The sequence below is a fragment of the Nylanderia fulva genome, unplaced genomic scaffold, assembly GCF_048542155.1.
Source record: "Nylanderia fulva isolate GAGA-0341 unplaced genomic scaffold, ASM4854215v1 Scaffold235, whole genome shotgun sequence".
Lineage (NCBI taxonomy): Eukaryota > Metazoa > Arthropoda > Insecta > Hymenoptera > Formicidae > Nylanderia > Nylanderia fulva.
In genome coordinates, this window is record NW_028190299.1 from 45,261 (window position 1) to 172,111 (window position 126,851).

General features: G+C 33.3%; 3 protein-coding genes and 1 pseudogene across 4 annotated transcripts; 2 read left to right on the forward strand and 2 right to left on the reverse strand.

The window, feature by feature from the left end:
* Window positions 1–26,235: 26,235 nt before the first annotated feature.
* Window positions 26,236–27,703, reverse strand: LOC146723087 (uncharacterized; annotated as a pseudogene).
* Window positions 27,704–36,170: 8,467 nt separating this feature from the next.
* LOC114935522 (acyl-CoA Delta-9 desaturase-like) lies at window positions 36,171–79,480 on the forward strand. Of its 2 annotated transcripts, none has more exons than XM_085483193.1 (6): window positions 36,171–36,394; window positions 76,332–76,546; window positions 76,671–76,801; window positions 76,933–77,138; window positions 77,238–77,420; window positions 79,115–79,480. In XM_085483193.1, the coding sequence occupies exons 2-6, from the start codon at window positions 76,372–76,374 to the stop codon at window positions 79,356–79,358; spliced, it is 939 nt and encodes a 312-aa protein (XP_085339319.1). In that variant the 5' UTR covers window positions 36,171–36,394; window positions 76,332–76,371; the 3' UTR covers window positions 79,359–79,480. The 2 variants fall into 2 exon arrangements, with proteins under 2 accessions (XP_085339319.1, XP_085339321.1); XM_085483195.1 differs by lacking the exon at window positions 36,171–36,394 and adding an exon at window positions 57,870–57,934 and having other exon boundaries at window positions 77,238–77,467; window positions 79,115–79,178.
* A 3,365-nt stretch (window positions 79,481–82,845) lies between these two features.
* LOC114935530 (uncharacterized) lies at window positions 82,846–89,017 on the forward strand. The gene is made up of 5 exons (XM_085483203.1): window positions 82,846–83,105; window positions 83,228–83,356; window positions 83,504–83,593; window positions 83,699–83,830; window positions 89,001–89,017. Exons 2-5 carry the CDS (start codon window positions 83,266–83,268, stop codon window positions 89,015–89,017), a joined length of 330 nt encoding a protein of 109 aa, XP_085339329.1. The 5' UTR covers window positions 82,846–83,105; window positions 83,228–83,265.
* A 587-nt stretch (window positions 89,018–89,604) lies between these two features.
* Window positions 89,605–92,810, reverse strand: LOC146723088 (uncharacterized). The gene is made up of 6 exons (XM_085483204.1): window positions 92,781–92,810; window positions 91,275–91,414; window positions 90,969–91,159; window positions 90,468–90,797; window positions 89,982–90,290; window positions 89,605–89,816 (listed from the first exon to the last, which is right to left on the reverse strand). Exons 1-6 carry the CDS (start codon window positions 92,808–92,810, stop codon window positions 89,605–89,607), a joined length of 1,212 nt encoding a protein of 403 aa, XP_085339330.1.
* Between the last annotated feature and the right edge of the window lie 34,041 nt (window positions 92,811–126,851).

A 126,851-nucleotide genomic window follows, 5' to 3' on the forward strand; every position in this document is an offset into this window, starting at 1 on the left:
TTTAATGTATATATCATTTCCGATATCAACCTTTTATAATAATTCCTTTCGTGATCCAAGATTTTTGTGTTGTTCTAATTAAAAGTATGTGTAAACTTTACAATATGATCAGAAATCACCGAGTGTCTTGCAGAATCCAATCTGATATTATTTTTATGTTCATTTACTCTTGTGCCTAATTGTCTTTTAGTTTGCCCTACATATGTAGCATCACAATTATTGCATTTTTATATATGACACCCGAATTATTCTGACAATTATCTCTGTCTTTTTGTGTTTTTATGACTCTATTTAATTTTTTCAAACTTCTGTATTTTACTGTTATATTAGATTTCTTTAACTCTGATGCTACTAATTCCGAGATTCTTTCAATGTATGGTATCGCTATAAATTTTTTATTGTTGTCATTATTTATGTTATTGTTATTCGTATTATGAGTCATTTCGGTGTTTAATCTATTAACTATGAGAAACTTCAGTCTTCTATTAATTTCTAAGAAAATGAGATCGAGAGGATAACTATTACTTAATAAAATCTCTATAATTAATGTTAAATTTTTACTGTGAAAAATAGAATGTGATAATAGTAATGATTGGTTGACTAGATTATATATGACACTTTTTTTATGATACATAGGATGATTTGAATAATATGAAAGTGTTCTACCCAAAAATGTTTTTTTCTGAAACCAATCAATGTGAATTATGTTATTTATAATTTTGAGTGAAATGTTTCAAAAAACTTATGCAACGGTTGTCCTCTCGTTCTATTGTAAATTTTAGTCTATCGTGATAATCATTAAATTTTTCAACTAAATATGAGACCTGATCCTCCGGCATGCAAACTAAAATGTCATAGCGATAGTAAAATCTTACATTTGCATTAATTGTATCAAGTATCGTAGTTTTTAAATCTTGCATAACAATATCTGCTATGATTGGAGATCCCATAGGGGTTCCATGAATTTGTTTATAAATAGTATTATTAAATGTAAAGAAAGTTGAAGTTAAAATAAATATAATAGCATTAACAAATTCATTTTTGCCAATTAATGTGTGGTTTTCAATATAATGCCACCTGTTATTTATACTGTCTATTGCAAGGTCCAGAGGTACATTCGTGAACAACGATATTACATCCAATGATACAATTATTTCATTGTTGTTTAATTTAAGATTAGATAATGTGTTACATAATTCAAAACTATTATTTACATGACTATTCGCTTTAGGTAAACTTATCATTAAAATATTGTGTAAATGTGTAGCTAAATGGTGTAATGCTGTGTTAACTGATGAAACTATTAATCTGAATGGAACATTTTCTTTATGAATTTTAGGCAAGCCGTATGCTTTGGGAAGCAGTGAATCACTAGAACTTACAAAATAATATTCTTTTTTAGTGATCCAATCATTTTTCAACCATTGTTTTAAGTTCTTATTTAGATCTTTTTCTATTTTTACTATTGGATTGTTTTTAACTATTGTGTAATTACATTTATCTTTTAATTATTCCTCAACTTTACATACATAAAATTCTTTGGTCATCGCTACGGTCGTATTTTCCTTGTCTGCTTTTGTAAAAATAATATTCGGATTTTGTTGACAGAATTTTATAGTTTTTTTTATACATAAAAGTAAGTTTGTCATGTATCATGTTTGTTTTGGTATTATTATTTAAAAAAACAGAGAACTGTGGAATGGCAATATTCCTTATTTTCGTGAGATTAATTATGTTATTAGAATTACTTTCTATGTCCTTAATGAATTCATGGATAGCTATTTTTTTATCCGTGTTAATTGAAAGACTAAAATCACTGCCTAATTGTAATAAATTTGTGACGTCAGTTAGAATGTCTAAATCTATCAAGTTAATGAACCATTTATCATTAGTTTGTTCTAGTGGATTGATAGTTTTATTGGTAAATTTCGTTGCGCTAATGTGGTTATTAATATACTTTTTTAAAAAAAGGTAAAAAAAGGCGACAAGTTTACGTGCTCACGTAAAAGTGTTATACAAAAAAACAGTGTTTTTAAATTACTATAAAAAACTGCTCTAAAAAATGTCATTTTAATTTTATACAATATATTTTTATTGTACAAAATGATTAAATATTTCTAAAAAAAAATGATATCAAAAATTGCGACAAATAAAAACATTTATATTATAAAATCTTTTATTATGATTATTTTATTAAATATTATTTTATTAAAAATTTTTTTCATAGAAATATTTTACAAACAACAATTAATTAAACATATGACTCATATATTGTAACGCAGCAAATTATATAAAAAGATCAAATGTGACGAATAATTTATGATTGACATTAATATCTTATTTGGATTAAAGAGTATGATAGAAAATATATATCTCATTTGATTACATTGTCAACCATATAATCACTCGTTACATTTGGTCTTTAGAAATATTTTAACCAAAAAAATAGAAAAATTTTTGTTAAAAAAACTTGGCGCTGCTAAATTGCATAATATGTCAATAATGTTAAGGTACTTTGTATATACGTTTATGTTCCAGTTAATTGTTCTATTAATATTCCAGCGTCAAGTTTTTTTAACAAAAATTTTTCTATTTTTTTTGTTTAAGTTTTTTTATGGATATCATTCTTTTTTGTAGTATATATTTATCTCTCCCCTTCCTCTCTGTCATACATACATTTATATCCTGCAGTAACACAAGTTGTAGATAGATATAATAGATAAAGAGAAAAAGAGAGCGAGAGAGAAACACAGACAGAGAGGGGGGAGAGGGAGGGAGAGAGAGGGAGGGAGGGAAGGAGTGAGGGAGGGAGGGAGGGAGGAAAGGAGGAAAAGATGGAGGAAGGGAGAGAGGGAGAGGAAGAGAGAGAGAGAGGGAGAGAGAGAGAGGTCTGATGTGCATATTGATAATTTTTACTATTTATTTTGTGAATTGTTTTTATTAAACCAAATACAAAAATAGATATTTAAAAAATTGAAATTATGTTTTTTAATGTATTGTTACGTCCTGCGGTCTTCACGATTCTTTTCTTTCGAAGAACGCAAAGCGATATCTTGAACATCAAAGGCGGATAGAGAACGACCCGAAAAGCAAAGTAATCTACGAATCTCTTTCCTTTCGGAGAATGTAAAATGATATTCAAAATATCGCAGACCCGCAGATAGGGCACGATGTGACAGGCGAGGGAAAACAATTTGATGCCTATTCCTTTCAATAGAGCCCTTGAGAATCAATAAAACTTTCCGATAACCTAAACAATCCTCGCCTGACAGATCACCGGACGCGATATCTGCTTGAGTCATAACTAGAGGAGCAATAAAATATCAACCTTCCTCTATAAGAACAAATTCTCCATTGGTCGAAACCCTGGACTCTAAACAAAGTCCGAACCAATCACATTAATTTTCAAAATCAAAGGACGCCTCCAAAGCGTCATTGAAAATTTCCTTATTCGTCGGGGATATTAACAACTAATGGAGAAGGAGGAGCAAGGAGGTTTATATACGAGTAACACCATGCGAGCGGGAAGCTTTTTCTCTCGATTCTTATTCATTCTCATTCAGTCAGTCTCATCTCGTTCGCAAACCTCAGTTGGTTTTGTTTGAGTGTTCAACCGAAAGAATTATTGATTAATTTCGCAAAACGAAATCGCAGCCGTCGTCAACCGCCGAGCCACCTCCAGCTGACCAAGGTTCTTCTTGATAAGTAGTAAGTCTACCTAACACATTCATACCGATACTTCGTACAATTCCCGGGAGTTTTATCAAATCATAGAAACTAGAGTCTTTGGGTTCGCCGTTGGATTCGATAACCCAATCATTTATCTCACACCCTTTGATCCTTCTCCTACCTTTCTCCCAGAAATCACTCCGGATTCTCCGCAACAGCGGACGACTTCGTGATTTCTATCCGTTTCTTCCGAAATCACTCCGGATTCTCCGCAACAGCGGACGACTTCGTGATTTCTATCCTGATCTTCCGAAATCACTCCGGATTCTCCGCAACAGCGGACGACTTCGTGATTTCTATCCGTTTCTTCCGAAATCACTCCGGATTCTCCGCAACAGCGGGCGACTTCGTGATTTCTATCCTGATCTTCCGAAATCACTCCGGATTCTCCGCAACAGCGGACGACTTCGTGATTTCTATCCGTTTCTTCCGAAATTACTCCGGATTCTCCGCAACAGCGGACGACTTCGTGATTTCTACCCTCTACCCAGAAATCACTCCGGATTCTCCGCAACAGCGGACGACTTCGTGATTTCTCCCGCTAGTAAATTAGGAAATAAAAAAAAAACAAACCGAATATAAAATTATATGCATTATATATATATATATATATAGCTCCCGCGATTTGTAACAGAACCCTTTCTTTCTTTAATTCCAATTTAAACCACCCGACCTCGTAGTGGACGGACCTCCAAACCGAATATCGCGGACCGCGTTCAGGTCGTCGAGGAATCGGCGGAATCGGCGGCTGAAACAAAGAGCGAGTCGGGGTGTAGAAGACCCTACTATTATTAACAATAATATTAACTCATTCGACACCCACACACCACACACGTCTCCCATCCCCACATCCTTGGAACTTCCCCAAATTCCTTCCCCTTCCTCCCCTGAGCTCTCTGATTTTCCTAGATCTCCATCCCCTGCTCCTTCAACCATCATCTTCGGGAATTGTACGAAGTATCGGTATGAATGTGTTAGGTAGACTTACTACTTATCAAGAAGAACCTTGGTCAGCTGGAGGTGGCTCGGCGGTTGACGACGGCTGGGATTTCGTTTTGCGAAATTAATCAATAATTCTTTCGGTTGAACACTCAAACAAAACCAACTGAGGTTTGCGAACGAGATGAGACTGACGGAATCCCCTGTCTCTCCCCCGTCATCCTCCGAAGACTCGGAACCCACCGAAGAGATCGAAACAATCGATCTCACCGAGGAAGAGCCCAGGCTAACTTTAGACCAACTCCGAGCTTGGTTAATTGATCAGATCCCCAGGGTACGTGAAGTACCTGAGGACGGATTTACGATCGGTCTCGACCTCGTGGATCTAGAGGCTCTGGCGCAATTCTTAACAACTGCACATTCCGACGAATTCGTATATTGGTATCTTTCCGAGTCGGAATATCCTCTGCTCGTCCCCGTCCAACTCCTATTTAAAAAACTTTATCCCCCCTCTACTGTCCAACTCGAAGAAATCCAATGACCTTTCACACATACCTATACACGCCTACTATTAAAATTAACCTTATTGCTAAATTGTAATGTCCAATCGGGGTACTAATATTTAAATAAATATATACATATATTCTCACACACCTTGTCCGTTATAATCCCGATTGATGACCTCCGCACTTATGTAACACCCGCGAGATATACACACACACACTCACATCGTACACATAAGGCTTTCGTGTAGTTCAAGTATTAGATATGTAAATACCTCTTCTTCTTCTTTAATTTCATTAAAAATAATTATATTAAACTAGATTTTTGGGATGAATCTGGACTTAATTATTTAAATAAAAAAAACAACCACTCTCATTCCTTTCCATCCTGGAAGTCGCACAGGGTCTTATCCCACGCAAAAGAGATTTAATTCTCTTGCTGAAAAGGGACCACCGAGCGAACTGCCCTTTAAATAGAGTAAGAGTCATCCTTGCGGTCGCTGACCTATTGCGGGGCCCTTCGTACGTTCGTTCGGGTCGAACAGACGCACCGTCTAGTGTCGTTCGACATCAGTATAGTTACGTTCCTCCTTCGACTCTTCCTTCTTATTGAGTCGGGACGTAACATACGAAAATTTGGGGGCTCGTCCGGGATCGTAATGTGCGATTTTCAGTGGTAGGAATGAGTAAAGGGACTAGAAGTAAAGCAGATAAAAGTAACATAGAAGATCTTTACAAAACCGCTTTAGAAATACAAGATACACGCAAATACAAACAAAACACCTTATACACGTCAACACCCGCTGGACCCTCTGGATCCACACCCCTACAAGACAATTTCTCTTTCGAAAACCCCGAGACCAACTTAACGGATACCGCTTTAATAACCCAGCCACTCGTGTTGGATTCCGACGATTCCGCCGACACCGATTCTACCGTACATAAAGAAACCTCTATAATTAAAATTGAGTCTAATCACTACTCTGAAGAATTAGAATCGGGAAATATGGCCAATGCTAACTCTTTTGCAACCTTGAAATATGCGGTTGAAGCCGTCCCCTTCTTTGACGGTAGTAATATTCCGCTAAATTATTTTATCGAGGGTTGCGAGGAAGCAAAATCAATGCTTCCTAAAGAAGCAGAGGCCCAATTTACAAAAATTTTAAGAACTAGAATCGTAGGGGAAGCGCGTCGAACTATACGAGACCAAGATTTTGACAAGGTATCTAATTTAACCTCATATTTAAAACAAATTTACGGACCCACTAAAAACATTTACCAATTGCAAGGAGAGTTAGGATGCATTTATCAGAAAAACGAAGTCACATTGTAGTTGTATTGTTATTACATCCCTGTATATATCACTGTAACTCATCGATAGATATTGTAGGATATTGAAAATAATCTTTGGATAAGTTATTGTGTTATCTGGAATATAATTATTATAATATAACTACAATGTAACATATGTTATATTACAAAATATTACTTTTACGAGTGGGAAATTACAGTTAATATGTACTTAATATGTAACATTTACGTTAGTTACATAGCAGTTATGTTATATAGCAGCTATATAAATAAATGTAATCCCAGCAAACACCGATATATAATTGTTACATTGCTATAATAAAACGGAATATAACAGGTAATATAACGTGTACGTTACATGTAACATTCATGTTAATTGTAATTTCCCACTCATAGATGTAACATTTTAATATAACATATATTACATTGTAGTTATATTGTAATTATATACCAAATAGCACATTGATGTATTGATAAGTCAGTGTTATCTTGGGATATAATGACAATATAACTACAATGTAATATATGTAATATTAAAAAATGTTACATCTATGAGTGGGAAATTACAACTAACATATACGTTACATGTAACATGCTTGAGTATATAACATTTATATATTGTGTTTGCTGGGATTAGACCTCTTTCTCTCTTTCTCTCTCTCTCTCTCTCTCGCTCTCTCTCCTCTCCCTCTACAAAAAGTATTCTTTTTTGAATTTTTAGCCAAATTTATATTTTCTCTTGGTCGTTTAATTACAACTAATATGTACTTAATATGTAACATGACATTGTAGGGAATAATGTAACATACATACATGTTACATGTCATCAAACCTGACACACAACCTAACATCATATGAATCATGGAGCAACATTACTACAATCTAGTGTTGACTGCTCGAACAGTACATTTTCGCACACATGCGCATTGAGAAGGTCGACGACGATGACCAAAATTTTCAATTTTATTATAAAGTCAAATTTTACATCGTAATATCTCTGTATATATAATACGTAGAGCAAAAGTAAAGACAGTTTTCTAATACAATTTAAACCCAAGCTATCGATTAAGTCTATCGAGAATACGATCAGTTCAATCCTTCTATGAGATCTGATAATATAAGATGCTGTCAAAAGTCCTACTCGCGTAAAGATACACGGAAGTACCTCGCTACGATTTTGTGACTTGTCGCGAAACACTACCGTGTCTCTTGATTTATTGCTTTGCGGGTTTACTATATTATTCAAAGAGCAAGAGAAATCAATGGGTTTGATATTTTTATAATATTCGGATTCTTTTAAATGTAATAACCAGCAGAATTTTTTCTTGTGTGTGTAATGTAAGCTGTGAATTTGTTTTTTAAACAATCTGCTGTGGTAGTTATAAATTTCTTGCCATACATAGGGTGGGATATTATTATTTAGTCTTTGTGAATATTTTATTATGTTTTTGTTAAAATACTCTATTTGTCTGTACAAGTCAAATATCTCTATGTTTAATATTTCAAATCTAAATTTATGTAACACACTGTCAAACCTTTTTTTTGATTTATAATAATATACATTATATTGTTTTTGTCCGATAGATGTTTAGGTAAAATTCTTAATATCTTACATTGTTTTAAAAATATTAATTTCGAAACAGTTCTTATCTTTCCATAATTAGCATCTAGCCAAGATTTTAAATCTTCGAAACTTTGTTGTCCATAATTATGTTGTACAAAATTAAAATTAAATTGTGTATAATTACTACGCATTGTAAGGCCAGCGTGAATTAAATATATATAATGAAAAATAAAATTCGGCTGTGTAAAATTAAAATAAGTTATAAATTAAAAGGCCGATTTAACAAGCTAATTAATTAGGTGTTAACAATTTATTCTACGTCATGAAAATAATACAAATGATAATTAGTAAACGTTTTGACTGTACGACAGTCTTTATCAATACAAATATCGCTTTGCTAACATATCCATAAATTAAATAATTTGGAAAGACAGAACTTATCATACATGTAAAATATATAGACTTATAATATGAAAAAACGCAGTATAACACATTATAATTGTTGGCTTGAATTACGGCTGATCGTTCGAATTAGTCGTTAAAGAGCCTATTCCCGAACATCAAATTTCTGTAGTTCTTTTTTAATAAACGTCTAATTTTGTAATCCATGATGTAATAATGATATGTAATAAGCTGTGAAATAATTAATGTGTTAGTCTGAATATTGAAAAAAATTTAAAGAAGTAAATATTTGAACAATACCAGAAAAAAATAGTTTTGTACAACTTTTAATATGTTTTCGGTCTTAGACTTGGAAAAATTTGACAAGGAGGATGTGCTTGGTCAGGAACCATACCTGCGAAAAATACCCCTTCAAAGGGGAGTGAGCAAGAAGCCCCTAAACCTTGACGTACGAGGAATAAACGAGCAGTAGTAAATAAGAAAAGAACGCCTGCTACGGCATCTTCCTCACAAAGAAAGAGGGACTCGACGGAAACAACGGTGAGAACTGCCCCTCTCTTGAAAAAATCGGGAGAAATGGTGGAAGTGATCATGGAGAAGGCCTGAAAAGAACAGAAACGAGAACAAAAAGGCGAAAAAAAAATTGTTTAAATGAAAAAAAAACATAAAATATTCACTCACACACAAAAAAAACTTTGGTAAACGAACTCACAAAAAAAATTTTCAGGTATAATACTTTCTCTCTCTTCCTAATATTCTCTTAGCGTTGCCCCACGTTGGGCGCCAAAAATTTGCAACGTCTTTTCCTGCTCCGAAACGCCAAGTTCGGACAGGGGAGCGTTTAATTTAAATATTTTAATAGTTAACGTTAAAAAATCGGTAACAAAAGAGTTGAACTACTCGTACTTTGGTACTTTCGGTAACTCACGATAAAGTTGGGCGCCAGGCGCATGTAAATGCGCCGCGGTATCAATAAAAACGGGACTTAAGGTATCTCTTCGAAATTCGGCAGTGAGTCGCGGGTCTATATGATTTTTAGTCTATGGTTGAGAGAGAGGTATACAGAGAGACTTACACAGGTTGACATAAGTAGACATATATATATATTTCAAACACTTAGAACTAACAATTGTACATGTAATAAATATAAATTGACAATATAATTATATGACGGACATTAACATTTAGGCTAGAGATACAGATGAATATAATATATAAATATGCCAAGGTGTCGGTATGACGGGATCGATCTATCAAATTTTCATTAATTATAACAATATTTAATAACTTTTAACAATCTCGCGACAATATTATCCTAAAAAAATCATAAAAATGAAAAGGTCAGGCCATGTTCAAAAGAAGGTACTCAAAAATTTACACGATCTAATAATAAATTATCACGAAAAGTAACTGATATGTTATTCAAGGTGCCAGTTTAAAGTGAACATACGTAAAGTGTATATTATCTAAATTTAGTAATAATATATTACCATGAAAAGTAACTATGATATTTTATTCAAGGTGCAAGTTCACATTAAATATACATACATATAAGTAAAACTGATTACAATTTGATTCTAGAAAATAAGTGCGATATGTTATTCTTAGTGCACAAAATATAATAGTCGTTTATAGAGATTTGATTTGAAATTCATACTAGCCCGTACAATAAAAAATAATTGCTCGTAATTCCAGAGTACCAATTTGTTAATGACTCAGAAAAATAACATGGCGGCCTGCTCTCAAAAAACTTTCGATGAGTAGAATAAATAATTGAAATAAGAGTTGTGAAAATTGTATAAATTAAAAACCTCCAATCTTTCTTTAGTAAAATTTCGAATTTTCGTATCAACTTCCGATTTGTGTTATACCGTATTTTCAGGGAGTAAGTTATTGATCAGAAAACTTTGCCTTGTTGCTCGAAACGGGTGTATATTAAGTAAAATTTATAAATGTACAGTTCTCAGGTCAACTACAATAAAGCTATACGCTTAAAAAGTTTACTGATTATTTGTCGTAATATACAATAAAAAATTACATATTAATTATTCAAGATACAAGTGAGATATAAATATCATTAAAATATACAAAAAAAATTTATCAATTTGACTCTGAAAAGTAAGTGACATGGTTCTCAAAGTGCAAGGTTTCATTTGACTTACAATTTTTTCAGAAACACAGAAGAAAAAGGTATTTGTATATAGTTTTGTATATTCACTTCGTTGTGTGTAGAGCTTTTAAAAATACGTTGAATCCTTATTCTAATCTAATCTTCTTCTAATGTAATACTTTTCGTACTTCAAATGTTGTAGTAATTATTCTGTAAGAGCTTCGACATTATTTCTAAATGGACATCGAGAAACATCATAGTTTTTTGAGAGCAGGCCGCCATGTTATTTTTCTGAGTCATTAACAAATTGGTACTCTGGAATTACGAGCAATTATTTTTCATTGTACGGGCTAGTATGAATTTCAAATCAAATCTCTATAAACGACTATTATATTTTGTGCACTAAGAATAACATATCGCACTTATTTTCTAGAATCAAATTGTAATCAGTTTTACTTATATGTATGTATATTCAATGTGAACTTGCACCTTGAATAAAATATCACAGTTACTTTTCATGGTAATATATTATTACTAAATTTAGCTAATATACACTTTACGTATGTTCACTTTGAACTGGCACCTTGAATAACATATCAGTTACTTTTCGTGATAATTTATTATTAGATCGTTTAAATTTTTGAGTACCTTCTTTTGAACATGGCCTGACCTTTTCATTTTTATGATCTTTTTAGGATATCACTTACTTTTTAAAGTACAGATATACATTGCAAACCCATGTAGAATCCTATCCTATTGCAAACCCATGTAGAATCCTATGAAAAATTAATCATTGCAAACCCATGTAGAATCCTAGGCAAAATTAACCATTGCAAACCCATGTAGAATCTTACCCATTGCAAACCTATGTAGAATCCTATGAAAAATTAACCATTGCAAACTCATGTAGAATCCTATGAAAAATTAACCATTGCAAATCCATGTAGAATTGTATTAAAAATTATCCATTGCAAACTTATGTAGAATCCTACATTGCAAACTCATGTACAATAGAATTGTATGAAAAATTATCGATTATAAACCCATGTACAATCGTAACAAAAGTAATGAAATAAAAAAAAAATTGCGCCAAGTGAAAGTAGAAACTTGTACCAGTGGAAAATTAAAATTGCAGACATATATAGAGTCGTATAATGAATCAGTAAAAATTTAAATTTGCAAATGTAGAATCGTACCATAAAAAAACTTATCTTTTAAAAAAAAAATAAACAAGATGCCAAGTCCATGCGCCATGTGAAAAAGAAATAAAAAAATATTAGTTAAAAAAACTGGGAGCGCTGCTAAATAATATTCTAACAATATTAAAATTAAATTGTTACTTTTAAACTCATTACAGTTAAAATATGTTTTGTGTTTAAATTAATTAATGTTACTTTAAGGTGCATTGTAATTTTGAAACTTAGCAGCGCGCCCAGTTTTTTTAACTAAAATTTTTTTATTTCTTTTTCACATGGCGCATGGACTTGGCATCTTGTTTATCTTTTTTTTTAAAAGATAAGTTTTTTTATGGTACGATTCTACATTTGCAAATTTAAATTTTTACTGATTCATTATACGACTCTATATATGTCTGCAATTTTAATTTTCCACTGGTACAAGTTTCTACTTTCACTTGGCGCAATTTTTTTTTTATTTCATTACTTGTGTTACAATTGTACATGGGTTTATAATCGATAATTTTTCATACAATTCTATTGTACATGGGTTTGCAATGTAGGATTCTACATAAGTTTGCAATGGATAATTTTTAATACAATTCTACATGGGTTTGCAATGGTTAATTTTTCATAGGATTCTACATGAGTTTGCAATGGTTAATTTTTCATAGGATTCTACATAGGTTTGCAATGGGTACGATTCTACATGGGTTTGCAATGGTTAATTTTGCCTAGGATTCTGCATGGGTTTGCAATGATTAATTTTTCATAGGATTCTACATGGGTTTGCAATAGGATAGGATTCTACATTGGTTTGCAATGGATAATTTTTGTTAATGGCTTGCCCTTAACTGGTCGCCTTTTTTAACCTTTCTTTAAAGGTGAGTTTTTAGAGATTATATCATTCATTTTTGTATATTTTTATGACCGGAATAGAACAATTATTAAACATGTTTATCTAAACTTCTTTGCTTAAAATGATGTGTACAATCATATCCTAGAATCCTGATCATTCCTCCTAAAGCACCCTATTTATATAAATTTACCCATATGTGTGTGTGTGTGTGTGTACTAATGTCGAGCATTTTTTATACATTTTCTATTAAATTTAGACAAAAGTTGCAGGATTTCGGAAAAGAAAAAGTTGACACAGACTTTTTTCTAAACGGCGATTTTCAAGGTTATTTAAAGGTCACTTATATTTTCAAAATAGAATTACCTTAATTTTTCTCATATAAATCGATTCCTCGCAATATTTACTATAAAAAGTTGTAAAGGTATAATTTTTACATAATCTTACATAAACTTCGAAATATTACAAATATTTTATTTTATAAAATATTTCAGTTTATGAAAAATTATGTTAACTATCTTTTAAATTATTCACTTTTAGCCATCTTACCCTTACAACCTTTTATAGTGAATATTGCAACAAATTGGTTTATATATATAATATATATATAACATCAGTTATATTAATTGATGTTTACATTTATTTTTAGACGTACTAGAGCTCAAATGCTCCACATTTTTTGCAAAAACTGTTTATTCTACAGATTTCAAATATGCTTTTAAATGATGATTGAATATTTCCTTTTTTTAATTATTTTTATTATTATTTTTCAATCTCAATCAACTTTTATAACTTTATGCCAGCACGATACAAATACATGTGTCTTTATTTTTTTTATTATTTTCATTATTATTTTTCAATCTCAATCAACTTCTATAACCTTATGCCAGCAGGATACAAATACATGTATGTCTTTATTATTGTATCAACTCTTGTCTTTTCCATGTAACCATGTCTTCATAGTTTGAATTATCCCTTCATCTTCTCAATCTTTCGCAGAGATTTAATTAATTAAATACACTTCACACGAAATAAAGTTTGTTGGAAGATATACAGCAAACGATAACTGTAAAAACATGATTACGTGGAAAGAACAAGAGTTGGTACAGTAAAGGCAAGTAAGTAAGTACATGTAATGTATCGTATTGGCATAACGCTATATCCGCGGAGCAGATAATGTGGCTGTAAAGGTAGTCTGCAGTGCAGCTAATGTGGACGTAGATGTTGATTGAGATAATTGTCTAATATAAAATAGAATTTAAAAATTTAGTTTAAAAAGCTGTTGCATATATAAATAAAGTTTATTTTTTCTAAATTTGGAATATGTTTAATTAATTAATTTTTTAAGTCTATGTTTAATAAATTTTTTAAGTCTGTATTCAATAATTTTATTCATTTGATAAATACATGTATGTCTTTATTTTGATATGTTTAATATAATTAGAAATTCATTATTAATTAGATATGTAAACTATAAATTCATATATAATATTTGAAAATATATGTGAATATTTAAATTTTTATCTTCTCCTTCCTCTTCTTCAATCTCTTTAATATCAATATGTGTATGTGTGTACACGCACGCACATTTGTACGTATTTATTTAATTATTGGATAGTTGAGAGTACTTAATTGATAAAAAATTATGACAATAATAATCCTTGTTTTTTTTCTTATTATTTACTCAGATTTTTTTGTCTATCTTATAAGATAAACACTTTAGAGATTGAATATTTCAAGTAAACTAATTGTAAGTAAATTTCACATTAATGCATATAGATGTTTAATCATGAATGTACTAAATAAGTACACAAGACGAACAGTGAGTGAGTGAGTGAGAATGAGAGTGTGTGTGTGTGTGTGTGTGTGTGTGCGTGCGTGAGAGAGAGAGAGAGAGAGAGAGAGACAGAGTTAGCCAACATAACCCCGCACGCTGCCGATATGGCGGAGCGCCACTATCGCCATCTGTTGTAAAACGTGCGAGATGGACAAGATTACCACTACATGCATCTTGCATGTGTTGTGTACGTGTGATATATGTGTGCGCATGTGTTGTATACGTGTGAATACGTGTAACACGATACTACTATGTATGCGTGGTCGATGATGATAATAATGATGACGGGGACGTTTCTTAATAGAAATTTTTCATATTTCGACTTTGCATTTATATATCTCTGCTTACAAATCACGTAGAGCAGAAATAAAGACACTTGTATTATATAATTCGAACTCAATCTATCGATTAAGTCTAGTATAAACTCGATTGCTTCAGCCATTATCGAGGACTCGAAATATTATAAAGACTCAAATGTCCGACTCGCGTTAAGATACACGGTGTCTCCGCTTCGCCCTTAACTGGTCGCGAGACACTACCGTGTCTCTTGATAAACATATGTCCGGAAACGCACCCTCTCTTTCGGATCTATATTTTTCTCTTATATTTATTTAATTATTTCTGCAGGGGGGTTGGGGTTTTTGAAATTAAATCTCAAGTAAGAGATTATTTCAATTTTTAAAGTCTTGGTTGGTACACCGAGAATAATACGTGCCTTGCGCACGCTTTGTTTCCAACAAAAATTTAGTTTCGTTGTAAATGTACGTAGAAAACATCCGCGTAGGCTCTTTACGCCTTCCTTATGATTTAGATTTATATTTATATTACATAGCTGATTATACTTCTTCAGAAATGGTCGATATTTTATTAGTTTTGGGATAAGTTTTTGGCAATTATCGTGAAGCTGCGAAACTGTACCAAAATCGATACCCAAACAGACGCCATTCAAATAATACTACCATACGGCATCTTAAGAGTCCAACAAGGTAAGTTGGCTTGTTGTCGCGTAAATCGTAAATATAATGTTGATGATGTACACTAACCGGCAGGAATGGTGCCCGGCGTCAAATTTCAGATGTGTGTATAGGTATATGACAGCCAAAAATCATATACACACATACATAGCGCGACATTGTATGTGTCGCTTAAAGCGCGGCGGAGATCAAGGAGCAAAGGAAAAAGTAGTAGGGGGTACTCCGATATTGCATCTCTCTCAAACATCGTATAATCGAGAGAGAAAGCAATACAAGACGTGGTGTTATTTAGTGGTGTCCAATAGCTATCTCACTCACTCAACTATGAATTGAAGAGTGCAAATGAGACAGATATACCGCGGAGCCGGCCGACTTCGAGATCGCGAACTGAGCCCTCTCCGAAAAGTGCCGCCGACAGTCAATCGTTTTCGCGAGCAATTATCGTACATTATAATTTACGAAAATCTCTCCTCCAATTTTAAAGTCGACCAGACTGGCAATAATTTATTTTAAATAATTAGTTTAATTTACAACGTTTCGGCTGTCATTGCAGCCCTTTTCAAGTAATCTATAAACAATTATATACATATAAATATACTCTTAATGCGCTTAATCATACAAATAATTATAAATTTACAAAAATATATATGTTTACATACCAGATTAATACAATAAATCATATTTACAGCAAACCCCCGACAAAATTAACCATTGTTTTGATAAACAATGTATAACTGACAGAAGTAAGCACGAAATAAATAGATGTTGACTGTTAGAAGGAGACTTAGTCACTACGCGTTGAGAAAATAGAAAACCAAAGTACTGTGTCTTTCGCAATTTTTAAACCGTCAATACAAAGTCAAATAAATAAATAAATAAATAAATAAATATGTAACATATGACAATATAATATATTAAATAGCTTCAAGAACGCGATCATAAATCCCACTGAAATTCTCCGTATCTTTTTGTAAATTAATGCTTTTTCTTTGGTTTTTTATATAGAACATTTCTGCTATTTCTCTTTTTCTTGTTTGTTTTTCTTGATGCAGAATCACAAGAGAATTCCAACGGAACTCATGATCGTTGCAAGTTCGATGCAAACTAACAACTGAGTGTGATGTCGTGTCTTTTTTGATGTTATTTTTATGTTCCTTAATACGTGTTTCTAAATGTCGCTTTGTTTGTCCAATATATGTAGAGTCACAATTCGCGCATTCGATCTTATAAACGACATCGATTCTTTTTAAGTTATCAATACTATCTTTTCCTCTTTTTATCAAAGTGTATAATTTTTTTGGAACGGTATATAATACACCGATTCCATTTTTGTTTATGCAACGAGTAATATTTTCGCTCAAATCTCTAATATACGGCAACACTATAACATTTCGTGTATCAAATTTATCTCGATTAGACGCACCAAAATTACCGCCAAATTTAATCGCCCTAAGTCTCCTGTTAACGATTTTGTTTATGACTGTTGACGGGTAACAATTGTTACGAAGAATTCGTTTGACTAAGATGATGTTTTTCTCGTGAAACATAGGGTCAGCGAGTAAAATAGCCCTGTCCACGAGGCTTGTGATCACACTAATTTTATAACGCATCGGATGGTTTGAAAGAAAATTTATATAACGGCCTGAAAACGTAGGCCGTTCTTGTTCATACCGCTAATCCATACATTAATGTTATTTTGTATTTATATTGTCCAATTATACTAATCATATGTACCATTGTTAGTCTTAAATGTCAAATATATATATATATATATATATATATGTCAAATTTTATCACCACGTGTATGTCTCTCTATACCTCTCTCTCAACCATCGACTACCATCCTCTAGACCCGCGACTCTATATCGAATTTTAATAAGTTACCTTAAGTACCGTTTTCAAGAATATCGTGGCGCATTCACATGCGCCTGGCGCCCAACTGTACCGTGAGTACCGAAAGTACCTAAGTACGAGTAAGTAACTCTTTCGTTGCCGAACTTTACCGTATTAGGGTTCAAATTAGTAAAATATTTAAATTGAACGCTCCCCTGTCCGAACTTGGCGTTTCGGAGCAGGAAAAGACGTTGCAAAAGAGCTAAAGCATTTCAAACTGTCGTCAAAATGGGAACTGTTATTAATAAAAAATTGCCTCAAAGGAAAATGATACAAAAAGTTAAAAGCAGAACATTTCATTTACCACTTCCGTTACAGGAGATACTAAAGAAATTATGCTTGGATACTGATCCAATAAATGTTAATAACGAATTATATATTTTAATTAGAAGTATCCCGACCAAATCAAAGATTATTTGGGAAGAAATGATTAATGTTAAAAAAGTTTTTGACGCTTTAACATGGTTAAAGGACAACAATTTTTTATACTCTAACATTATATTGCCAAATGATCATAATAAATTAAACATTTTAAACAATTAAAAAATTCAGAATTTCAAGTAGAAGAGACAAAAGTGATATTAGATGACGAACCTGATAATGAGTTAATAGATGATCCAATAGATGAGACAAAAAATGGTGTTGAAAATATATTAGACAATAAACATAAGGCAATGTTAACTCAAGTTACAGATGAAAAAGATGGTTATTATGAAGAATACACTATTTATCCCTTATATGAAAAAAAAAGCAAATAAAACTTCTACAGAATTGTACCAAATGTTAAAAGTTAAAAATGCACTTTTGGATAATCGTGAAAAAGATTTAGATTTAATGTGTTTTCCAGATTTATATCCTTTTGGTATTAATGGACAACGTGAAAGTAGAAAAGTCAAACTTTATGATCATGAATTTATTAAATGTCGTTTGACATCTAAACATCCAAAATACAAATTAAACCAACAATATTTATTTTATTTATTGAATGATGCCAATATTCGTCAGCTAAGACGCGGAATTTATCATAAATTGAATACAACTAATCCTCAAGATCGTTATACGGCTGCAGAGTATTTAGAAGCATTGTCAAAAGAACAGTTGGAATCTGATCTAACAACAATATTTTCTAAATACAGAACTTCGACATACGGAACAATATTGGCGTAAACCTAGAAGTAATCTAAGGTGCATGACGCAGCATTAAGGACCTGCGGCATGGTTTTTAACACTTAGTTTGAATGAATGGTTATGGGAAGATTTAGGTGAATATATTCGTGAAGTAAATAAATGGCATGATGCTTCTATATCCGTTAGCAAACTTGTTGCTAAAGATCCTGTATCAACGTCGAGATTTCTTGACAATCAATTTCGAGCAATGCTTGACTTTATTAGCTCCGACGATCATCCAATTGGTGAAGTAACGCACTATTTTTGGCGACGAGAATACCAAGGTAGAGGTATACAACATTTCCATTTATTGATTTCGATTAAAAATGCACCGATTTTTGGTGAATCTATTGTTGAAAAAGTTTCCAAATTTATTTTACAACATATAAGCTGCAGAATGCCAAATGAAAATATTTCACCATTATTGTACAAACGTGTTGATACGCATCAACGACATAAACACAACGATTATTGTCTTTACTCCAAAAAAGTAGGTCGTAAAGCTATTCGTCGATGTCGTTTTGGATTTTCTCGTCCCGTTACTGAAACTTTTAACATGAGAAATGTAGCAACTTCAATAGCAGGTAGAAAACAATTAAAACAAAAAAGTAGACTTTACGATCTTTCTAGAACGGAGAATGAAATTAATATAAATGATTATAATCCTGTTCTTTTTACTGCATGGGAAGGTAATATGGATATACAATTTATTAGTGAAAAATCATCGCTGCTTACTTCATACATTACTAAATATATGAATAAAGCAGCAAAATGTGAGTTGTCTGATTCTATTCTTAATACTGAAAATAATAATAATAATAATAATAATAATAATAAGAAATTAGTAAGTCGTCTTTGAAATATAAATATGCGATTTGTGAATAATAGAGAATGTGGAGCTCTTGAAGCTGCTGATACATTGTTAGGTATTTCTTTGTATAGAACTAATCGAAATACAACTATTAGATGGTTAGATGTTAATCAAATACGACGTAAAAGATTAAAAAATTATAAGGGAATTGAAGCTCTTGATCCTGAATCTACAGATATATTTTATCCGTCCTTAATAGATGATCTTTAGCCACATAGATCAAATAAATTAAAAAATATATCTCTTTATGAATTTGCACAGTGGTATGATGTCTCAAAGATCAAACCAAAAAATAAGTATGTTGAATATTAATTAATGAAAGGCTCGTATAAATTAACAAAATTAAACAAATCAAATATAATAGGCCAACTAAACGAGCAAATAAATAAGGTGTAAAAATTTTATTAATAGTTAAATAATTAAAATAACATTCCGTTACAGAATCAATATAAATTGTAAACGTTTCGACTGCACTACAGTCTTTATCTATACATAAAAGTTAAATATTAAAATACAAAGTTAAATGTTAAAAATACAAAGTTAGTTAAATATTAAAATATAAAATTAAAACGATTCTTCGCTGTTGACCAATAGATATGCAAGGCGATTGGTCTGAGATGCCAAGTTATGCGATATTTAAACATGCTGCGGATATAATGCGCAAATTAAATCAATGTTAGAGAAAATTAAAAAATCTTTCAACTTACATTATCGTTTTAACAAGTCCTTTTTCCCGATATTTCAAGTGTGTGTTGCGAAGTCTGAATACCAAATGTCAAAATAGAGAGCGTGATGTATTTATTTATTACCAATGTTTTTTCTAAATTATGATTCAGCAAATTTTTTAAGTATGTCAAAATAACTACTGTCTAACAATTCGGTGTCTTTATTTAAATTAATTCCATTTTTCTGTTCTTTAATGTGGATCATTTCAGATATTAGTCTTTTATGGTAATTCTTTTCATGATCCATAATTTTAATATTGTCCCAGTCAACTGTATGTTGTTCGTTTAGAATGTGTTCAGTGACAACCGAATGTCTAGCAGAGTCTAATTTAATATTATTTTTATGTTCTTTAAGTCTCGTTCCTAACTGTCTTTTTGTCTGTCCGACATATGTGGCATCACAATCGTTGCAACTCAATTTATAAATAACGTTAGAATTCGTGGGGCAATTATTTTTGTCCTTTTGAACTTTTATGAAGTCATTCAATTTTTTAATGCAGCGATATCCTACCACTACGTCAGGTCTTCTTATTGCTGAAGCAACTTTCTCAGATATTAATTCTATATAGGTATGACAAAATATTTAATGTTAGTATTAGTATTATTAGTATCTGTTATATTGTTATTATTAGGCTTGTTAGTTTTCTTAGTTGAGAGATTTTTTAATCTGCGTTTTATTTTTGTGAAAATTAGATCAAGAGGATAACCGTTGGATAGCAAAATGTTAATAGCTTTCTCTATATTTTTTTTGTGAAATTGCGGATGTGATAGTAATAAAGCTCTATCTACCAAGTTATAAATTGTTCCTATTTTATGACAAGTCGGATGATTTGAAAAAAATGCTACATATCAAGGAACAAAAAAATGGACTAAATTTAAACAAAGATACTGAGTTACTTAACGAGTCGTATTTTGATATTTTGGATATATTAGCGAACAATAAATAATAATAGGACAAATAGGACATTAACGAGTAAAACATAGATATTAGATCATATATAAACACGCACGCTCTCCGATCAAGTAGAGTTTAAAATGAGCTGTCTTTCTGTATTGTTGGTTTGTTATGTGTCATCCTTAATAACTGTTAATAAGATGCAAAATTGTCAAGAAGAACGATGATAGGTAAGCATACTACCAATTGTAGGGGATATATATTATAATTTGGACATACGTTGATCGGTAATTTTTTATTAATCGCAGAGCCTACGGAACGGGTTAATTTCTCGCATATTAACGATGAAACTATCCGACATCTGAACAAAATCAGAGATCATATCGAGGCGAACATTGTTGGACAGGACGGATTGAAACACGCGTTAATTGCTCAAAAACTCTCGATTCTGAATAACTATAATTAAATTTTGATAGTATGTGAATTGTAAGAATTTATATTTCAATAATTATACTGAAGAAGACCGCGTGCGGTCGAAACGTTTATAGAATGATTGTAATTGCGTTAGTTTTAATATAATGACTGTAGTTTTATAATTTATACATGTAATAAATGGTAGTTGACTGAACATCTCGAATATTCAGCTCAAAAAGTTGGCCTTATATTTATCACTTTGTTTTCAATATACGAGCGACAATTTGTATTAATTTATTTAGAATATTTTTATTATTAAAAATAAAAGCTTGTTACTCACTCTTTTTCTGTTTTACTTATTCAAACATGAATTAGGTAAGCAGAGCAATGATTCAATTCAATTCTTTATTTGTCCCCTGAGGGATTGAAGGCGCTTTTGAAGGAGCGTTCCCCAACCTTACAAATACTCTTACAATCTTTACTTATATCTACTCTTATCTCTACTCTTACATCTAATTTACAAATAACTTAATTCTACCTTAACCTACTTATCTACTACTTTAGAGAGAGAAAGAGCCGTCCCTACCTATCGCTTCGCTTCGGCTTCCGATTCCCCATATATTCTCCACCACCTCATTCATACCTCACTCATTCTCCTCCTCATACTTCCTTCCTCCTTTTCCCCTCCCTCCCCCTTTTCTTCCGTTCTCCCCTCTTCCCTCTTTTTCTCTATTTCTCTCATGCATCCTTCCCCTTCTCCTCCTTTCTGCAATATTCCCTTCATTCTTTCCCACCAGTTTCCCTTCCCCCCTTCTCCCCCACATTCTCCTATCACATGCTCCCATGTTTCTTCTTCTATCCCGCATAACCTACATCTTCTTTTCTCCTCTTCTTCCCAGTATCTCGCCCCTCTCATCTCATTGTTCATTCTGAACCTAACTATCCTTCTCCATCTACTTTCCCCCCATCCCTTTCTCAGGTATTCCGGCAAACCCTCCTCCTTCCATTCCCCATACCATCTATTATATCTCGACTCTCTTATCCTCTCCCATCTTTCCTCCTTTTGCCTTTCCCTGTCTTTCTGCTCCCACCCCTCATATACTTCCTCTCCCCTTCCCCTTTTTTCCTCCATCTCTTTCCCTTCTATTCCTCTTTCTTCCCAGAATTTCTCCCTCTCTTCCTCCCACATCGTTCTTTCCTTTTCTCCTCTTATCCTCTCTTTCATATCCTCAAAACATTTCCTCGCTAAACTTCCTCCTCTTCCTTCCTCCAACTTCCTCTCATACCCTACCGCCCTCCTTCCTGCCCTTATCCTAAATTTGTCTTTTCCTATCTCCTCTCTTACCATATACCCCGGCGTGCACCAGTCTACTCCTAACGTCCACCTAATCCATCGCTCCTGCATTGCCTCCACCTCTCTCCTCTCCTTCCATCCCCATATTTCCGCCCCATATTCCAACACCGTCCCCACCAACCTTTCCATTAGCCATACTCTTTTCATCCAGTCTCCTGCAAACTTTCTCTTTCCCATTCCCCACACCTGTCTTATCACCGCTCCTGCTTTCCTAACTCTGTTCTTTACCTGCGCCTCCTGCCCCCCTGCCCCTGCTCCTCTGTAGCTTATACCCTAAATATGTAAATTCTTTCACTTCCTCTAACCTTTTTCCTTTCCATCTCCACTCCACTCTCTTCATTCTTCCTCCTCCCTTTTTAAACCTCATTACCTTTGTCTTATCCACATTCACATCTAACCTTTTCTTGTCCATATAACTTTCCATTTTCCCCAACATATGTATCATTCCTTTCTCTTCCTCCGCCAACAGTACCATGTCATTTGCGTACGCCAAACAATGCACCTTTTCCCCTCCCAGTTTCACCCCCCCCCAACCTCCTTTTCTTAGCACTTCTTCTATATCCGCTATCAGTAAACTGAATAAGTGCGAACTCATTAGGCAACCTTGCCTCACCCCCCTTGCCGTCCAAAAATTTTCTCCCTCCTCCTTCCCCACTCTTACCTTACTCCTCGTTTCCCTGTACACCTCTTCTATCCTACTCCTTAAACCCTCCCTCACTCCCCTCCTCTTCATTGCCTCCATTAACACCTCCCTATCTACCGAATCAAACGCCGCCTTCAGGTCCATAAATGCCGCGACTACCTTTCCTCCCTTCTTATTTACCCTCTTATTTACCAGATAATTCAACACATAGATACTATCCATCACCCCCATTCCCTTCCTAAAACCTGTCTGACTCTCCGGTATCATATTCTTCCCCTCCATAAGTAGAGCAATGATTATTTTATTACTAAATTTAGAAATATTGATTGAGTGAAAAAATAATTAACTTCTAATGACATCATTATTTGTTTGTATTTGTCTAGTAAGAATAGCAAAGAAGTTTGAAGTCTGGTTGTCTAACAATAAGTAAGATTTAAAAATGACCGTCATATTTTAATAAAATATGATGGGGGTGGTGGCGGGATCTTTGCATATACTATATATTTAATCATGTTTAATGTATGTAGTATAGTACAAAAAGAAGTGATATCTCTACAAAAATTACCTTTTTAAAAAAAAGGTAAGAAAAGGTGCTAAGTTCGCGTAAAAACCGTTGTGTTTGCAAAAACAATGGTTATTATAACCCTCAAAAACTATAAAAAAAAAATCTATTTCAAAAATAGTACCATTTTAATCTATAAAATTATTTTAATCTACAAAATAGTTATTTTAATACATACACCTTACTTACCTTACAAAAGTAATGATATTTATACCTTACAAAAATAATGATATTAATAAAATTGTGCTAAGTAAAAATAAAAGTTTATAAAAAATAAATCAAAAAACTGTATCAAATAAGTTACAAATATAATGATATTAATAAAATTGTGCTAAGTAAAAATAAAAGTTTATAAAAATAAATCAAAAAACTGTATCAAATAAGTTACAAAATATTATCAAATCCAAACAAAAAATAAAAATAAAAGGTTGTGCTATTTGAAGATAAAAACATAATAATATTTTAATAAAAAGTTAAACATTATGTGTTTAACTTTTTACATAATAAAATGTTAGACATCATGTGTTTCATTTTTTAGATAAATATACTAACAAGGAAAGGGTCGGAAGTGTCCCCCTCCGATTTTAATGAGCTTTGAATATGTTGTAGTCTAGATCAAAATAGGAGACACGTATTTTTTTATAAGTGCTAAGTCGGTCGTTAAGGGGGTGAAACACCTTCTTGAAAAAAATCAATTTTTTCATTTCTCAGCGAATACCGTCGAAGCGATAAGAGATATAAACAAAAGTTTTAAATAAAAGTTTTATGGTCTTTAATGTACTTCAAAATCATGTAATCAGATTTGTCGAAAATGTCATATTTTTCGAAATTCCCCCCTCTCCCTTTCAATGTTTGAAAATTTTTAAATTTGTCTTATAACAAAACTTATAGCTCATTTAACGACAAATTCAATCATATATAATAAATATTAATAAGAATATTTGTAAGTCAGCTCTCCAATTATTTTAAGAACTCCATATTCATCTCGACTAAGAGCCAAATGCGATGTTATTGCGACAAATTAAGATAAGAAATTTTTGAAAACTGAGGAATTTGAATCCTATGGTTGGGATCTCAGAAATTCCCCTTGTTCCTTCTCTAAACATCCCCTGTAAGAAAAAGACGAGAAAAATATTGGTCCGAAAGTCGGCTGAATCGGGAATCGAACCCGAGACCTTCCGCTTGCCGGGCGACTGCTCTTCCAACTGAGCTATTCAGACACTTACAAATCAATATTTCTCTCAATGTTTATATATAATATGTATATATATAATAAAGTTGTATTCCGAAGTCACATTTTTCAGAAATAAATTAAAAATATACACTACTATACGCCCGCTTTATCCGCCTCATGACGCTCGTTATTCACAGCGACAGTTATTTTTTTTCGCGAACTCACAGAGGCAACCATAAATTAGCAATAAATAATTTATGAGAATATATTTTTATAAATTATAGAAATTATATTTATAAATATAATTTATAATTATATAATATGGAACTCCAATGGAGCGAGGGTTCGGTTTAAGAATCAACACGCATGATGCAGTAAACAACTGTAATAGTAATAATATGTACACATTAACAAATGCCAGAAACATTACAGTAAGCGAGTGAACCAAAGACTAACCTGAATCAATACAATTGTCGATGGCAAACCTTTATCTATCTCCGTACGATATCATCGATACTCTCAGCTCGGAGTCTTGTTACCTACTGCCTCTCATGCGCGAGTCTACAAGCCGCGGCAAGGTCGAGCTTGATAACCTACAAGCTTACATATACATATATAATTATAATATATATATTATGTGACAATAAATATACATATAATTTATATGGAAAAGTAATGTTTTTAATGCATGAAAAATAAAACTAGTCGGACAAGGAAAATTATTGATCAGATGCCAAGGTTAATAGATCCAATTTTATGAATAAACTTGAATTTTAAGAAAAATAGTCGTTTTTTATAATAAAGTAAACAAATTTTAAATGATAAAGAACGTTTTTATGCAAATATACATTTTTTTTGTTAAAAGTTTTATAAATGAAACATATTTATACGTTACTATATTTTAATTTATACATTTTTGCAGATAACATTCTTGCTCATATACAACATACATTACATACTTGAAAGAAATAGAGTATTTTACTAATCAAAATATTCTGTTTTATAATATTTAATTTCTTAAAGTATAAAGTAAATGTAATACACATTGTCTTACATTATTAAGTCATTATATATATGTATATGGAAATATTACATAAAATACCGTACATAATTATTGCATACAAGAATAACAAATATTCATGGTTGATATCGGTTACAAAGATGATGATCATGAAAGAAATGATTTATACAAAGGGATTTTTTACACCATGCGCAAGAAATTACAGCAATTTCACCACAAATATCACATATTGGTTTTAAATTAGTTTTGAAACAAAAATCTACTGGTGTATCAAATTCTTCTGGTTTCTTTTCTAAATAACCACTTTTATACCATGCATATTTGAATAAATTTTTAAACCTTGGTGATGAAAATTGATTATGTGTTAATGATTGTAATTTTAAAATATTGTTTCTTGAATGAAGCTTGACGTCAAGATCTAAAAGCATGATGGTATCTGAAAAATGTCTAACAAAATTTTTCCATAAACGAAAACCGAATACATCTAAAGGTTGTATTTTTCCCGTTGCTCCAGCTGGTATAGTTAACAAATTAATATTGTCTATAAAATCTGGTTTGTTTTTTTGAATTATATCAGGACAATGACCAGTCCAAGAATCTAATAATAACACTGATTTTGGTCCAACATTTGGAAAAAACACTTCTTTTATCCAGATCTCAAAATGATGCGATGTTCATTTTCCAGATTTTGATGCCATGACAAAGATATTATCTTTAAACATTGTTTCTTTTACTATTGGACCAAAAGTTCCAGTAGGTTTTTTTAAAACAATAAACAGAGGCGATAATAATCTACCATCAGCTGAAACAATAGGTTGCATAGTATAACTATGTGTAGTTGCTGATATGGATTGTACTATGCGCTCTACTTTTTTAATACCAATAAGTAGGTTATACTAGGGGAGTTCTAGACCAGGGGCAATGAGGGGGGTGAGGGGCGGGGGGGGGGGGGAATCAAGGGCGAGGGGGGTGACGTCACGTGGGGGAGGGGGTCTTATCAGTAGATAAGCTTATCTTTTGTTTATAAACATATCAGATTACCTGATAAGGGGATCATATTACCTGATAAGGGGATCATGTTACCTGATATGTTTATAAACAAGATAAGATAAGATAAGCGGCGTCTTTGAGCGGTATCTAAGTTTTCATAAACAAGATAAGATAAGCTTGAGCGATATCTAAGTTTTCATAAACAAGATAAAATAAGCTTGAGCGATATCTAAGTTTTTATAAACAAGATAAGATAAGCGGCGTCTTTGAGCAATATCTAAGTTTTCATAAACAAGATAAGATAAGCGGCGTCTTTGAGCGATATCTAAGTTTTCATAAACAAGATAAGATAAGATAAAAATTCTACGAATGGCTGTCGCCGTTTCAGAATCCAAGCTTGGATCGAGCGCCGACAATTGGATATCTAAGTTTTCTCTGAAAATCCAAGATAATATATCTATTACAGCGATATCTATTACAGCGATATCTAAATTTTCTCCGAAAATCCAAGATAAGATAAGATAATTCTGCGAATTATTAAGAACAAAAGGTTTGCCGACAATCAAGCGGGTTGATACATACAGGTTGCGACATGTTTGCGCGACGTGTCAATCCGACGGGGTGAAATTTACACCAAGAAGGTAACGGGCGGCCTTATCTATGTATTTCTAAGAATTATCAGCGGGTAGATATCGCACAAATATTTCTCGCAAATTAACAATTGCATCATTATCCCACGAACAAAGGAATGATCGGGATATATAATGAGGACCGATGCAGCTGCCGGGCCATAGTACCACTGGCGAGCGCACGCTCTCTTTATTCAAGATGTTTGTAATGCTATCAAGTGCTTCCGACATTCTCAGTTTAAGTGCCGAACAGTTGCAATATATTCCGAAGATTGTTTTACTGCAAAAGTGCGGCTATTTTGTAGAGCATTTGTGGGAAAAACTGCCGGAGCACATTAAGGTGGATCCTGAGGTTCAAACCTATCGTCGTTGCCTCGAACATTACAATCGGCCGTGGATGCGAACGCATATTGACGGTCCAGCACCGATGATTAGGGATTGCAGCGAATGTCAGCGAAAATAGGCTGAGGTTACAAGTGTAACACGTGTGAAAAAGTGATAGACATCGAAAAAATGGAGAGCGCACCGCAAAATCATGCAGAGTGTCATGAGAAGGGGTGTTATAAGACTGCCGAGAGATGGTATAGACATCTCGAGGTATGCTTTCACAATGAAAAAAAAGATAACCCGTTTTGTAATAAACGTGAAGCGGCGACTTCAATTGTACAATATGTACGAAATTGCGAACTTGGTGTGCGAAAACCGCATACAAGACGTGTAGCCCAGTTCCTGGAAACGCATAAAGACATTGTAAGAGTGGCTGGTGATTTATCTAAATGCACCAGAACGTCTAAGCGACACAAGCGAGTCGCATGTTATCAACGTCGATACAAAAATTGTGTCGATTATTTCACTGTGGACAACTATGATTTTGGCTACATGGACATGCCTTCACCATCGGTGTCATGCAAAACACAATCATCCGAAAATGATTCTGACCAAGAAATGGAGGAGGAGTCAGATAGGAGAGAACCGTCGTCATCATCATCATCATCATCATCATCATCGCCAGATTTCTTGTCGGCAGCCTATTTATCTTTTCTGTGATAAAATAGGTGTACAACATATGTAATATCAACGTGTTCTGAGAGAGTAGATATGTCTTCGCGGAAGGTGTAAACATGTCGATAGACAACTACTGAGCAGCCGCTATTTTTGTTTCGTCGGAGATCATCTTTCGGAGATAATTGCATCATTGCATGAACAAAGGGATGACCGGGATATATAATGAGGACCGATGCCACTGCCGGGTCATAGTACGGTGACAGTTGCGAGCATAGTAGTGACTCGAGAATAAATTGTTTTTTGCAAAAAAAATGGAGAACGCAGCGCGTAAGAGCGATGAAGAGATGAAGGTGATCTCTGATGACGAAATGGAAGTGGTCGTCGTCCCGGATGACGAGATGGAGGTCATAACCATCTCCGACGACGACAGCGAGAGCGACAGTGATGGTGCGATGTACGACCCTGTGTACGACAGGGAGGCGAACAACGTCCTGGATGACATTGAGGAGATGGAGGTCGATATCGTACCCATTGATGAAGACGGCGATGACGATGACGATGACGATGACGATGACGATGACGATGAAGATGAAGATGAAGATGACGATGGGTACGATAGTGACAACGCTGTTCGGGAGTCGTGCAGCTCCCGCATGTATGGCATACGCGCCACTGCATCCCTCGACGAGACAGCGAGGGTATGCACTGTGGCGTCGTATGTCATGGCATTCGTCGCACCATGGGGATCGATCAGGATCTGCTTTCGCTGTTTCATGAGAAACAGGGGCAGATTCCTGAGCATCACAACCATCGAGGGACACACTACATCGCGGTACACAAATGTACCCGAACTGCGTTGCACCGATTGCCAGGAAAGACTATACGTGTTCTACCTGGCCAACGCTTGTCCCACCTGTCAAGGACGTGAGTATATATATATATATATATATGTATATACATACATACATACATATACAATGTGTATATTTTTATATTCGCTTTCCTTTTTATTTCCTAATTTACTAGTGGGAGAAATCACGAAGTCGTCCGCTGTTGCGGAGAATCCGGAGTGATTTCTGGAATAGAAGGTAGAAATCACGAAGTCGTCCGCTGTTGCGGAGAATCCGGAGTGATTTCGGAAGAAGCGGATAGAAATCACGAAGTCGTCCGCTGTTGCGGAGAATCCGGAGTGATTTCTGGGAGAACAAGATAGAAATCACGAAGTCGTCCGCTGTTGCTGAGTATCCGGAGTGATTTCTGGGAGAAAGGTAGGAGAAGGACCAAAGGGTGTGAGGTAAATAATTGGGTTACCGAATCCAACGGCGAACCCAAAGACTCTAGTTTTTATGATTTGATTAAACTCCCGGAAATTGTACGAAGTATCGGTGTGAATGTGTTAGGTAGACTTACTACTTATCAAGAAGAACCTTGGTCAGCTGGAGGTGGGTCGGTGGTTGACGACGGCTGGGATTTCGTTTTGCGAAATTAATACTAACAGAATTAATAATTCTTTCGGTTGAACACTCAAATAAAACTAGTTGAAGTTTGCGAACGGGATGAGACTGACTGAATGAGAATGAATAAGAATTGAGAGAAAAAGCCTGTGTGTTTTTCTCGCACGGTGTTACTCGTATATAAACCTCCTTGCTCCTCCTTCTCCATTAGTTGTTAATATCCCCGACGAATAAGGAAATTTTCAATGACGCTTTGGAGGCGTCCTTTGGTTTTGAAAATTAATATGATTGGTTCGGGCTTTGTTTAGAGTCCTGGGTTTCGACCAATGGAGAATTTGTTCTTATAGAGGGAGGTTGATATTTTATTGCTCTTTTAGTTGTGACTCAAGCAGATATCGCGTCCGGTGATCTGTCAGGCGAGGATTGTTTAGGTTCTCGGAAAGTTTTATTGATTCTCAAGGGTTCTATTAAAAGGAATAGGCACCAAAAATTGTTTTCCCTCGCCTGTCACATCGTGCCTTATCTGCGGGTCTGCGATATTTTGAATATCATTTTACACTCTCCGAAAGGAAAGAGATTCGTAGATTTCACGATTTATTACGTTTACTTTGCTTTTCGGGTCGTTCTCTATCCGCCTTTGATGTTCAAGATATCGCTTTGCATTCTTCGAAAGAAAAGAATCGTGAAGACCACAGGACGTAACATAAATAATTCTGAGCTAATGCAGTAATGGCATCATCGCGGCATGACCATTTTGTAGAAGATAAACTTTTTAATGTAGTGCTCGCGTGTTTTAGCAATATGCTCCAACGATGCGTAGAAATGGAAAAGAAAGCATAAAGTTGTTGTACAAACCGGAAAAAATTTACAGAATCGATACATTCATCTACGCTGCATTCGCCAATTAAATTTAGTGAGTGTCCTACACAAGGAACGTAATACGCAAGAGAATTAACTTCTTTAATTCGTGCTTGTAATCCCGAGTATTTTCCAGACATGTTACTGGCATTATCATAAGTTTGCGCTCGACAGTAAACAATGTCAATTTCATTATTGCGAAGAACTTGTAATATTGTTTCATTCAATGATGCTCCAGTATGGCTATTAATAGATAAAAAGCAAAAGTAGCGTTCATACACACAACCATCCAAACAGTACCGGAATACAATAGATAACTGATTAACGTGAGATACATCTGGTGTCGAATCTACAATAAGGCTGAAATATTTTGCTCTCTTAATTTGGCTAAGAATTTCGTTCTTAACTTTGTTAGCCATCATGTGAATAAATTCTTCACAAATATCTTTTGACAAATAGGAAACGTGCCCGCGACCTTGATTTGCATGCAAGTCAAAGTGTTTTTTTAAGAATGGATCAAATTTAGAAATCAGTTCCAAAACACCCAAGTAACTTCCATTATTTGGAGAACCAATCACTTCATGCTCGCCCCGAAAAGCAAGACCGCGTGCAGAAAGAAAACGAATTACTTCGACAATGCGTTTTAAAACTTCAGTCCAATACTTAATCTCATCTTGTAGCTGCTTAGCCATATAATTATTAATATGTGATTTTTCATGCACGAATGTGAGCCAAGTAAGCATGAATTTTTTGTGTTCTGCACTATTTTCATGTCCACTAATCTTTTCTTCTGCTTTCTTCCAATTGATAAATCCGCCGTTTACAAATGTGTTTGTATTATTTCCACTAAAAAGCTTACAAACGTAACAGAAAACATTCCCAGTAGACTCTGAATATATCAACCATTTTCGCGTGCATTTTTCACCGTTAGCCAAAGTTCGTGAAAAAACCTTCGAAGATAAAAATCTGTTTTGATCTTTATATTGTCTAACAGAAGCTTGAAAATTGTTATCTTTTTTCTGAAAATATTCATAGCCTTTATCCAAATACTTTTGCCTCACATCATCATGCATTTCCATGGGCCACAGAAAGGGATCTTTATTTACAGGTTCTGAAAAGTATAAAATAAATAAGGAGAAAGAATAGGGAGAGAGAACAAGAGATAGGAGAGAGAGAGAGAGAGAGAGAGAGAGAGAGAGAGGACGGGGAGAAAAGAGAGACTGCATTGACAACTGACAAGATTTTGTTTGTCACCACAATCAGAAGATTCTAAATGTACAGAAAACTTGTGTAATTTTTACAAAAGCAGCAAATAAAATTTTATATTTTAATTTAGCAAATTGTAACCTGCAAAAACGTACCTATGACGAGCTTGGCTTTCCTGCTTATTACGTTCTGATTATTCATGTCACAACTGTCATCTGAGTGTTCATTACAAATGACAGCATCTTTAATACTGAGTTCATCACTATTAGTAGAAAGTACCGAATTTGATGTTAACACTGAGATTTGCTGAATCTTATCGTCATCTTCATTAGCAATAGTGCCTCCAGTTTTTATTTCGGCAGGAAAGAAGTTGGTCAGTTTCGGTAGTTTATTTTTAAAATCTTCATGTTTCTGTTTCGCTTTACGTTTCGAAGTACCACTAGCGTATTTTCGTGGAATCATCACAAACGATAAATGGTAGACCGATAAACATGGACTTTCCCAACGGATGCGGACGTCTTTTACTTTTATTCATGTGACAATTGCCGCACGCGGCAGGGCGGCCACAACGTCATGAGAAATAAACAAATATTATGGACTTTATATATGTGTGTGTGTGTGTATATTTTCAGATAAAAACACCAGTGTACTTTTTTTTACTGAACATTGTGTCTGTACACGATGATTCATTGTATGAGGAATGCAAAATTAAAATTTTTAATTATTTATTTGCATTCGATTATTTACTTTCATCGATGAAATACAATTTTATTTGAAAGCTAAGGGGCCCCTTATAAAGATGGGGCCGGGGGCTGTAACCCCCTTAGCCCCCCCTTAACCCAGGACTTATATAATATAAGAATAAAGGGGATATCATTAGAATATCGCAAAAAATTTATAGATGAAGAAAATCTTGCAAATTTTAAAATCATCTTTATTTTTTGAATGATCTCAAGAATACAAAGTTTTACTGTGGATATCACGTTGCAGGACATCCTGCGTATATATACACATACATACATACATACATACATACATACATACATTCATATATATATATATATATATATATATATTGTATATATATATATATATATGTATATACAATATTATAACCGTTGTATATATGTATGTATATATATAAAGGTGTCCTGCAACTGATGTCCACAGTAAAACTTATACTATTTGTATTCTTGAGATTATTTTAAAAATAAACATGATTTTGAAATTTTCAAGATTTTCTATTTCTATAAATTTTTTGCGATATTCTAATGATACCCCTTTCATTCTTATTTAACATTTATGGGATTCAATTTTTATAAAATTTTTTTACATAAATAAAAATATATATATAATTTCAAAAAATAATTTTTGAAAAATAAAGCAGTCTCTTGCTTACTTTAAATAGTTGTTAGTAGTAGAAATATAGTAGTAATAAATAGTAGTTACAATAGTACAATAGTAGTAATAATTGTTATAAAGTTGCAGTAGTAACAAAAAAGATGTTTCATGCCAAAGACGATCTATTCGTCTGCTAGTTGTTTTTAAAATATCTTCTCCCAGAACGATTTGCATGTGCTCTCTGGAAAAAGATATTTTATATCGGAGACGATATATTTGCCTGCTAATTGTTTCTAAAATATCTTCTCCCAGAACGATTTGCATGTGCGCTCTGGAAAAAGATATTTTATATTAAAGACGATTTATTTGCCTGCTAATTATTTTTAAAATATCTTCTCCCAGAACGATTTGCATATGCGTTCTGGTTATTAAAAAAGATATTTTATACCAGAAACGATATATTTGTTTGCTAGTTGCTTCTAAAAATATCTTCTTCCAGAACGATTTGCATGTGCGTTCTGGTTATTTATAAAAAGATATTTTATACCAGAGACGATATATTCGTCTGCTAGTTGCTTTTAAAAATATTTTCTCCCAGAACGATTTGCATGTGCGTTCTGGTTATTTATAAAAAGATATTTTATACCAGAAACAATATATTCGTCTGCTAGTTGCTTCTAAAAATATCTTCTCCCAGCACAATTTGCATGAGTTAGTACCCACGATGCAATGCCTGGAGTCAAATTTAAATACAGGTCCGTGTAGTAAAAACGTCTGATATAAAATATCTTTTTCCAGAGCGCACATGCAAATCGTTCTGGGAGAAGATATTTTTAAAAGCAACTAGTAGACGAATATATCGTCTCTGGTATAAAATATGTCGAATTTTGCAAAGATAACAATTATTTTGTTATCTCGAGAATAGCCCTCTGGATATAAATTGTATCCAAAAGCATGTCTCAAGAGCGTCGCATTTTCCACTTTTCTCATATGTGGAATGAACTTTAGAGATCATTCAATAATCATATGAAAGAAATCAAGTGCCAATTTAAAGATTGGAAACTCATAAAAACTAAAACCAAAGGCCAAAAGGAAAATGACTCTAGGAACAGCACATATAAGAATACTAGCAATGAATCCATCGATTTTCAAAAATCGTTGGAATTATTCTCAGATATGATAGATTCTAAAGTTAGTATTCAAAAAGTGTCGCCTTTTTCTAAATAATAAAAATTTATCAAATCAATAATGTGTTATATTCCAATACATATCGTTGCAAAAAGACGCCTCAATGCAAATGTTTTGTTTGCTATAATCGGACAAAAAAAAAACATTTTGTGGCTGCGTTCTCACGGGAATGGGCGATGGAAGGGCCTATTCTATCTTTGATATTTTAAAAAATATATAATATTTTTTCATTATCGAGTTACATATAATTATCAATATAATTACTTCATTCACATGTGTGTGTATGAATATATTTACTGAGCATTCACATGTTTGTGTATAAATATATTTACTGAGTGTTCTAAATAAAACGTTACAATTTTTTTATTTCTAAAAGTATAATTTTTAGAAAATAATGCTGCAAATAAAAGTTCCAGTATTTCAACAGAGATATACATACTTTGATCTTACAAAAATGTTTGTAGAAGGCAATTTTCAATATCATTAGTAAAAAAATGTAATATGTTGAACACAATAAAATTGTTTTTTTTTGGACATGCATGTAAATTTATAATATATGGAAACTGCCGAAATCTATTACTTTGATCTAATTGTACACCGAAATTTTCACCTAAACTTGAAAAATCAAAAATTTCTCGTCCCCCTCCCCGCGTGACGTTATTCTCTCGCGCTGAAAGTCCCTCTCGCCCCGCATCCCCGTCGGAGCTCATGGGTTAGAAATCTTCTTATATCACTATTAACATATGAGTACATTATTTCTTACAAAATAATTTTTGGAATTGTAATCAATTCCATGTGAATTATAGATAAAATTAGAGCTCTCGTTTTATATTAAAATTCGCAATGTGATATGTGATTTTGAAAACTTATATGAATATATGGTAATTGTAGTGTAAAAAAATGGTTTACATTATATATTTTAAGAACAAATAATATTGATTAAAATAAAAAACAAATGTGTAATAAACATGGATCCTACGTACATTAATACCTTCGAAGGTACAGGCCATCTTTCTATTTGAACTTAGTAGATTTTCTTTCTGAATTATGAATTTACTTTTAAAGCTCAATTTTTATGCACATTTATTTGCTAATAACTTTTTAATAAACAATGGTTGAATGATAAGAATGACTATTAAAATCTTTAGAAAGTGACTATATATACAATACGTCAAAGTCAAAGCTACTTGCATTATGTATTACATTAAAATTAATATTTATTCTAATTTATTTAACTCTATTTTACAAGAAAAATATTCACATGATTCGTACTTTTTTAGCGGATGTGCTGATAGGCTCTTTTTTCTTCTCTCTCACTCTAAACACTGACAATAATATATAATTCGACATATGATATCTGTGCCTCACAGTTCTTTTATCGTCGTCGCTCGTTATCGTAGATTGTTTGTTTATCTCAATTTACTTATATCTACAAGCAGTAAAGTTAATCGATGAAACTATTAAAAAAAGTAATCATTGCACCTTGATTAAAAAGAACCACATCTTGCTGTCAGTTTGCTTGTTTGTCGTTCCGACAAAAGAAACAATTCGTTATCAATTTTAATATCCCAAAGCAGCTGTGAGAGTTGAGTAATAGAAAAGTGGTAAGTCGATACAATTTAGGAGATTATCTTTTGTTATGCTGTATCAGTGTCAGTCTTTAATTTTTAATTTCTTGATATGATAATCGCGTTTTCATCTATCGTAATAAATAATGAAAAATCTATATGCAATACAGACCAAATACTATTTTGTTATTGAATCGTGACGAAAAATTTTCTTATTTGAAAGTATTACACATTTTTTAAAAATTGATCTTGAGATGTAGAACCTTTTTTAGAAAAAGGTAAAAAAAGAGCGCTAAATCTACGCGCCATGTGAAAAAGTGTTCGCAAAACACAGTGTTTTTGCATTATTGTAAAAATTTGCTTTAAATAATAATATTATTTTATAAATTGGTAGAGTTAAATCGACGTAACTAGCCAGTTTATTTAATTAAATTCACAACGTTTCGACGATTTGGTTGTGGTCCTTATCAAGTGAAATACACTATAAACAAAAAGACAGTAGTTTTTACATTTAGAACGCATTTATAATAAATAATAATAAAATATAAATTAGAATTACAAAGGACGTACTTAATTAATAAACGATGTACTGATTAAATTGTACTTAAAAAGAATCTAATAAATTATCATGGTAATAAATATAAATAAGGAAAAAGAAGAAACACGTCTAATCAGTATGATGCTCAGTCAACAACTAAATTGACACAGTTAAAAAGACATCTATACGATCTTTATAATTTTATCATAAATATTTGTCAAATTTTCAGTGTCCCTTTGTAAGTTAATTGTGTTGTCATGCTTCTTAATTAAGAACATTTCAGCAATCTCTCTCTTTCTTATGTGTTTCTCGTTATGTAAAATGACTGGCGATGTCCAATTAAATTCGTCTCCAAATTCACATTTATGTTTACTAATGACTGACAATGAGTGATTAGTTGTATGCAATTTTATGTTATTGACATGTTCTTTAATCCGCGTACATAAATGCCTCTTTGTTTGGCCAATATAAGAAGCATCACAATCTTTACAATCAATCTTATACACTACATTAGTTCGAAACTCGTTGTTTAATTTGTCTTTTCCACGTTTTATCAAAGTATTTAATTTCTTAGGCATACTGTAGACCACATTCAGGTTAAATTTTTCAAGTAAACGTTTAATATCATCACTAACATCTTCTACATATGGTAGCGGAATAACACATGCTTTTTTCGGATGCAGAGCAGAACTATCGTTAGACAACGATTCCAGAAAATCACTATTGCCGTCATTTTTTAAAAAGTTTATTCTTCTATTTACATATTTATTGATAATGTGTTTAGGAAAATTATTGTTAATTAAAATATCTTTAACAATCTCAATATTGGTCCGGTGGAATTGATCGTCGGAAAGTAAAATTGCGTGGTCTATTAAGTTATAAATGTTATTAATTTTATATTTGATTGGGTGATAAGATAAAAAGTTAATGTATCTACCCGAACAAGTAGGTTTCCTAAACCAATTCGTGATAAGTTTATTCCCCCTACGAATGACTTTGGAGTTTAAGAAATTAATAGAAGAATCAACTTCAATTTCGTGAGTAAATTTCAAACGCTCGTGATAATTATTAAACGTTATTAGAATTTTATTTATTTTGGAATTTGGTAAAATCACAAAAATGTCGTCCACATATCTGTAAAAGGTCCGAACATTGAAACTTAATGAGTTTAAACAATTTGTTTCTAAATCGTCCATTACTAAATCGGCTAAAATCGGTGATAATGAGAACCCTATAGGACTGCCATAGATCTGTTCATAAAATTGTCCGTTAAACTAAAAACTGGTCGAGCTTAATATTATTTCGACTGCACGTAGGAATTGTTGCAAATTTAATTTTGTTATTTTACCAATATCATTCCAACGGTTTTCAATAGCAGTAAACACTAGTTCTTTAGGGATATTAGTAAACAAAGAACTAACTGTAATATAAGTAGAAATGTTGTATAATGGACTGCCCAAGGATGAAACAATAATGCGCAATGGGTAACCGATTTTATGGATTTTTGGAAGTCCGTAGCAACGAGGTAAATTCCCATTAGTACAGTTTAAAAAATTATACGTAGAGTAGTCGATGATGTCATTTTTAAGCCAAGATTTAATTAACGTATTTATTTTATTAGTCAGTTTCTTAATAGGATTTTTATTTAACATCTTGTATGTAGAGGAGTCATGCAACATAAGTTCCATATATTGCAAGTATTCGTTCCTATTCATAACGACAGTGGTCTGTCCTTTATCAGCCTTAGTGACAATTAAATCTTTATTATTCTGTAAATATTTGCTAGATAATGAAAAAGCATTATGTATAAATCTATCAAAGAAACTTATATGTTTCTTTTTCGATTTTAGCCGATTTAGTAATGGACGATTTAGAAACAAATTGTTTAAACTCATTAAGTTTCAATGTTCGGACCTTTTACAGATATGTGGACGACATTTTTGTGATTTTACCAAATTCCAAAATAAATGAAATTCTAATAACGTTTAATAATTATCACGAGCGTTTGAAATTTACTCACGAAATTGAAGTTGATTCTTCTATTAATTTCTTAAACTCCAAAGTCATTCGTAGGGGGAATAAACTTATCACGAATTGGTTTAGGAAACCTACTTGTTCGGGTAGATACATTAACTTTTTATCTTATCACCCAATCAAATATAAAATTAATACCATTTATAACTTAATAGACCACGCAATTTTACTTTCCGACGATCAATTCCACCGGACCAATATTGAGATTGTTAAAGATATTTTAATTAACAATAGTTTTCCTAAACACATTATCAATAAATATGTAAATAGAAGAATAAATTTTTTAAAAAATGACGGCAATAGTGATTTTCTGGAATCGTTGTCTAACGATAGATCTGCTCTACATCCGAAAAAAGCATGTGTTATTCCGCTACCATATGTAGAAGATGTTAGTGATGATATTAAACGTTTACTTAAAAAATTTAACCTGAATGTGGTCTACAGTATGCCTAAGAAATTAAATACTTTGATAAAACGTGGAAAAGACAAATTAAACAACGAGTTTCGAACTAATGTAGTGTATAAGATTGATTGTAAAGATTGTGATGCTTCTTATATCGGCCAAACAAAGAGGCATTTATGTACGCGGATTAAAGAACATTTCAATAACATAAAATTGCATACAACTAATCACTCATTGTCAGTCATTAGTAAACATAAATGTGAATTTGGACACGAATTTAATTGGACATCGCCAGTCATTTTACATAACGAGAAACACATAAGAAAGAGAGAGATTGCTGAAATGTTCTTAATTAAGAAGCATGACAACACAATTAACTTACAAAGGGACACTGAAAATTTGACAAATATTTATGATAAAATTATAAAGATCGTATAGATGTCTTTTTAACTGTGTCAATTTAGTTGTTGACTGAGCATCATACTGATTAGACGTGTTTCTTCTTTTTCCTTATTTATATTTATTACCGTGATAATTTATTAGATTCTTTATAAGTACAATTTAATCAGTACATCGTTTATTAATTAAGTACGTCCTTTGTAATTCTAATTTATATTTTATTATTATTTATTATAAATGCGTTCTAAATGTAAAAACTACTGTCTTTTTGTTTATAGTGTATTTCACTTGATAAGGACCACAATCAAATCGTCGAAACGTTGTGAATTTAATTAAATAAACTGGCTAGTTACGTCGATTTAACTCTACCAATTTATATTTACCACTAGCGATATATATACTATTCCTAAAATATTATTTTATCTCTGCGCAATATAATTTAGTTGTACAATATAATTATAATTCTAGAAAAATAGATATAAAAAATTGTCAATTGACAAAATCTTATGTTGTAAAATTAATACTTCTAAAAACTAAAAAATAATCATATAAAACATTTATACAAAAAAAAAACTTGGCAAACTTAATTTCGACGTAACTAGCAATTTTATTCAATACTTTCACGACGTTTCGACCATTTGGTTGTGGTTCTTATCAAGTGAAAATTTTATCAATTAAAATGAGATTAACGGAACATAACACCGGTCTTATTTAAAATTAATAGTTAAAAGAGGAACACGTCCCATCGCTATAATGTTTCGTCAACGACGAATGGGACGTGTTCCTCTTTTAACTATTAATTTTAAATAAGACCGGTGTTATGTTATATAACAGTCTCATTCAATAGTCTCAATCTACAGACTGATACTGAAAATCTATCTGATATTTATATCGAAGCTATAGAGAGACTACCTAAACTCTAAGGTTAAATAACAAATACAAAATGATTATAATTGTTTGTCACCTTTACAAAATGATTATAATTGTTTGTCACCTTACATTTCCAACTGAGCTTCAGTTTCCTCTGAGCCGTTCTACTGACATGAGAATTACACTAGCGTCACTTTTGCTACTGTTACAACTAAAATATTGTCACATCATAAATATATGTAAGTTTTTATTAGCATTTTTTTATACCAATTGTTAGATTATTGTTTCATAACGCACTTGATTGTGGATCTTATAATTAGTGAGGTGTAATGAGAAAATTATTTTAATTTATAGGATGCAATTAATATTCTATATTTTAACACTTGCCAATCTCGTAGTCAAAAAACTAGAGAGGATCGCTTCCCACAGTAACGTAAATGTGATGGCTTAGTGAGAGTCATATTAATCTTACGACGTTTTATTTCGTTTACTGATGTAACCGCGTCTAAATATGTTTATTAGACATTTATACGTTAAAAACATTTAGACTTTGGTGATTTTAATTTGCTTTTTGTACTGCGCTGAAGAAGATCCGAAAAATTGGATCGAAACGTTCGCTTTCTCATTCGTTTTAACTTTCGATTTTATTTTTATAATTTTAGATTAATTTAAACTTTATTGTTTCTATCAGTACAAATTGATGAAATGTAATAAATTAGTTTTTATAACCGTAATATTACTTCTGCTTTTATTAGCCTTTTATATGTGTAATACTTTATTTGAATTTAAGAGCATTTAATTATTATATTATTTTTTTAGAATTATAATTATTATATATAACATCTCCATCTCCATCTCGGCCAATAGAGCCAAACGCGATGTTATTGTGAAGAATTAAGAAACTTAGGAATTCATATCTTATGGTTGAGATCTCAAAGTTCCCCTTGTTTCTATTTTAAACCCTCTGTAAAGAAATAGGCGATAAAAATATTGGTCCGAAAGTCGGCTAAATCGGGAATCGAACCCGAGACCTTTCGTTTGCCGGACGGCTGCTCTTCCAACTGAGCTATTCAGACACTTACGAAACAATACTTTTCTCAATGCTTTCACCCCAAAGCGTTGTAATAATAGGCCCAGACGCAAAGAAACAATATTAAGAATATTTGAAAGAGCAGTCGCCTGGCAAGCAAAAGGTCTCGGATTCGATTCCCGATTCAGCCGACTTTTGTACCAATATTTTTCTTGCCTATTTCTTTACAGGGTTAACACACGAACAAGGGGAATTTTAAGATCTTAACCATAAGATACGAATTCCTAAGTTTTTTAATTTTTCGCAATAACATTGCATTTGGCTCTATTGGCCAAGATGGAACTGGAGATATTATGCATTTATTTCAGAGAGCCGACTAAATATTCTTAATATTATAATTATTATATTATACAGTTAAATTATATTGTATAAAAATAAAATAACATCTTTTTCGATCAGTTTTTACAGTAATGTAAAAACACTGTTTCTATATAACATTTTTTCACATGGTGCGTGGACTTGGCGCCACTTTTTAATTCTTTTTAATAGGTAAAAACATGTGCTATTGAATTGTTATCATATGCTAACGGGACCCTCTCAATTTCTTATACAAATCGATTTTGTGCAATATTTACTATAAAAAGTTATAAAAGTAGCATGATCAACAAGAGAATGGTTTTTACGAAATATTTTATAAAGATATCAGGGAATCAATTGACCAATACTGGCTAAGGTGAATAATCTTTTATTGAAAAAGACGCAATGTTTCGACCCCGAATTGGGTCCTCTTCAGGCTACAAATTAAATTATAAATTTCAGAAAAAAAATGACAATACAAAACAAATACGGAAAATCATAAATATAATAGTGTTAAAAAAATACCTGTTACAAAAAAGTGGTAAAAACTAAATGATCATAATGTCAATTTCTTGTCTACGATCAGAACATGACAAGATATCAATAATAAATTTGGGGTCGAAACGTTGCGTCTTTTTCAATAAAAGATTATTTACCTTAGCTAGTATTGGTCAATTGATTCCCTGATATCTTTATTTCAATATTTCAACTGGCAATCGGATCACTTTTTTGAAATATTTTATATTTAAATTTATACTTAAATTATAAATTAAGTTTGACATAATTTTACATAAACGAAATATCGTTTTTCATTGATCTTACATTAATAATTTTATGTACAAAAAAGCAAAGGAATAAATAAATGTAAAGAAACATAATTGTTCGCAAGAAAAAAGTATGAGCAGCTAATTATAAATTGTGTTGTCCAATAATATGAAAATAAAGTAATAACAAATAACTGCTAAATAAATTTGTTATATTATACATACGTTATTATGCAGTCTTGGATATTTTATATAAATCTTTTATTACATATTTTACGCAGAATTATTTTGCGATCTGGAGGCAATTTTTCGAGTATAAGAGTATCTTCCGTAGAGTGTATCTGACCGGTAATAATTCTACAATATTTTGTGTGTGACTCTTAGAGAGTGCCATGTGTAACAATAGAAATGGGAGAAATGATTTTAACAAAACCAGAATGTTTTCAGGAATATAAGAGACAATTTCGACAATTTCTTAAATATAAGGGATGTTTTCGAATTAATGTATCAAAATTTTATGTATTATATTCTATGCTATATTACATTGCTATATTATATTGCTATATTATTCTGCATATTTATATTGTATTTATATGAATTTTTAATATTTGCTCCAGGAATGTCTCAAACTTTAATCAGCTTCAAGAGACATGGTAGTGTATTGCGCCAAACATTTCCACATGATTTTCTTATTTACACATGAGTTTGCAACTTTCCACGCGAAGCGAGATTCAATCCAAACTTGCGTTTAGTTTTTTAATAGTGGAGCCTCCCACAGGGCGGTATCCACTGTGTTTACGCATACACCTACGCGTCGTAAGGTTCCACATTAGTTTATATAATTATGATAATAAAAGATCGATTTCTCTAAAACGATAAGCAACTTTGACCATTCTTAGTTTTGTTCTAAATGATTCATTTAACAATAATTCATAGTCAAATCTGTGGGCCATGGACATCGTAGTTCTCTTCCGATCGGGGCTGAATCAATCAACACTGTATCCGATTAGCTGTGTCTGATTGGGACTGTATCAGATTAAGATTGTGTCTGATAGCAATTGTATGCGTCCAATCAGTACCATGTTAGAAGGAATTGTGTCCAATCGGAACTATGTTCAATCGAAACTGTGTTATTTCGAGACTGTGTCAGATTGGGAAATATTATCGTGTTCAATTGATACTGTGACAGTCGGAACTCACTCAAATTTTGATCAGTTGAAACGTTTGACACAAAATTGCACCAGTGACTAGTGATGCTTCGTGATTATCGTGTTCATGTCATATGTCACATATAAGTAATATAAGTCAAAATAAGTAAATTTAAGAGTTTAACAAGGCTCTGTAATATAAATATAAATTTAACGTATAAGACAGGCAATAAGAGCCAAATCGCGGATGACAATGCGTTATCCTAACGAAACTAAATTATTTTTCGTTAGAATTAAATACCGGTGCACAAGGCACCAAATTTTACTTGGACACGGCCAAGATTTTAAATATGAAATAATCTCATATTTGAGATTTAATTTCAATACCCCTTTAACCCCCCTACGGAAAATAAATAAATGAATGCAAGAGAAAAATATAGATCCGAAAGTCGCTGAAGCGGGAATCGAACCCGAGACCTTTCGCTTGCCGGGCGACTGCTCTTCCAGCTGAGCTATTCAGATCCTTTCGATTCTATACTTTTCTCTGTTATATGTAGGAATCGAGAATTTATCGTCTTAAGTCCGTTTTTATTTCAAGTTGTTTTGATATATTGTTATTTCTCGTGTTGACGAATCGGTCGTGGCCGAAATTTATTGTGACTTGCGGGTCTATTGTCTCGAGCCCGTATTTGTCTTGAGACAGTTTTTGTACTCTTGTTTTGCCATGCGATGGATTAGATATGCGAATTTGAACACTCGATGTGTCGCTTCCTGATTGGCTCACGCGGGGCTTGACAAAGATATAAAGCGTCTCTCCCGAGGTTCCGGAAGAAGAGCACCGAATTTCGCGAAGCCGTAGAGTACGTGGAACTGCGGATAAGTTATCTGAATATATCTATATTAAACCATTTCTCGTAATACTTTATTATTCTATCCGAAATAAGACACAATCCGTGATTCCTACAAAATTTTGGGGGCTCGTCCGGGATGGAACTGTGAGAGACAGTAACAAGCTGCAGTAATACCGAGTGCGATAGCGTTGCCTGAGAGTGCTGAGTGCATTGGAGCGAAGGACAAGTTTGACTTTGAGTAAGTCGACGAGACGTAATGAGTCCTACGAAGAGTTCCTCTGGTTTAACGGTCCTGGTGCTTAAGGAGAAGCTGAGGACTTTGGGGCTAAGTACGACTGGAGCAAAAAACGAATTAATTAGCCGATTATTGGAAGCGGATCCTGTGGGTGATTGGCTCGGCGAGCGAGAAAACAATGTGCAGAATAATATGTTGCACAACGAAGAACAAGATGCATCCGTGGCATCCGCGGCATCCGGTGTGAGCGAGACGGAGATGACCCGACGGGAGCTGGACATGCTCAGGAGAGAGAGAGAACTCCTAGGGCGAGAGCTCGCGTTGGCGCGGCGAGAGGCTGATCATCTTCGGGCAAGAGAGAGAGAGCGAGAGACCGAGCGTGGCCGAGAAAGTGAGAGATGGACGGAGACAATGGGAGCGACGGTGCGAGTCGGCATAACAGCGATTGCTGAATTGTTAGCACATTTTGACGGGGCCACCGACTCCTGGAGCGTCTGGGAGAAGCAGGTGCGTCTCCTCGCGACTACCTATGGGTTGCGAGATAATATGATTAAAATACTAATAGGCTCACGCCTCAAAGGAAAAGCGGCCGAATGGTTTTGTTCAAAACCGGAGCACATCGAGATATCGGCAGACGATCTTTTAGCGGAAATGAAGGACATGTTCGACCACCGCCCGAATAAAGTAGCACGCAGAAAAGAATTTGAGGGACGAATCTGGAGGAAAGACGAGGCCTTCAGCGCGTACCTCCACGATAAAATAATTCTGGCGAATAAGGTGCCAGTCGAAAAAGGCGATCTCGTTGATTACGTCATCGACGGAATAGCGGATATAAATTTGCAAAACCAAGCGCGGATCCAGGGATTTGAGACGACGGCATCCTTGTTGCGGGCATTTGAAAGGGTGACCTTTCGGCCGAAGGGTCAGAAGGATAGTACGGCAACCCCGATGGGACAACCTGGCGGTGACGCGAGATCTCAGGGAGGAGCGAGGCAGTGGAGAGGCGACGGCGAGGCGCAGAAACCACGACGATGTTATAATTGCGGCGGACAAAATCACATCAGTGCGAATTGCCCGACAAAAGAAAGTGGAGTGAAGTGTTTTCGGTGCGGCGAGCGCGGGCACGTAGCTGCGAAGTGCACTGGAAAAACGAGCACTAAAGATAGTTGTGCGGTGAGCGAGTTCCGCGATAGAAAATATTATAAAGACGTGCGCATCGTTGATTGCGATATCCGAGCGATAATAGATACCGGTAGCGATATGTGCTTAATGCGTGCGGATTGCTATAGTCGATTGAACGTTCCGTTAAAAGAGAATAAAATCTATTTCCGCGGCATAGGCTCGGACGGTAATGAGACGTTAGGCGAGTTCGAGGCCGACGTTCGTATAGATGATAGCGTGTATTCAATGAAAATATGGGTAGTTTCCGATGAGCTCATGCGATATAATTTAATTATTGGAGCCGATTTTCTAAGAACTGTAGAGATTTTAATAAAGAATGAAATATTAGTTTTGAGGCCAAATTCGGATCAGGGATTGTCAAAGATACCTGAAGTGTTACAAATCGACTATGAGTATGAAGCAAATAAATTTGACATTGCGCACCGTGACGATAAAAATAGAGATACATTAGAAAATATGATACAAAATTATACGCCGAATAAAATACGCGATATAGATGTAAAAATGCGATTAATTCTTAAGGACGATGAACCTGTGTATCAGCGAGCGCGGAGATGTTCCGAACAGGAGAAGCCGATAATAAAAACACAGATAGGCGAGTGGATGCGTAAGGGTGTGGTGCGGCCGTCGGCGATAAAAACGGACGCGGTCACAAGATTTCCTGAGCCGAGGAACGTGAGGCAGATTCAGAGTTTTCTAGGATTATCAGGTTATTTCCGTAAATTTATTAGCAGTTATGAACTCGAGGTGCTCGCAGTCATTAAAGCGTTAAAAAAATTGCGCGTGTATCTAATAGGCATTCCTTTTAAAATATTGACAGATTGTAAAGCGTTCAGTCTTACTATGAGCAAAAAAGATTTATGCGTGCGCTTGGCAAGGTGGGCTCTGCAGTTGGAAGAATTTAATTATACGATTGAGCACCGCCCCGGGAAAGCGATGGCGTATGTGGACGCGCTAAGCCGAAATCCGTTGCCTGTGTGCATGTGGAATGAGTGCGAAGATAATATAATAACGCGAATTCGGAAAGCTCAATGCGAAGACGTTCGTTTGCGAGAAATTATTGAGCTGGTAGAGGCGAAAAAGACTGATAACTTTGTAATGCGAGCAGGAATTTTATATAAATTAACTAGCGATAAAGAGCGAATGGTGATTCCCCGACCGATGCACACGCAAATTATCCGGTACGTACACGAAAAAGGTCATATGCCAGCGGGTAAAACTGAGCGTATAGTCGCGAAAGATTATTGGATTCCGGACTTGAAAGCGAAAGTCGAAAAAGTTGTTCGAAATTGCGTGTTGTGCATCCTAGTCGAAAGGAAATATGGTAAGAAGGAAGGATTGTTGCATCCCATCGAGAAGGGAGAGACTCCTTTGGATACGTTTCATCTTGATCACCTGGGACCGCTCCCTTCGACGCGGAAACAGTATCGATATATACTGGCGGTAATAGACGCGTTTACAAAGTTTGTATGGTTTTATCCTGTTAAGACGGCGAACACAGCGGAGGTGTTGGCGTGCTTAACAAAACAGTCGCATGTTTTTGGAAATCCGAGAAGACTTATTTCGGACCGCGGGTCCGCATTCACCTCCAACGATTTTCAGGAATATTGCAAGACGGAAGGAATGCAACATGTCCTTACCACAACGGGAATGCCCAGAGCCAACGGGCAAGTCGAACGAGTCAACCGGACGTTAATTCCGCTGTTGACAAAGCTGTCTGCCCCCCGACCAGAAGAGTGGCATAAATATTTAGATACAGTGCAGAAATATTTGAATGCCACGCAACATAGGAGCATTGGAACGACGCCCTTCAGGTTACTGTTCGGGACAGATATTAAGATGAAAGACGACGTCTCCATCCGAGAATTGGTGGAGAAAGAGCTAATTTCTATATTCAAAGAAAACCGTGATGAAATAAGGAGTCAAGCCAAGGAAATTATTCGACAGACACAGCAGGAGAATCGCCGAGGATTCAACAAGCGAAGGAAGCCGGCTATGCCTTACGTAGTGGGCGACCGAGTGGCTATCAAAAGAACGCAGGCTAACCCTGGGTTAAAATTGGCGCACAAGTATTTGGGCCCGTATCGGGTTAAAAGGATATTGCGAATTGACCGCTACATCGTCGAGAAGGTGGGCATACATGAAGGGCCTTATGAGACATCCACTGCAGCTGAATATATGAAGCGTTGGATAAATGAAGAAGATGAAATAACGACCGATGACGAGGTTTCCGAGGAGAATATCTGAGGACAGATATTAACGCAGGATGGCCGAATGTAGGAATCGAGAATTTATCGTCTTAAGTCCGTTTTTATTTCAAGTTGTTTTGATATATTGTTATTTCTCGTGTTGACGAATCGGTCGTGGCCGAAATTTATTGTGACTTGCGGGTCTATTGTCTCGAGCCCGTATTTGTCTTGAGACAGTTTTTGTACTCTTGTTTTGCCATGCGATGGATTAGATATGCGAATTTGAACACTCGATGTGTCGCTTCCTGATTGGCTCACGCGGGGCTTGACAAAGATATAAAGCGTCTCTCCCGAGGTTCCGGGAGAAGAGCACCGAATTTCGCGAAGCAGTAGAGTACGTGGAACTGCGGATAAGTTATCTGAATATATCTATATTAAACCATTTCTCGTAATACTTTATTATTCTATCCGAAATAAGACACAATCCGTGATTCCTACATATATATATTAATGTTGGTAAACAAACGCATTTAAGCCAGCGTGTATAAATTTAAGAGTTTAACAAGGCTCTGTAATATAAATATAAACTTGGCCGTGTCCAAGTAAAATTTGGTGCCTTGTGCACCGGTATTTAATTCTAACGAAAAATAATTTAGTTTTGTTAGGATAACGCATTGTCATCCGCGATTTGGCTCTTATTGCCTGTCTTATACGTTAAATTTATATTTATATTACAGAGCCTTGTTAAACTCTTAAATTTATACACGCTGGCTTAAATGCGTTTGTTTACCAACATTAATATATATAACAGAGAAAAGTATAGAATCGAAGGGATCTGAATAGCTCAGCTGGAAGAGCAGTCGCCCGGCAAGCGAAAGGTCTCGGGTTCGATTCCCGATTCAACGACTTTCGGATCTATATTTTTCTCTTGCATTCATTTATTTATTTTCCGTAGGGGGGTTAAAGGGGTATTGAAATTAAATCTCAAGTATGAGATTATTTCATATTTAAAATCTTGGCCGTGTCCAAGTAAAATTTGGTGCCTTGTGCACCGGTATTTAATTCTAACGAAAAATAATTTAGTTTCGTTAGGATAACGCATTGTCATCCGCGATTTGGCTCTTATTGCCTGTCTTATACGTTAAATTTACAAAATAAGTAATATAAGTAATATAATTGTATTTGTATGTCATTATGTTGCGCGGGATTCGTTAGCACATGGTGCGATAACGCACAGCCTGATAGCACACGTCAAATTAAAAATAATTCCCGATAGCCCACATTCTTTTAGTACGCATCCCGATAACACACAAGAAAATTAAACAGTCCCGATAACGCACATTATATATTTTATTTTTCTCGATAGCACGCCAATCGCGTTTCTTTCCCGCACGAGGAGCACTACCGGAACGTGTGCTGTCGAGAAAAGACGCGTTTCTTTTTCCGATAGTGCACGAGATGTGCTACCGAGACGTGTGCTAACGAGAAGAGACGCGTTTCTTTTCTCAATAGCACACGAGGTGCGCTACCAGGACGTGTGCTAACGAGGAAAGACGCGCTTCTTTTTGCACGAAATGCGCTATCAATTTTAAAAATTGTAGTGAAATTTGCAAAATCATGTGGAACCTCGCTTCGCATTGAAAAATAATCTTTAAAAACTGATCTTTAAAAAAAATGGTAAAAAAAGTACCTAGTATAAGCTCACCAGTAGTCAAAATTTATCCATTGCAAACTCATGTAGAATTCTATAAAAAATTAACCATTGCAAACTCATGTAGAATTCTATAATTAACCATTGCAAATCCATGTAGAAGCGTACTACAAAAATAATAATATCAAAAAATAAAAATAATAAAAATTACAAGTAAAAGTAGAAACTTGTATTAGTGGAAAATTAAAATTGCAAACCTATATAGAGTCGTATAAAGAATCAATAAAAAATAAAAAAGTGTTAGTTAAAAAATTTGGCGTACTGCTATAGTATATTGTGTTACAAGTACGGAAAGTTGGCTATTGGTCACGAGTGCGCGTTTACCCGCACGTGTGGACAATAGCCAACTTCCGTATGTGCAACACATTGTATTTTGTATTACACGTGCATGCAAAGTGGCACTTTTCGTAAGCGATTTCTGTACGCAAAATAACGATTTGCCAACATCTACCTACAATAGTATATTGTGTATCAAGTGCGGAAAGTTGACAATTGGTCACGAGTGCGGGGGATGGACGCACGAGCCGAAGGCGAGTGCGACCACCCCACACGAGTGAACAATTGTCAATTCGCACTTGATACACATACTATTTTGTATTGCAAGTGCAGGCAAAGTGGCTATTTCGGCGCGTTTTCTGAGCGCGAGGCGGCCGATCGCACGCCGCCATCTTGCCGCGGTACGGTGGGGGAATAGCCGGTTTCAATACATTTCCTACGGCTTGAGCCGTATACAATGACTTTTAACGCGGCTCAGCCGTAGATAATGGCTTTGAAACCGACTTATTCACTCCCCGTGTCGCAGCTAGATGGCGGCGGGGAAAATCGGCCGCTTTCGGCACAGAAAACATGCACCGAAAGTGCCACATTGCCTGCACGTGTAATACAAAATATTCTATACGTCATATTCAAAGTTTTATCTCACGGAAAAACCGTGGGCAATAACTTATTGCTTACGAGTATCAAGCCTTGTTCAAGAATATCAACGTCATCTTGCAGCGCACATACAAAACAACTGGCAAAACTATCGCCACTCAGCGCTCTCCCAACACGCACTTTACCCTCTCTGCTATTCATATATCAGTCTACTGCGTAAATCAGGTACAGAAATCAGGTACTCAAAATGGCACTTTAAGTACCTGATTTCTGTACCTGATTACGCAGTAGACGAGCCAAAGGCGAGTGCGCGTTTACCCGCACGAGTGGACAATAGCCAACTTTCCGTACTTGTAACACAAATAACTATTGTAGTACGATTCTACGTAAGTACGATTCTCCATGGGTTTACAATGGGTAAATTTTGACTACTGGTGAACCCATACTAGGCGCCTTCTTTACCTTTTTTAAAGGTCAGTTTTTAAAGATTATTATATTTTTGTATTTATATATTTTTGTATTTATTATTTATATATTTTGATATATATTTTTGTATTTATTATATACTTATAAAAGAAATAATAAGATAGTAGCGTTACAAGAAAATAATTATTATATATGTATGTATATACTATGTATAAATTAATATTTTCTTGTATTACACTACTATCCTACTATTTCTTTCATAAATATATATAATTGTAAATATACTCAAGTAATAAAATGACGTCATACTAACGACCAATTTTGGTCACGAAACGATCAATGAGACGTCCTAGTTAGGTCCCTATGAGACCCGAAAATGACGTCGAAATGTCACATTCATGAGACGTCATTTTCTGACGACTTATTGATGTCATTTTGACGTCTTTGACATCATTTTGACGTCATTTTGATGTCTTATTGACGGCATAATATGATAAATATAAGACTTAAATTCTAGTTTTAAGACTTTCGCGGCCATTGGATTCATCAATGCAGAAGATTTTCGAATGGATGCCGCGTGGTTTAACAGCGTAATGCCGACATTTCGCAAACGTTGCACTTTGCATGTTCAGAGCTGAGAGCTCCGATATTAAGCTTTCTTGGGTTGTGATTCTTATATATATTGAATATGGATTGTTAGTTTCATCTCTCTATAATGATAAAGATTAAAAAGGAGGGAAAAAGAATTAAAAAGATATGAACAAACTATCACTATCAAAAAGAATGTTTGTTAATATCTTTTAAATATCTTCTAAATAAATCGATATATATGTGTATATATATACATATACAGGGTGTTCCAAAAAGATCGGAACACTGAACAATCTCGAAAAGTATACATTTTACAGAAAAAAGTTTCAGACAAAAATTGTAGGGAAAAAAATCTATTTACTAATCTTATCAATTTGACCTTGGACGGCGTTACCAAGGTCAGAATAAGGTCACCTCGAATTTCTTAGATGGAATTCTATATTTTTTATTACATATTCTTGTAGTTTATCTCGAGAGCTTTCCAAAACGCTATAATAAAATTATTTTTTATTGAGTGCTCTTTGAGTTATAAAGGTTAGAAGCTAACCATTTTTTGACATAAAATATATCTTTATAAAATATTCCATTTTTGGTAATTATACCTACTTTCTTGCATAGTATAATAAGATCAATAAAAAAACAGATAATTGTTAAAAAAAAAATGTAATATTCAATATGCAGCAAGCATACTTTTTTTTATAACCAACTGTGTTTTCTTTACACTAATTCATTGATCTTATTATTCCGTGCAAAAAGATATGATTAACGAAAATGGAATATTTTACAAAGATATTTTACATTATATGTCAAAAAATTGTTAGCCTTTGTAACTCAAAGAGTACTTCATGAAAAATAATTTTATTAGTGTTTTGGAAAGCTCTCTAGATAAGCTACAAGAATATATAATAATAAAATAATATAAGAATAAAAAATATAGGATTCCATCTAAAAAATTCAAGGTGACCTTATTTTGACCTTGGTAACGCCGTCCAAAGTCAAACTGATAAAATCAATTAATAGATTTTATACAACTTTTGTCTGAAACTTTTTTCTGTAAAACGTTCTGTTGGTAAACAAACGCCTTTAAGCCAGCGTGTATAAATTTAAGAGTTTAACAAGGCTCTGTAATATAAATATAAATTTAACGTATAAGATATACACGCTGGCTTAAAGGCGTTTGTTTACCAACATTAATATATATAACAGAGAAAAGTATATTTAAGAATCGAAGGGATCTGAATAGCTCAGCTGGAAGAGCAGTCGCCCGGCAAGCGAAAGGTCTCGGGTTCGATTCCCGATTCAGCGACTTTCGGATCTATATTTTTCTCTTGCATTCATTTATTTATTTTCCGTAGGGGGGTTAAAAGGGTATTGAAATTAAATCTCAAGTATGAGATTATTTCATATTTAAAATCTTGGCCGTGTCCAAGTAAAATTTGGTGCCTTGTGCACCGGTATTTAATTCTAACGAAAAATAATTTAGTTTCGTTAGGATAACGCATTGTCATCCGCGATTTGGCTCTTATTGCCCGTCTTATACGTTAAATTTAAAAATAATTAAATTTATAATCTAAATATATATATAAATCTTATATAAATATAATTAATTATAAAATTTTAGCGTATAATTTTTTGTAATAAATAAATGATTTATATGATTTATTCTCATCTAACTACTGCTCTGTTTTGATAATAATAGTGTTACTATCTATTCAATCTCAAAAATACTCTTTAATCTGTAAAAATAAAATTTTATATAAATCATTTATTGTGTGACAAAAATTTTTTTTGTCCATATTTTAGTTAACAAGTTATATGTGAGTGTGTGTGTGCTTGTGTGTGTATGTGTATAAACAGGCCTATCTATAATCATTATAATTGATTATAAAGTAAATAATCCTTTGTAATAAATAAATGATTTATATAAAAATATTTTAGAGATTGAATATAATAATACTATTATTATCAAAACAGAGTATTAGTTAGATAAGAATAAATCATATAAATCATTTATTTATTACAAAAAATTATACATTAAAACTTTATAATCAATTATATTCATAAAAGATTTTTATATTATTTTAGATTTTATATTTTTAGTTAAAAATAGTAATTAGCTCTGTTAAATTTAATAATTGTAAACAAAGAAGGGCTATAAGAGCTATTAAACATAATACAGTGTCAGATGTTATTAATAAAATTCATTTAAACAAAATAATAAATACATAAGAAATAAACATTTATGTGAACGTGTCGGCTGACATTCACAAGCCTTCTTTAGCGCAATGCAAATATTTTAATTATAAATTGAATTGTAATATTAAACATTAAAGACGATAATTAACAATGTCAAGATAATAAATATATAAAGTCAGTTTTTTGTCTCGTTACATATGTTGCTAAACAAGTCATCGTGTATGACAACCATCATTACTGATACATACTGAGTTCGAGCGACCGTACCATGCAATCACTTATGAGTATAAACTTCCTTATTTACTGGATAAGGGAGATATCTTGATTGTATCCTCATAATGAAATGTTGTTAAACATTAAATTGAGATCTAAATAAACAATATCCGATTATTCATTATAATCTGACAAATAAAATGCACTGCACACTCATTCAAACAAATTGGTGATTATTTTACAGAAGATTCAAGTATCAGATCCGACATCTTTTTAACAAAGTTTTTTACTGAAGACAAAACAGAACGTTTGACCGTCACAACTCTCAGATCTCAAATGAGACAGTAACTCAGTGTTTCACCTTTTTTATATATCAAGGTTTGTTTATAAACCCCGATAATTTTGGCAGAGACTCTATAATGTTATTATATAATGTATATCAGGCAAAAATTCAGTATCATTTTGTAGATTTAATCCATTAGCTTGTCTTTTTATACAGGGTGTCCCATAATTCTCGAACCACCTTTTATGGGCAAATAGAGCGTGTTAAACTGAATAGAAAATTCATGTATCATTTTGCGATATTCGCAATAATTATTGAGTTATTTATTAAAATATCTAAACGAATAAGCAGGTAGAAAGCATTATTTGATCGAGAGGCGGCGTCATGCAGCGAGCGGCGACCAATGTAGTGGCGCCGAAAAGTAAGATGATACTTTTGATACTAAACGGTACATGCACACCGAGTCCGGCCTACCACTTTCTACCCGCTCATTCGTTTAGATATTTTAGTTAATAACTCAATAATTATTGCGAATATCGCAAAATGATACAGGACTTTTCTATTCAGTTTAACACGCTCTATCTGCCCATAAAAGGTGGTTCGCGAATTATGAGACACCCTGTATATAACATTATATAAAAAAAGTTGATACTAAACTCTTTGATGTAAGCATGAATAAATTAGGGAAATTTATAAAAACACATAAAGATAAAATACCTAAAGGAGCGAATACTAATGTAGTATATAAAATCAACTGTAAAAATTGTGATGCCTCATATGTGGGTCAGACTAGCAGGAAATTCAATACTAAGATAACGGAACATAAAAAACACATCAACAGAAAGTGTTCTAATAAATCAGTTGTTACTGATAATAGATTAGAGTTCTCCCATGATTTTGACTGGGGTGAAGTAAAAATTTTAGATAAAAAAAACCGTATTATAATAAAAGACTAATATCGGAAATGTTATATATAAAAAGACAAGCTAATGAATTGAATCTACAAAATGATACTGAATTTTTGCCTGATATACATTATATAATAACATTATAGAGTCTCTGCCAAAATTATCGGGGTTTATAAACAAACCTTGATATATAAAAAAGGTGAAACACTGAGTTACTGTCTCATTTGAGATCTGAGAGTTGTGACGGTTAAACGTTCTGTTTTGTCTTCAGTAAAAAACTTTGTTAAAAAGATGTCGGATCTGATACTTGAATCTTCTGTAAAATAATCACCAATTTGTTTGAATGAGTGTGCAGTGCATTTTATTTGTCAGATTATAATGAATAATCGGATATTGTTTATTTAGATCTCAATTTAATGTTTAACAACATTTCATTATGAGGATACAATCAAGATATCTCCCTTGACCAGTAAATCAGGAAGTCTATACTCATAAGTGATTGCATGGTACGGTCGCTCGAACTCAGTACGTATCAGTAATGGTGGTTGTCATACACGATGACTTGTTTAGCAACATATGTAACGAGACAAAAAACTGACTTTATATATTTATTATCTTGACATTGTTAATTACCGTCTTTAATGTTTAAGTTAAGAGTTTAAACACGGCTCTGTAATATAAATATAAATTTAAAGTGTAAGACAGGCAATAAGAGCCAATCGCGGAAGACAGTGCGTTATCCCAACAAAACTAAATTTTTTCGTTAGAATTAAATATCTATGCACAAGGCACCAAATTTTACTTGGTCACGGCCAAGATTTAAAATATGAAATAATCGGGTTCGATTTCCGATTCAGCGACTTTCGGATCTATATTTTTCTCTTGCATTTTATTTATTTATTTCCGTAAGGGGGTTAAAGGATTATTGAAATTAAATTTCAAAAATGAGATTATTTCATATTTTAAATCTTGGCCGTGACCAAGTAAAATTTCGTGCCTTGTGCATAGATATTTATGTAATTCTAACGAAAAAATTTAGTTTCATTGGGATAACGCACTGTCTTCCGCGATTGGCTCTTATTGCCTGTCTTACACTTTAAATTTAATGTTTAATATTACAATTTAATTTATAATTAAAATATTTGCATTGCGCTGAAGAAGGTTTGAAATGTCAGCCGAAACGTTCGCATAAATGTTTATTTCTTATGTATTTATTATTTCGTTTAAATGAATTTTATTAATAACATCTGACACTGTATTATGTTTAATAGCTTTTATGGCCCTTCTTTGTTTACAATTATTATATTTTTAGATTATAAATTTAATTATTTTTATTTATGTAATGCAGATTATTTTAAAAAAATTATATATACGTATGCATGTATAAAAGAATGCAATGTAGAAAAGAGAGAAGAGCCAGAGAGATAGAAACAGGAACACAGAGAGACAGATAGATCGATAGATAGGTTGATCGATAAGTAAATCGATAGATAGTTCCATAGATAGACAGATAGCTAAATAAATCGATATATATATAATATATATATATATATATACATACCTATCGATTTATTTAGCTATCTGTCTATCTATCGAACTATCTATCGATTTACTTATCGATCAACCTATCTATCTATTTATCTATCTATCGATCTATCTGTCTCTCTGTGTTCCTGTTTCTATCTCTCTGGCTCTTCTCTCTTTTCTACATTGCATTCTTTTATACATGCATACGTATATATAATTTTTTAAAAATAATCTGCATTACATAAATAAAAATAATTAAATTTATAATCTAAAAATATAATAATTGTAAACAAAGAAGGGCTATAAAAGCTATTAATAATTAAGATTTAGAAAGACAGGGCCAACTATAACAAGCATATTAAATTAGTGAGAGGTGTAATGTCAACACATAATTGATTTATTTCTTAGTAGATACAATAATAATAAAAATAATAAAACGTTTCGGCTGTTACCTCAGCCTTCTTCAGTAAATATAAAAACAATAAAAATTCTTTTAAGAAAAATTATGACATATTACGCATTAGAGTCTATTTTTTAATGAACATTTTGGTTTAATGAGTCGATGAATTTAAATTGGGTTACGCTTATAACATTTATTAAATTAGATATTTTTTCTAATCGGCTAACCATTTTTTAGTTAAGATGGTAAACTTTTTGATTATGTCAAAAAACATGTAAACGAGTTCCCTGTTGTTAGTAGAACAGGTTGACGGTCCATTCCACGTCATCAATTCTTTTGAACATTATTAGTTAAAATTATCGTCAGAACCGCTTGATATGAGAATTAAAAACAATTAGATGTTATCCAGCATCAAAAAGTTAGTCCCCATCATCAAGGATATTTCCGAGTAAGTTCGTCATTGCAGTATATTTCACCGTGATTGTCTAAGTGTATTTTTATTTTTTCGGTATATTAATTTATATTAATAAGTTATTTTTTTATGTGAAAGATCTTAATTGTGATTAGAATTGCTTACTTAAATTGATGAGTAGTCAAGATTCCGTCAAGTTGATGTGTTCACTATATAAAGTCACAGTATGATGTGTCGAGTTCAAACTATGACTCCTATTATTATTATTATTTATTTATTAGATAATTCTTCTAGAATGTCAAAATATGACTCGTCAAGCATATCGGTATCTTTTTTTAGGTTTAGACCGTTTTTTTGTTCCTTTATATGGATCATTTCAGAAACATTTCTCTTCTGGAAATTAGATTCGGAATCTAAAATTTTTATGTCTTCCCAATTAAATGAGTGTTGGTAATTAAGAATATGTTCCGAGATGACCGAATGCTTTGACGAATCTAACTTTATATTATTTACATGTTCTTTAACTCTCGTTTTAAGTTGTCTTTTGGTTTGGCCAACATATGTCGCATCGCAATCGTGACATGAGATCTTATAAACAACATTGGAATTAGTTGAAAATTGATTTTTATCTATATGAACCTTGATAAAACAATTGAGTTTATCAAGACAACGATAACCTATAGTCATTTCTGTTTTTTTGATAGTTGATGCAATTTTGTCAGAAATGCTATTCACATAAGGAATAACAAAGAAATTCTTTTTTTCATTATCTCCATCTATTTTAGGAACCTTAGTAATATTATTATCATTAGTCAAGATATTTAGTTTGGAATTAATAAGATACTTAATTCTTTGATTAATAGCGGAGAAAATAAATTCTAAAGGATAACCGTTGTTACGTAAAATAGTTATGATTGAATTTATATTCTTATTATGAAATTCTGGATGTGAAAGAAGAAGAGCTCTATCTACTAAGTTATAAATAATGCTTTTTTTTTGGCAAAAAGGGTGGTTAGAGTAATAGGAAAGAGTTCTTCCAGAAAATGTTTTTTTCTGAAACCAATCAACAAAAATGGTATTGTTAATTAATTTCAATGATACATCTAAGAAATTTAAACAACGGTTATCCTCATATTCCAATGTGAATTTGAGTCTGTCATGGTATTTGTTAAAAGAATCCACAATCAAATCAACCTTCTCTTCAGGAACTGTCATAATGATATCATCAACGTATCTATAATAAAATGGGATGTCGATATTAATCAAGTCAAGAACAGAATTTTCCAAATCTTCCATTATTAAGTCAGCTATTATGGGCGATAATGGTGATCCCATGGGGGTGCCGAAAATTTGTTTATAAATTATATTGTTAAATGTAAAATATGTAGATGACAGAACAAATTCTATACATTTAATAAATTGTTCTTTTGGAATTTTTGTCTGTGACTTAATATACTCCCATCTATTATTAACACTGTTAATCGCAAGGTTGATAGGTACATTAGTGAAGAGAGAGATAACATCTAATGATATCATTATTTCTGAATTCCTTAACTTTTTTCCCGTAAGAATCCTGCACAATTCAAAACTATTATTTATATGGCTTTTTGGTGGGGGAAGGCTTCGTGACAATACATTGTGAATATATGTGGCTATATTGTAAAGAGCCGTATTAATAAATGATACAATAATTCTAAAAGGAATGTTCTGTTTGTGAATTTTAGGGAGACCGTAAGCTTTCGGTAGTATGGAATCACTAGAGTGCATAAAATAATATTCTTTTTTTGAAATATATCCTTTTGTTAGCAAATTTTTGATAGTGTAATTGAGTTCTCTTTCAATTTTTAAGATTGGATTCTTATTGACCACGCAGTAAGTGTTAACATCTGTAAGAAGTTCAGTTACTTTATTATTGTAAAAATCCCTCTCCATTGCAACTGTCACATTACCCTTGTCAGATCGCGTAAATATTATATTGTTGTTTTCTCTGCAAAATTTTACTGTGGTATTGTACATATCAGTGATTTTTTCGTTTATTAAATTCTTTTTGTGAAAATTATGTAGATAATGATTAAATTGGGGGATTGCAATATTCCTAATAGTTCTGAGGTTTTGTAAATTATTTCTTTTTCCATTAGCTACCAAATCTTTGATAAATTCATGTATGGCAGTTTTTTTGTTGGAGATGGGAAGATTGAAATTACTACCCATTTGTAAAAGATTAGATACTTTTAGTGGGATTTCTGTGTTCGTTAAATTAATGAACCATTTATTATTAGTTTTATTTAATGGGTCAATATCATTAATAATAGAGGACTTAGGATCAATATGGATGTCTATGATTGTTTTATTAGAACTCTTGGTGGTTAAGTTTTTAGTATATTTGATTGGTTGTGATCCCAATAAGCACAAGTACATCCTATGTACGTACAACGGATGTCAGATCCGGACATTGTGTACATCCATCGGATGTCCAGATTACCTGGAGCGGACGTACAAGGGACGTCCATTGTACGTCCGTTTGCAACTGGTCTGGACGTCCATAAGTCGTCCATTATTGGTCATTTATGGATTTTAAATGGATAAATTATGTATCTAACGGACAAATTTTGGATCTCATATAAACTAATTATGGATCTAATGGACGAATTTTGGATCTTTTATAAATAAATTTTAAATCTTTAATAAACATATTTTGGTTCTTTATTATACATGTATATCATTGAAAATGACATTTAAAATTCATAAAGAAGAAATTTATAAGCAATAATAAATTTGACATGCAAAATTAATTCATTTTTATACTAATCATAAAATATTGCAGAATATTTCTTATTTTCGCATTTTATTTATCCGAATTTTTATTTGTTCAATTTTTTCAATTAATTCAATATCTAAATTTTTTGTGTTGGGATAGTATCAGAAAGGTTAAACTGATCAGAATAATTATAACATATTTAACTGTAATAGCCACTTTTTGCATGCGCTTTATAATTCTCTTAACTAAATTTAATAGCGAGATGAACAGCGAATCTTGCGTCGCATAGCGGCAAATGAAGGAACTATTACAAGATAATATTGCATAGTATATTTTGCAATGTCTCCAATAAAATATTAAATTTATAATATTTGCACAATGTTGCTTCAATATTTATTATGATACAATGAAATAAAATATTTATGCAATATTTTAGCAATATTTCGTGCTGTAAGAGAATTTGATGGACATCCTGTGGACGTCCAAATATTAGTCACTGATGGATGTCCGAAATCGGATGTACAATGGACGTTCATTTCATGTCCATGGACGTACATACGTAAAATGGATATAAAATGTACGTCCATAGGACGTCTTGTGCTATCTGGGGATGTTTCCTTATTTAACCTGCAAAAATAATGAATAGGTTGAATTTTTTTCATATGATCACTAATTTTTTTGTTTTTTAACCACAGGAATTTCTTTAAATGAGACCTATATAATCTTTCTTTGCATTTGTTAAAGGATTTTCTTTGATATATAATTATTGATTGCCATACATAAACTGGGATAGAAATGGATAACTTATGTAAAAATTGTAATATTTCTCTTTGTAAAGTGTCAACAACTCTGTACAGATCATAAATTTCTATTTTTAAAATTTCTGTTTTGAATTTGTGCTGTATTCTTGTCAATTTATTTATTAGTTTATAATTGTGAATGTTAAATTGTGTTTTTCCAATGTTGGTTAAATGCGACGGTAAGATCTCATGGTTCATGCAAGACTTTAGAAAATACAATTTAGATCTTGCTTCAAGGAGTTTGTAATTAGCGTTAATCCATTTTTTAAGGTTGTAAAATGTGTATTCACCATAGTGTTTCTGGATAAATCCAAAATCATAGTATAATTTACGATAATTAATGTTACTGAGATTATTACGCATTATAAGGCCTGCGTTATTTAAATTTAATAAGGAAAACAATTAGATATTTAAAGACAAGGCTCGTGTGATATTATAAAATTAAGATTTAGAAAGACAGGGCCAACTATAACGAGCATATTAAATTAGTGAGAGGTGTAATGTCAACACATAATTGATTTATTTCTTAGTAGATACAATAATAATAAAAATAATAAAACGTTTTGGCTGTTACCTCAGCCTTCTTCAGTAAATATAAAAACAATAAAAATTCTTTTAAGAAAAATTATGACATATTACGCATTAGAGTCTATTTTTTAATGAACATTTTGGTTTAATGAGTCGATGAATTTAAATTGGGTTACGCTTATAACATTTATTAAATTAGATATTTTTTCTAATTGGCTAACCATTTTTTAGTTAAGATGGTAAACTTTTTGATTATGTCAAAAAACATGTAAACGAGTTCCCTGTTGTTAGTAGAACAGGTTGACGGTCCATTCCACGTCATCAATTCTTTTGAACATTATTAGTTAAAATTATCGTCAGAACCGCTTGATATGAGAATTGAAAACAACTCGACACATCATACTGTGACTTTGTATAGTGAACACATCAACTTGACGGAATCTTGACTACTCATCAATTGAAGTAAGCAATTCTAATCACAATTAAGATCTTTCACATAAAAAAATAACTTATTAATATAAATTAATATACCGAAAAAATAAAAATACACTTAGACAATCACGGTGAAATATACTGCAATGACGAACTTACTCGGAAATATCCTTGATGATGGGGACTAACTTTTTGATGCTGGATAACATCTAATTGTTTTCAATTCTCATATCAAGCGGTTCTGACGATAATTTTAACTAATAATGTTCAAAAGAATTGATGACGTGGAATGGACCGTCAACCTGTTCTACTAACAACAGGGAACTCGTTTACATGTTTTTTGACATAATCAAAAAGTTTACCATCTTAACTAAAAAATGGTTAGCCGATTAGAAAAAATATCTAATTTAATAAATGTTATAAGCGTAACCCAATTTAAATTCATCGACTCATTAAACCAAAATGTTCATTAAAAAATAGACTCTAATGCGTAATATGTCATAATTTTTCTTAAAAGAATTTTTATTGTTTTTATATTTACTGAAGAAGGCTGAGGTAACAGCCGAAACGTTTTATTATTTTTATTATTATTGTATCTACTAAGAAATAAATCAATTATGTGTTGACATTACACCTCTCACTAATTTAATATGCTCGTTATAGTTGGCCCTGTCTTTCTAAATCTTAATTTTATAATATCACACGAGCCTTGTCTTTAAATATCTAATTGTTTTCCTTATTAAATCTATTAATAATTTTTTGTCTGTTTATCACAAATTCAGACCGCTCCCTCCTTTATTATTGTATTAACTTTAATCGTGAATCATAATGCTAATGAGTAAAAATTATATGATAAAACATTATAAAAGGCTGGATGAAAAGGTTAGTATATTTCTTTATATCCATGCATATATGTATGTATGTATGTATATATGTATGTGTATGTATGCGTAGAAGATGTTTATAAAGAAATATATATATATATATATATATATATATATATATATAGAATGTACTAGTAGTTTTGTTTTGACCGCGTGTGAAAACGGGCGTGTCCGCGGATTTTAGAAAAATGGAAAAAGAGCAATATCGGTCGGTGATTCGATTCTTGTTTTTGGAAGGGAAATCGAATCACCGACCGATATTGCTCTTTTTCCATTTTTCTAAAATCCGCGGACACGCCCGCTTTCCACACGCGGTCAAAACAAAACTACAAGTCCGATTCGGCTGAAATTTTAACAGTAGCCGTCTACGAGAATGTACTACACGATAGTAAAACTCTCTTGCGATACTGGCACCATCAGGCGATGAGGCTAAGTACTTATCGGACTGCCCTCGTATATATTATATATATATATATATATATATATATTTTGTGGCGATTACATCGTCACATACTTCCCTGAAATTAATAGCGAAAACACGTATATAAATACGGACATACATACATACGAACACTGACTAATAAACATAAATAAAATATAACAGACGAGACAAAAGACGAAAAACATCGAGACGCAACAGAAAAGAAATAAACGAAGAGAACATATTCGAGGCCTATCGAAGGTGAATTTTTATGGAACGATAGGAAGAGCGTTACACATGCTAGAGAATTCCGCTACCGACAGTCGCCGCGGACAGTCGCACGTTTGTTAATCCGCACGAACTTTATATATCTCTGTACCGATATTGAAAGATTGTTCTTAAAATATATTCAGTGTTAACCATAAATCCTCTCTCACAATTATTTGAATTCCCGTCTCGTATCGACGCGTCCAAGTAATCGCGACGCGCGCGTATATAACCAAAGTGGTGACGTCCCGACGTGATCGCGAGCGAGCGGGAATTCGCGATTCTTTTGTGTTCGCGTGAGAGAGCGGTACATTTTTTAATTTTTATTGTGACGACCGGTGAGACGATCTATTCGATCGGACCCGGAAAAGTGAGAGTGACCAGTTGCGAGTAAAAAAAACAATTTGACATGATTGTGACGCGAGACGATGGAGTGATCGGTTCGCGCGTGGAGACGGAGGCGCGGGCGTACGAGCAGCCGCGTGTGCAGATGCAGCAGGCGGCCCCGATCGCGATGCAGGCGGCCCCAAGTGCGATGCAGGAAGCCAGGATGGAGGTGCGACTGGCGCAAATGCGGCTTGCGATGCAGCAAGAGATGGCGGAACATCTGACGGCCATACGTAAGTCGATGGAATCAATTAGTGATAACCGATATCGCGACGATGATCGACGTCGTTCGCGACCTCGTTCGCGTTCACGTTTACGCCCGCGAGCGCGATCCAGCAGCCGTGGTCCACCGGCCAGCGGCGTATGCTGGTATCATTGGCAGTTTGGAGCGGAGGCACGGCAGTGCAGACCACCCTGCTCGATGCAGATGCCGGGAAACGCAGGAACGGGACGTTAGAGGCGGCAAGCGACCCGGAACATAGTGCGCGCCGCTTATTCGTGACGGACACAAACACGAAAACGAATTTTTTAATTGACACGGGCACGGATCTCTGCGTGTTCCCTCGAAAGATGGTTCGAGGGCCACGACAGAGATCGACCTACGAGTTATCGGCCGCCAACGGCACACCAATATACACATACGGGACGGAAAACATAACTTTGAATCTCGGATTGCGACGGGCTTTCGCGTGGCGTTTCGTGATTGCGGACGTGTCGAAGCCAATAATCGGTGCCGATTTCCTCGCGCATTATGGCCTCCTCGTAGATCTGCGCAATTCTCGCCTCGTCGATCAACTGACGAGCTTGACCGCACGCGGACGTTGTATCCATTGCAACGTACCGCATATTAAAACGATCACAGGGGAGACGCCGTACCACCGGTTGTTGGTGGAATACGCGGACATTACGAGGCCGAGCGGACAAATTCAAGAAACGATCCACGCCACGCGACATTTTATTGAAACGACGCCGGGACCGCCTGTCGCGTGCAGACCGCGAAGACTCGCTCCGGATCGACTCGCGGCCGCGAAAAAGGAGTTCCGACGGATGGTTGAGACCGGAATCGCGCGACCTTCGAAGAGCAGTTGGTCGGCGCCCTTACATATGGTGCCGAAAAAGGGCGAAGAATGGCGACCTTGCGGCGATTATAGAGCACTCAATGCGAGGACGATTCCGGACCGGTATCCTGTGCGACATATCCAGGATTTTGCACAGGCCCTCGGAGGAAAAAAACTATTTTCGACAATAGATCTGGTGCGGGTGTACCACCAGATTCCAGTGGCGGAGGAGCACATTCCGAAGACGGCGATCACCACACCGTTTGGCATGTACGAATTTCCGTACATGTCATTCGGATTGAGAAACGCGGCGCAGACGTTTCAGAGATTCATCGACGAAGTCTTACGCGGATTAGACTTTTGTTACGCGTACGTCGATGACATTCTGGTCGCGTCAACATCGGAAGAGGAGCATCGAAACCATCTTAGAGCAGTATTCGAACGTCTGCGGGAATACGGGGTGACCATCAACCCCGCGAAGTGCGTATTCGGACAGCAGAAGGTAGAGTTCCTGGGATACGAAGTTTCCGACGGGGGAACACGACCGCTGCCGACACGTGTGGAGGCGATCCTCGCGTGTCGAGAGCCAGGAACGGCGAAGGAGCTGCGACGCTACCTAGGCATGCTCAACTTCTACCGACGATTCCTGCCGAGAGCTGCCGAAATGCTGGCGCCGTTGAACGATCTCCTCCACGGCAACGTCAAAGGAAAAGCGGCGATATCGTGGACGCCGCGAGCGCAGGAGGCATTCAAGAATTTGAAGGAGAGCTTGGCACAGGCCACGCTCTTGCGACACCCCAGATTAGACGCAGAGCTCGCCCTGTTCACTGACGCGTCGGAGCAGAGCATCGGCGCGACTTTGCAACAGCGTGGCAGCGACGGATGGGAGCCGTCAGCCTTCTTCTCGAAGAAGCTAAGCCCATCCGAGATGAAGTACAGCGCGTTCGACAGAGAACTGCTGGCAATCTACCTGGGGGTCAAACACTTCCGATACATGCTGGAGGCGCGCGCGTTTGTGATCTACACGAATCACAAACCGTTGATCTACGTCTTTCGTCAACGACCGGAGAAGAGCACGCCGCGCCAGTTCCGCCACTTGGACCTCATCGGGCAGTTCTTAACCGACATCCGGCACGTGACAGGCGAGGAGAACGTCGTGGCGGATGCGTTGTCACGAGTCGAGGAGCTGAATTCTCCCCTGGACTACGCTGCACTGGCGGGACTGACAAAGAACTCGACGATTATACAAGGCGAAGGACCGGAATAAAACTTGAGAAAGTGCAGATTCCCGGAACGGGGATACAAGTCTACTGCGATACGACGACATCGACACCGCGACCGTTTTTGACAAGACCCTTCCGGCGGGCCGCATTCAACTTGGTGCACGACCTGGCACACCCAGGAATCAAGGCGACGGGCAGACTCGTGGCGCAGCGCTACGTCTGGCCGTTGATGAACGCTGACTGCCGCAGCTGGGCGCGTGCATGCGTGCCCTGTCAACGTTCGAAGGTCACTCGACATGTCTCGGCACCATTAGGAAAATTTGCAGTACCATCGAGCAGATTCGAGCACGTGCACCTGGACATTATCATGATGCCCGTTTCAGAGGGCATGCGATATTGCCTCACCTGCGTGGACCACTTCACACGGTGGCCGGAGGCGTTCGCACTACGAGACCAGGAAGCGGAGACGGTCGCAAGAGCGTTTTACGAGGGATGGATTTGCAGATTCGGGGCGCCCGTGCGAGTAACAACGGACCAGGGGCGCCAGTTCGAGTCCCATCTCTTTCGACGGCTGAGCGAGATGACAGGAGTGCAGCACCTGAGGACGACGGCGTACCACCCGCAGGCCAATGGAATGGTCGAGAGGTTGCATCGCCAGCTCAAGGCGGCAATCAAATGCCGACAGAATGATCGCTGGACGGAGGCGCTGCCGACGGTGCTGCTCGGGATCCGAGCAGCGTGGAGAGACGACCTGCAGGCGACCGCAGCGGAGCTGGTGTACGGCCAGACGCTGAGGATCCCAGGGCAATTCCTGAGCCGACGATCTGTGGACAACGAGGACGACGCGGCCGACTTCGCAAGGACGCTGAGAGAGCAGTTCGAGGAGCTGCGACCGGTGGACGGCACCCGGCACGGGGAGCGACGGCCGTTCATTTACAAGGACCTAGCGACGGCCGAACAGGTGTTCGTGCGACACGAGGGACCGAAAAAGATGTTGCAGGCGCCGTACGAGGGGCCGTACGCGGTGATCAGCCGAGGCGACAAAGTCTTTGTCGTGCGTATGCACGGCAAAGAGAAAACGGTCTCAATAGACCGTCTTAAACCGGCTTATATTTTACAGAGCGAGCCAGAAAACAACAGCCCGGCAGAGTCGACGGCACGAGACCGGGACACCGAGGTCGAGCAGCGAAGCGCGCGAGAGGACGCGAGGCCGCTGTCCCGAGAGAGCGAGAGAACGACGAGAGCGGGAAGAAAGGTCCGATTCCCGAGTCGTTTCCAGGCGGGTCTGTAGCACCGGGGAGCCAGGATGTGCAGCAAACCTGTGAGAAATCACCGCAAAACGGAAATATTAAAAAATAGTATATTGTAAACAAAGTGATAAATATAAGGCCAACTTATCGAGCTGAATATTCGAGATGTTCAGTCAACTACCATTTATTACATGTATAAATTATAAAACTACAGTCATTATATTAAAACTAACGCAAATTACAATCATTCTATAAACGTTTCGACCGCACGCGGTCTTCTTCAGTATAATTATTGAAATATAAATTCTTACAATGCACATAATATCGAAATTTAATTATAGTTATTCAGAATCAAGAGTTTTTGAGCAATTAACGCGTGTTTCAATCCGTCCTGTCCAACAATGTTCGCCTCGATATGATCCCTGATTTTGTTCAGATCTCGGATAGTTTCATCGTTAATATGCGAGAAATTAACCCGTTCCGTAGGCGCTGCGATTAATAAAAAATTACCGATCAACGTATGTCCAAATTATAATATGTATCCCCTACAACTGGTAGTATGCTTACCTATCATCGTTCTTCTTGACAATTTTGCTACTTATTAACAGTTATTAAGGATGACACATAACAAACCAACAATACAGAAAGACAGCTCATTTTAAACTCTACTTGATCGGAGAGCGTGCGTGTTTATATATGATCTAATATCTATGTTTTACTCGTTAATGTCCTATTTGTCCTATTATTATTTCTTGTTCGCTAATATATCCAAAATATCAAAATACGACTCGCTAAGTAACTCAGTATCTTTGTTTAAATTTAGTCCATTTTTTTGTTCCTTGATATGTAGCATCTCAGAAATGAGTCTTTTATAATAATTATTTTCGTTGTCCATGATCTTAACATTGTCCCAATTAAAAGTATGATGTTCATTTATTATGTGTTCAGAAATTACTGAATGTTTCGTTGAGTCCAATCTAATATTATTTTTATGTTCTTTCATTCGCGTCTGCAATTGCCTCTTTGTTTGGCCTACATAAGATGCATTACAATTATTGCAACTGATCTTATAAACCACATTCGAATTGCATGGATGTTTAGTTTTATCTTTCTGCGCTTTAATAATATTATCCAGTTTGTTGAGACATCTATACCCTACCATACAATTTTTATTTTTTACCGAGGAAACAATCATTTCTGAGATCCCATCTATATACGGAATGACAAAGAATTTTTTATTGACCGAGTCATTTCCTATACTTTTTGTTCTTTCTATGTTGGCCTGTCTCTCTATAATGCTCCCCTTAGATATGATGTGTTCTATCCGATGATTAATTTTGTTAAAAATCAGATCAAGAGGGTAACCATTGCTTCTGAGTATATTAATAATTAACTCCAAATTTTTATTAAAAAATAGTGGATGTGATAGCAATAGACATCTGTCTACAAGGTTATATATTATTCCAATTTTGTGGCATAATGGGTGGTTTGAATAAAATGATAACGTCCTTCCTGAGAAGGTTTCTTTTTGATACCAGTCTATATATATTTTGTTATTAATAATTTTGAGTGATAAATCTAAGAAATTCAAGCTATGGTTAACCTCTTGTTCGACCGTGAATTTAAGTCTTTCATGATAGTTGTTAAAATTATTCACAATCTGAGTCATATTAGTCATAGAGGTGGCCACTATTATGTCATCCACATAACGAAAATAAAACAAACATTCCAAATTCAACGCTTTGAGAACTGTATCCTCAAGATCTTGCATAACCAGGTCTGCAATAATTGGTGATAACGGTGACCCCATAGGGGTCCCAAACGTCTGTTTATTAATTATGTCATCAAATGTAAAATATGTAGAAGTCAATATGAATTTTATACCCCCCAAAAATTCGTTTTTCGGTATTTTAGTATTTATTCCAATGTAATCCCATCTATCGTTAATACCGTCAATCGCAAGATCTAGAGGAACGTTCGTAAACAAAGACACCACATCCAAGGAAAACATTCTATCATTCTCATCAATCTTTTTACCAGACAATATGCTGTACAAATCAAAACTATTATTAATATGACTTTTCGCTTTGGGTAGGCTAGTTCGTAAGGTGTTTTGTAAAAACGAAGCCAGCGAGTATAGAGCTGTATCAACCGATGAAACTATGATTCTAACTGGATAGTTTTCCTTATGGATTTTCGGTAATCCATACGCTTTTGGAAGGAGAGAATCACTACAACGTAATTTATAATATTCGTTTTTTGAAATATAATCTTCCTTAAGCCATCTCTTCAACAAATCATTCAAATCGTTCTCTATTTTTTTGCACGGATTTTTTTTTAACAATAGTGTAAGTGTTGACATCTTTTAAAACGTTTTCCATTTTGTTAATATAATGAGATCTTTCCATTGCCACCGTAGCATTACCCTTGTCCGCGCGTGTGAATAGAACATTCGGATTGTCTTTACAAAATTTTATTAAATCTCTGTGTGCACCAAGTAATTTTTGTTGACTTACGTCATTTTTATCCTTCGTGTTCAGAAGTTGTGCAAATTTTGGAACCGCGATATTTCTGATTGTTGTGAGATTATTAATATTATTTCGTTTGCTATTACTCTCTATGTCCTTGATGAATTCATGTATCGCTGTTTTTTTACTAATATTCGGAAGACAGAATTTATCACCCATTTGCAACAGATTAGAAACGTTAGGCGGAATGTCTGTGTTGGAAAGATTAACAAACCATTTTTTATTAGTATTTTCCAAAGGGTTAATTGTATCATTGAGAAATTTATTGGCTTCTATGTGTATATTGATCTCCTTGGCATCATTAGTGATTGCCCTGAGAGAATTTTGTGATATTTTCGTCGGTTGTGAAGTTTCAAAATGTAAAGAACAATGTATATCTATAGGTTTGATGCTGTTGATATACTTATAGTGTTGTTTTCTCTTAAGCCAATTGAATTTCTTTTCGTGTGCAGTAACCAATCTGTTGTGGCAATTTTTAAAAGCAATGTTATGATGTTCGAAAATTCTATTCCACGCGAGTACAGGTAAAATTCAAAACAAATGCGATGAGCATTGAAATCTTTGATTTGCATAGACAGATAGAGTCATTACAAAATAGGATTTTTCATCTCACCAGCGGGTTATTTAATCGTTTACCTGTACTCGCGTGGAATAGAATTTTCGAACATCATAACATTGCTTTTAAAAATTGCCACAACAGATTGGTTACTGCGCACGAAAAGAAATTCAATTGGCTTAAGAGAAAACAACACTATAAGTATATCAACAGCATCAAACCGAAAGATATACATTGTTCTTTACAATTTGAAACTTCACAACCGACGAAAATATCACAAAATTCTCTCAGGGCAATCACTAATGATGCCAAGGAGATCAATATACACATAGAAGCCAATAAATTTCTCAATGATACAATTAACCCTTTGGAAAATACTAATAAAAAATGGTTTGTTAATCTTTCCAACACAGACATTCCGCCTAACGTTTCTAATCTGTTGCAAATGGGTGATAAATTCTGTCTTCCGAATATTAGTAAAAAAACAGCAATACATGAATTCATCAAGGACATAGAGAGTAATAGCAAACGAAATAATATTAATAATCTCACAACAATCAGAAATATCGCGGTTCCAAAATTTGCACAACTTCTGAACACGAAGGATAAAAATGACGTAAGTCAACAAAAATTACTTGGTGCACACAGAGATTTAATAAAATTTTGTAAAGACAATCCGAATGTTCTATTCACACGCGCGGACAAGGGTAATGCTACGGTGGCAATGGAAAGATCTCATTATATTAACAAAATGGAAAACGTTTTAAAAGATGTCAACACTTACACTATTGTTAAAAAAAATCCGTGCAAAAAAATAGAGAACGATTTGAATGATTTGTTGAAGAGATGGCTTAAGGAAGATTATATTTCAAAAAACGAATATTATAAATTACGTTGTAGTGATTCTCTCCTTCCAAAAGCGTATGGATTACCTAAAATCCATAAGGAAAACTATCCAGTTAGAATCATAGTTTCATCGGTTGATACAGCTCTATACTCGCTGGCTTCGTTTTTACAAAACACCTTACGAACTAGCCTACCCAAAGCGAAAAGTCATATTAATAATAGTTTTGATTTGTACAGCATATTGTCTGGTAAAAAGATTGATGAGAATGATAGAATGTTTTCCTTGGATGTGGTGTCTTTGTTTACGAACGTTCCTCTGGATCTTGCGATTGACGGTATTAACGATAGATGGGATTACATTGGAATAAATACTAAAATACCGAAAAACGAATTTTTGGGGGGTATAAAATTCATATTGACTTCTACATATTTTACATTTGATGACATAATTTATAAACAGACGTTTGGGACCCCTATGGGGTCACCGTTATCACCAATTATTGCAGACCTGGTTATGCAAGATCTTGAGGATACAGTTCTCAAAGCGTTGAATTTGGAATGTTTGTTTTATTTTCGTTATGTGGATGACATAATAGTGGCCACCTCTATGACTAATATGACTCAGATTGTGAATAATTTTAACAACTATCATGAAAGACTTAAATTCACGGTCGAACAAGAGGTTAACCATAGCTTGAATTTCTTAGATTTATCACTCAAAATTATTAATAACAAAATATATATAGACTGGTATCAAAAAGAAACCTTCTCAGGAAGGACGTTATCATTTTATTCAAACCACCCATTATGCCACAAAATTGGAATAATATATAACCTTGTAGACAGATGTCTATTGCTATCACATCCACTATTTTTTAATAAAAATTTGGAGTTAATTATTAATATACTCAGAAGCAATGGTTACCCTCTTGATCTGATTTTTAACAAAATTAATCATCGGATAGAACACATCATATCTAAGGGGAGCATTATAGAGAGACAGGCCAACATAGAAAGAACAAAAAGTATAGGAAATGACTCGGTCAATAAAAAATTCTTTGTCATTCCGTATATAGATGGGATCTCAGAAATGATTGTTTCCTCGGTAAAAAATAAAAATTGTATGGTAGGGTATAGATGTCTCAACAAACTGGATAATATTATTAAAGCGCAGAAAGATAAAACTAAACATCCATGCAATTCGAATGTGGTTTATAAGATCAGTTGCAATAATTGTAATGCATCTTATGTAGGCCAAACAAAGAGGCAATTGCAGACGCGAATGAAAGAACATAAAAATAATATTAGATTGGACTCAACGAAACATTCAGTAATTTCTGAACACATAATAAATGAACATCATACTTTTAATTGGGACAATGTTAAGATCATGGACAACGAAAATAATTATTATAAAAGACTCATTTCTGAGATGCTACATATCAAGGAACAAAAAAATGGACTAAATTTAAACAAAGATACTGAGTTACTTAGCGAGTCGTATTTTGATATTTTGGATATATTAGCGAACAAGAAATAATAATAGGACAAATAGGACATTAACGAGTAAAACATAGATATTAGATCATATATAAACACGCACGCTCTCCGATCAAGTAGAGTTTAAAATGAGCTGTCTTTCTGTATTGTTGGTTTGTTATGTGTCATCCTTAATAACTGTTAATAAGTAGCAAAATTGTCAAGAAGAACGATGATAGGTAAGCATACTACCAGTTGTAGGGGATACATATTATAATTTGGACATACGTTGATCGGTAATTTTTTATTAATCGCAGCGCCTACGGAACGGGTTAATTTCTCGCATATTAACGATGAAACTATCCGAGATCTGAACAAAATCAGGGATCATATCGAGGCGAACATTGTTGGACAGGACGGATTGAAACACGCGTTAATTGCTCAAAAACTCTTGATTCTGAATAACTATAATTAAATTTCGATATTATGTGCATTGTAAGAATTTATATTTCAATAATTATACTGAAGAAGACCGCGTGCGGTCGAAACGTTTATAGAATGATTGTAATTTGCGTTAGTTTTAATATAATGACTGTAGTTTTATAATTTATACATGTAATAAATGGTAGTTGACTGAACATCTCGAATATTCAGCTCGATAAGTTGGCCTTATATTTATCACTTTGTTTTCAATATACGAGCGACAATTGTATTAATTTATAGTATATTGTGTATCAAGTGCGGAAAGTTGACAATTGGTCACGAGTGCGGGGGATGGACGCACGAGCCGAAGGCGAGTGCGACCACTCCACACGAGTGAACAATTGTCAATCCGCACTTGATACACATACTATTTTGTATTGCAAGTGCAGGCAAAGTGGCTGTTTCGGCGTGTTTTCTGTGCGCGAGGCGGCCGATCGCACGCCGCCATCTTGCTGCGGCACGGTGGGGGAATAGCCGGTTTCAATACATTTTCTACGGCTTGAGCCGTATACAATGACTTTTAACGCGGCTCAGCCGTAGATAATGGCTTTGAAACCGACTTATTCACTCACCGTGTCACCGCTAGATGGCGGCGAGGGAAATCGGCCGCTTTCGGCACAAAAAACATGCACCGAAAGTGCCACATTGCCTGCACGTGTAATACAAAAAAAATTTTAAGTACACGGTTCGCGACTTTTTAATTTTTTTTGTGACTAGTATTCGCGATTTCAAATTTCTTTGATTTGTGTTATCGTCGAAAATTTATGTATACACGGCAACAGCGACATAAGCCGCGAAACGCGAGAAGAAAAATTTTACGCGTATCGAGAACTTGTATATTCTGCGTTTTATATTTATTCTTGTAATTTAAATGGACGAGTCTCAGACCGAGAGCGACGGGCGACAAAATAACGTTAAGTACAGCGAAAATTCTTCACGTATAGGTTGTCGGTATTTATTAGCATTTATTTATTACATTATTGTTATTCATTATTATTTATTTATTATTTATTTTTTTGTCACGTCATATTTATTCTCGATTTGGCGCTCGAATTTATAACGGCGAGCAAATGGTAACATTCGACTCGGTCTGCCATCGAAAAAAAAAAACTTGTGAAAACAGTGCATCACGCAAACGTATCGTGCTATCGGTATAGCACTGGCGGGGGAGTACTGTGGCGATTACATCGTCACATACTTCCCTGAAATTAATAGCGAAAACACGTATATAAATACGGACATACATACATACGAACACTGACTAATAAACATAAATAAAATATAACAGACGAGACGAAAGACGAAAAACATCGAGACGCAACAGAAAAGAAATAAACGGATAGAACATTTTCGAAGCCTATCGAAGGTGAATTTTTATGGAACGATAGGAAGAGCGTTACACATGCTAGAGGATTCCGCTACCGACAGTCGCCGCGGACAGTCGCACGTTTGTTAATCCGCACGAACTTTATATATCTCTGTACCGATATTGAAAGATTGTTCTTAAAATATATTCAGTGTTAACCATAAATCCTCTCTCACAATTATTTGAATTCCCGTCTCGTATCGACGCGTCCAAGTAATCGCGACGCGCGCGTAATTAACCAAAATTTCTTTATAAACATCTTCTACGCATACATACACATACATATATACATACATACATACATATATGCATGGATATAAAGAAATATACTAACCTTTTCATCCAGCCTTTTTTGAAAGAAACTCTATGTTGACAAAGAGGCAAACGTTTTGCGTTATATATATTTATGTATGAGAGAGACGAAGATAATATGACTGTCTGTCCTTGTCTAACTGCACGATTGCAGTTTTCTCTATCGTGACATCGCGCAATTAATTTTCTGCTCTGTTTTATTCGAAAATGTCATTTCGCACATACACATGTAAATGAAATATTCCACAATCAAGATCTTTTTTATTAGACTTTTAAACTTATTTCTGCAAGTTCACTAATATTCCTTTATGCAATTTTTTGGAGGAAGCGATCTTATTTTGTACGTATAAATTATGAAACTTTTATACAAGCAAACATTGTTATGACGTGACGTAAGAAGCAAAAAAAAACTCGTATATAAAAATTTAAAGTATATAAAAATTTTTTCTCTTGCATTCATTTATTTATTTTCCGTGGGGGGGTTAAAGGGGTATTGAAATTAAATCTCAAAATATGAGATTATTTCATATTTAAAATCTTGGCCGTGTCCAAGTAAAAATTTGGTGCCTTGTGCACCGGTATTTAATTCTAACGAAAAATTATTTAGTTTCGTTAGGATAACGCATTGTCATCCGCGATTTGGCTCTTGTTGCCCGTCTTATACGTTAAATTTATATTTATATTACAGAGCCTTGTTAAAACTCTTATATTTAAAAATTTTTTGTTTTTTTATCACAAATTCAGACCGCTCCCTCCTTTATTATTGTATTAACTTTAATCGTGAATCATAATGCTAATGAGTAAAAATTATATGATAAAACATTATATAATGTTAAGAATTATTATGTGTTGCAGACTATTATTACAAAATTTATATAGAAGCTGCTTTTATATAATGAAATTTAAAGAGACTGTGAATGACGAAATATTGACAAAAGAATCACATAAGGTCAATTATGAAATGAAAATTGTTTGGAAAAATGTAATAATTTTCACTTATATTCATCTTTCCATCCTTTACGGATTATATCTGTTTGCCTTTTACGCCAAACTGTGGACGATTATCTGGTGTATGTTTTTTATTTATTTGTTATTATTCCATAAGATTTTAAACTACATTGCACATATTCAATACAATAATAAAAATAAAATACATATATTGTATGTTATCGAATAATTATTTGTAATTTATAGTTTATATTATTGCTGTTCTTTCGGGTTTTGGCATTACTGCTGGCGCTCATAGATTATGGTGTCATCGGTCTTATAAAGCGAAATGGCCACTGAGACTCATTCTTGTAATTCTCAATGCTGCTGCTCTCCAAGTAAGTTTATTGTTAATGTTTTTCTTCTCGTTCAAGTGTATTGTAAACTTTTGTTAGCTATTATTTAGAGTTCTACATTTTATTTCTGTTTTTGTGGTATTATTCAAATTTTATTAAGCTATAATTTTTAGGATAACATTTTCGTGTGGGTTAGGGATCATAGAACGCATCATAAATTCACTGACACTGATGCGGATCCGTATAATGCGCGTAGAGGATTTTTTTTCTCGCATATCGGATGGCTTATGGTTCATAAACATTCGGACGTCATTAACAAGGGTGCTACGATTGACATGAGTGATATAGAACGAGACCCCCTCGTGGTCTTTCAAAGAAAGTATGACAGGCATAACTTATTTTTACGGGACCAAATAAAGCATTGTTCGTTTGACTTTATATATTGATATTATTTTTTTTATTCATACTTCTTTTTTAGATGGTATTCATATTTGGTAGTACTCTGTTGCTTTATCATACCAATATTAGTACCATGGTTGGCATGGAATGAGAGTTTCTGGTATGCATGGCACATGTCCGTGTGCAGATATGGTTTAAATTTAAATTTTACTTGGGCGGTGAATTCTGTGGCTCACTTATGGGGTGAAAAACCATATAATAAGTATGCATTTGTGCAGTATATGTGACTTATTATGTACAAATATATATGTATATATATTTATTTATTTAAAATTAGTGAATCGTATTTATAATAATTCATATCGTTGCTTAAAAATTACACAAGCACACAAAAAAACAAAAGTGGTATGTCCGAAAGACTAGATTCCCTACTCCTTGGTTTTTTGGTCCTCTGAATCCAAATCCGTTTAACTCCATTAAGTCTCAGTTTTTTATAACCTCAAAAAATATGAAATTTCGGGGTAAATTCGACTTTATATGAAAAAATCATTCAACTCTCAGCTGAAATTTAATGGAAACGTTATGCCGATGATATATGTCGATGTACTGAACTATCATATCTATTTATACTAGAGATACTTTGCATACCTTCTTGAAATACGAGATCACTGCAAGAAGGAAGCTATATTTACCGTGAGTAGCGCGCTCTCTTGCTCTCAAACGTTCTGTGTAAAGGCATTCGTTTTTTTGCTTTCTCGCTCTTTGTAGTATATCTCTTTTCAGTGTCCAGTAATAGTCAGCCATCATATTTACATTCCACCTTTCTTGATATCGACGTTCTATTTCTCTGATATCTTGATGGAATCGTTCTCCTTGCTTTTCGCTATAATCGCTGAAATTTTTTGGGAACCAATCAAGATGCGAATCTAAGAAATGTATCTTCAAATTCATCAGACATCCTAATTCCTTAGTTTTCAATGATTTTTCCCACCAATTCCTTATAATCTGGATTTCTGTGATTTTTTAAAAAATTTCCGACAAAAATTTCATTCATTTTTGTAGCAAAGATCCCATCTTTTAACAATGTATGAATCTGAGGGCCGTTGAATATTCCTTCCTTCAATTTAGCGTCAGAGATGTTAGAAAACGTTTGTCCTATGTAGCGAAAACAATCACCTTCTTTGTTTAAAGCCTTTACGTATTGCTTCATTAAACCAAGTTTTATATGGAGAGGCGGAAGTAAAACTTTTGATTTGTCAATCAACGATTTCTTGATTATCTTCATGGATCCAGGTTTCATTGTGTTCCTTTCTGGCCATATTTTTATCCTCTTTTAGAGCAGTTGTCATCGCCCGTACTGTTCATCATGTCAGCAGATTCAGTACCCAAGTAGCAAACTAACGTCACCAAAAAAACGTCAAAATGATGTCATTTTGCTACCTGGGTAATTTCTATCTGAACATGACTTCATCATGTAATGGATGCAAGAAGTATTCAACTTCTTATAGATCGGAAAAATAAGTCATAAACACAAAATCATTGTGTTTTTTACGGCACGAAGACAATCGATGGTCCATTTTTTATTCATCGCATCCAAGTAGAGAGTGCACTATTTACAGTAAATATAGCTTCCTTCTTGCTGTGATCTCGTATTTCAAGAAGGTATGCAAAGTATCTCATAGTATAAATAGGTTTATGATAGTTCAATACACCGACATATATCATCGGCATAACGTTTCCATTAAATTTCAGCCGAGAGTTGAATGATTTTTTCATATAAAGTCGAATTTACCCCAAAATTTCATATATTTTGAGGTTATAAAAAATTGGGATCTGATGGAGTTAAACGGACCTCGGATTTTGATTCAGAGCACCAATAAATCAAGGAGTAGGGGGGTCTCTTGGACATACCACTTTTGTTTTTTTGTGTAACAGTGTTATTATTATATTATATAGATCAATCAGCTCTACCGACAATATTGCAGTTTCTATCATGGCTCTTGGCGAAGGCTGGCACAATTATCATCACATTTTCCCTTGGGATTACAAAACAGCGGAATTTGGAAATTATGGGTTGAATTTTACCACAGCATTTATCGACTTCTTTGTTTATTTAGGTTTAGCTTACGATTTAAAAACTGCATCCGCCGACATGATAAAAAAACGTTCTCTTCAAAGCAATGAAAATAAGAGTTACTAACTAATCGTGCAAAATTAAAGGATCCCTCGACTGTCTATATTACCCACTATACATGAAATGTATATGTAACATTTCAAATTGTTTCATATAGGTTTCAAATAATACATTCCATTTGTATGTTTATGACATATTTCATAAACATTACTATTGAAACATTTCACAATTACTTATATTATAAATGTTTCTAAAGTAATGTTACAGTAAATATATCTCTAAAACAATTCAAAGTTGCAATGTATGATTTGTTAATTTTGATACATTTATTTCATTATTATATCACAAATATTTGCGAAACATATATTTCGAAATATTTAAGATACATATAAATCATGATATGTTTGAAATTTTCACAGTACAAGTTAGTATGAAATGTTTCAATTGTAACATTTATGAACATTGCGTAAAAATTGTATTTGAAATGTGAATACATATATTTTTACGCAAATAACTGAGTAGTTATTCCGTTGGCCTTTTTGTTTAACCTTAAAAGATATATATTCAATTTTTAATTTTAAAATGTGAATGAATGAATTATTGCAATAGTTATTATTGCATATATGATGTACGATGAGCAACAAAGATAGAATGATGCTTTCAGCGCGTGAGCAGTCAAAGCAAACGCAGCCTTACCTCGTGGTACATACATACAATTCGCAGAGCGTTGAGGATTAACTATACAAAGCGTGTCGTTGTTCGCAGTGCTGTGTGTCGTTGCGTTTTCATTCCGTTTTTACGTACTGTTAAACTATATTTACTTTGACATTTTCTTTTTCTTGTATCTATAAACATTTGTGTCAGTGCAAAATGAGTTCTAATAATACGACGTGCAAAAATAATACACGTGAGCATTCGAGCCAACCATCAACATCATCAAGTTCGGTATGTATTTATATGTGCACATTATATAGAAATGATTATGGAAGAGTATATTTTGTAATGAATTTCTTACGTATATATTTTAACACGTCATAAAGTTATAAGAAAAGTTACAAAAATTGTATGAGTCATCCTAACCCTAAAAATCGATTACACTTCAATTTATTATATTACGTTTACAATGTGTTAGAAAATATACATCATATAAAAATAGATTATTTTTATCGTGCAATATTTATTTATATTCTGTTTTTATTCTAGATATCTCAGAGGAAGAAAAAAGACATATCGAAGGTTACAAATAGACATTTTCGTAGAATCATTAATAATGAATATTCTAAGACTAACAGAGATGAATTACTATTGCATGTTAATAAAATACAGCACTTTTTTAATAGTGAAAAATTTAATAAATTAAAATATAATGAAAATATTTTAAACACAGATAATAGTAGTACTGATGGATATGAAGATAATTTAGTTTGCAACAATAGTAGTACCAATGATGAATATAAAACTATTAATTTAGTTTGCAACTCTTCTGAAAATAAGCAAATACATTTTAATGTTGATAAAGATATATTTAAGTCGCAGAGTAACATTAATTTAGCAGATAAGATTGCTCATTGGATTATTACAAATAATATCTCGCATAATTCTGCAAATGAGTTATTATCAATAATGAAATCAGAAAACTTGCCTGTTCCAAAAGATTGTAGAACATTGCTAAAAACTCCTTCATTATGTAATATTATAAATATGCCACCTGGTGCATATATACATTTAGGTATTGAAAAAGGCATAATTGAAAAGATAAAGAATATTTTAACAGACAATTTAGAAATTCTACCATTAACAATTAATATTGATGGCTTACCGTTGAGAAAATCATCAAAGAGTCAATTTTGGCCTATTTTAATGTCAATTGATGTATTAGAAATTTCAGAACCTTTTATTGTTGGCATTTATCATGGATTTAAAAAACCAGAGACAGTAATGAATTTTTTAGAAGCATTTGTGGAAGAATATTTGTTTTTAAGAAAAAATGGTATTAATATAAGTAATAAGATTGTTAGACCAATATTAACAAAAATTATTTGTGATGCACCTGCTTTAGCATTTGTTCTATCAATAAAATTTCATACAGGCTATTTTGGTTGCAATAAATGCACGCAAAAAGGTAAATTTGTTAGAGGCAGAATGACTTTTCCAGAACTTGATGTTTTATTAAGAACTGATGAAAGTTTCGCGTTACATTTACAAGAAGAACATCATAAAGGTTCCACTCCTTTAGAAAAAATAGGAATCGGTTTAGTTAGTAATGTGCCGCTTGATTACATGCACTTAGTCTGCCTTGGTATAATGAAAACACTTATATTGTTTTGGATTGGAAAAAAGGGAAATAATCGGTTAAAATTAAAGAATCATGATATAAAATCAATATCAAAAATTATGAAGATGTTCCGAAAATATATCTGTGAGGAGTTTTGTCGTCTACCAAGAGCTATAGAAGATGTAGAACATTGGAAAGCAACAGAATTTAGACAATTTCTTTTATATACAGGTCCTATTGCATTGAGAGAAAAATTGCCTAAAATTCAATATAAACATTTTTTGTGTTTACATGTCGCTATAAGAATTTTATGTTCATCAGAGTGCATCAGGCTTAATGCATATGCAAAATCTTTAATTCGATATTTTATTGAAAAGTACAAGAAAATATATGGTAATGAATATATTACATATAATGTGCATAATCTTTTGCATCTTTGCGACGATGTTTTATCATTTGGAAAAGTTGATAACTTTAGTGCATTTAAATTTGAAAGCTATATGAGTCAAATAAAAAAAAAATGAAGAATTCACGGTATCTTTTACAACAAATATATAATAGAGTTGTTGAAAATAGAAAGCTTCTAACATCTATTAACAAGTCTGATTTATGTGAAAAAGACGACAAACCTTTAATAATTAATGAAGGTGGAAAAATTTATAGATATTACAAAAAATTTTCTTTTGGAAATTTTACAATATCATTAACTCAAAGAAATAACTGTGTCCTTTTAAAAAATTCTACTTATATGCTTATTTCTAATATTTATAAAAATGAAAATAATGATATAAAAATAGTTGGAAAAATTTTCCAAAATATATCCAATTTTATAGAAAAGCCTTCATTTAATTTATCTATAAAAGTCATTGATATACATGAAACATCAAATACATCAACATTCGATTATAAAGATATTAAAGCAAAATGTTTAGTTTTACCAATGGATAATAAATTTGCAGTAATTCCATTATTACACAACAATTTGTAATATCTATTACTAAAATTATGTTCATACATGTAAAATTTAAATAACTTATTTTGGCAATAACACTAACGTAATAAATTTTATTTAATTTATGTTGAATTAAATATGTCACTTTTGGTAAAATTTTAATCACAATAAAATTTTATTATAATTAATAGCAAATTAAAAATTTTAATAGTAATTTAATAAAAATACGTCAGTAGTTATTCTCTCTGGTCTTTTAAGGTAACATTTATCATCATTGTTATATAAAGAGTATCTCTAGGTTAAGTATGATTAAATAAACTTTTAAGTATAATTAAAGTTTTAAAATTTACATTTTCAAACGTTTTTAAATATTTTTATTGTTTGCAGTTACCTTATTCAGTTGTAAGATTTAATACTGAATACGAAGAAGACGATGAAACATATTCTGTGATCCCGAGTACATGGTTAAAAGAAAATGATAAATATTCATATTGGCCGAAAAAGGATACACGGAATTGCATCATAAAATGTAAAAAACCACAGAATGACTGGATTATTCACCCGGTTACTGTAATTGCTAAATATAGTAAGCATGTTATTTTTTTGCATAATTAATAATCGTATATGTATAAACATATAAATTTAGCTGAAGCTAAATACTGCGTATAAAATATTATAATAACATCTTGAAAAAATTAATTTTCATAGATTCATATGAACATGCTATCCAGAAAGAGAAGAGATTAATGGAAGAAAAAAGCAATACCGAATCAGAATCCCAATTAGGTCGTGGACTTCGAAAGAAAATAGTTTCATATCGCATTTCGAAAGAAAATGGTATAAAAATTTTCTTTAATAAAATTTATTGGAAATTATTTCTTTGAGCTTGATAAATGAATATAATTATTCTTTTCGATGTTATTTTACTTTCATATAAGATAATATTAAGATATTTTCTACATAATGTTAAACAATACTAAACAGATATTTCAGATAGCTCTAATAGTAGCTCAAGTAATAAAATCAGCGATTGTGATTCCATTCCCGAATTAAATGAAAACTTACACCAACAAGGTATAATCACGAAATTCTACATTTTATTTTTTATATTTTTTTCCTTTATAGTTAAATATATTAAAAAATAAAGAAGTAAAATTTTATAATAAATGTGTTTTTCAGATAATGATATTAATCAAAATATTGATGATAATGATACACAAATCTTGGACATAAATGAAATTCCTATTGTTATACAAGCAGAAGACAGCAATATTATTCCTGCAAAAGATGTTATTCCTATAGACAATCATAGTAAGTTATTACACGTATACATGCATCATACATACATATACACATATGCACACATACACATATACGCGCGCGCGCATTCACACATATATAATAACTTTATTTAATAATTCTTACAAAAATTATTACTCTTAAAAAAATTTACATGTATTAATAATTATTTACATAAAATTTTATTTATAAAGAATATTTTATTCATATTAAATAAAGTTATGTGTGTGCACAATAATTATATAATTTAAATCAAATATAAGTTAAAATTAATTAATGAAAGGCTCGTATGAATTAACAAAATTAAACAAATCATATATAGTAGGCCAACTGAACGAGCAAATAAATAAGGTGTAAAAATTTTTATTAATAGTTAAATAATTAAATTAACATTCCGTTACAGAATCGATATAAATTGTAAACGTTTCGACTGCACTACAGTCTTTATCAATACATAAAAGTTAAATATTAAAATACAAAGTTAAATGTTAAAAATACAAAGTTAGTTAAATATTAAAATATAAAATTGAAACGATTCTTCGCTGTTGACCAATAGATATGCAAGGCGATTGGTCTGAGATGCCAAGTTATGCGACATTTGAGCATGCTACGGATATAATACGCGAATTAAATCAATGTCAGAGAAAATTAAAAAATCTTTTAACTTACATTATCGTTTTAACAAGTCCTTTTCCCCGATATTTCAAGTGTGTGTTGCGAAGTCTGAATACCAAATGTCAAAATAGAGAGCGTGATGTATTTATTTATTACCAATGTTTTTTCTAAATTATGATTCAGCAAATTTTTTAAGTATGTCAAAATAACTACTGTCTAACAATTCGGTGTCTGTATTTAAATTAATTCCATTTTTCTGTTCTTTAATGTGGATCATTTCAGATATTAGTCTTTTATGGTAATTCTTTTCATGATCCATAATTTTAATATTGTCCCAGTCAAATGTATGTTGTTCGTTTAGAATGTGTTCCGTGACAACCGAATGTCTAACAGAGTCTAATTTAATATTATTTTTATGTTCTTTAAGTCTCGTTCCTAACTGTCTTTTTGTCTGTCCGACATATGTGGCGTCACAATCGTTGCAATTCAATTTATAAATAACGTTAGAATTCGTGGGGCAATTATTTTTGTCCTTTTGAACTTTTATGAAGTCATTCAATTTTTTAATGCAACGATATCTTACCACTACGTCAGGTCTTCTTATTGCTGAAGCAACTTTCTCAGATATTGATTCTATATATGGTATGACAAAATATTTAATATAAGAGTTTTAACAAGGCTCTGTAATATAAATATAAATTTAACGTATAAGACGGGCAACAAGAGCCAAATCGCGGATGACAATGCGTTATCCTAACGAAACTAAATAATTTTCCGTTAGAATTAAATACCGGTGCACAAGGCACCAAATTTTTACTTGGACACGGCCAAGATTTTAAATATGAAATAATCTCATATTTTGAGATTTAATTTCAATACCCCTTTAACCGCCCTACGGAAAATAAATAAATGAATGCAAGAGAAAAATATAGATCCGAAAATCGCTGAATCGGGAATCGAACCTGAGACCTTTCGCTTGCCGGGCGACTGCTCTTCCAGCTGAGCTATTCAGATCCTTTCGATTCTATACTTTTCTCTGTTATATATATTAATGTTGGTAAACAAACGCATTTTTTAAGCCAGCGTGTATCAAATATAAGAGTTTTAACAAGGCTCTGTAATATAAATATAAATTTAACGTATAAGACGGGCAACAAGAGCCAAATCGCGGATGACAATGCGTTATCCTAACGAAACTAAATAATTTTCCGTTAGAATTAAATAACGGTGCACAAGGCACCAAATTTTTACTTGGACACGGCCAAGATTTTAAATATGAAATAATCTCATATTTTGAGATTTAATTTCAATACCCCTTTAACCCCCCTACGGAAATAATCTCAAAATATGAGATTATTTCATATTTAAAATCTTGGCCGTGTCCAAGTAAAAATTTGGTGCCTTGTGCACCGGTATTTAATTCTAACGGAAAATTATTTAGTTTCGTTAGGATAACGCATTGTCATCCGCGATTTGGCTCTTGTTGCCCGTCTTATACGTTAAATTTATATTTATATTACAGAGCCTTGTTAAAACTCTTATATTTAATACACGCTGGCTTAAAAAATGCGTTTGTTTACCAACATTAATATATATAACAGAGAAAAGTATAGAATCGAAAGGATCTGAATAGCTCAGCTGGAAGAGCAGTCGCCCGGCAAGCGAAAGGTCTCGGGTTCGATTCCCGATTAAGCGATTTTCGGATCTATATTTTTCTCTTGCATTCATTTATTTATTTTCCGTAGGGGGGTTAAAGGGGTATTGAAATTAAATCTTAAAATATGAGATTATTTCATATTTAAAATCTTGGCCGTGTCCAAGTAAAAAAAAATTTGGTGCCTTGTGCACCGGTATTTAATTCTAACGAAAAATTATTTAGTTTCGTTAGGATAACGCATTGTCATCCGCGATTTGGCTCTTGTTGCCCGTCTTATACGTTAAATTTATATTTATATTACAGAGCCTTGTTAAAACTCTTATATTAAATATTTTGTCATACCATATATAGAATCAATATCTGAGAAAGTTGCTTCAGCAATAAGAAGACCTGACGTAGTGGTAGGATATCGTTGCATTAAAAAATTGAATGACTTCATAAAAGTTCAAAAGGACAAAAATAATTGCCCCACGAATTCTAACGTTATTTATAAATTGAATTGCAACGATTGTGACGCCACATATGTCGGACAGACAAAAAGACAGTTAGGAACGAGACTTAAAGAACATAAAAATAATATTAAATTAGACTCTGTTAGACATTCGGTTGTCACGGAACACATTCTAAACGAACAACATACATTTGACTGGGACAATATTAAAATTATGGATCATGAAAAGAATTACCATAAAAGACTAATATCTGAAATGATCCACATTAAAGAACAGAAAAATGGAATTAATTTAAATACAGACACCGAATTGTTAGACAGTAGTTATTTTGACATACTTAAAAAATTTGCTGAATCATAATTTAGAAAAAACATTGGTAATAAATAAATACATCACGCTCTCTATTTTGACATTTGGTATTCAGACTTTGCAACACACACTTGAAATATCGGGGAAAAGGACTTGTTAAAACAATAATGTAAGTTGAAAGATTTTTTAATTTTCTCTGACATTGATTTAATTCGCTTATTATATCCGTAGCATGCTCAAATGTCGCATAACTTGGCATCTCAGACCAATCGCCTTGCATATCTATTGGTCAACAGCGAAGAATCGTTTCAATTTTATATTTTAATATTTAACTAACTTTGTATTTTTAACATTTAACTTTGTATTTTAATATTTAACTTTTATGTATTGATAAAGACTGTAGTGCAGTCGAAACGTTTACAATTTATATCGATTCTGTAACGGAATGTTAATTTAATTATTTAACTATTAATAAAAATTTTTACACCTTATTTATTTGCTCGTTCAGTTGGCCTACTATATATGATTTGTTTAATTTTGTTAATTTAGACGAGCCTTTCATTAATTAATTTTAATTATTATATCCTTTTTTACATTTTACTCAATTTTTTTTATTTCTAATGTACCCACCGCTAACCCGCTATTATTAGCTCTCATACAATGTCATAATTCTTCAATTTACAAAATTTCCCTGTATATTACATTTTTTGTAAAACATTTTTCACTTTCTTCAATTAAATGTCCTTGATTGCTACATTCATCAATTTTAATTTTTACACTTTCTCTTTTTATTGCTCTAGAAAATGCCACATAAAGTTGACCATGAGCAAATACAGGATGTGGCAAATAAATTCCAATTTTTTCTAAACTTTGTCCTTGTGATTTATTTATTGTCATAGCAAATGACACTCGAATAGGAAACTGTCTTCGTTTAAACTTAAATGGCAGTTTCAAATCATTTGTAATTAAATCTATCCTCGGAATCATAACAATTTGTCCTCGAGCAGGACCTGTTATAACTTCTACATAAATTATATTATTTTTCAAATTAGTTATAATAAATCTTGTACCATTACAAAGTCTTTTTTTAGTATTTAAATTTCTTAATAAGATTACTGTAGCACCAACTTTTATTTTAAGCCGATGAACTGGCATTCCAGAAGGTGTCAGTGAGTTTAGAAACTCAGTTGGAAAATTTAATTGCTTCTGTGGATCATCACTTACAATACAGTCAATAGAGAGATACTCCTTTTCTTCTCCTTCCATTAGACAAAGAATTTCATCATTAATTTTGAAAGTATCCTCATTTTTAGGACAAAGAATCGCTCGATCTTGATTTTCTCTAATCCTTTTCATGGTAATTCTATCACCAAAAATCTCATTAATAAGAGATTCTTTTGATATAAAATCTTGTGGAATTTCAATCGTGTCTAGATTTAGTCCATCCGTATTTATTATAATTTACCATCTCCGAGTTGCATTAACCAATTTGCAAATTCTTTTTCTTCCGCAGTTCTCATATTTTGCTGTAATTTAACCTTAATTACATTCCTCCATATAGGGTTGTATTTTACAGTCGATTCAATTATCGCTGTTTTGTGTAAATGAGGTACTACTGGAAGATTTTGTCTGAAATCTCCTGCAAATAAAATTACTTTTCCTCCAAATGGTTGATCATTCTTCATTAAATCCTTTAAAAGTTTATCAACTGCTGTTAAAGCATGTCCAACAGTCATGCTCACTTCATCTCATATGATTAATTTTGCATTGATCAATTCTCGTGCAGCTTGAGAATTTCCTCTAATATTTGATTTAGCTGCATCATCAATTGGAATTGTAAGCTTAAACAGAGAATGATAAGTTCTTCCTCCTTTCAGAAGTGTGGCTGCAATTCCAGTTAAAGCACATGGAAGAATTATTTCATTTCTTCCTCGAATAACACTTAGAAATGTGTTAAATAAATAGGTTTTACCACTTCCTGCAAACCCGTCAATAAAAAACAAACGTTTAGGTTCATTTTCATTTTCAATTGCTTGCATTACTATATCATACACGTATTTTTGTTCATCATTTAGTGTAGATAATAAATAATCACCACGTATTTTTTCTTCATCTACATTATACTCTGTTTCGTAAATATTTATTTCAGTTGGATTTGGTAATTGAAATTTCTCACAACTACTTCCATTATTTATCAGAATTTGTTGTATATGGTTTAACGCCATATTTTCGGGATTTACAACATTATTATTTACAAAGTCCTCAATCATAAAATCTTTGTATTTATTCCAAATTGTTGGTACATCTATTGGATTTCCAAAGATGCAAATGTAAGCAAATAATTCTCGAAGTTGTGCAGGCATATTCGATTCTGTTGCTTCCTCCATCGTTTTTCCCCAAAAGTCATCAGTCTCTACTAAATTTTTTGCAATTGCTGCATCCCCTTAAACGTATTATAAATAATTCCATTTACATTTCTCAAATCTTCAAAACATTTTGCTCCAGTCACATGTAGTAGAAGAAGACGGAGATAAAATCTTTCAATATCTTTTATGCTTACTGTATATAGTCTTGAAATTATTTTTTTACCACCTTTTTTACGTGGCTTCCACTTAGTTTCTTTTTTATTATAAACATAATGATAAGGAATATCTGTATAAAGATAATTTGCTGCATTTTCATCATATTGATTTAATTTGAACCATGCAGTCAGCGTAGTATCTTGATTTAGCTCTCTTTGAGCAGCTTGTTCTTCATTTCCTGCTCGAAACCATTTGGCGATCAGGCAAATGAACTGCCAATCTTATTACTGTATGAGATTTCATGAACAGATCATATCCATTAAGTCTCCACATTGCTTCTGGAGCACTAACATATCTTGCATCCATGAATGAGTTAACCTCATCTATTCTAATGAATCTTGTACCATCTCGTGCTTGCACTTCAATTGCAGCACAATCAAATCCTTTATGAATATATTTATATAGATATTTTACGCTCTTCACTGATGAACATATTTCTAAATTAATATGTCGATTATATTTCATGATTAAATATGGTGAATACGGCACCACCCATCGATTATCCACTTCTTTATTTCTAACAATGTATTTTATTCCAATATCCCTACGTTGATAGATGGGATATCCATTTACATTAGCATTAGTTTTATCACTAAATTCTTTTGGAAATCCTTTTGAACATTTTTCATCGTCCCCAGTGCAAGGATATCTCCTCGAGGGATCTCCACATAGACCGTGAATCATGTGTTTCAAAACTTTTTCATTAAGTTCTGAATATTTTTCTTCATTAGAAATTTCAGCCCATACAATCATATCAATGACTTCTTGAAGTCGGGGCTTATCTTCATCGCTCAACATTGCAAGTAAATGCAAATGTGGAAATCCTCTTTTTTGAAATTCAATCACACCTGCATAAGCTATAATATTTCCAAAAATTTTATTTTGAATTAAATCCTTTAAAATCTCTTTGACATCCAAATTAAATGTTTTAGCGACTAAATCAGGTCGAAACTCTATTTGACATCCATCAAGATTATCCTTAATTTCAGGACATTGAGGATTGCAAGTCATGGTTAGAAAAATGTCTGGTTTACCATACTTTCTTACCAAAGACATGGCATCTTGGTATCTTTCTTGCATGTTCCTTGGACTGCCCATAAATGAAGATGGTAATATTACAGGTACACCAACTGTAATTCCCTCATTTTGTGCTCGATTATCAAGGTGATCCATTAATCCTGAATAAAGTTCTGCTCTTAATTGAGGTTGATTTAATTTAATATAATTAAGTCTATTGGCTTCAGTTTTCATATAGGCATCAAGTATAAATTGACATCTTAATTTGCCTGCTCTTTTAAATTGGCTAAATTCGGCTGTTGGTGCCAGCAGATGAGCATAATAATCCATTTGAGTTACTTTAAATCCTGAATATTTAGAATTATAAGATTTCATTTCTGAATGCCATCCATCGTTACCATATGGATATAACAAAGGATAACACATTGGGTCACACCTTTTGTCCAGAATTGATATTTGTTGAACATCGTTTGAATTTTTATTATAAATCCAAATGTCTCTTTCAAATGGAGGCTCACCATCTACATTCTGAAAGACCACAGCTATTTCATTAGCTTGTGGAGCATTATATTTTCTTTGATCATGTTGAGGATCGTTTCGAAAGGACAACATTAAATTTATATTTTTATTGTCTATTGGATTAAGATCTTGTTCAACTTGACGCATCATCTTGAAAGTCTTTGCAAATTCATTGCATTGAACCATAAAACTTGACAAATTTTTCATTATTTCAAAATCACACTCTTGATTAGCTTTCTTATTCATTCTATGATTTATAGCTTCTTCTGTATCTAAAAATTAGCTGCGCAAAGCGCGGAGCTTGCCCATCCGCTGGGCGCCCTGCTGTCGAAGTCAAATGATGATATTGCCCATGAATCTTCAAGCAATAAGGAGCATTGTTCACAACATCCAATGGATTTCTATTGCCCGGGGCACCCATAGAAGCCATAGCTAAAGCGCTATCCTAAAAAAAATCATAAAAATGAAAAGGTCAGGCCATGTTCAAAAGAAGGTACTCAAAAATTTAAACGATCTAATAATAAATTATCACGAAAAGTAAGTTTACTGATTATTTGTCGTAATATACAATAAAAAATTACATATTAATTATTCAAGATACAAGTGAGAAATAAATATCATTAAAATATACAAAAAAAATTTATCAATTTGACTCTGAAAAGTAAGTGACATGGTTCTCAAAGTGCAAGGTTTCATTTGACTTACAATTTTCTTCAGAAACACAGAAGAAAAAGGTATTTGTATATAGTTTTGTATATTCGCTTCGTTGTGTGTGTAGAGCTTTTAAAAATACGTTGAATCCTTATTCTAATCTAATCTTCTTCTAATTTAATACTTTTCGTATTTCAAATGTTGTAGTAATTATTCTGTAAGAGCTTCGACATTATTTCTAAATGGACATCGAGAAACATCATAGTTTTTTGAGAGCAGGCCGCCATGTTATTTTTTTGAGTCATTAACAAATTGGTACTCTGGAATTACGAGCAATTATTTTTCATTGTACGGGCTAGTATGAATTTCAAATCAAATCTCTATAAACGACTATTATATTTTGTGCACTAAGAATAACATATCGCACTTATTTTCTAGAATCAAATTGTAATCAGTTTTACTTATATGTATGTATATTCAATGTGAACTTGCACCTTGAATAAAATATCACAGTTACTTTTCATGGTAATATATTATTACTAAATTTAGATAATATACACTTTACGTATGTTCACTTTGAACTGGCACCTTGAATAACATATCAGTTACTTTTCGTGATAATTTATTATTAGATCGTTTAAATTTTTGAGTACCTTCTTTTGAACATGGCCTGACCTTTTCATTTTTATGATTTTTTTTAGGATATATATATAATCCTGATGACGTCAGCAGACGCGGACAGAGAAGAAGAAGAAGAAGAAGAAGAAGAAGAAGAAGAAGAAGACGACGTTACTTCATTTTTCATGAAAAACGTCACTTTTTGACCGCTTGTATCTCCAGAACGGCTTGACCGATTTTATTCCTTCTTGGCTCAAATTACTCGTGGCGATGCCGCTTTTCAGGTTATATTACGTGCAATTCAAAATTTTTTATATTTTAGTAGTTCTACACCCCCAAAAAATGGACTTTGATGGTGCAGGATAAGGAGACTTGTAGTGTCTTTTAAGGTCTTTTAGGGTTTGAACATGGCCGGAGACACTACCGCGTCTCCTAATTATATGAACAAATATTATTTAGGAAATTTTTCGATGCATAATCATTTCCCATGTATAATTTTTTAATAAAATCAGGACAATTTATTGACTTTAATGTAAGCTTACCCTTTTGACAACAATATGTAAATTTCCCATCTTTAGGTTTTTTCACATTCAAAATTTAACGATTTGCAAAATTGGCATTCTATATTCATTTGGCCAAGTGTATGAACTGACACATTTATTTCATTGTCCTTGGCAATTAGCGCAATATGATGATTTAATTGTCTAGCTTGTTGCCTTCCCTGAGCATGTCTCTGAGCATCAGCTTCAAGTCGTTGAGACCTTGTGTCATTATTTTCATGAACCCTCTGCTGAGCATGTCTTTGGGCATCAGCTTCGAGTCGTTGAGACCTTGCGTCATTATTTTCATGAACCCTCTGCTGAACATGTCTTTGGGCATCAGCTTCGAATCGTTGAGACCTTGCGTCATTATTTTCATAAATCCTCTGCTGAGCATGTCTTTGGGCATCAGCTTCGAGTCGTTGAGACCTTGCGTCATTATTTTCATGAACCCTCTGCTGAGCATGTCTTTGGGCATCAGCTTCAAGTCGTTGAGACCTTGCGTCATTATTTTCATGAACCCTCTGCTGAGCATGTCTTTGGGCATCAGCTTCAAGTCGTTGAGATCTTTCCTCCGAACTCTCAATTTTTCGTAATTGTCGTAAGCGCTTGCTTTTGCGACTGATTTTATATAAATTTCCGCCTTTTCTTTTTTGAGGCATACTTATCTGCGTCGTACAGTATACGGCGTATACGTAGGTATATTATAAATATATTGCCGTAATAATTATATTTATATTATCTATCTATATCTGTCTATATGACCAAAAATTATTTATTTATTAATTCATCGATTTTCTTGATAAAATTTTTCTTTTTCGTGCTTATTTTGTTTTATATTAATTCTTTGTATAAGCACACAGCAGTCTTTTTATATAGGCGCACAGCAACCTTTTTTATAGGCGTACAGCAATCTTATTTTACAGGCACACCGCAGCCTTTTTTTACAGGCGCACAGCAGCCTTTTTTTACAGGCGCACAGCAGTCTTTTTTACAGGCGCACAGCAGCCTTTTCTTTACAGGCGCACAGCAGCCTTTTCTTTACAGGCGCACAGCAGCCTTTTTTACAGGCGCGCAGCAGCCTTTTTACAGGCGCACAGCAGCCTTTTTATATAATTTTATATATTTTTCTATTTATATATATATTTTTTTATATAATTTTTATATAATTTTATATATTTTTATATAATTGAATTTAGAATATCTACGAAATAATTATTTTTTATATATATAAGAAAAATGTAATAAAAGTGTAATTATTAAGTATAAAATATTTACAAATATTTAAATTTATTACAAATACCTATTTATTACAAATACCTATTTATTACAAATTCCTATTTATTACAAATTCCTATAGTTATAAAAATGTAAAATATCTACCGTCTCTCTCTCTTTCCCTCTCTCTCTCTTTCTCTCTCTCTCTCTCCCTTCACTCTTCCTCTTCAACGTTTTAACTTCGTTTATCACTCCTTTCTCGTAAAGTTTTACGCCTTCGACTCCTTTTTTGTTGTACTAATTTCATTTATTATAATATTTTCTATTTTATTTGATCTATCCATTATGACATTTAACGTAATTGAATATGAAACCAGCAACTTATATAATCATTTATTAAATGACTCACATAAAAAATCGAAACTTACTCCTAAAGAGTGATTTTTACAAAATCACACCAATAAGTAATTTTGAAAAAGATTGTGTACGTATTTGTGATTATGTGTGCAATTCGTGTAAATAAACCTTTAATTTGTATGCCTTGACCATAGTAACATTTAAATTCAATATTCTTATTTTATACATACATTTTCTTCAACTTTTTTTAAATCAATGTGACACATAATACGGTTTAACCAAGATGTCTAAAGAGAGCAAGGAAAATGCAAGCAGTTCAAATCAGCATAATGTAAGTAGATTTTAATTTTAGACAGAGAGATAGAGAGAGAGAGAAAGGGAGAGTGAGAGAGAAAGAGAGAGAGAGAGAAGAGAGAGAGAAAGCGTGTCTTAAAGAAAGAGGAAGAGAGAGAGAGAGATAGAGCGCCTCCCTCTTCTCTCCCTTCTCTCCTCCCTCCCCTCCCTCTTCTCTCCCCCCTCTCTCTCATTCACTCACTTACTCACTCTCTCTCTGTCTCTCTCTCCCTCTCTTTCTCACTCTCATACTTTACTTTTTTAGATAAATATCTGTAAATTAATATATATAGAGATATATTTTATTAAATAGATATATAGTAAATACATATTACGTATAATTTTAATAAAAAATTACATATTAAATCATACATTAGAAATAGACATTAAAAATTATTATAAAAAAAAATCAATGAAATGAATCATTATGAATTCATATTTTTACATATCAAATTTTATTTTTTTTTATTTTTCTTATTCTTCTTTTCACCATCACTTATATCTTTTCGTTTCTTATCTTTTTTCCCTTCTTCTTTCAATTCTTTTTTCTTTATCTCCTGATTTTCAAATTCAAGTAGTGCTTGCAATAAAATTTCATCAAGCCCATCTTCAAGCACTGAAATTTTAAAAATTTAATTAGGTATCTATATGTATAATGTAGATTTATATAGATATAATTTAAAAAATATGCAATCAAAATATTTACTAAAAAAAATTTTAAAAATTTTAAATTAATTATTATTATTAATTTTTATTTACCTTCTCTAAATTCTTCCATTTCTCTTTGCCTTGTTGACATTTCATCCGTTCTGTCTTGTTCATCATAATGATTCAGTTCATTAATTATAACGGCTTCACTACTTATGTTATTCTAAAAAAATACATATAATATATATCTACTATTAAATTAATCTCTCTCTCTCTCTCTCTCTCTCTCTTTCTTTAAGACACACACGCTCGCTCTCTTTCTCTTTCTTTAAGACACACACGCTCTCTCTCTTTCTCTTTCTTTAAGACACACACGCTCTCTCTCTCTCTCTCTCTCTCTCTCTCTCCCTTCCTCTCTGAGACACTCTCTCTCTTTCTCTCTCTCTCTCTCTTTGAGACACACGCTCTCTCTCTCTCTCACACTCTCCCTCTCTCTCTCTCTCTCTCTCTCTCTAAAATTAAAATCTACTTACATTATGCTGATTTGAGCTGCATGCATTTTCGTTGCCCTCTTTAGACATCTTGGTTAAGCCGTATTATATGTCACATTAATTTAAAAAAAGTTGAAGGAAATGTATGTATAAAATAAGAATATTTAATTTAAATGTGTTACTATGGTCAAGGCATACAAATTAAAGGTCTATTTATACGAATTGCACACATAATCACAAACACGTACACAAATTTTTTAAAAATTACTTCTTGGTGTGACCAAGTCAATAAATGCGTATGCACATGGGTGCGTGGATACGTGGGTGGGTGCGTGGGTGGATAAATAAAGTGATAAAAATTTGTTAAAATCATATAGTAGCCATCCCGGACAAAATTTGAGTACAAATTTCGAAAAAGTCTGTGAATAAATGTTTGAATGCGTGGGTGGATGCATGGGTGGGATAAAACTTAAAAGAACCACACAGCAGCTTTCTCAGAAAAATTTGCAACATTTTTGTACCAATTTCGTGAAAATTGGTCCATAAATGCGCATGCGTGTGGGTGAATGCGTGGGTGGAGGTGTAACACTTGAAAAAACCACATCGTCGCCATCTCTAAAAAATTTGCAACATTTTGGTACCAATTTTTACAAAAATCCGTTCATAAATATGCGATTGCGTGGGTGGATGCGTGGGTGAGGGCGTAAACTTAAAAAACCCACACAGCAGCTTTCTCAGAAAAATTTGCAACATTTTTGTACCAATTTCGTGAAAATTGGTCCATAAATGCGCATGCGCGTGGGTGGGTGCGTGGGTGGAGGTGTAACACTTGAAAAAACCGCATCGTCGTCATCTCCAAAAAATTTACAACAATTTGGTACCGATTTAAAAAAAATCGGTTCATAAGTATGCGATTGCGCGGGTGGGTGCGTGGGTGGAGGCGTAAACTTAAAAAACCCACACAGCAGTTTCCTCAGAAAAATTTGCAACATTTTGGTACTAATTTCGTGAAAATTGGTCCATAAATGCGCATGCATGTGGGTAAATGCGTGGGTGGGTGAGTGGGTGGAAGTGTAACACTTAAAAAAACCGCATCGTCGCTATCTCCAAAAATTTTGCAACATTTTGATACCATGTGTTCAGAAATATTGCAAAAAAAATTTTTTTTGCAAAAACATACCCTCCTCTGAGGAAAAAAAATAAAAATAAAAAAATTAAAAAAAAACCCACAGCAGCCACCCCCGAAAAATTTGCAACATTTTGGTACCAATTTCGAGACAATCGGTCCACCAATGCGGAAGTAGTTCGGGTACAGACAGACAGACAGACGGACGGTGCTTATATATATATTTTCATTTTTTAACCTTGTTATGAGATTTGTTTGCTGTGCTTGCTCTTTTTACACTTCAATTCTAGTGCGTCTTCTAGAAATGAAATAAATGCAATAATTTGTTTAGTTATTTATACAAAACAACTCAAACGCCAAAGTGCATATAAATCATAAGTTATCAAAACAGCGTGTGAAAATAGTAACTAAATATTAAAGAATTTTTAGGAAATGAATACATCTGATGACGACGAATTACTTTTACCACCTCCAATTCCAGTATATCCGGACGCTATCTACTATGCTGATATGTAAGTCATATATATACATATATATTGTGACGTGGTCGTCTCAATGCATGTGCACTTCCTGACGCGGGGCAAAAAGCGCCAAAAGAGAGAAAGAGAGAGAGAGAACGCGAAAAATAGATTGTTTAACTAACGCGTCTTGTTTTTCAAATATTTTTTTTATGATTATTCGAAAGCCTTGCCGAGAGGATAACATGATTTACGAGGAGATTGTCGAGGAAGTCAATAAGAACGGCAAACAATGGGCTGAAAAATATTCACGAAGGACGTGGTCGACTTTGAAACCACAAACAAAGTCAGCTTAAAGAATTCGCCGGGAGGCGAGGGGACTGCAAGAGATAATCAGTTGCTGTTTTATAACCGATAATGCAAAGATCATCTTCCTGAGATAATTGCAATCACATATATTAAACATAAAGAGACGAACAATGGGTTGGATGGAATATATAATATAATGAGGATTGCTACCATGTCAAACCATTGTACGTGATTTAAGCGACGCAGACTACGAGCTCAATCTAGCGGAAAAAAGTATATTGTCTAATTTCTTGTGTCATAATTGTGTGTTTACAAAATGAATAAAGACATTATTACAATTGATTCTGATAACGAGATGGAAGTGGAGATCATCACGATCGACGTCTCAGATGACGAGATGGAGGTCGACATTGTCCAGACGCTCCAGATGATGATAATAATGATGATAATGACGACGAAGTGAACGACATGTACGATCCAGTCGATGAAGTATATGATAGAGAAGTTAACATTGTCCTAGACGATGTGAAATTAGAAATGAACAACAGCCAGAATGTCAATAAAATAGAAGAAATATAACCATTACATAATGATAGTAACATAAGTGATTATCACAACGTTTCGACCCTTCTTTGAGTCCTTATCAAGTGATCTAGATATACATAGACCGAGATTAATACATTAATACATTAAAAAAAAATAAAATTACTTCACTGACAATATTACAAAATGATAAAAAGAAAAAGAAGCGAGACTTACTTGTAAAATTAAAATTATAATTATAATTCTAAGATGTCAAAAACGAACATAGTGTCGGTTTGACAACACGTCAAGACTCTTAGACGAGTTATTGGAGACTGAACGACCTTTATTATTTTGTCGTAGATATTACTTAGATTGTCAGTATCCTTTTGTAAATTAATAGCGTTATTATTTCTCTTAATAAAGAACATTTCAGCGATTTCTCTTTTTCTTACGTGTTTTTCACTATGCAAGATAACAGGTGAAGTCCAGTCAAAATCGTGATCGAATTCAATTTTATGTTTGCTGATAACTGATAAATTACTCGAATGCATTTTGATGTTGCTGAAATGTTCCTTTACACGTGTACAAAGATGTCTTTTTGTTTGTCCGATGTATGACACGTTGCAATCCCTACAATTAATTTTGTAAACCACTTCAGTTTTTTTATCTGTAGGCAGTCTATCCTTGCCAAGTGTGATCAAATGATTCGGCTTTTTAGGAACATTATGAACAACATTAAATCCGATATTTTTAAAAATTCGATCGATATTGCCTAAACTATTAACATAAGGTAGTGAAATAAAAGGAGACTTATCAACAATATTTCGCTCATTACTCGATTCATTCATGTTTCTGTGTTTTAAAAAATTAATCCTTTTTTTAACCCAACGATCGATTACATGTTTAGGAAAGCAGTTATTAAATAAAATCTGTTTCACGATATTAATATTCTCGTCGTGAAACTGGTCATTAGATAAAAGAATCGCGTGATCTACAAGATTAAAGATTGTGTTCATTTTATATTTAAAAGGGTGGTTGGAAAAGAAATTTATATATCTGTTCGAACACGTTTCCTTCCTGTACCAATTTGTTACAAGCTTTCCACTTGACCGAAAGATCGTTGTATTCAAAAAATTAAGACATCCGTCTGATTCCGTCTTAAATGTAAAGATTAAACGGTGGTGATAGTTATTAAAAATATCAATTATTTCATGGATTTTTGTCTTTGGAATAATAGCGAAAATATCGTCAACATATCTATAATAAGTCGGAACATTAAAACTAAGTCGACTTAAACACTGCGTTTCAAGATCAACCATCACCATGTCTGCCAAGATGGGTGAGAGAGGAGATCCCATGGGACTGCCAAAGATTTGTTCATAATATTGTTCGTTAAAGCTAAAACTAGTAGAATCTAAAATAAATTCGACGGCATATAAGAACTGAGCACGACTGAAATTCGTGTTTTGAGAAATGTCACTTTATCGTTTCTCAATAGCGCGTAAAACTAATTCTTTTGGAATATTAGTGTATAGGGCGGTCACATCTAAAGAAATCAAAGTATTATTGAAAAATAATAACACATTTTACGTCATCTAAATATTGAAAGATTTTAAAATGCTAATTTCAAAGTATCAAACAAGGTAATAAAATTTTTAAAAAATGTCAAATTTCTCAAAAATGTCAAGTACCCCGCCCCCTCTCCTTAATTTGATTGCACGGTTCAAAGAACATTAAAAATCTTTATAACTTTTATTTCAAACATTTTTTATATCTTATACTGTTTCGACGGTATTAGCTCAGAAATGAAAAAATACAATTTTTTTCAAGAGAGTGTTTTATCCCTTAAATGTCGAGATACGCAGCTAAAAAAATACAGGTCTAATATTTTTCAATGCTCTAAAACATACTCCAAGTTCATTAAAATCGGTGAGGGTCACTTCCGACCGTTCCCTTGTAAGAGTTATCTAATATGATTAATTATTAGAATATCTTGTCAGAAACAAAATTTCAGCTGTAATAAATTATTGGAACGATACGAGATGAAGAGTGACAAGGGATACAAAAACGGACATTATTTCTGATTGTGAACAAGATGTAGCATATAAATCAATCAAATTATCTCAAGCACACAAATTTAAATCATTCTCAGGTTAATATTTAATTTTATTAATATAGATTTTTTTATCTAAACAACTTTCAACCATAATTATTTAATGTTTCGTGTTGATATTTCAATTTTCTTTAATGTTGATAATCCTTTTTAATATTAATAAATATAATATAATATTATTGCTGAAAAAATTTTGTATAAATTTATAAAGTTTATTTTAATCATTGATTTTATGAAGTATTTTGTAAAATCTTATTAAAAGGAAATAATAGCGTATAATATGTTCAGAGTTTAAACCTTTTTAATGAATATGTGTAAGAAATATTTATAGTTTTAATATATATTTTATATATATTTACATTTTATTTTATATTTTCCAAGTATATTTATTTTATATTAAATATAAAACTTTATAATTATCTTAGAAATTATTAATTCAGCCTTTCGTCGTCTTACACATTATCAACCATCACCATGTCTGCCAAGATGGGTGAGAGAGGAGATCCCATGGGACTGCCAAAGATTTGTTCATAATATTGTTCGTTAAAGCTAAAACTAGTAGAATCTAAAATAAATTCGACGGCATATAAGAACTGAGCACGACTGAAATTCGTGTTTTGAATCCTCAATAATGGCTGAAGCAATCGAGTTTATACTAGACTTAATCGATAGATTGAGTTCGAATTATATAATAAAAGTGTCTTTATTTCTGCTCTACGTGATTTGTAAGCAGAGATATATAAATGCAAAGTCGAAATATGAAAAATTTCTATTAAGAAACGTCCCCGTCATCATTATTGTCATCATCAACGACCACGCATACATAGTAGTATCGTGCTACACGTATTCACACGTATACAACACATGCGCACACATATATCACACGTACACAACACATGCAAGATGCATGTAGTGGTAATTTTGTCCATCTCGCACGTTTTACAACAGATGGCGATAGTGGCGCTCCGCCATATCGGCAGCGTACGGGGTTATGTTGGCTAACTCTCTCTCTCTCTCTCTTTCTCACACACACACGCACACACACACACACTCTCTCATTCTCACTCACTCACTCACTGTTCGTCTTGTGTACTTATTTAGTACATTCATGATCGGCAGCGTGCGGGGTTATGTTGGCTAACTCTCTCTCTCTCTCTCTCTCTCTCTCTCTCTCTCTCTCTCTCTCTCTCTCTCTCTCTCTCTCTCTCTCTCTCTCTCTCTCTCTCTCTCTTTCTTACACACACACGCACACACACACACTCTCTCATTCTCACTCACTCACTCACTGTTCGTCTTGTGTACTTATTTAGTACATTCATGATTAAACATCTATATGCATTAATGTGAAATTTACTTACAATTAGTTTACTTGAAATATTCAATCTCTAAAGTGTTTATCTTATAAGATAGACAAAAAAATCTGAGTAAATAATAAGAAAAAAAAACAAGGATTATTATTGTCATAATTTTTTATCAATTAAGTACTCTCAACTATCCAATAATTAAATAAATACGTACAAATGTGCGCGCGTGTACACACATACACATATTGATATTAAAGAGATTGAAGGAGAGGAAGGAGAAGATAAAAATTTAAATATTCACATATATATTTTCAAATATTATATATGAATTTATAGTTTACATATCTAATTAATAATGAATTTCTAATTATATTAAACATATCAAAATAAAGACATACATGTATTTATCAAATGAATAAAATTATTGAATACAGACTTAAAAAATTTATTAAACATAGACTTAAAAAATTAATTAATTAAACATATTCCAAATTTAGAAAAAATAAACTTTATTTATATATGCAACAGCTTTTTAAACTAAATTTTTAAATTCTATTTTATATTAGACAATTATCTCAATCAACATCTACGTCCACATTAGCTGCACTGCAGACTACCTCTACAGCCACATTATCTGCTCCGCGGATATAGCGTTATGCCAATACGATACATTACATGTACTTACTTACTTGCCTTTACTGTACCAACTCTTGTTCTTTCCACGTAATCATGTTTTTACAGTTATCGTTTGCTGTATGTCTTTATTATTGTATCAACTCTTGTCTTTTCCATGTAACCATGTCTTCATAGTTTGAATTATCCCTTCATCTTCTCAATCTTTCGCAGAGATTTAATTAATTAAATACACTTCACACGAAATAAAGTTTGCTGGAAGATATACATCTGTAGATCCAACACGACAAAGTCGGAAAAATGCAATACAGACTTTGAAGTGATAGATTCGAATAAGTCCTTGGCATCGAAACTGTGGAATTTTGCAATGCGTTCATTAAATAACAGAGAATGCGATGCTTTAGAAACTGCGGATACACTATTAGGGAATTCCTTGTACGGTACGGATAATGATACCATGGTCAAATGGATCGATGTTAATGAGGTGAGAAATAGAAAAGTTAAAACATTTAATGAAATTTAAGCTCTTGATGAAAATTCTACGAATATTTACTGTTCGTCACTCATCGATGATTACTATCCAAATAGACCTCAGAAATTGGAATCATTGAAATTGTACGATTTTGCCAGATTCTGGGAAATTATGAAACAGATGTCAAATAATGACGAAGTCAAGTGTTACAACCTGGCATCGGGTTTATTTTAAAAAAAACGAAAAAAGGGTTATTTAATTAACCATTATCGATTTAACGTAAAAACGGAGCCCGAAAAATACTTTTACTTGCTGCTTCTTCTATTCAAACCATGGAGAGATTTGAGTGAACTCAAAGGTACATTCAAGACTTACACGGATGCCTTTAAGAATTCAGAGTCTGTTTTAACGAAGACAATGAAATATCACGAAAGGCTCGAAGAAATACAGAAAGCTTTTGAGAACGTTGCTGAATTAATCGAGAAGCGCGAAAATGATCTGAAAACAGCAGACAGAGACAAATCCGATGACGATGAACTGGATTGTAATCCGATAGAAGCTGACGACGCGATGAAAGATCTGGAAGATTTTGGTAAGATTGACGACCCGATTGATTTATCGCAAATGATGTCGCAATTGAACAAAGACCAGAAAAGAGTCTTTGATGGAGTATGCCAAGTTTTACAAGATAAGAATCAGATTCTGCGACTGTACGTAAGTGGCGAGGGTGGTACAGGGAAAAGTTTTCTAATTGAAACGATTAAACATTGGATCAGAATAAATTTGGAAAAAACGACTGCCATATCTGCTCCCACGGGTATCGCAGCATTCAATATCGATGGCTTGACAATCCATAGAATGTTTCAACTACCGGTTAGTCATGAATCTACACCAAAATATACGCAATTGTCAGACATGGTCTTGAAAACTTTGAGAGACAAATTAAAGAATGTCGAATTATATTTATAATCGAAGGAATTACATGTAACAATGCAATGATGGATTTAGGAACGACTGTATTCAGTGATGGTCAAGCCTATGTAGGTTTGTCACGAGTAAGTAAATTGGAAGGCCTACATTTGATAAATTTCAATCCAGCATCAGTTAAAGCAAACTCGAGAGCCATTGTAGAATATAATCGACTGAGATCTATATTCAAATCTGAACTGCCACAAATTAATCCGTCCGAGAAAAAGGTTGTGAAAATGTACGATCGTCGATGGGATATCCCTAATATCATTGATGATATGCAGAATTATGATTGTGAGGAACCAGAAAGTATAGTTACGTGGAAAATATATGGCCTTTGCAATAACGATGCTGTTTCGTGTTACGTTAATGTAATATTACAATGTGCGTTTCATTGCGTACGTATTAGGCAACAAATACTGAAAAATAAAGCATCGAATGCATTGATTGATGCTATCTGCGCGTATGGTGAACGTAAATATTGCAACATTCAAGCGGTTAGAAGATCTGTCGGAAAACGCTTCAAAGAACGAACACAACACGATGTTTCGGAATTTTTTACGGCTCTAATGTCGACGTATTCCGACATCAATGATGTATTAAAACTCGAATTAAAGCACGTAACATGTTGCTCGAATGTCAAATGTAATTACAATGTAACTAAGCTGGAAAGCAGTAGTTTGTTAATATTACCTATACATTCGACATTAAAAAGGAAAAAAGGTGTCACTCTACAAAGTTTGATTAATGTAGAATTTTCTAAATAGAAAACGATAAACGGCAATTGTAACGAATGTAAGGGCACCGTGTTGAAAAAGAAAACCGTAATCGAATCAACTTTATCCGTCGTAGTAATACAGCTCAATTTATATACTTTTGTAAACGGTGCTTCTAAAAAAATTATCAACAATCGGATTACCGCCGTGCCGACGAGTAATATCACGATTAATAAAAAAAAGTTAATAAGCGCTATATTTCACGAAGGTGAAGAAATGAATCGTGGTCACTACACGTGTATGTTGAGAGCTGACACAAAATCGGAATGGTATTACTTTAATGATATGGAAGTGTTCAAAAAAAAATGGCCCAAAGGAGCACAAGGGGCATACATATTGTTCTTAAAACAGATTAAATAATGGCGCTGTATAAAGGCTGCCGTAAGCGCCGAAATAAAACATCGACTGCTCTGGCGCTGTATAAAGGCTGCCATAAACGCTACATTAAAACATCAACTGTTCTAGCGCTGTATAAAAGTTGCCGTAAGCGCCAAAATAAAATATCGGCTGCTCTGGCGCTTTATAAAAGCTGCTGTAAGCGCTGCATTAAAACGAGTGCAATAAGTTTCTAATTTGACCTAGGCTTCATGACATTTCAAAAAGTATCATCAAGAAAAAAATTATCAGACAGAAATATGTATGTCGTGTTAAAATCGGAGAGACGAAGAAAAATATATGGTTGCGTTCTCACGAGAATGGGCGATGGAGGGGCCCATTCTTTATTTTCAATATTCATACAAGAATATAAATTCATTCTGTTGCAATTGAAATAAATGTGCAATGTATCGTTAAAAGTTATTACAATTATACAAACATTTACATATATAATTAAATAAAATATATATGTATACTATAATATAATTATATATTTTATATATGTACATATATACCATATATTTCAATTATTTTGAACTGTATTGCATAAATTGTTACCTATACAAAGTTATGTGATAAGAATCGAAAATACATATATTTGTGATACTTGAATTACTAGAAAGCTGCTCTATATATCTGTACTTTAAAAATTAAGTGATATCCTAAAAAAATCATAAAAATGAAAAGGTCAGACCATATTCAAAAGAAGGTACTCAAAAATTTAAACGATCTAATAATAAATTATCACGAAAAGTAACTGATATGTTATTCAAGGTGCCAGTTCAAAGTGAACATACGTAAAGTGTATATTATCTAAATTTAGTAATAATATATTACCATGAAAAGTAACTGTGATATTTTATTCAAGGTGCAAGTTCACATTGAATATACATACATATAAGTAAAACTGATTACAATTTGATTCTAGAAAATAAGTGCGATATGTTATTCTTAGTGCACAAAATATAATAGTCGTTTATAGAGATTTGATTTGAAATTCATACTAGCCCGTACAATGAAAAATAATTGCTCGTAATTCCAGAGTACCAATTTGTTAATGACTCAGAAAAATAACATGGCGGCCTGCTCTCAAAAAACTATGATGTTTCTCGATGTCCATTTAGAAATAATGTCGAAGCTCTTACAGAATAATTACTACAACATTTGAAATACGAAAAGTATTACATTAGAAGAAGATTAGATTAAAATAAGGATTCAACGTATTTTTAAAAGCTCTACACACACAACGAAGTGAATATACAAAACTATATACAAATACCTTTTTCTTCTGTGTTTCTGAAGAAAATTGTAAGTCAAATGAAACCTTGCACTTTGAGAACCATGTCACTTACTTTTCAGAGTCAAATTGATAAATTTTTTTTGTATATTTTAATGATATTTATTTCTCACTTGTATCTTGAATAATTAATATGTAATTTTTTATTGTATATTACGACAAATAATCAGTAAACTTTTTAAGCGTATAGCTTTATTGTAGTTGACCTGAGAACTGTACATTTATAAATTTTACTTAATATACACCCGTTTCGAGCAACAAGGCAAAGTTTTCTGATCAATAACTTAATCCCTGAAAATACGGTATAACACAAATCGGAAGTTGATATGAAAATTCGAAATTTTACTAAAGAAAGATTGGAGGTTTTTAATTTATACAATTTTCACAACTCTTATTTCAATTATTTATTCTACCCATCGAAAGTTTTTTGAGAGCAGGCCGCCATGTTATTTTTCTGAGTCATTAACAAATTGGTACTCTGGAATTACGAGCAATTATTTTTCATTGTACGGGCTAGTATGAATTTCAAATCAAATCTCTATAAACGACTATTATATTTTGTGCACTAAGAATAACATATCGCACTTATTTTCTAGAATCAAATTGTAATCAGTTTTACTTATATGTATGTATATTCAATGTGAACTTGCACCTTGAATAAAATATCACAGTTACTTTTCATGGTAATATATTATTACTAAATTTAGATAATATACACTTTACGTATGTTCACTTTGAACTGGCACCTTGAATAACATATCAGTTACTTTTCGTGATAATTTATTATTAGATCGTTTAAATTTTTGAGTACCTTCTTTTGAACATGGCCTGACCTTTTCATTTTTATGATTTTTTTAGGTATTTACTATCGCGCTCGCGTATATTCGATAGACGCTTTAATAGTAATATGTGTTCCACTGCATGCAGTTGTTAATAAAATAATATATTGCACCAACTCATTTCGCGAATGCGAGATCTATTTATTCATAGAATTGGATCTATTAACCTCGGCATCTGATCAATAATTTTCCTTGTCCGACTAGTTTTATTTTTCATGCATTAAAAACATTACTTTTCCATATAAATTATATGTATATTTATTGTCACATAATATATATTATAATTATATATATTATATAATTATAAATTATATTTATAAATATAATTTCTATAATTTATAAAAATATATTCTCATAAATTATTTATTGCTAATTTATGGTTGCCACTGTGAGTTTGCGAAAAAAAATAACTGTCGCTGTGAATAACGAGCGTCATGAGGCGGATAAAGCGGGCGTATAGTAGTGTATATTTTTAATTTATTTCTGAAAAATGTGACTTCGGAATACAACTTTATTATATATGATTGAATTTGTCGTTAAATGAGCTATAAGTTTTGTTATAAGACAAATTTAAAAATTTTCAAACATTGAAAGGGAGAGGGGGGAATTTCGAAAAATATGACATTTTCGACAAATCTGATTACATGATTTTGAAGTACATTAAAGACCATAAAACTTTTATTTAAAACTTTTGTTTATATCTCTTATCGCTTCGACGGTATTCGCTGAGAAATAAAAAAATTGATTTTTTTCAAAAAGGTGTTTCACCCCCTTAACGACCGACTTAGCACTTATAAAAAAATACGTGTCTCCTATTTTGATCTAGACTACAACATATTCAAAGCTTATTAAAATCGGAGGGGGACACTTCCGACCCTTTCCAAGTAAAAATAAAAATTTTAAAATATTTTAATTTTATTTTTTAATTAACCAAAAAGGTTATTTTTTTATTAACCATAAAGGTTGCTCACACTTTTAATTGCAAGATCTATCGGAATGTTAGTGAAGAGTGAAACCACGTCTAACGATATTAGAATATCTTCCGTACTAATTTTCTTACCCGCTAGCTTGCTATATAATTCAAAACTGTTATTTACATTACTTTTAATCGTAGGAATACTATTTGATATGATTTTAAAAAATATGGCAATCGAGAGTATAGCGTGGTATTAATTGATGACACAATAATTCTAAATGGAGTATTCTCCTTATGTATTTTTGGGAGACCATAACATTTTGGAAGAAGGGAGCAATAGATGGAATGATATTAATACACATACATTAATTCCAAAAATAAATTTATTTCTATGGTTAAATTTATATTGTCGTCAACATATTTCACATTTAATGACATTGTTTACAAGCAAGTTTATGGCACGCCTATGGGTTCCCCATTATCGCCAATAATTGCTAATATTGTTATGCAAGATCTAGAAGAATCGATAATCAACACATTGGATTTTGATATCGGAATGTATTATAGATATGTAGATAAAATTAATAGAAGCATAAATTTTTAGATTTAAACATTAAAATCATTGATAACGTCATACACATGGACTGGTTTTAAAAAAAGACTTGTTCAGGTAAAGTACTATCTTTCTTATCGAATCACCCCATGTGCTACAAATACAAAATAGGAGTGATTTATAATCTCATTGATAGAGCATTGTTATTATCTCATCCCATATATCACAAGAAAAATTTAGAAATTTGTATTGAAATATTATTGGATAACGGTTACCCTATTCATTTAATTTTTAAAGAAATTAATAGAAGAATAAAAGTATTAAACAATTTGCAGTTTAACAATAATAGAACAAAATAAATTACAGAGGGAAATAATAAGAAATTTTTTGTCATCCCCTATATTAATATCATCTCTGAAACAGTGGCATCGGTAATTAAAAAATCAGAGTTCAGAGTGGGGTACCGTTGTCTAAATAATCTTAACAAATTCATTAGAGTTCACAAGGACAAAAACGTGCATAATAATAATAATAGTGTCGTCTACAAAATTAATTGTAAAAACTGTAAAGCTTCGTATGTTGGACAAACCAAAAGAAAATTACGTACTAGACTAAAGGAGCATATAAATAACATTAAATTTGATTCTTCCAAGCATTCGAACATATTGTAGATAAAAAACATGCTTTTGATTGGGATAACGTTAAAATACTTGATATCGAATCTTACTATTATAAAAGACTTATCTCGGAGATGATACACATAAAGGAACAAAAGCATGGTATAAATAATAATACAAACACCGAATTGCTCAACAACGCTTATTTTGACATTCTAGAAGAAATAGCGAATTTTTAGACTTATTAAAATGTTTATGTTTTGCGACTTGACACCTATTTATTCAACTTTTTAAATGACTTGACATCAGTCAAGTACTAAGTTCAACAACAATTAGAGGCATTGTCATCTCAATTTATTCGGAACAATTGTAAGCAATAAGTAACTAATTTTTAATTTTTAATTTTTAATTTTTACATATACATAAGTAGATTTCTATTTTATAATATAAAATTTCTTTTTAAATTCAGTTGATAATATCAAATATTAAATAACTTGGAGAGGATGGACATGATCATTGCCAGACTGATAGTCTTTCGCCGACTAACGATGAGTGATTGGTTTGGAGTAATGTTTAAGTGCCACTCTGAGGTTTGAATAATAATTTTAAAATATTTATTGATTAGCCGGATAAATTATTTTTTATTCGACTTTTTAAAAGACTAGACAACAGTCAAGTACTAACAATAAGACCAACAACAATTAGAAGCATCGTCATCTCAAGTTATTGGGAATAATTTGTAAGCATAAAGGTTCAATATTTTAGTAGTTAGTTTAATTTATAATTTTTAATCTTTTTTTCACATACACATTAGTGGAATCCTATTTTACAATTGAATAAATTCTTTAAATTCAGTTAACAAAAATCAAATAATTTGGAGAGGATGAATATAATCATTGCCAGATCGAGGGACTTTCGTCAAATAACGATAAGTGGTTCATTTGGAGTAATGTATAAGTGTCACTCCAAGTTTTTATTAATAATTCTAATATATTTTATGAATAACCGGACGAATCATTCTGCTTCTAATTGGGTTCTTACTTTGTTGAACTATTTTAATGGTCTCAATTCATTGTAAATATATTTTGCGTTTTAACTATGACTCAACTATATAACTTATATTGACTATGTATTGCGGATTTTTTATTAGAATTTTATGTATTTATTTATTATCGTTATTTATTATCACTATTTTTTTTGCGCACTGAAGAGGAGCAAGTAGAGCTCGAAACGTTTGTATAATTATTATTTCAAATTAAGAATTTTCTTCTCAATAATAAAATAATATCGTATTGCTCGTTACACATGGCCTTAATTTAATAATTTATCATTGTTTAAATCAAGAAACTTATATAATCGAACTCTGTTTAGGAAAAGGTAGAACATTTCATTTGCCTCTGCCTTTACAAGAAACATTGGATAAGGTATGTCCTCCGGAAGATCCTATAAATTTGAATAACGAGTTGCACATTCTCGTTCGAGGTATACCCAAGAAATCTAAAGTGGTTTGGGAAAATTTGGTAGATATTAATAAAATGTATAAGGCTTTACAATGGTTGAAAGAAAATAATCCTCATTACTCAAAAATTCGTCTTCCAGCGTCATCTGATGATCTATTAAAGGATAAGTTCCAGGAAACAGAATATAGGATTGTCGATGAGGAAAGCGACAATGACGAAATAAATGAGGTGGTTGAGGAATTACCAGCATCAATTTGTACAATGTACAGCAAAACAAAAACAATAATGATCAAACCGTTTTAAAACGTACGGCTTTTCTCACACAAATCACTGAACATTCGGATATTAACGATCAGTATACAATATACCCAATACACGCGAAAAGAATCGATAACGAATCTGCATTGAAGCTTTTTCAAATGGTGAAAATTGAAGATTTTCTAATGGATAATTGTTATAAATATCTGGATGTCATGTGTTTCCCTGATTTATATTCTGATGGTGTCAATGGACAACGAGAAGATAGAAACTTTGCATTGCCGGAATATTTATTTATTAGAACACGATTGATGTCGAAACATAGTAGATTCAGGTTGAATCTGCAGTATCTGTTCTTCCTTCTCAATGATGCTAACTACCGACAGTTGAAAAGTGGTATCTATTATACGATGATGGTTACTAACCCACGAGAGAGATACACTGCTGGTAGATACTTGAACGAATTGAAAGGTTACGAATTAGAATCGAATTTAATGAGTATTTTCGCAAAATTGAGAAATACGGATCAATTTTGGCGACAACCGTCCAATAATGTAAAATGCATGACTTTGCATTACGGTCCAGCGACGTGGTTTTTGACTTTGAGTCCTAGTGAATGGAAATGGTCCGATTTGGGTGAATATTTACGAGATATGAATCCCGATAAAGAGAAGTTAGGCATCAGCAAACTAGTCGCATACGATCCTGTAAGTACTTTTAGATTCATGTGCATAAAATTCAAAGCCATAATTGATTTTATTTGTTCGTCCGATAATCCAATAGGAAAGGTTATTCCTTACTTCTGGCGACTGGAATATCAAAGTAGAGGTATTCAGCACATGCATTGTATGATTTGGATAAAAGATGCTCCAGTATTAGGAAAATCGCTGGATGAAGAAGTTGCTACGTTTATTCGAAAATACGTAACGTGTGAAATTCCAGATGAAAATGTTTCGCCAACGTTGTACGATACGGTAATAAGTGATCAGAATCATAAACATAACTCGTATTGCATGCGTACGAAAAAAACGGCAACTAATATATACAGAAAGTGTCGGTTCGATTTTCCTCGGCCAGTTACTGAGAATTTCGTTTTAAGAGACGTTATCACTTCGATAGTCGGTAGAAAAAATTTACGCAGTAAGAGCAGATTGTACGATCTTCCTCGCAAGGAGTCGGAAAGGTTTATAAATGATTATAATCCGGCTATCAAATTAGCCTGGGAGGGAAATATGGACATACAATTTATTAGAGAAAAATCACATTCACATTGAACATACATACATGTGAACTTGCACCTTGAATAAAATATCAGTTACTTTTCATGGTAATATATTATTACTAAATTTAGATAATATACACTTTACGTATTTTCACTTTGAACTGGCACCTTGAATAACATATCAGTTACTTTTCGTGATAATTTATTATTAGATCGTTTAAATTTTGAAAGGTTTAAATTTTTGAGTACCTTCTTTTGAACATGGCCTGACCTTTTCATTTTTATGATTTTTTTAGGATTCAGATATATAGAGCAGCTTTCTAGTAATTCAAGTATCACAAATATATGTATTTTCTATTCTTATCACATAACTTTGTATAAGTAACAATTTATGCAATACAGTTCAAAATAATTGAAATATATGGTATATATGTACATATATAAAATATATAATTATATTATAGTATACATATATATTTTATTTAATCATATATGTAAATGTTTGTATAATTGTAATAACTTTTAACGATACATTGCACATTTATTTCAATTGCAACAGAATGAATTTATATTCTTGTATAAATATTGAAAATAAAAAATGGGCCCCTCCATCGCCCATTCTCGTGAGAACGCAACCATATATTTTTCTTTGTCTCTCCGATTTTAACACGACATACATATTTCTGTCTGATAATTTTTTTCTTGATGATACTTTTTGAAATGTCATGAAGCCTAGGTCAAATTAGAAACTTATTGCACTCGTTTTAATGCAGCGCTTACAGCAGCTTTTATAAAGCGCCAGAGCAGCCGATATTTTATTTTGGCGCTTACGGCAACTTTTATACAGCGCTAGAACAGTTGATGTTTTAATGTAGCGTTTACGGCAGCCTTTATACAGCGCCAGAGCAGCCGATGTTTTATTTCGGCGTTTACGGCAGCCTTTATACAGCGCCAGAGCAGCCGATGTTTCATTTCGGCGCTTACGGCAGCCTTTATACAGCGCCATTATTTAATCTGTTCTAAGAACAATATGTATGCCCCTTGTGCTCCTTTGGGCCATTTTTTCTTGAACACTTCCATATCATTAGAATAATACCATTCCGATTTTGTGTCAGCTCTCAACATACACGTGTAGTGACCACGATTCATTTCTTCACCTTCGTGAAATATAGCGCGTATTACCTTGTACTTTTTTTCATTAATCGTGACATCTGTTTCGTAATTTCCCAGAATCTGGCAAAATCGTACAAATTCAATGATTCTAATTCCTGAGGTCTATTTGAATAGTAATCATCGATGAATGACGAACAGTAAATATTCGTAGAATTTTCATCGAGAGCTTTAATTTCATTAAATGTTTTAACTTTTCTATTTCTCACCTCATAAACATCGATCCATTTGACCACGGTATCATTATCCGTACCGTACAAGGGATTCCCTAATAATGTATCCGCAGCTTCTAAAGCACCGCATTCTCTGTTATTTAATGAACGCATTGCAAAATTCCACAGTTTCGATGCCAAGGACTTATTCTAATCTATCACTTCAAAGTCTGTATTGCATTTTTCCGACTTTGTCGTGTATTTTGTTAAATATGAGTTTAAAAACTCTGATTTTTCTCTAATAAATTGTATGTCCATATTTCCCTTCCAGGCTAATTTGATAGCCGGATTATAATCATTTATAAACCTTTCCGACTCTTTGCGAGGAAGATCGTACAATCTGCTCTTACTGCGTAAATTTTTTCTACCGACTATCGAAGTGATAACGTCTCTTAAAACGAAATTCTCAGTAACTGGCCGAGGAAAATCGAACCAACACTTTCTATATATATTAGTTGCCGTTTTTTTCGTACGCATGCAATACGAGTTATGTTTATGATTCTGATCACTTATTACCGTATCGTACAACGTTGGCGAAACATTTTCATCTGGAATTTCACACGTTACGTATTTTCGAATAAACGTAGCAACTTCTTCATCCAGCGATTTTCCTAATACTGGAGCATCTTTTATCCAAATCATACAATGCATGTGCTGAATACCTCTACTTTGATATTCCAGTCGCCAGAAGTAATAAATAACCTTTCCTATTGGATTATCGGACGAACAAATAAAATCAATCATGGTTTTGAATTTTATGCACATGAATCTAAAAGTACTTACAGGATCGTATGCGACTAGTTTGCTGATGCCTAACTTCTCTTTATCGGGATTCATATCTCGTAAATATTCACCCAAATTGGACCATTTCCATTCACTAGGACTCAAAGTCAAAAACCACGTCGCTGGACCGTAATGCAAAGTCATGCATTTTACATTATTGGACGGTTGTCGCCAAAATTGATCCGTATTTCTCAATTTTGCGAAAATACTCATTAAATTCGATTCTAATTGGTAACCTTTCAATTCGTTCAAGTATCTACCAGCAGTGTATCTCTCTCGTGGGTTAGTAACCATCATCGTATAATAGATACCACTTTTCAACTGTCGGTAGTTAGCATCATTGAGAAGGAAAAACAGATACTGCAGATTCAACCTGAATCTACTATGTTTCGACATCAATCGTGTTCTAATAAATAAATATTCCGGCAATGCAAAGTTTCTATCTTCTCGTTGTCCATTGACACCATCAGGATATAAATCAGGGAAACACATGACATCCAGATATTTATAACGATTATCCATTGGAAAATCTTCAATTTTCATCATTTAATATAGCTTCAATGCAGATTCGTTATCGATTCTTTTCGCGTGTATTGGGTATATTGTATACTGATCGTTAATATCCGAATGTTCAGTGATTTGTGTGAGGAAAGCCCTACGTTTTAAAACGATTCGATCATTATTATTTTTGTTTTGCTGTACATTGTACAAATTCAATGCTGGTAATTTCTCAACCACTTCATTTATTTCGTCATTGTCGCTTTCGTCATCGACAATCCGATATTCTGTTTCCTGCGACTTATCATTTAATAGATCATCAGATGACGCCGGAAGACGAATTTTCGAGTAATGAGGATTATTTTCTTTCAACCATTGTAAAGCCTTATTAATATCTACCAAACCACTTTATTAATATCTACCAAATTTTCCAAAACCACTTTAGATTTCTTGGGTATACCTCGAACGAGAATGTGCAACTCGTGATTCAAATTTATAGGATCTTCCGGAGGACATATCTTATCCAATGTTTCTTGTCAAGGTAGAGGCAAATGAAATGTTCTACCTTTTACTTTGCGGATCATTTGTCTATGCGGTATATGTTTGTTCGAAACATTGCCCATCAATTGCACTACTTGAAATTTGCTCATTCTCTTGATTAACATTTTTTCGTAATCATTGAAATCTGACAAAACATCTGGTAATGGTTTTACCGCAAGATTATTCAAAATGCAAGTAGAAGGCAACACGCCTTTTTGAAATTTACCCAAACAAAGCTTACAAACGAATTCAGTATTATTACTGTGTTCTGTTACGTTTGCTATCAGATCTTTCCAAAAAGGTCCGTCTATTGTTTTCCTCAGTTTCTTGAGCTTAGAAACGTCCCTTCTCAAGCATAATTTTTCGCAAGAGATGCAAGGGATACGTGGTAAATCCAACAATCGCTTTTTCATGACTTCAAATGCTTCGTAATTTTGCGAGAAAATCTTTTCCTCGTCCAAACAAACATCAGTTACATTTTTTGGATAAAATCTTGCTTTATTCTTAAAATCATTGGAAATTTCAACTAATTTATCCATATTGATGAATCTCAAAGATGAAAACAGTTGACAAAACTTATTATAACTGTCGATCATTTTGTAAACATTTCTTCGAATATTACTCACGAAAGGAAAATGAGGCGATAAAGTGTTTATCATTGCAATGTATGACTTGCAAAGATTCGGATTTGTATAGCATTCCGGAGGATGTCCTAATCTGCTACTCGTACGTGAAACGGAACAATTTTTTAGCTGCGCCATGAATTTAACATTAATTATCTTTTTCAAAGTACCTTCTTCAAACAGTTCCAAAAATTTTACAAACTTTTCCATGGAACTATCATTTATGTGGCATTTGTTCTCATCACAATGCCACATTTTTAACTTTTTACCATTGTTATCTATTAACGGCAAAACATTTATTACTCCGTGAGGAGAGGATTGTCTCATTATAAGTGGTTGCTCAAACTTTTTCCTTTGCTCGTAAGCAGTTTCATAAAAGTACGCTTCGGAAAACGAAGTATGTTTGGATAAGCCACAAAGAGCTCTAAGTTGATCGCTTTTTGAATATTTCAAAGTCTTACATTCATTGAATCGCAATAATGCAGCTTCAGCAACGTTTTTCAAATATGAAAACACTTTTCTTGCTGCATTGAGGTACGATTTTTTTGCTATTACACACCACTTAAATATCTGTTCGGCTTCCAATCGAGCACATACTGTTGATTTATTAATTTTTCTTGACATCTGTTGAATATAAAACTCTGAATATTTTGGAAACTTAAAACACTTTTGTCAAGATCAAACGGTATTAAATTTTTCCTTCATTCTCTTGAACATTTTCCATCTTTGTACGATAGACTTCTCGCTACGTTTTGCATTGCACCTCTTGTTGTATAATTTTTTTGAGTCGGGATATTTTTGTCTGAATTTTCGTTGGCGGTCTCTTTCACTGGCAGCATTTTTTAAATAATTTTTTCTTTTGACGTACCTTTTATTTTCTACATCTTTTTGGTATTTGTCCCGCTTTCTTTTACGTATTCCTTCAAGATCTTTATTATATATATCACGCATTTTTTGACGCTTTGTTGCAGGATTCATAAAATATTTTTCTTTGTGAGAAAAAGCATCTTTTTCGATTCGTTTCGAACGCTGTTCCTCAGTTTCCTTACTACGTGCAAGTCTTTTTCTCAGTGCATCCTTCTCTCGTCTTTTCAATGTCTCCAACGGCAGTAGCGTTAATGGAGCTATTGAATCATAGAGGTACGGAAAATGAGTTATTGTTTGTTTTTCAAACATTGCGGACAAATGAGGTCTTAGCAACGATTGATTATACGTCACGATGCAAGGATTTACGCCAAACAGAATAGATGTAACAATCGCAATTGCCATAGGACCACAATTATAACCGTTACCTTGCGACTGAACTTTAGGAAAAACTATTGGATTGTTTTGACAATCATGAAAGGGAAATAATCTGTCCACAAAAATTCGAATTTCTCCATTCAAATTTTATATATTTGTATTACGACTACCTTCATGAGAATCATATATAATAATAGATTTTGCATCGTAATGGCAAGCAACCCAATGTCCACCACCAAAATCACTGTGCAGTATTTGCAAATGCTTCTTCTTTGAATTATTCAGTGGAACAATCTGATCGGGAAATATTGTCAACCATACAGGTCGAGGTGCATAATCAGAATTGCTCTCGAGTAGCGCATGGAAACTGTCTATCATCGTTTCCGTCAACCATTCTTTGGAAGCCAAAATATTCTTTTCCTTATTGCCATAATGGAACTTGTGACACTGATGATCCATTTTCAGTTGTTTGGGACAGTTTTAGTTATAGATATACGGCGTTTGGGGCAGCCTTCTAGTGATGCAAGTATCAAATAAGATTTTTCTAATTAGACGCCTAGGGCAGGCGAAAGGTCTGAGATATTGCAGACTAAAATGCTACAAAAGCGAATACTGTTAATTTGGATGTGTAATAGACCAAAAACAAAAATACTTTTTAATTGTATAGGCGCCACGGGCAAGCCAAAAATCTGCGCTATTACAGACGAAAACGCTATAATAGCGAATAATTTTAGTTTGGATACGTAATAGGCCGAACAAAATTAATTTTTGTAATTGGATGCAGGCGTCTAGGGCAAGCCAAAATTCAGCGCTATTAGCAGCCGATGTTCTAATTCAGCGCTTATGGCAGCTTTCATACAGCGCCTGAGCAGCCGATTAATTTTTTTTTTATTTTTCCGGATCTGTAAAATAAAAAAGCTATATAAATACATTATAAATTATTGTAATAAACATATGCAAAGATTCAAAATTATTACACTAATTAAACAATACTTCAGAAACTGCAGTTAAAAAGAAATGAAATTACATCTGTTCATTTTTCTTTTGTATAGTAGTTGTAATTCACGTAATCACATTGACACGTCAAAATAATATTTATTTATTTATTATTATTGTAAATAAATCATCAATGCAGTAGACCTAAAATTTCTTAAAATTAAAAATCATAATCGAAAATTTGAAGTAAATCTAATTTTTTTTATAAATAGAAACATTTTATTCTTTTTTAATATATCGATTCTTCACAATATTTGATTCAATAATCTTACCTCAAGATTTTTATGCACAAAATGATGAATACCAAACGAAGTTAAATGCCTATCTTTGTTTTCCCTTTAAACTAAACAACTTTTGTCTGAAATTTTCCTATATACTTTCGAGATATTTAATAAGTACAAAATTTACTTATGAAATAGGTATTTCTGTACAAACAAGATTTATAAATACAGGATTTACTTACAGATTAAACAAGAATTTTTAAGAGGCATTGATGATTTATTGATAATAAAACTTCCTACGACATTTAAATAAACTTGTTAAATATGCAAGACAAAAAAAAATGTTTCAAACAAACACCATAGGATTTGAAAAGAAAAAAACAATGATTGCGAATTAAAAAAGTTAAAACCTTAAGTAACCAAAAAAAATTTTTTTAAAACAATGTTTTTTTTGTTTTTTAAAATTTTAAATAAATTTAAATTTTTTTTAAAAATTTTTATAATGTTAAATTGAAATATTTCAATATAAATTAAATATTTCAAATAAATACTAAATTATATTTTTAAAAAAAAAAGTTTTTTTTAGGAATAAAATAATGAAAAAAATTTTGAAATATTTAATTTTATTAAATTCCAAATAAATTTTTGGGTTTTTAAAAATATTAAAAAAAATTTTAAAAAAAAAAATAATTTGGGGGAATAAATTCCAAATAAAAAATTTAGTATATTAAAAAAATATAAAAAAATATTTCAAATTAAAAAAATTTTTTAATAATTTGAAAATATTTAAAAATTTTTGTAAAGAAAAAACTTAAAATTTTAAAAAGGAATACATAATTAAATTGGTTTTTATTTTAAAAAATTATAAAAGTTTAAAAAATTGATAAATATTAAATGTGTTTAAATTTATATAAAAGGGCTTGTTAAAATTGTATTTTATTTAAAAGCTTGAAATTTTTTTAAATTTTTGGGGTATTCAATATAAATAAAAAAAAAATTTAAAAATTAAGTTCAAATTTTTTTTTTAAAATTTTTATATTTAAAAAATCAAAAGAAAAAAAAAATATTTTTAAAAAATTTTTGGGGAAAAAAAAGGGAAAAAAAAAGAAAAAAAAAGAAAAAAGTGGGAGAAATTTGGAAGGAAAAAAAAAATAAAATTTTAATTTTAAAAAAAAAAAAAATTTTTTTTTAAAAAAAAAAATTTTTTAATTTTAATTTTTTTCCCCAAGGGGAATTAGGCCTTTTTAAAGGGGGTTTCCCCCCCCCCCCCCTTTCTTTCTTTTTCTCTTCTTATCCCTTTTTTTAAAAAAATTTTTTCCCAAACCCCCCTCCTTTTAAAAAAGGCCCTTTTCCCCCCCTTCCTTTGGGCCCTTCCCCAAATTTCCCCCCTCTTCTCCTCCTCATTTCCCCCAAATTCTTCCCCCCTTTTTTTTCCCCTCCCCTTTTCCCCTTTCCCCTTCCCTAATTTTTCCCCATCAATCCCTTTCCCTTTTCCCCCCTCAATTTCCGTTTATTTTTTCCCCCCTTCCCTTATCCCCCCCCCCCCCCCCCTTTTAAAACATTCCCCTTTACTTTTTCCCGTAACCTAATCTTTTTTTCCCCTTTCTTCCCCCCTTTTCCCCCTCTTCATTGCTTCTCCCAATTCCCCCCCTTATTTCCCCCACCCTTTCTATTGGTCCTCCCCCCACCCCCAAAAATTTCACCATCCCATCCCATTCCTTCCCTTTTTTCTTTCCCCCCCCTAACTCCTTCCCCTTTTCCCTTTTTTTTTCCCCACCCTTTTCCCCCTATTCCCTTTCCCGGTTTCCCCCCCCCTTTTCCCCCCTCTTTTCCTTTCCCCCTATTATCCAAACTAAAAAATTTTTTTTTCCCTTTTTTCCTTCCTCCCTTCCCTCATTTCCCTACCCCTTTCCCCCCGCCTTTCTTTAAAATTTTCTTTTCCTTCCCCCCCCCAAAATCCCCCGGCCCTTAATCTTCCCCTTTTATCGCTCCTCGCCCCCCCTCTTTTCCCCTTCCCCAAATTTTCCCCCCCTTTCCCCAAAAAAACCCCCCCTTTCCCGAATTCTTTTTTTCCCCTTCCCTGAAAATTTTTCCTTCCCCCCCCCGTTTTTTCCGCTTGCCCTAATCTTCTTACCCGGCCCCCTCCCCCTTCTCGAGCTTTTCCCTTTTGGGTTTATTTTTTCCTTCCCCTTTAAATTTTTTTTTTCCTTCCCTCCCCCCTTTTCCCTTTTTCTCCCTTTTCCTATTACCTTTTTTTTCCCCCATTTCCCCCAACTTTTCTTTCCTTAAAATTTTTTTTCCCCCAAAATTAAAAATCCCTTTTTATTAAAAAAAGGAGAAAAAAAGAAAAAAACCCTTTTTTTTTAAAAAAACCCTTTTTGAAAAAAAGGGGGGAAAAAAAAAAATGAAAACCCCCCCGCCAAAAATTTTTCCCCCCCCCCCTTTACCCCACCCCCTTTCCCACCCTTTCACATTTAATCCTCCCCCTCCCCCCTTTTTTCTTTATTAAAAAATCCCCCTTTTTAAACAACCCCCTTAATCCTTTTAAAGGGGGAACCTTTCCCCCCTTTTTCCCCCTTTTTCACCCAAAAGTTCCCCGGGTTTTCCCCCAAAAAACCCCCCCCCCCAAAATGCATCCTTTAACCCCCCCCCCAACCCGAAACCCCCAAAACGGGCGTTGCCCGCCCCTGCCCCTTTTTTCCCTCCTTTTTGTGGATATTATCCTTTTTCCCCCTCCCCAAATTTTCCCCCCAAAAGTTTTCCTTCCCTCCCCCTTCTCCCTTTTTTTCCCCCTTTTTACTTTCCCATCCATTCCCCCCCCCCGCTTTTCCCTTTTTTTTTCCCAGATCCCCCCCTTCCCCCCCCTTTTTTCCCCACCCCCCCCTCCGGGGGGCCCCTCCCCCCCAAAAACCGGAAAACCCCACCCGCCACCCCAACCCCCCCCCCGGGGGGGGCCCCGGGGGGGGCCCAAAGGGGGCCCCCACCCCGGGGGGGGGGGGGAAAAAAAAAAAAAAAGGGCCCAAAAAACCCCCCCCCCCCTTCCTCTTTTTTCATTTTTCCCTTTCTTACTTTTCCCCCCTAAACCCCCTTTCTTTTTCCCCCTCTTTTTCTCCCTTTTAATTTTCTTTTTTCCATTTTTTTTCCTTCCCCCTTTTTTAATCCCCCTTTTTCCCCCCCTCTCCCCATCATTTCCTTCCCACTTTTCTCCCCTCTTTTTCCCTCCCCTTTTTTTTTTCCTCCCCCTCCCCCTTTTTTTTTCCCAAACCCCCCTCCCACAACTGGGGATGGCCATCTTTTTTATCTCCCCTCCATTCTCTGGTAAATTTAAAAATTTGAATGAGAAAATTTAATTTTTAAAAAATACAATTTGCATATATAAGTATAAATATATAATAATTTTAAAAAAACAATATTTTTTATCTCCTTTAAAATTAAAATTATAATGATAAATTTAAATTTTAATTGAAAATTTTATTATGTGATTTTATACTAGAATTTGGTTTTAAAAAAAATTTTTACGTGAGTCAGTTATATTAAAATAAATGAAAAAAATTAAATTTTTTGAAAAAGTTGAAATATAAATTTTCATGGTTAATAAAGTTTTTTCCTTTTTTTGAAGGGTGGTTAGCCCGATTTTTCAATTAGAAAATATGATTTGGGTGCATTGCAAAACATTTTAAAAAGCTATAGAAGTTTTTAAAGAAAACAAACATTGCGCTGTTTAATTTTTAAACCCTAAGATAAATTTAGATTATTTTGCCAACATAGTATTTTCAAGCTTTAATATCAAATATATTTTTAAATTTTTATTATGATGAAACCCGTCTGGGAATATCAAACATTTTCTTACAATTTAATATGTTTGAAAAGAAAATAGGGGAATATTTTGGGAAATATGTGTCATATTAGGTTTGGAGAGAAGGAAATCATTTGCTGTTTTTTTACTCAACATTATAAAGAAGAATGTAAATAAATAAAATTTTAATAATAATATAAAATATATTTATTTAAATAAATAAATATTATTAAATAAAATTAAAAAGGTGTGAAATTTTACCTGGTTGAACGCAGAAATGCTTCAGAACGAAAGTATATTAACACACTTCCTCAAATTTAAATTAGATTAATAATTTTTATTATGTGTATCACACAACATAACCCAAAAAATATATATATACACATGTACAAGAAGATGACACAAAATATTATCCAGAAGGACAGTTAAATGTATATGTAGATTTGCATATAAATAAATATAGTATTTAAATAAGCAAGCATTTTGATCATCATATAAATGTTAATAATATGATTAATTTAAATTCAAGTACTTTTATTATTGTGATTTTATATGATAATTAGCTAGTAAGATTCTTATATATGTCTGAGCCAGTATATCAAATTAAATATTAAGTATAAACAGAAAAGATTGTTATAAACATATTGTGGCGCGGGTTTAAAAAACATTTATATGGTTAATAACGTTATTTCCTTTTTTTTACGATAATGAAAGAATAGACAAAAAAATTATAAAGTAAATATCAAATTGTGTGTAATGATGTTGTGTAAATGAAGACGAGTAATAAGTCATAATGGAGTTTGATCGATATTTAATCAATTTTGCATATTGAATATCATCAACTCATCCTCTTGAAAATATAGTTTTTGGATTTTCGGCTTGAATTTGCGCATACAATGGAATATAAAAAAATCGTAAACATCGGGATATTTTTTCTGTATATAAGTAATAGGTAAGCAATCAATCTCTAATTCATTATATTTTCTATGGACCATCGGAAAAAATGTTTCGTACACCGGATGACTATATCTCGTAATTATTTTTATGAGAGACAATGCTTTTTTCCAAATCCCAATTATGCAAGTAACGTAGAGCATCATCTGTTTGTGATTGCGCAATTTCCTCTCATAAAATTAATAAAACTGGGCGATGTAATTGGCAAATTCACAAAAATTAAAATATGTAGAAAAACATGAAACAAATACGTGAAAATTGTTTGTGTAATATTTATGTTATAAAACATTTTAATAACTACTAATAAACAAAATGATAAAATTTGCATTTTTCTTTTTATAAATTTATATATCTATTTATATATCTTATATTTATATTATGATAATAAGATATACAAATTTTAAATGCAATTAAATAATATATTATTTAATTTTCATTAAAGCACTAAACAAAGATTTATATTATGAAACAAAGTATTGGGAAGAGTTATAAATGATTTTGACCAATAACAAACAAATTGAAAGAAAATAAGACAAAACAAAAATCAGAAAATAAGTCGGTAGATCTACGAGAGAAGAATAATAAAATGGAGAAGGTATGGAAAAGAGATGTTTAGATATTTATAATTGTTAAAAAGATTAGAAAACAATAAAAAATAGCAAAAGATGGCCATTAGAAGAAAAGAAATGAGAAGAATTATGGCAATATACATATATAAATAAGGGAAATAATAAAAGATAAAAATAATTTTAAAAATTCTTTTCAAAAAATAACAATTCATGACAAAATCAAAAACAACATGAATCTGGCATATTAAAGAGAGACACGATAAATCAACAACGTTCTTTCTACAAAGCGTTTTCATAGTACAAAAATGAAATTAAAAATAATTTAGTAGAAAAACGAAAAAATAGCAGAATTGTAAAACTAAAAATTATGAATAATGTCCGAGAGCAAGAAAATTAAGACATTTTATAAAACTTCTATTATTATACATATTAAGTTATGTAATTTTATTTTTTTTATATTATATTCTATAATTGTATCCTACTCACTTGCTGTTTGTATAATAAGCGAACGATTTTCCAAAATATTTGGTTCGGTTAAGGCGTGTTGCAGCATCATGCGTAGGTATAAAGGGTGCTTACGATTTAAATCAAATTATATATATTAGATTATTTTACTATATATGTAGCATCGAGAATTTATCGTCTTAATCCTTTTTTATTTCAATTGTTTTGATATATTGTTATTTCCCGTGTTGACGAATCGGTCGTGGCCGAAATTTATTGTGACTTGCGGGTCCTATTGTCTCGAGCCCCGTATTTGTCTGAACAGTTTTTGTACTCGTGTTTTGGCCATGCGATTGATAGAATATGCGAAATTTAAACACGCGATGTATCGCTTTTTCCTGATGGCTCACGCGGGGCTTGACAAGATCTAAAGCGTCTCTCCCTAGTTCCCTGTCCGAGAGCAGAGCACCGAATTCGGAAAACCGTAGAGTACGTGGAACTAACTGCGGATAGTTTATCTGAATATACCATCTTAAACCATTTCCTCGTATCCTTTATTATTTTAATTTATCCGAATAGACACAATCCGTATTCCACAAAATTTTGGGGGCTTCGCCGGGATGAACGTGAGAGACAGTAACAAGCTTGCAGTATACCGAGTGTCGATAGCGTTGCCTGAGAGTGCCTGATGCCTTGGAGCGCGAAGGACAAGTTTGACTTTGAGTAAGTCGACGAGACGTAATGAAGTCCTACTAATAGTTCCTCTGGTTTATACCGGTCCCTGGTGCTTAAGGAAGAAGCTGAGGACTGGGGCTAAGTAAGTACACCAGGGGAGCAAAAAAGAATTAAGTAGCCGATTATTGGAAGCGGATCCTGTGGGTGATTTGGCGTCGCGAGGAGAAAACAATGTGCAGAATAATATGTTTGCACAGCGAAGACAAGATTCATCCGTGGCAAATCCCAGCATCCGGTGTGGCGAGACGAGATGACCCGGCGGAGCCTGCATGCCTCAGAGAGAGAGAGAACTCCTAGCGGGCGAGAGCTCGCGTTGGCTCGTCGAGAGGCTGATCATCTTTCGGGCAAGAGAGAGAGAGCGAGAGACCGAGCGGTGGCCGAGAAGGTGAGAGATGGACGGAGACAATGGGAGCGACGGTGGGCGAGTCGGGCATAACAGCGATTAGCCTGAATTGTTCGCACTTTTGACGGGGCCACCGACTCCTGGAGCGTCTGTGATAAGCAGGTGGTGCGTCTCCATCGACTACCTTTGTTTGGAGATAATATATTAAAATACTAATAGGCTCACGCCTCAAAGGAAAAAGCGGCCGAATGGTTTCGTCAAAACCCGGAGCACATCGAGAATATCGGCAGACCGACTTTTAGCGGAAATGAAGTACATGTTCTAACCAACGCCCTAATAAAGTAGCACTGCAGAAAGAATTTGAGGGACGAATCTGGAGAAAGAACGAGGCTTCAGCGCGTACCTCCACGATAAAAAATTCTGCGAATACGGTGCCAGTCGAGGACGGATCTCGTTGATTCCGGTCATCGACGGAATAAGCGGGATATGAAGTTGCAAAACCAAGCGCGGATCCAGGGATGTGAAGACGACTGCATCCTTGTTTGCGGGCAGTTGGAGAGGTGACCTCCGGCCGAAGGGTCAAAAAGTGTTATCGCTACCCCGATTGAAAACCTGGCGGTGACGCTAGATCTCAGGGAGGAGCGAGCACTGGGAAAAGAGGCACGGCGAGCGCAGAACCACGACGATGTTATAATTGCGGCGGACAAAATCACATTAGTGCGAATTGCCCGACAAAAGAAAAGTGAGTGAAGTGTTTTCGGCGGTGCGGCGAGCGCGGGCCGTAGCGGCAAGTGCACTGGAAAAACGAGGCACTAAAGATAGTTGTGCGGTGAGCGAGTTCCGCGATAGAAAATATTATTAAAGACGCGCATCGTTGATTGCGCATCGTTTGATTGCGATATCCTAGCGCTTATAATACCGGTAGCGATATGTGCTTAATGCGTTCGGATTGCTATAGTCGATTGAACGTTCCGTTAAAAAGAATAAAATCTATTTCCGCGTATAGGATCGGACGGTAAATGAGACGTTAGGCGATTCGAGGCCGACGTTTCGTATAGATGATAGCGTGTATTCATAAAATATGGGTAGTTTCCCCGATAGCTCATGCGAATATGATTTAATTATTGGAGCCGATTTCTTTTTCTTTCTAAGAACTGTAGAGATTTTAATAAAGAATGAAATATTAGTTTTGAGGCTAAATCGGATCATGGATTGTCCAAGAATACCTGAAGTGTTACAGAATCGACTTATAGAGTATGAAGGCGATAAAATTTGACATTGCGCACCGTGACGATAAAAATAGAGATACATTAGAAAATATGATACAAATTATAGAATACAAAAATTTTTGTACTCTTTTTGCCATGCGAGGATTAGTATGCGAATTTAAAAAAACTCAATTTTGTTTGTTCCTGAAAGGCTCACGCGGGGTTACAAAGAAAAAGCGTCTCTCCGAGGTTCCGAGAGAAGAGCACCGAAATTTTGCGAAAAACCCTAGAGTTTTCGGGGGAAAAATGCGGAAAAAGTTTCATATAAAACTGGATTGCAAATATATTGTTTAATAGTTTGTTCATATCTATTTCAAAAATTTTGGGAAAAAAATATAATTTAAAAATTAAAATTCAAACAAATAATAATTCACATATTTTATTTTTATATTATACTGCAAATATTCAATT

What these genes read in the sequence shown, in the direction of transcription:
- LOC114935522 (XM_085483193.1), top strand. Translation starts at nt 76,372, where the DNA reads ATGAAATTTAAAGAGACTGTGAATGACGAAATATTGACAAAAGAATCA. An exon ending in CTCGTGGTCTTTCAAAGAAA is followed by an intron (nt 77,139 to 77,237) that starts GTATGACAGGCA and finishes CTTCTTTTTTAG; the next exon opens with ATGGTATTCATATTTGGTAG. An exon ending in GGTGAAAAACCATATAATAA is followed by an intron (nt 77,421 to 79,114) that starts GTATGCATTTGT and finishes TATATTATATAG; the next exon opens with ATCAATCAGCTCTACCGACA.
- LOC114935530 (XM_085483203.1), top strand. Translation starts at nt 83,266, where the DNA reads ATGGAAGAAAAAAGCAATACCGAATCAGAATCCCAATTAGGTCGTGGA. An exon ending in TCGCATTTCGAAAGAAAATG is followed by an intron (nt 83,357 to 83,503) that starts GTATAAAAATTT and finishes AATACTAAACAG; the next exon opens with ATATTTCAGATAGCTCTAAT. An exon ending in TGAAAACTTACACCAACAAG is followed by an intron (nt 83,594 to 83,698) that starts GTATAATCACGA and finishes TGTGTTTTTCAG; the next exon opens with ATAATGATATTAATCAAAAT.
- LOC146723088 (XM_085483204.1), bottom strand. Translation starts at nt 92,810, where the DNA reads ATGGGAAATTTACATATTGTTGTCAAAAGG. An exon ending in TACATATTGTTGTCAAAAGG is followed by an intron (nt 91,415 to 92,780) that starts GTAAGCTTACAT and finishes GATTTTTTTTAG; the next exon opens with GATAGCGCTTTAGCTATGGC. An exon ending in GGTCTTTCAGAATGTAGATG is followed by an intron (nt 90,798 to 90,968) that starts GTGAGCCTCCAT and finishes CTAAATATTCAG; the next exon opens with GATTTAAAGTAACTCAAATG.